The sequence below is a fragment of the Centroberyx affinis genome, unplaced genomic scaffold, assembly GCF_046629955.1.
Source record: "Centroberyx affinis isolate AG114_WGS23_722 - 3 ecotype Tasmania unplaced genomic scaffold, CSIRO-AGI_Caff_v1 ptg000428l_1, whole genome shotgun sequence".
In the NCBI taxonomy this organism is placed as follows: Eukaryota; Metazoa; Chordata; class Actinopteri; order Beryciformes; family Berycidae; genus Centroberyx; species Centroberyx affinis.
In genome coordinates, this window is record NW_027279092.1 from 321676 (window position 1) to 464990 (window position 143315).

At 43.1% G+C, this 143315-nt stretch overlaps 7 protein-coding genes and 1 non-coding gene across 10 annotated transcripts; 3 read left to right on the forward strand and 5 right to left on the reverse strand.

Moving 5' to 3' along the window:
- Nucleotides 1-2009: 2009 nt before the first annotated feature.
- trnae-uuc (transfer RNA glutamic acid (anticodon UUC)) lies at nucleotides 2010-2081 on the forward strand. The gene has a single exon. It is a non-coding gene; the product is annotated as a tRNA-Glu (tRNA).
- Nucleotides 2082-2670: 589 nt separating this feature from the next.
- On the forward strand, nucleotides 2671-21586 carry LOC139642012 (RNA-binding motif, single-stranded-interacting protein 2-like). The gene is given in 15 exon segments (XM_071516701.1): nucleotides 2671-2788; nucleotides 8777-8958; nucleotides 12348-12406; nucleotides 12762-12853; nucleotides 15238-15346; nucleotides 15349-15394; nucleotides 15934-16013; nucleotides 16190-16299; nucleotides 16462-16508; nucleotides 16601-16694; nucleotides 16899-16949; nucleotides 17114-17224; nucleotides 17896-17976; nucleotides 18078-18168; nucleotides 18328-21586. Coding segments are annotated over 14 exon segments (1212 nt in total). The 5' UTR covers nucleotides 2671-2716; the 3' UTR covers nucleotides 18156-18168; nucleotides 18328-21586.
- senp1 (SUMO specific peptidase 1) lies at nucleotides 21583-29064 on the reverse strand. 2 transcript variants are annotated; one of them, XM_071516698.1, is made up of 19 exons: nucleotides 28463-29064; nucleotides 28136-28194; nucleotides 27823-28010; nucleotides 27645-27720; nucleotides 27327-27519; nucleotides 27011-27155; nucleotides 26791-26909; nucleotides 26627-26683; nucleotides 26229-26512; nucleotides 26031-26094; nucleotides 25441-25479; nucleotides 25252-25336; nucleotides 25006-25146; nucleotides 24542-24673; nucleotides 24072-24275; nucleotides 23896-23975; nucleotides 23656-23740; nucleotides 23157-23252; nucleotides 21583-23051 (listed from the first exon to the last, which is right to left on the reverse strand). In XM_071516698.1, the coding sequence occupies exons 1-19, from the start codon at nucleotides 28594-28596 to the stop codon at nucleotides 22989-22991; spliced, it is 2244 nt and encodes a 747-aa protein (XP_071372799.1). In that variant the 5' UTR covers nucleotides 28597-29064; the 3' UTR covers nucleotides 21583-22988. The 2 variants fall into 2 exon arrangements, with proteins under 2 accessions (XP_071372799.1, XP_071372801.1); XM_071516700.1 differs by lacking the exon at nucleotides 26627-26683.
- A 2932-nt stretch (nucleotides 29065-31996) lies between these two features.
- On the reverse strand, nucleotides 31997-36185 carry LOC139642032 (protein lifeguard 2-like). Its single transcript, XM_071516728.1, has 12 exons — nucleotides 36171-36185; nucleotides 34875-34965; nucleotides 34478-34566; nucleotides 34247-34311; nucleotides 34049-34102; nucleotides 33897-33947; nucleotides 33771-33810; nucleotides 33376-33413; nucleotides 32660-32747; nucleotides 32397-32492; nucleotides 32241-32294; nucleotides 31997-32146 (listed from the first exon to the last, which is right to left on the reverse strand). Exons 1-12 carry the CDS (start codon nucleotides 36183-36185, stop codon nucleotides 31997-31999), a joined length of 831 nt encoding a protein of 276 aa, XP_071372829.1.
- Nucleotides 36186-37063: 878 nt separating this feature from the next.
- On the reverse strand, nucleotides 37064-40288 carry mfsd5 (major facilitator superfamily domain containing 5). Its single transcript, XM_071516726.1, has 2 exons — nucleotides 40181-40288; nucleotides 37064-39728 (listed from the first exon to the last, which is right to left on the reverse strand). Exon 2 carries the CDS (start codon nucleotides 39639-39641, stop codon nucleotides 38196-38198), a length of 1446 nt encoding a protein of 481 aa, XP_071372827.1. The 5' UTR covers nucleotides 39642-39728; nucleotides 40181-40288; the 3' UTR covers nucleotides 37064-38195.
- A 943-nt stretch (nucleotides 40289-41231) lies between these two features.
- Nucleotides 41232-53481, reverse strand: nr1d4a (nuclear receptor subfamily 1, group D, member 4a). The gene is made up of 8 exons (XM_071516706.1): nucleotides 52931-53481; nucleotides 46771-47082; nucleotides 46558-46646; nucleotides 46318-46462; nucleotides 43466-44034; nucleotides 43172-43357; nucleotides 42846-43056; nucleotides 41232-42738 (listed from the first exon to the last, which is right to left on the reverse strand). Exons 1-8 carry the CDS (start codon nucleotides 52950-52952, stop codon nucleotides 42542-42544), a joined length of 1731 nt encoding a protein of 576 aa, XP_071372807.1. The 5' UTR covers nucleotides 52953-53481; the 3' UTR covers nucleotides 41232-42541.
- Nucleotides 53482-55589: 2108 nt separating this feature from the next.
- Nucleotides 55590-102494, forward strand: rarga (retinoic acid receptor gamma a). Of its 2 annotated transcripts, XM_071516704.1 has the most exons (10): nucleotides 55590-55657; nucleotides 61308-61373; nucleotides 69568-69931; nucleotides 95035-95183; nucleotides 95677-95818; nucleotides 97097-97260; nucleotides 97710-97886; nucleotides 98221-98425; nucleotides 98689-98847; nucleotides 99779-102494. In XM_071516704.1, exons 3-10 carry the CDS (start codon nucleotides 69763-69765, stop codon nucleotides 100141-100143), a joined length of 1530 nt encoding a protein of 509 aa, XP_071372805.1. In that variant the 5' UTR covers nucleotides 55590-55657; nucleotides 61308-61373; nucleotides 69568-69762; the 3' UTR covers nucleotides 100144-102494. The 2 variants fall into 2 exon arrangements, with proteins under 2 accessions (XP_071372805.1, XP_071372806.1); XM_071516705.1 differs by lacking the exons at nucleotides 55590-55657; nucleotides 61308-61373; nucleotides 69568-69931 and adding an exon at nucleotides 81515-82091.
- A 2783-nt stretch (nucleotides 102495-105277) lies between these two features.
- On the reverse strand, nucleotides 105278-120623 carry calcoco1a (calcium binding and coiled-coil domain 1a). Its single transcript, XM_071516719.1, has 15 exons — nucleotides 120491-120623; nucleotides 118918-119082; nucleotides 118662-118764; nucleotides 117230-117432; nucleotides 116811-117023; nucleotides 116434-116582; nucleotides 116254-116323; nucleotides 115965-116120; nucleotides 114302-114556; nucleotides 113774-113899; nucleotides 112773-112868; nucleotides 108628-108715; nucleotides 108206-108453; nucleotides 107882-107973; nucleotides 105278-107477 (listed from the first exon to the last, which is right to left on the reverse strand). Exons 2-15 carry the CDS (start codon nucleotides 119047-119049, stop codon nucleotides 107450-107452), a joined length of 1959 nt encoding a protein of 652 aa, XP_071372820.1. The 5' UTR covers nucleotides 119050-119082; nucleotides 120491-120623; the 3' UTR covers nucleotides 105278-107449.
- Nucleotides 120624-143315: the final 22692 nt, after the last annotated feature.

The window sequence follows — 143315 nt, forward strand, 5'->3', positions numbered from 1 at the left end:
GTTAGCACGGCAATGAGAGAATGTATAAGAATGACTCTTCTGATTAGAGGTTTTACTCTCCCCACTTTGGTTATCTCCCCACTCAGGTTACACCAATAGATTGGGCCGATACTGGCCTTTTATAAAATATCAGATATCAGCCAGTCTTGTCACCCACCTCCAATATGATTGAGGTTTATCCTTGACTACAGTCTGTAAAACCTGCAATAAAATGTTGTTTATACATCTAGTTTACATTTCCCCACTAATTTTGCAATGCATGCAGTATGTAATTAGATTAACTTTTCCTTGTTTCTTGTCATTTTTAAAATCCAAAATTTATGGCATAAAGCCTAGCTTGATGACTGTGTGCAGACACCATCAGGAATAAAGTAAAGGGGCAACCTAAAAACACAATATTATCCTTTAATTATATTGAGCATTGGCACAAAATATTGGCTATTGGCAGCTTTAATCAGGGGCATTCCTACTATAATGCAAAAGTAGGCAACCGCCTTAAGGCTGGGACAGACTAGAAGACTGGTCAAGTCTTGCCTGATAAGGGCAGTGCAGACTAAACACTTCCTGTCCGGTGGAGAAGCTGTTCACACTAGGCGATGGGACAAAGATGGGTGTCACACATGACGACGAGGGATGACACACTACCCGATTCTGTCACTCAGAAACATTTACCCATTCATCTAGAACAGTTCACTGTAAATATACAAAATAGGTGTTCTATTGTTTCTTGCTCCATGGTACAGAAGCTACAGTCTACATTACAAATGTATTTTGAAGTGGCACCATTACAAGAATAACGTTGATGAGGAATTTTGTGTGAGACTTCTTTCACTTAATTTGTAATTGCATACTTATGTGGACTGATCCAGGCATGCTGCCATTTTATACTAATTTTATATGAGATTTATTCCTTCAATGAAATTGTATAGCAATTTATCAAGAGTGGAGCAAGTGGAATTGGGAACCTTGCTGATATAGAGTCTTCAACACATTCACACAAAGGATAGTCTGTGCCCCCCCCCCCCCCCCCCCCCCCCCCCCCCCCCAACTAGCCCAGATTCGAATTGGGCTTAGAATCAGCATTAAAATCGTCTAGTCTGTCCTTAGCTTCAGGCCCAGGCAGCCAGAGGACCCCACAAAAGACAAGAATAGAAGTAATATAAACTTATTTTTTAGCAATTTGTTACAATAAAAATAATTTCAATCTTGAGTGATGGCCACTCCCCTACTCAGGCTGTAGTGGTAGAGGGCTATTCCACTTCAATTCTAACACAATATTGCTGCTTGGCTTTAAGTTAATTTTCCTTGCACCAGTTGCTGTGAGAGAAGTAAAAAAAAATGAAGCAACACTACTCAAGTGGCACAGAAAAACAAAACAAAAAAACAGAGAGGAAAATAGAAGTTTTGTTGACATTTTTTTTAATGAAAGAATCAAGTGCTGCTAGTGTTTCCCAATAGCAATTTTACCACTGCCTCCAAGTTCAAGCTCTAGTGAGCTCTAGTGAAGCAAATGTTTGCTCCACTGCTGGCAGCAACGGCAACAATGATGGTGGGTGTGCTGCCGTGACAACCGATGCTCAGTGCCAAGGGCAAGTAAACATTAGTGATAATAATGATGAAGATGAGGAGGATGACGAAAACATCAAAACATAGTGAGTAACACCATGTGCGTAGTATTATTGTTTTCTTAGTCAGAAGAGGATAGAGAGGATGGATTGAAAAGGGTGAAGGTTGGGAATTAGGGGAACCATGCTTGCCTTTGCCTAGGGCCCCCAAATCACTATGTCCGCCCCTGGCTTCAATGCAAAATTATTATTGGCCTTCCGCCACCTTTATCAGTCAAACCCTACTCCCTACACCATCAAACTCCTTTCAGATAAGGTTCCTTGGGTAATAATCCTATCAAATTGAATTCCTGGTCAAATTGGTAACTATTTAGTGGGGGAAGAAGGGAAGGGAGGGTGGGGTTGGGGGGTAGGTCCTTGACAAGTTTGGTAACCCCTGAAACCTCCCATATGGTCTAGCGGTTAGGATTCCTGGTTTTCACCCAGGCGGCCCGGGTTCGACTCCCGGTATGGGAATGTCCTTTACCTGAAATTCCCCAAGGGGATCAATAAAGTGCTCTCTTATCTTAAATAAAGGAGGATGATCCACATCAAAACATGGTAAGTGACACCATGTGCATATCATAGTTTTCTTTGTCAAGAGAGGATAGAAAGAATGGATTGAAAAAGGTGAAGGTTGGGATTCAAGGGGGCCCATTCTTGCCTTTGCCTAGGGGCCCCAAATCACTCGCCCCTGGCTTCAGTACAAAAATTCCCAACATCTTTATCGGTTGAAACCTATACCCCTACACCCTACATCCTATTTGTATACTAAATCAAAACCCCTTTCAGATAGGCTTCCTTGGGTAATAATCCTATCAAATTCAGTCCCAAGTGCCAAGTCAAATTGGTAACTATTTAGTGGGGGGGAAAGGGGGGTTTGGGGGGAGGGTGGGAGGGGGTCCTTGTCATGAAAAAGTTTGTGAACCCACTTGAAATAAACTCGCATACAACAACACACAGCCTGTAACCAACGCCAGTGTTGGGCACAGCAGAGTGCTGCTGGGGGGGAGCGACTCCAATCACTACCGCTGTTCCAGGCTGAATTTCCCTGGCTGACGTCAGCTGACTGCCTTGGCTGTGCTCTCCGCTCCGGACATAGCGCCGTAATAATGCTGCTCTCTGTGCCGCCAAGGACAGGATTCAACCCATACAACGGCTACACCAGCAGAAATAACAAGAAGGTAAACGCGATATATTACAGCCCTAAACTGTCTTCTGTCTCTCTCTCTGAAGTACGAGTCATTTCTCGGTGTAACGTTAGCGTTGTCCGAGCTCTTGTCTCTCTCCAGTTTAGGTTGCTCGACTATATAAGCTGCAGTGTCCTTGAAAGTGGATCATAGGCAACGTTTAAACTATCTCTTAGTTGCCGTTACAACGTCGCTGTCGACTGTTTGTTGTTGTTGTGGGGTTGTAACAACGAATACGAGGACCGTTACAAATATTGCCCGTGGATTACTACTACAGTTAGCTTTCGTTTGTTCCGATACGGTCGCTGTTCTCTTCCTATACATAACACGTAGAGTATAAGCTTTCAAACTGTGTGTTGATGCCCGTAAGGCTCGGAACAAGCCACCAACGGCTAATTATCTTCGACTTCAATATAAATTCGTGGGTGTTTATTCGACTGCATCTTTGCCTAGGTAATGTTTCATTGAATAAACCACAAGTTAGCAAAGTTTTTTTTTTTCCTCTTTTACGCGTACAGATATGCCCCACCCCTTGAGTCCTACTAATGATGACTGAAAATGTTTGCATGGCACAATGAAAGAAAAATAAAAAAATAAAAAAAAAAGGGGGGGAAACAGTTACAGAGATGTGTAATAAGTCTAATATTGACGTGTTACAATCGTGTATGAGAGCAGGAACAATAGGCTTTGAAAGGTGTAACTGATTACCTTGCCTGTGCTAATTAATTATTCATGATGTAACATTGTTAGCTAATTTCAGCTGTTGTTTTTTCTGTATAAAATGACTCTGTACACTTAGTCCATCATATCTGTATTCAGGAACATTATGAAATGATGATGATGATGATGATGAAGTAGCTGGTAATGCAAAATGGTGTTGTAAGCCCTCCTTTGGTGAAAGTAACTAAAGGATACTGCAGGATTTAAAGTATTATGAGTGTTTCTTTCAGTAGAATTAGGGTATTTTTCTTTTCTTTTCTTTTTTTTTTTTTTTAGAATTAATTTCAGCATTGAGATTAATACCAGATTGTGTTTTAAATAACTCTGCTGCAGGAATATGTAGGCCTGTGCTCTGTCTGTCTGGAATGGCATATTAAGTATTTCGATGACTGACTCTCAGCATTTCTTGAATAATGTTTCAACGATGCTGAAATCCAACACCTCCCTCCTTGCCTGTGTTATTCCCTTCCCTGCCTCACGGCTGGCAGGAATTCAGATTGCTCAGATTAATGACCTGGAATTCCTGGAATCCTGGATTCAGACAATGTGCTCATTTCAAGAAGGGCTCTCTCTGCTCCTGCAAACTCAAACCTTTTCCTTTGAAAAAAACAACAACTTTATTCCACATTGTTAGGGCTCCAAATTCACACAGAGGGAAAACTTGTAAATCCTACGTCAAGTGGTAACCCCTGGTCTGTGTCTTTTACTATGAGGAAAAGGGTGGAGAAAAGAAAAGGATTAAGAGATTTTTTTCTCCTTTCTTCTGCTTTTGATTAGCCCCCCCCCCTCCCCTTGCTTCCCCTCCGCATCCCCCCTTTTCTTTTCCCCTGTGTGTTTCACATACCTTGATTTCTTGTCTGTCAGTGGTTCAGTTCACATGGACAAGAGAGCCTGATCATTCCTCTTTAAAGGGTGAATCCCTTTCTGTAAAACCTTGTCCTGAATTCTTCCTTCAGGGTGTTTGAAACCTACTGAAAACATCATTTTGTAGGGAATTTCATGCTGTTTTTAAATGGAACTGGAGGAGGAGAACAAGGAAAAGTCTCACCTGTTAGCCACAAGCCGCTAAGGATTTTCATCACTCTTCACACTTATTTCACTTATTTCTTCACACCTAGTATTGTTTTTTTTTGTGTTTTTTTTTGCATATGACAGCAGAAATATAGTATAAAGTGATTGTGTCTGTAACAACATGATCTTCTCCACGGTGCCGGTTAAGGTTACTTTTACCAAGCAGGTAGGAATCAACATTTTACATATTTCTTTCTCATTCAAGATGCAAAATTTTTGTGTTTAGTAAATAGATTTGTGCTTTTTTACATAGCATAAATAATACCTTTTCTGGCATATTTTAGGCTATAATTCGAGCAGTTTGCTTGTGCAATAGCTTTTTTTCAAATGCTATTATATAGTTATTGACCCTGGAAAGGTATGTGTTGATATAGACTAAATATATCTTTGATAATGATAAGTGAAATTGTTTTTATGTTTGAAACTTGGATATTAATTCAGTTATGTGTGTGTTACCTCTATAATATTATTGACAAGATCAGTGGAATAATCTCCTACTTTTTATTTGTATATTTACTCTATATTTAATGCCGCATGTGCTTGGATTATGGTTTCCCAGGACTCTATAGGAAGCTACTGGTACATCTTGGGTTAGAGAAAATTAAATGAAAGAAATAAAATGCGATGACGTTAGGAAAGATTGTGTTAAGATTGATCTAACATCCTCGGTATCAGTTATCGTTATCTTTGTTGCCAGAACAAAGCCCAGTTGTCTGGGAGCCATAGATTGCGTTCATGGTTCATACCAGAGATCAGGCTAATATCTTTGGTATGAGTATACATCCTGCCTCGCTTACTGCTCGGTCTTCTTTCTCAGATAAAAAGTCCTTGAGTCACCTGTGCTCCCCGCGGGCATCACCTCCGCTCTCTCCAACTGTAATCACCTCATCATTCTTCAGTTGCTGCCTGGGGCACAGTCCTCCTCTCTGCACCATGTTGTGGGCCACTTACTGTACTCATACTGCTTGCAGAACTGTAATAGCATGGCAAAGACTTGAAATATCATCGGCAGCAATGGCAGCATAAACTGCGATAGTAATGGGGATGTGAAGACTGCATACTGCCCAGGGTCTCTGTTCACAGTGGCTGGAAGCAATTGAGCATTAAAGTTCACAAGCAACTAGGATTAATGTGTCATTATAAGTAGTAAAAAGGGAATGCCTCTTATGACTTTGATGCTCATGTAGATTGTATGTTTACTGCATGTAGGCACAGAAAGATTTCCTGTATTTGTCAGGGTTGATCTTGTCTCGTTGTCAGGAATGCCAGTTCCCATAGAACTTGTGATGCTTCAAGGAATGTGGTTCACGTGTTAACGACTGTAGCTTGAACCATGGATCTTAACCACCAACCAACCCCCCCTTTTCCCTTCTAGGAGACAAACACAAACATTTGTTTATGGCGTGGGAATGTAAAGAATGCTCAGAGATGACATTGTGGTGCATGTAAGGGGCAGTGTAAGCAAACATGTAGGTGGCTGTTGACTGAAGGGTAACAAGCAGGAAGGAAATCAGTTACATGCCAGCAGGTCAGGCTTGGGGCACTGACTGACTGAGGGTAAGCATTATTAATGCAATGTTACAGGCAGTGAAGTGAGATAAGTGATTCCTGATCATGTACATTTCAGCTTCTCAGCATACTTGCACATCTCCCAACCTTTTAAAACACAGGAACATAGAAATTCATGATGTTTTTGTGCAGATCATAAGTATATTTAACAAGTATAACTGTAGATTATGAAACTGGTAATCATCAACAATTTATAATGCTGTAATCAGTCTGTGTCGTATTCTTGAGTGACTGTGTGTGTGTGTGTTCTTCTGCATGTGTTACTGCACCGTCACGATTGGCATCACTGTATGTGTGTGGCAAAACACCTGGAGCTGGCGGCAGGGTGCTGGGGCAGATGGGGAGTAGGTGTGGATCTGACTCACTGCCATCCTTTTCTCAGAAGGAGACTAGCGAAGCGGCCTTAATGAGACACTACCTTCTGACTAGAGAGCACATGAGAGGGATTAGCGCTTTCCGCTAACAAGCTCAGACCCCAATTAGACAGGCCTCGCTAGCCAGGCCCAGGCCGAGACCGGGTCTCCAGTCAGATCCTATCTCCCCAGGCCGCTGCAGGTGCATCCCTCCTGATAGGCTGCGCAGGCTGCCTGGAGTGAAGGCAAGGGGAGGCACAGGAAGAGGCTGTGATTATGGAAAAACAAACAATATTATTGATGCTAAAGAAGCGAATGAGATTAGAGGAGGAGGAGACCAGGATGAATGGGCTGTGCGAGAGTCACTGTGACTCAGTTTGATGGAGGAGAGGGAGTATATTGTGAAGGCTGCGTTGATTCAAAACTGTTTGGAAAACATCAGGCAGCTGGGTGCTAGTGGGGTACAGAGCAGATACTATCAGAATAGCTTGCAAAAGAATTACTGTTGCTAGTTATGTCAGTTGTTTCTAAAAGGATGTTGCTACAAGATACATTCAAACAACCTGAATGACAGTTCATATTCTATTGTTGCTGGAGACATCAGGTCAGAGTCCACATTTTTCCTGTTTTCAAATTCAACTGAAAATGGCTTTGCATTCACAGGGTAAACATTTACTCTTCTCTAGTCTGAATTAAACTCAGAACTATCAGTAAGAACAGATACAGAGCAGTAAAAAAAAGGACAGAGGTCATAATTAGCTTGATTCCTGCAGTCTTTTGACAACTCCCTCTCTGTTAATAAGCTGGTGGTCCATTGGTGACCTTATGGTGTCCAACAAGCCATCCCATTGTTCCCTGGGGCCGGGGCTGGTGACCCTAACTAATCAAACAGTTCCTCCTCCTCCAGCACTGAGAGGGAGACAACGGCAGGACCAAACATAGCTGACAAGTGGAGATAGGCTTGGAAAATTGAAACTCCGGACAGTGTGCAAGGGTTTAATCTGAAAAAGGTAATTACTTTTGCTCTTCCATTCGATGCCTTTCTTCGGGAACAGCAAGTTGCTCCTCTGTTCTATTTTTTGCGAGGACTGAAAGTGAACATTGACTTGTGGAGCCAGCCATTCGTTCAAACTGTTAATGATTCTCCTTCCCAAGCAGGGTTAGCTCGATATTGGTGTGATTGAATTGTTGCCTGCAGCTTGCAGAGGATACTGCGATTTGATTAACGTTAACAGTAAATGCTTGAAGTATCTGTGTGACCTCATAATCATTGGTCTCGGCTATGTTTTCTCACCATTACTAAACCACAGTGAGCACCTGTAATGCACGTCTGCAATGCACATCTACATGCATAGACACTTCCTGTACATATGTATGACCTTTTAATGTGAATAAGCACATTTTTGCACATCCTGTAAATACAATGTAATCTCACATATTGTTCTTCGTCATATTTCTCTCATTTGATATATAATATGAAATAAGTGCAGCATTTCCTACTGCACATATTTCATGTTTTTGGTATATTCTCATCATATCATACATTGATTTTTTATTTGTTTTTTTCTTTGTCAGTATGTTCTACTGCTACCACTGCTGCTTTTTTGCACACCGTCTTACTGCTGTAATCCATCCTTTTTTCATACGTTCATTCATACTTTTCTACTTAACACGTTCTAGTGTTCAAATGTTGGTTCCATATGTTTATATATATCCCCCCATCTGCTCTGTTCTCATTTATATTCTATTGTCTTGGCTGTATCCTATTACAGTTTGCTGCTGCAACAGCCCAATTAACCTACCCATAGTATCTCAACTCATCTCATCTCATCTCATCTCATCTCATCTCATCTCATCTCATCTCATCTCATCTCATCTCATCTCATCTCATCTCATCTCTTCTCATCTCCAGAAAGCACTTAAGTCAGATAAAGCAGTTAAATTGCTATTGATGTGCTGCCTCTGACCCCATGGTCTATTAGATACTATTGACACCATGCCTTCAGCTTAACCAGCCACTGTCGCTGGTGATCTGGCTAATTGTATCCTTAATTGATTTTCTCCAGATAAGCATGTAGTTAAGAGTCACTCAGTGGGCCATTCTGAGGAACTGGCTGGCTCATACCACTCCCTGCTTCAAACCCAATTACCTACTACATTGATTATACATCCATTTTCATGTACCCAAAGAATGATCATAAATAATATTCTGCTTCGTGTATGACTGTACCATCCAAAAATCTGACCGTGCCTTCTTTTTGCCCTGCAGCAGACGTATGTGTCCCCCTCCAGCCATCAGATGGCTCCTCCCAGCCCCAACAGCAACACCACCACCAGCAGCAGCAATGGCAGCAGCGGCAGTGGGGGAGAGCAGCTGAGCAAAACCAACCTGTACATCCGTGGCCTCCACCCAGGAACCACAGACCAGGATCTGGTCAAGCTCTGTCAGCCGTAAGTAGCCTAACAACAAATCACCCCGACCTCTGCACGCGCCCTCAATAAATCTCTCCCAGGCTGCCCAAAGTGTGAATGAAGCAGGTTAGAGGAGCAGAGTAGATAAAGGTAGAACAGAGTGATGGATGAATTAATAGATGAATGGACAGATGGGTGATGGTGGGATAGATGGATGAATGCATTGATGAATGTATGGATGCATGGATATAAAGATGGATAGATGAATGGATGGATGAATAAATGAGACCTATGACATATAACATTGTGTTTAATCATATATGTGTTGTTGTTGTTGTTGTTCTAAAGCCCCATTTACACATTTGAAATACACATCAGTGCTAAAGCATACCCAAGCAGGTATTTCTTGAACTGAGAAGAGGGCCACATTTTCATCCACAAAGTATGTTTTAAGTGCCATCAGTTAGTGGCCTTATGGAAAAACCAACAACCATTTGGGCCGCAAACTGAGACCTTTCAGTTTGGCACGGCCAAGCACAGACTTTCCAGCAACTAGGTACTGAATGTTTAGTCTCACTCTCTCACGCTAACTCTCTCTTTCTGTCCTCTCTTTCTCTTCATCCTCCTCCTTAGCCTTCCATCCTATATGAATTATCACTCCTCTGTGCTTTAGACTTATAAACAACCTTCATACAATATGATGTTGAGTATACTCTGTCCTTATTCAAAGTCATATTCTGCACTATAAATACCTCGCTGTGTTGCTCATCAGTGTGAATGTTGTCTGAAAACTGTGATGTGGGCAGCATGTAGTCAGACGTCAAACAACAGCGTCATGCGATCTGTGTTTGTTAGATCTTCAATGAAACACATCAAAACAAGTTGGGTTGAGATGAATGATCTGGGTTCGCTTAATTGAATACTGGAGCCTGGTGATGAGATCCAGAAGAGCAGAGAGAGACTTTGAGAGAGGAGAAGAGTGGGAGAAAAGGAGGGAAGGGGAGCGAGAGAGAGATTGAATAAGAGAGGGAGAGAGGGAGAGGCCTGCTATTTTACAGCTGTCTGGAAGATATGGCTCACATGAGGCTGCCCAACCCTACAGGAAACGGCGAGCCCAGGGGAAAGGGAAAGACAAACAAGGGCAATGGCATGAAGAGGGGGGTGGAGGGGGGGTGGGATGGAGGGAATCAGAGGGGGAGGAGTGAATGGAGTTCAGGGTTTGTGTGTCAGGTGGTGTTCTGTGGGGGTAGTTCTCATATTTCTGCTTTTACAGAGCAGATAAAATCACTGCATGAAATTTGCCTTTTAGCAGAGCACATTAAGGCCAGTGTAATTCTCTGTTGAACTGCACTGAGAGGGGATACTGTATCCAATTATGCTTGATAGAGAGATCGGTCGCAGATGGGGATGTAAAAAAGCAAGAAGAAAAGTCACAGAGTAAATTAGATTTACTTTACTCGAGTTTGAACAACAGTAAAGGCGCGCATATTATCAGGAAACAACACTCCCCCGGCTCCCCTCCCCCACGCCAAGAGTTGTTCTGTGCAGGCTCTGAGATATAGTGTGGAGGGAGTGAGGGATGAAAGAAGGGGATGGGGGTTGGTTCTGCATCCCGGCCCCTGCAGCGTCTCTCTCTGGATGGCTGACTGTAGCTCTGGTTCTAGCCCCGGTTCTGTCTCTGGTGGTTGACCATGGATGGACGTTGGGCTGGACTCTCTGGACACTGTGCTCTCTCACACATGGCTGAGTCTCCAGCCCCTCTTTTCGCTCCGCATCATGTAGCCCCAGACCTCTGAGCTGAATTCAGTAAACGGGCATCTCCACTGTGTAAGCAGGGCGGCAAGAACAGCTCACAGCTAAACTACTAACTCTAATTTTTCTCAAGTTGTAGACTGGTTATGGGTTGCTGTGTAGTCAAATCGACGATGCATATGAAAAATATAGGAAGTCATTGTTAAGTGTTTCAGACAATTATGTTATTCCATAGCAAGTGGTGGCATATCCGCTCTATAGCTTAGAAGCAGAAATGTACCATGAAATAGTAATGTTGTATAGGAGGTCAGATGCATAATACAAGAGACCTAGAGTGAGCAAACACTGGATGAATTCAGTTCAGTTGTTTCTTCTGGGACTGAGTCCATATTATGTGGCCAGAATTTTGATAGGATAAATGAGCAGCTCAACATACGTAAGTGTTAGAAAGAATGTGAACTTAAGTAGTTGATATGTTGGAAGACCAATTATGGTTTGGTCTGCTTGCATTGCTCTATATTGGCATGGTATAGTCGTAATTACACTAATATATGAACCTGCTACACACTCCATAGTCAAGTATTTATATTTTGCACATGTAGTAGTATAATCCACTGATATAGATGCAACCATGTCAATAATTTATAATTCTTGGATAACCCCAGAAAAGCATAATCATCCTCAATCTCATGGTGACCTTTAGTCACCAAGGTAAGGTGAGAAGGGATTTGCAGATTTGCAGTCTGGAAGTAAAGTAATCTAACAATAACTGAAAAGAATCAGATTTTATTACCAATTTAGAGTAATTCAATCAATTACATTTCAGATTACAATTTTAGCAGGTAATCAGTAGATCTTTAAAAGAGCACATTTTGAAAGTGACTCTCCTAGCCCATCTGATATATTGCAGTGGTGCAGTGTAGCTGGATGAAAGCAGGAATTAACCGGGAGGGGCACTAAGACCCAGCCGTGGAGCAGAATGCTGCCTAGAGAGAAGCAGGTTAGCAGAGTGAGAGTGTGGATGTGAGCCAGCATTGGACAGGACAGCCAAGGAGAGGCATATCAGATTACACTGCATGCACATGCCTGGAGAGATGGGAACTGATAGACACTCTGCTGCACAGAAGCATCGGCCCAAACCAGGCCCTATCCTATACATCTGCAATATCTATAGCTGGCCAGCTAGACAGACAATGCAGCATTGTTCATGTTGACAGTGCATTGTGGTGCTGTCTGAAAACGCGGAGACATTCATTTTTACAATATTGTCATGTCACTTTTGATTCCCCTTGAGGTATGATCCCTATCGGCATCTACATGTGGGCTGGAATGAATAAGATATGGAAATCCATAGTTCTTTCCAGCATGCAGAAACCCACGGGTCGTTACTCTTATTTCATTCAATTTGCGTCCCATCCCCTTTCAGAAACATTTCCCTCTGAACATCATTTATTATCAGCGGATGTAATTGTATTCAGCTTTCATTTTACTCAATCTGTCATCTTAATTATAATTCAATAGTCGTCGAGCACAAAGTCCTTATAGTATGTTTTGTGTAGATAGAAACTCCATTACTTCAATCGTGTTGCAATGCTAATAAGGAATGTGAACAAGCAATTATTTTCTGTACACAATGGAAGAATACATCCTGAGCAATAAACCTCAATGTTTTCCAGGTATGGGAAAATCGTGTCCACCAAGGCCATCCTGGACAAGACCACCAACAAGTGCAAAGGTGAGGAGTTGAGGTTATGGTACATTTTTGACACACTCTTCACTATATGTACCCAGCGCAAACATTTTCTGCCAGACCTTCTTTTGTGTGTTTAGTTGCACACCTATCCCCACTCAACAGGTGTGTATTTTGACGTAACATGACTGTGGGCAGCGTTGCATAACTCCACATCTGTCTTCTGTGGAAAGGCACTGTCACATTAATCCAAACCTGGCTGCCTGTCTCTTCAAATTCGAACACTACTGTGCGTGCTTCGTGAGTTCATGCGACATGCCTGTGCCCATAGAATCCTGTAGTATGCATATCTCATTGTCATAAGTTAAAAGTATGCTGCTGTCTGTCTTGGTCCCTGCAGGCTATGGCTTTGTTGACTTTGACAGTCCAGCCTCAGCTCAGAAGGCGGTGACAGCGCTGAAGGCGGGTGGAGTGCAGGCTCAGATGGCCAAGGTAAGAACCCTGCTCCCACCCATGAGAATTACTATGCAGTCGACCCATTTCACACTACTGGCAATCAGGGTCATTTTGAATCTTGGTCAGGATTAAATCCAAAGCACATGTGGAAAAACCTCACATCACAAATCGAACTTATGGGGAAGACATCTTGACAGTGATTTTGCAAGAAGTGATAAGGATGAGTTTTAAATTATGAATTTAATGATGATCTTCTTAATTCATTAACCTTGCAGTAGGAACTCTCAGTCGGACTGTGGAAAAATCTCTTTGTTCATTGACCTTATCTTCTGCTTATGCACGCTCTCTTTCCATGCTGTCTCAGGATCTTTCTCTATCTCCCTTGCTCCCTTTCTCCCTATGGTTTTTTCGTTGTCAGGGTATTATATGAGCAGTGGCTCATGAATGTAAGCCAATTAAGCCTCTCAGTCTGTGTGTGTGTGCGTGTGTGTGTGTGTGTGTGTGTGTGTGTGTGTGTGTTTGCAGGGCTTGCATACATATGCACATGGGTTTATGCTTATACCAGTGTATTCATGGCTATGAATATACTTTACAATATGTGTGTGCACAAGCAAGAGGGTGTGGATGCAGACAGGTATGGGTGTGTAATGGGTGTGCGCACATACATGATGTGCGTGTGTGTGTGTCGTGCTGCATAGTGACGATGCTGGGGGAGCGTGTCCCAGGGCCTGCTCTGTGAGCTCCCTGCACAAAGGACCTGTCTGTTCTCCCTGGTGGCGTCTGACTCAGTGTCTGAGCAGCTCCCCAGTCAGCAGGCCCTGTGCCCAGCCACCCGCCCTGTCAACACACACACACACACACACTCACACACACACACGCACACTAACACACCGCACTTGACAACCACACACGCACTTTACCAACCTCGTCTCAACCGGATCATCATCATACTCGCACGCACACACACACACGTACACACACACGCACACACACACACACCACTAACACCCTGGGAAAGCTGATCTCTCGTTAAGCTGGATCACTGACATTCATACGGCTTCTCACTCACAAAGTAACTTGATTTCAGTCGCCCGTTCACTCTGGGGTTTACAGTGTGGCTTATGTTTGCGTCAGATTTCTCTCTGACTCACTCTGACTCATTCGTGGTTGAAATCCACAGCAGGTCTTTTCTCCTTGCTCCCATGGGTTCGCTCCTCACCACTACTTCTCACTGCTGAGAGGGTGGAAGAGGAGGAGAGAGGTGAGGGAGAAATCACCTTCACCACAGGTCGCAGCAATTACACATGCATTATTCATGGCATGGAAATTAATTCACAATGCATTGTTACAGGTTTTTAATCACATCTGCACTTCGAAGCAATGAATATGCAAAATGGTTAGAGGGAGATGCAGATTACTTATCTTACAAGCTATCGTTGCTTTGGGTCAAATTAAATTTGTTTGAGCAGGGAGCAAGGTAGGAAAGCCTACCAAATAAATCAAAGGCATAAGACGAAACTGTGGCACTCCAGAAGAGTTTCTTTGAGGTCGTTCTCTACGAATTTCAGATTCAGCTTTGAAATAGCTGCATAATTTGGCTGATTTATGCAAGCCGACAGAGCCGGCCCCTGTGCCTGAATTCAAGGTCAGGATTAACACATGAATATAACTGCATGCATGCGAGTGACATATTATCACCATGCCCAGGGAAACAGAATGATAATGGTTGCTTGTGGGAATATGATAGCACAAAGCTTTAGATGTTCTCCAAATCATTTCCAAAGGTCTTTGTCCAAAATGTCTTCTCTGTGATTCTCCACAGAGAGCACATAATCATTTTAGATCATCCATGGATGGAGAGCCTTTTGAAATGTAATTATGCTCTGATATCACATTACCTGGCACCTGCCCCTTCATCCTCTTAAGAGGCTAGTCGCACACAATGGGCCTGTCTTCTACCCCTTTGGTAATAAAGTATTGGAGATGGAGTACGAGAGAGAACGAAGGAGGAAAAGAGCGAGAAGGATGGATGAAGGGGGAAGAGAGAGAGAGAGAAGTTCAGCTGAAGTCCAGCCAGACCACTATCTCCCCCATCTCTGCATATCTTCCCTCTCCTCAGACTTCTTCCATGCAGCTCAACTCCTCACACAGGCCAAAATGAAATCCGCCCTCAACCTCACCCCTCTACCCTTTCTCTCAGACTGTTTTTCAACTGTCTGATGTCCTCCACTCTCCGCCCTCCACCCTCCCAAATACGAGACATTTTAAACACTCCCTGTTAAAAGGTTATATAAATTTCCTGGTGCTATTGACGGCAGCTTTGGAAGGCTTTTGGTTATTGGAGGACTCCTGTCATCTTGCCACAGAAGAGCTGCGTCTGTTCCTCATCCTTAATCCTCTCCTGGCTTCTCTCCATCCAGCAACAGGAGCAGGACCCCACCAACTTGTACATCTCCAACCTGCCGGTGTCCATGGACGAGCAGGAGCTGGAGAACATGCTGAAGCCCTTCAGCCAGGCCATTTCCACACGCATCTCCGCGACGCCAATGGCACCAGCCGAGGCGTGGGCTTTGCCAGGTATGTGCTTTGGGTATGCAGTGAGAAATACTGGGGGGGGGGGGGGGGGGGGGGGGGGGGGGGCGTCCTGGTAACTCAGTTGGCTAGGGCCTGTACCATGTAACCGTAATGTCCCGGGTTTGAATCCGGCCTGGGACATGTCATTCCTTTCGCTCTCACCTGGTCTATACTGTGAACTTTCAAATAAAAAAATAATAATAATAAAAAAAAAGTACTTGTACAGTTGACTAAAGTCGATAAGTTTGGTGTAACTTCACCTCCTTGAAAAAAAATAAAACATGTATTAGGTAATATGAGGCAAGATTCCAAACCAGAGTAGTTAATACTAACACTGTAGATCAACTTTATTTTCCAGTACTTGCAGTTTTGACTGAATTTGAGTAATGGTGACTGAGCCCTCTGGTGGCCAGTATGGGTAGAAAATATTAAACTGTCAAAGTGGAACAGATCAGTGATGCTTTGCCACCTGCTACTGCTACTGCTATACACAATGATTCTTTTTAATAATCACTTGAAATAAAAATAACCTTCTCCTGCAGGATGGAGTCAACAGAGAAATGTGAGGCCATCATCCAACATTTCAATGGCAAATATATCAAGACTCCACCTGGAGTGCCAGGTGAGGTTTCTTTATTTAATTCATGTCACTGAGGCGACATCTTGATTGCATGTAGCGTCCTTTCAACAAATAACAAATCAAAGAAACAAATGTACTGTAATGATATTGGATATAATCCTCCATCACACAACATTGTCCTACTTTGATATAACATGTGAATCAAAACTCTATCCCAGTGCCAGCGGAGCCCTTGTTGTGTAAATTTGCCGATGGCGGCCAGAAGAAGCGTCAGAGCCAAGGGAAGTATCTGCAGAATGGCCGGCCCTGGACGAGAGACGGGGAGACGGTGAGTTTTCGTTTTCATGCTTTATATGACCCATCTGGAAACTCATATTTTTTATTATGCTACATTGTTTGAGGCATCTGATACATTGCAGTGATTCACCGTCACGTTGATGCAGTATGTAGTTAATAGCTCTGTCTGTTTTTCTTTTTTTTTTCCCCCTAGGGAGGAATGACACTTACATATGACCCCACCACAGCCTTACAGAATGGGTGAGTGCTAATAATCTGATAGATGCCCATGATAAATCGGCCAGATTGGGAGCATGTCCCGGTGACTAATGACTTGTGTCTCTACTCTACAGGTTCTACTCCTCTCCCTACAGCATTGCCCCCAACCGGATGATCGCGCAGACCTCCCTCTCCCCGTACATGCATTCACCTGTATCTACCTACCAGGTACTATGGTGTTAAAACTCTTAAAGCTGGGGTGTTAGTTGACTAAGGCGCGTAACTGTGACGTCCTGGATTTGAATCCTTTAATAAAAGAACTCTTAAATCTGAAGAAAACAAATCATTTTTATAGGACTTCACCATCAGATACTAAGTTGGAGGACGCTTTTATATTATGTATCATAAAGTGTATCTTTCTTGCCCCAGCAGGTCCACAACCCATCCTGGATGCATCACCAGTCGTACCTCATGCAGCCCACAGTGAGTATCTTGAATCTTGAAGTTGTTTGCCTCCCTTCCTGTTTTTGTTATGGAAGACAGCGGGCCGTTGTAATATTCTGTTACGTGAATAGAGGCTGTCTGTTTGTCGGACTAGCAGTCTCTGCGTATTAAATGGTGAGTGCTAACACTTTGTTTATCCACAGGGAGCGGTCATGACACCAGGAATGGACCACACCATGTCCATCCAGCCGACCTCTATGATGGGACCCCTCACACAGCAGCTAAGCCACCTCTCCATGGGCAGCAGTGGCACGGTCAGTGACATATAGAGTGTAGAATCTATCATACAGCTATCAAATAGATAAATTGTAATTATCAGGCCCTGCGTACTTCTATCATCAATCTTGCAATTAAAGCTGCACTAAGCAACTTTACACGTTGGTGGCTCCAAATGGCAGCGAGGGGTAACTGTTTGAAAAATTGGAACTACCCTAGATAGGAAATACCCCAGAAATCCTGTGAGATGGCAGTAAACTGCACACAGCACACTCATGTTTACCAACCCAGCCAGTCTGTGATCGGTTAATACTAAAAGATACCAAAGGGACCAGAGAGGCAAACGATCTCATGTTGGTGAGTCCAGCTTCCTCTGGAAGGAGTGCTCGATCACTACTGTTTAGGAGACAGTTTGGATGTTGCTCTTATGTTTTGATTCGTCACTTACTGTGGGTGGAGAACACTAGGATTTTATGTGGGCAAACAGAGTGAATCCTCAACAAGGGGATGGGACTCTCTTCTCTACTGCAGCACCACTTAGTGATTTAGGCTGAAAACACAGGTGTATTTTTACATATAAATCTTCGCTAGTGCAGTTTTAAGAAACGTTCTCCTATTCTTCGAGTTCATATTCAATGATATTGCCAATATACAGCCATGTTGAGTCGCTGTCAAGTCTTATGAGCTTATTGTTTCCATTCTCTTACAGTATATGCCTGCTAACACCTCTATGCAGGGGACCTACATCCCCCAGTACACCCAAGTGCCTGCCACCAACGTCTCAGTTGAGGTAATAAACCGTGTCCTTTTTTCCCCTCACTCGAATGAGATAAATCTATAATGTGGCCAGTGAAACACTCATGGATTTGATCTTTACCGCCTCTCTTTTAGGAAAGTGCCGTCCAACAACCTGTTGCCATAGAGACACCCACAGAACACACAACCTACTCCTACCAGCATAACAAGTGAAGAGGTAGCAGAGGTGGGTTTTTGCTGATGTCTAGTGTGTGTGTGCATGTTTATTCTGTATCTCTGTATGTGCACACATGCATGGAGCTAATCTAAAAACAATGCAGAGATGTGAGACCGTGTGATAGTAGTTTTCATTGCTAATAGTCTGGTCTTGTGGTCCATGTGTCAGATCTTCCTCTGGAGCCGGAGTGACTCTCATGGGGCCCGACTGCTGAAACCTAGCACAGGGACTCTGGACTTAAGGCACCAGACACTCGGGAGGAACATGGACTGTTACACACACACACAGAGGACAAAAGGATATTTTCTACAAACTCATACTTTATGACAAACTCTTTTACTCCATACAAGCAAGACTAGAGGATGGCAGGCAATGGGAAATGGAAGAACAGAACATGGAGCGTCTATTTTGATAACGGTCAAGAAAACAAAAAAAACCTGTCACACACAAACACACACTACACACATTTCACGGTTGTTGTTGTTTTTTTGTTTTTTTTGTGCACATATTTGATTTTTTTTTTCTAGTACTACTCTGGGGAGCCAGAATAAAACCAGGAACAGAACATTTCAACACCACGTATCATTTTTAGTCATGTTTCGTTTTCACCTATTGTAAGATATGCTGATTTTACTTCTCGTTTTTGTCTGATACTTTCAAGCTTCGAACCTGCCTTTTTGTACATAATTCTTTTGTTTTGTTGTGTGTTTTTAGCTTCATGCGTCATTGCTTTATTGATTAGTGCAAATATTGGATAGAGAAGGCTTAAAAAACAAACAAGCAAACAAACAAAAACCAAGGACTCTCTATTTTGGACACATATGGTGCTAACTTGGATTAGCTTCTTTCAAAGTGGCAGCAAGTTTATCGAGCATGAAACCTTAACTGAAGTGATCTCACTTCTTTTTGGCACTTGAGTCTCAAATAATTTATAGTTCCAACAATCTTGACAAAGCTTCAGACAATCAACGGATTACAATGAAGTGATGATTTAGAGATGATGGTCAGTAATGACAGATTTCATATAAAAGACTGCTTTCAAAGAGCTTAAATTAATAGACTAAAAGCGTTCCAGAAAATATTACAGAAAGTTTAGAATTTGAGCTGCTCCACTTGATTATATCCAGAGTTGCTCAACAGGGATCACATCTCACACAGAGCTGCCTGTACATAAGAGTTTTGAGTTTATTTAGGCTTTCTTTTGGTTTCTTTTTGTCAGTGTAATGATGCTACAGTTATTTTAATAACAACATTTGATCAAATTGTGTGTACGTAGCAATTAGTCTATTGCTATGTATTTTCAGTTAACAGGTTTTTACACAATTTGCTTTTATAAAAGCGGATGGTGAATCTCCACAAAAAGAAACCACACATTTATTTTCTGCAGCGAGACCTAAATGTTGTTATTAGAGTGAAGTTCTTATTACATAGACAAGGAAATCGACTGTTAAAAGTGTGTCTCTGTCCTGTTATTTCTTCAGGAGACACTGTTGAGGTGGATTGATATGGCCAGTATACAGATGCTTTGATATTGGCCATTACTGTGTGTTTGCTTCTACTTCTGCATTACTGTCTTTTCCCTCATGTTTTTTATTACAGTTTTTTTTATTTAAAGAAAGTTTTCTCAAGATTTTTTTTTTATTCAATTTTAATACTTTTAAGATTGATCCTATTTTTCAAAGAGGCTTTGATTTTATTTTTGGTAGCGTGTTGTGTGCTTCAAATAATGATGAATAGATGTGTTTTCAACAATGCATTTTCTTTTTGAGATAGTGATTTGTTTGTATGTTATACTTCTCTTGCTCTGGTTTCAATGTTGATGATGTCAAAAAGGCTTTAATGTTTTGAAGACATTTCGATTCTGTCTGTGTCACAAATGTTGGCACTTTATGAGCATAACTCCCGATCATGGATGAATTATGTATGCTAGGTTCATATGCATTGTTACAGAGTTGTGCCCCAAGCAGTGGGGAACAATGTAAGAGATATATGGTCAAAACCTTAACTTACCTCATCATGCCGGAGCAATGTAGATTCAGTTAGTGTACAAGGTTCATAGACAATAACTAACTACAGTAGTTCTCATGGCTGTTCACAGCTGGTACTGTGTCCATATCCTTAACTCTTCCGTCCAATGTTCGGAAAACATGCCCAAGGTCTGATGGTCTATGCAATTAATTTATTATCCTTTATAATGCAATATTACAGATATCTAAGAGACACCTCACATTATGACAATGGATCACCTCACAAAATGACTTCACATTCTGCTATTTCAGTGGCTTTCATTTTCATTAGACGTGAATAGATTTGTCTTTAGTTTCCTGATTGACACATTCATCTTTGGCTCATTAATTGGCAGTAAAATGGCTGCACTAAAAGGGAATTTTTTTTTTCAAATCCAAAAGTGTTGTTTATAAGACGACTGTAGGAAATCTACTCAAGTTAAAAAAAAAATGGCAGGTGTGCTTGATGTGTACAAACGGGGTGTTGCCCACCTGTCTATCGATTGGAATTGTCCTGTTTTGTTTTCTGTCTCACCAAAGAAGTCACCCAGTGGTTTGCAGTCTGGGTCTGTATTAACAGAGGATCTCACTACTGTGGGCCACTGATCTAGGATGGATCAGGCAGTTTGTTAATATTGACCCTGGAGAGAGTTAGATGTTAGATTTAATTTCCATTCCATCCAGTTGCATTTTTTATGTAATGGTCAAATTATGTTTTTCTCGTCTAGTCCTATTTGTTAATGTGCTTTGATGCTGAGTGATTGAAGCTGTTATTTTTTCCTTTTTTTTTTATTACCATGAAACCAACTATTAATTCCATGAGAAAATAAAACTTCACAGAAATGCCTTAGATTTCACTGAAAGGGGTTATAGGGTGCTACACAGAATTGGTTGGCTGGATCTCTGACTGGAATAGTTTTTTTCTCATGCACTGCTAATGTTGAAGAGATTTTTGTTATATCAAACTACTCTGAACATAGATCTACAAAGCAAAGAAATATTTACCAGATTTTTTTATGACTATTTTGTCTGTGTTCCATTGTCATTCCATTATTTTTATCCAAAATATTGAAGAAAAAAAATCTGTTACAGATTTCCTAGAGTGGTTTATTGAGTCTAATGAACTATTGCTGCTAATTTTGGATTGCAAAGTGTTTAGAAATCATTTAGCTGAAGCTCGTTCAATAAATCAAGTCACACATGGGGTCAGTTTGCAAATCATGTTCTACAATATCCTTGCAGTCCTATCTCTGGTTGTTGTGCATCAAACCTCTCCTCAGTTGTCTCAATTATGTGTTTGTCCTTCTGTGCCATGATGCAAGTCTTTTGTCCCCTTCATAGAAAAAAACTACAGCTGTTAAAACTTTAATTTGGTTTGATTTTGAACTTGGTCCTTTTTTTTTTTAATTAAAAGATTTTTTCACTGTGGTTTGTGTGCTTTTTATTACACAAGCGACCATCTGCATGTTCATATTTATTGTCCTGTAAAAGAGTTAATGCTCTAAGCCGAGACACATGTCCAGGCTCTCTCCCATATATCAAAAGCGGCAGTTTATATATTAAACCTGGCTGATTTTCAGGCAATACACAAAAGACCAGTCACAATACATGAGGAATTTATTTCTAAAAGGAACTTTGAACTAGATAAAAAATGGATACGAAAAAGGTAAAAAATGTATATTAAATACACTGTCCAAGAGGCTGTATAGTTATAATTATGTACAAAGTTGAAAATATCCTGAATATGCCCAAAAGTTGCTGCTGGAACCTCAAATACATAAAATAGACTTTGAACCTCAGTTTACAATCTTGTATCAAGACTCATGGATAAGTAAGAAATTGTAATACCTTTGTATCCAGCTCTTTTAGGGAGTATCAAAGACTGTTGTGTTACACTTTCAGGTCAGTGGCATGGAAATACATAAATACGTATCACCAATTCTTCCATTTTCATTACAAATCATACTCTGAGATAATGACACATTTGAAGGTTTTTGTGCATTTCCAACAAATAAATGACAAAAGAAATAAATACTACTAATTTAGGCGTCATGGTTCATCTTGCAGGGCAAAAAACAGATGAAGTTGGATGCCCAAACAGATGCCCATAGTTTACAATGTTGCTTCTGACAACCCTTTAGCCTGAAATATTGATTCATGTCATCAAAAAAACCCAACAATTTTGTTGTGTGGGTATTTACAATTTCAGGGTAACAGATAACTTCAAAAACACATTTTCTTTGAATATACCACATAACTGGTACACACACATTGACAGTGGGCATTCAGCAAAGAGTATTTTTACTGCTGTTATAATATGATGCAGCATAATGCATTGTAATCATCTCCCTGCAAGACAAAAACAACATGTAAACTGTGTGTGTGCGTCAAACTGTGGTTTAGAATATTACAGCTCAGAGTATGATTTGTAAGTCAGTACCAAGTGTGATTCTTCAAACAATTCTGGCTGGCCAATACAAAATGCGCAGTGTTTCAGCTGGCCAATACAAAATGCGCAGTGTTTCAGCTGCAATACCAAATGCTCCATGGGTGCACCAAAAAAACAACAAGCTGGAGCAGAGTACTGAGGCAGTGCTTTCTGCTCGAGCCGTGTCACAGCAGCCAAGATCGGCCAAGGGCTAGATTGACCTAAGAGGACGTGGCGTGGCGGAGCTGGGTCCTGATCCGGACGGGCTGGTGTGCGAGTCTTCCCCAGAAAAGGACTAGGAGGATCCTGCTGTTGAACAGAGCACAGCCACCATCGTCACACATACTTCTGACGCCTTGAGCTAGCTGTGCCAGTTCACAATCCTCATCTCGACCTCACAACAGTTTACGTTTCAGAATCTCCCAAACCATTCTTCTTCTGAAGTAGGGCATGTGTTTCTGTGAATCGAACAGGGAAATCATGTTAGCCATTGTGCTGGTGGCACACCTGCCACTACGACAGGATTTATCAGATGCATCCTCTTTTGTTGTGTTAGTGCCTACCTGTGTAAATGTGATTGGCTTGTCTTTGGTGATGTACTCTGCGTATTTGCATGTGAACATTCCACAGTCACTGCCATTCATCTGCTGTGGGATTTCCTGTAGGAGAGTAAGGGAGGGGGAAAAAAGTTTATTAGTTGAATGTTAATGCACAGTAAAGCTGCATTAAGGAGGATTTTCATTCTCCCATAGCACAAAATGACCTCAATATATCTGCCGAGTTTGATGGGGTTGTTGATCAATAATAATAACTCAACAATTGCCAGGAGCTGAGATTTTTGTCTTTCAAAACTCACTTTCCACTCTGTTTTGGAAGACATTTTGTTCTCAAGCCAAAAAAGCAGATGTTATACTATTTTGCACAGTGATATATTACCTCTTCACTAGACATTTCTAATGGATCTCTGCTCTCATTAGCTAGCTCACTCCTGTTGATGAAAGTCATACATTACTTAATGCCCCATTTAAATCCTACATTGTGGGCCATGTGTGCAGGACTTACGTTGCGCCTTTTGCTGTGCAGAGACCAGCCTGAGGTATCCAGTGCTTTGCCCTTCTTGTCCTTACTTTCCTGCTGCAGGTATTCTCTGTGGACACCAAATCCAATTACTTTCCGTACATGGGTCCCAATTACATTTTAAAGGCTCAATGAAATTAGTTTCAAGATCAATCAATATGCAGCAGTGAAAGCTTCAAATAGCTATACAATGCCACAAACAAATGTGAGAACACTGAAACTTACAACAATATCCTGCATGCTTCATCATTGTTTCCTCCCATAGAATCAAAGTACATGATGGCCTTTTTGCGGAAATCCACCACCTAGGTGAAAGAGAGTCCCATGTAAACAAATTTGCAATATGAATCACAAGACTAGCTTTTACTTCTTGATCGATAAATGTAGTCGTTCTAACTTACAGAGAGGCACCAGTGCACCCCTAAGTGGACAGGAACCAGCAGGATGTCCACAGAGAAGATGTCCATCTTTTTGGTCCAGCGGCGGACAGCAGAGTAGCCGCTGCTACGCAGCTTGGGATAGAAAAAAGTGTTGAAGGTATCAACTGACGGCAGGCTGGGGTCCTTGCTGCGCTGCACCAGCAGGTTCATGTAGAAGTTGATCACCTGAGAATAAGAAGAGAGAGACGAAGAGAGAGATAAGCACAACTGTGTGGCACGGGTGGAAGTGCAACAACAAATACTACATGTACATTGTACTTGATTAATTAAGGCCACAAGCACCTGCTGAATGTTATGTGGTATGCATAACCACAAAAGATGACAGTAGTGTGTCCATCGGGTGTAATAGTAATATCAACTGCTTGCCATTCACACACACCAGGGCACCATGGCAGGTTTGAGATCCTAACTTCAGGATGATGTGCGCTCACCTCATCATTGAGCCAGTTGAGGTGGCTGAGGGTCTGCAGGTCCTTGCGTGTGAGGCTGAGCCCAAAGCCTTCACTCAACACGTCATGTGGACTGCCTCCTCTCAGCGCCCTGTTCAGCTCAACCTCCATCTCCTAGAGAGAGAGAGAGAGAGAGAGAGAGAGAGAGAGAGAGAGAGAGAGAGAGAGAGAGAGAGAGAGAGAGAGAGAGAGAGAGAGAGAGAGAGAGAGAGAGAGAGAGAGAGAGAGAGAGAGAGAGAGAGAGAGAGAGAGAGAGAGAGAGAGAGAGAGAGAGAGAGAGAGAGAGAGAGAAATGTGGAGGGAAATATGATTAAGTCATACATGAATATTTCCAAAAGAAAAAAAAAAACAACCTAGACCTATCACATCTAAAAGAACCAAGGGATTGGTGGAGCAAACTAGACAAACACAGCTGTGCATACACACTGAAGACATGATAACTATACCTCAGTGAGTTCAGGGAATTCTGGTTTCTCCTCCAGGGGCTTCGGCTCTTCTATGACAGGAGTCAGAGGAACTTCCTTCTCCAAAGGAACTCGTACATGGACCTCCACATCTGGGCTACGCTGCCCTTCCTCAGACAGACGCTGAGGACCAGGATCACAGACAGGTTAGTGGAGTACGAGGAGACCCAAGAGCAACAGACATGGTACAACCAAATCTAAAAGAGGGCTTCTGTAGCGCAGACTCACCTGTCGCAGCAGCTGGGCAGCCAAGGCCTCCTGCTCTTCAATCTGTCTCCGTCTCTCTCGCGCTCGAGAGTCATACATACTAGTCCTACCAAGAGAAAACATACCTTGTTTCCTTGTAGCTCAGTTTAAAACATAGTATCAGTGGATAATGGGTCAATTGTATAATGAAATGCCTAAGTCTGTACTTACAATTCTTTGATCCATAATTCAGCTTGGAAGCATGGCACACTGCAGAGACAGAGAAAAGGTTATTGTGTAAAATCAGCGAGTACAGACATTCATGCTGTTACTGTATATCTTGATTCATTGGCTTGACTCAATGTCTTTAGCAGGATGCATGCAGTGCCATAGCAGGCAGGTTGTCTAATGTTAAACCTAATGCAGCCTACAATATCAACAGTGTTATCAAATCATGACTGTGTTAAAAACTCCTGCAAATGATCCCAATGAAATATGTGGCTTGACTGTGAGTAATAAACTGCCTTCTCAACACACAACTGAGCGATACAAATACAACCAATCCACCAAGCAATGAGCACTCATTCAGTGGATTTGTTTGGGAAACACTACGTCATTTTCAACATTGTGTCTTTGAAAATGTGCAGAGAAAATCTTAAAAAGAATCTGATTTCCCATTTGAAGTGGGGATGACTGGTCCAGACAATAACAATAACAATATTGCAATAATACTGTTCACTTTGTGATTTCAGGTCAAAAGTGCCCGCCATATGACAAATGCAAGGAATAAAATAGTAACATTGACTCAAACAAATACAAACCTTGAGCTGTCTGGCTTTTTACCCTTTTGCTCTTTTACAATTATTACTGAGTCGCCATCATGAGCTGCAAGAAAAGACGAGAAGATCACAACCACACAAAGATTATAGAAACAAGCAAACACGCAATTCAAATATGAAATTCTGTTTTACAATACCTACATTTCTATTACTGTAAACACAAAAGGGTGTGAATCGTACCTGATGACTGTGTGTCCTGAGACGAGGTATCTTGCAGGGCGGCTGGGGAGGGTGCAGACGTCAGGGTGGCTGCCCCGCTGGAGCTGAGGTCAGCGTCTGGAGACCATGTCTGGTTCCCTGGCCTGCTGGAGGCACCCAGTGGGCTGGGGAGGTTGCTGGAGCTCTGGCTGGATACACCTCTGGGGCTGGGGGGTCCACTGGGTCCCTCTGAAGTTCCTCCTGCCCCTGACCCAGCAGGGGACGAGAACTGTAGCAGCCTGCGACTGGTGCTCAGGAAGCTGGTGCTGAGGAGAAGGGAGTGGGTAGATGCAGGTCACAAAAGACAGAGAGAGCGGTGCCCAGATACAGTGAAATGGTTAAGTCCCTGCCTCTGGAGCAATCAGTTTGCCTCCACTGACCTAGGTTTGAATCCTGACAGTGCTTTCTCTTCTGTATCTCCCCTACTCTGTCTCGCTCTCCAAAAAAAAGAGGACAGGAGCAGTATGTAATGATCACTGAGAAATAACACAACTGGGATGAGGTACTGCTTAGACCTGGGCAGTGTGATTGTATGGCTACTTACAAATCTCTGTGCGACCGAACGATGGCGTGTGAGCTGCCGTTGTGCAGGAAAGACGACTGACCACCAGAGACCATGGTCAGCAGCTGTCTGTACACCTCCTTCTCCTCCTCGCGGACAGACTGGCCCAACACAGAGGGGAAACACATGAGATTAATAATGCAACAACTGAATAAGAGAATACGCAAAAGGTGCCTTATCCAGTATGGTCCTGATGTCTGACCTCCTGTGCAGTGCAGCGAGGGCTGACTCTGTGTACGCGGCTGGATGAGGTGCTGTGTGTTGGGCTCTGCACCACTTTGATGGGAAAGGTCTTCTCATACATGCTGGTGTAGGAGTTGCTTGTTGTGCCCATCCCACTGAACAGACTGCAGAGACAAAATGACAATTTGTTACTCAAGCAAGATCAACTGACAAAAATGCATCCTGTTCCGCTATGATAATAAGTCATAGAACAAAAAGCAAATATTCAAATGAGTTACTTTTCTCCAGAGAAAAGTAAGAGAAACTACAGCACTAAGAGAAAAACAGCATCTTACCTTGACGTTCCATGTGGTCGGAGGTTGAGGGGCCTGCCTAGCCGTGGAGAGGGATAGACTTTGGGGGTGCTGGAGGGTGGTAAGCTGATTGAGTGCCCATTCGTTTTGGGCACTTCACGATGTGCAAAACTCATACACACTTGTCGCCTGCAGACTTTCGATCCCATAACTGACTTCTCATTTCGTAAGAATTCTACAGTCAAAAGATAAAACAGTACAAGAATCATATCGTCACGAGTAGCTTCAGGTATGCACAAAAGACTGTAACCCCCCCCCTAAATGCAAAACCTTGTAGCATGCTGCAAATTATACTCTTACCTGATTTGGATGTTTTCCACTCCAATGTTGTCGAGGGAGCAGCAAACGTTTCATCCAGAGAGTTTCTCTCTACAACCTGTAACCCAACACATCAAATATGTACATGAACTGTGTAAGCAAATGCAATGTAACTTGTATCACATGTATCAAGTTTAGGCGCCATAAGTGCATCCCATACCTCCCTCCCTGCCCAGGCTGTTGCTGATGTTGAGGCCTCTGGCTGGGGTTCTACTGGTGGAGGACCAGGGGAGGCAGGCAGTATGTTCATCAAGGTAGGGCTCACATTGTTCCTCATCCATGTAGCCATATTAGAGCTATGGCTCTTTACCCCTTCAGCTGCAATCTTGACTGTGTCAATGAGATCCCCTAGAGAAATAGCAAAAATGAAACAGATACAGTCAAGCACATTAAGTAGGTCAGATCTGATTGAACTAAATCCTTGCCTATAGTCACACCACAATGTGTTATGAAGTGAGTGATTTTGCAATTACCCATTCGAGATTTCTTGATAATTAGGCCATCTTGGTCGATGTTATGTCCATCTTCCAAACTTAAGGGAAAAAAGCATTGCTGTCAACTACTGCACAGTTACAAGAGAAATTGGTGACCAAACTTTGATAAAGAATGAGCGTGTAATTCTCTTAACAACAACAGGGTGAACTGCTTCATGCACAGCGAGGCAATAACAATCCTGCAGAGTCCACTGCTAAACTACCTCATTAACCTCCATGCAAGTTAGGGTCAGTTTGTTCTTTCCATGTCTTTTTAAATTCATTGGCTTCTCGTACACAAGGGAACAGTAATGTTACAGCTCATACCATTCAATTGGTCTTTTCCTCCTCATCTGACCATCTTCCTGTGCCCCGTGTGCATCTGAGTGGTCCGCAGCTGGCACTCCGTTGCGAAGATTACCAAAACCTGTTCCTATCCATTCGTAAATTTTGTTCAACATGGTTCGAAAACTTAAAAAATAAAGCCGCTACTTGAAAAATAAATCGCTACGGTTGCTTTCAACCCGCCTGCCAATACAGTCAAAACAAATGAAGCTAACGCACGTCATTCGACTGAGTCAGGTTAGCTGTAGCTATTTCGCTGGCTTACTGTCCTCACAAATATCATGTTACTTTTCCACGAAATGAGCTAACTGTTAGCTAGTTAGCTTAGAGTTGGCTAGTTAGCACGCTAGGCTAACTACCTAGCTAGCTAACGTTGTTAGCGACAAGCTAATTTATACAACTATGTTTAAATTTCAACTGGAATGCGATCAGTCGCAACTCACGCGTCCCGAAAAACATTGACCATTTTTGAGTCGCACCAGAACTCAAATACATAACCTAAACGTGACTTTAAATTGCATTTAAACTCGATAAAGAATAACCTCTCCCGCTTCTTCCTCATTCAAAACCACAACATGGCTGAACTCGACGTCCTACCATCGCACATTTTGATTGGTTGAGTGGATGGCGTAAATTCGAGTGTTCGAGAGATTCAGTGGTTGGTTGTAGGTTGGAGGAAAGCGTTGAAGCATAGAGTATCAACTATCAATCACGTCACAGCCGCCAACATTGACTTCTGAAAATAATTAAACATTTCCAGCACACCCGCCAACAGACACGCACGCACACAAGCTCTTCGTTCACAGTTCTAGGACTATTTTTTGTGGCTTAGCTGAATTTATTTATGTTTTGAATCGTAGGTAAATAGAATGGCAATTTCTATGCCGAATAACTTTTTGAACCAATTCTGTTCTCAGTGAAGTTCAAACACCCCATTATACTTTCATCTTTGCGACAATTGACAACTAAAAATTAAGGCAAAAAATGTAAAATGTAAAACCAAGAGGAAACAATGTTCAGTCTGGTGGAGAATCAATAAGTCACCGTTCTCTTGTAGTTACTTACGGTTATCAGTTTTATTTTCTAAATAGAAAATTCAATGCAATGTGATTAGGCGGGAGCACAGAACTTGAATGGATAGAAAGGACACTTCCTCATGGTAATTTCCTTTGGCAGCCTGATTTACATGACAACATTATCAAGCATTATATGGCAGCCATTGCAGGTGTACCAGTCAAATGACCATAAAGAGTATAGATTATATGACCGTTCGGTTCTACCACTTCAAATTCTATGAGCGGGAGGATAGGCGGGACATCGGGCTCCACCGACCAATAGGCTAACGATCCATCCTCTGCTTTGGGTTCTCCTGCCAATCAAACGGCATGCATTTTTTATTTTTTCAAATGACAAAAAACAAAACAAAATCTGAAATTTAAAAAGTGAGCATTAAATCTCAATTATGAATTAGCATTTATTTTTCTGGTGGGTAACAAATTGAGATTTTAGAATATTACACTGAGTTTTCCAGTTTTCTGTTCAATATTGAATTGTAAAACTAAAAAGACAAGACTTATAGGCCTACTGACATTTCTACTTGGTTTAAAAATGTAGTCCCTACATCATTGCTTTGTTTGGTCGTCTCGCTCTTTGCACTGAGTGCGATGCGTATAGTTCACCAATAGACAAAGGACTGGTGTAAAAAAAACAACAATTAACTCTAAATGAGAGTTCTTCTGAAATACTGGAGATTAAAGGGATGTGTTCATCACAGCGGGAGGGACAGTTTAAGAAAGGGAGAATTCCTGGGTCAAACAGAAAAATTATTTTCTAAAAGATGGAGAATCCGGTCTGTAAAACTCAAAATAGACTACCTAATATCCACCATAGCCTAATAACCATAATTTGTTAGAATTTTGTAGGCCTACTATTAGGGGCCTGATCATTTTCAAGACGTCACGTCAAATGATGGATAATATATTTTTTCTTATAACCAAGGCTAACAAATAGTAAAGGTAATGCAGAAGTAAATTAGAGGTAAACAGCAAGTGCCTTCATTCAAAGTCACCCTTTAATAAATTAATACTGTAACACCAAGACTACAGTGAAATGTAGGCTACTTCTAAAACAACAATGCATCTAATCATCAAATAAACAACAAGGTATTCCAAGGCCACTTTAGCAGGATAATAAATTCATTTCAAGCTTCATTCTATATCACACAAATAAATACTTTCTGAAATGTAACATTCAGGGCTTTCATAGAAAAATAAAATTCAAATCTCATGAAATATAGCCTTCCAGACACTTTTAAAATGCAGTAAATTGTCCATGCATGTATGGCACTGTCATCGTGTTGTTTCACCATGTTGCCACTGCAAACTAAAGAAAAGTTAAAAGAATATCAGCATTAAAATGATGATGCCAGTAGTAAATATCAATAAAAGTCTGCACAAACTAGCTAAATATCTACAGTGAAAAATTTTGTCAAAACAATCTTCATTCAAAAGATTTCAGCTTCAACCACAAATCCTTGAGAAATTACCTACTAATAACAAACATCACTGCAATGTAAATGCAGCGAATGGCAACTTCATAGTTAAATATTACAGAACAAAAATCAGTAAAAAGAGTTTGCCTATACAGAGAATATGAGCTACAAATCAAGGCAGAGATAAGTGGCAAAATCCCAAATCCCATAAATCGCATAATTTTCAGACTGTCATTCAAAAACCAGGAGAAAACACGATGTCGTCGACCTTCATCAACTCATTTTGTTAAAAACAGCCAAGGAAGTCCTTGTAATGCACAGAGTATTGTGACAACATCAGAATAGGATGGGGATGAACACTTATACTATAGGCAATGTCTCTAAAGCTTTTGTTTTTTGTTTTTTTTTTGGCTCATGATTTTCAAGGAACATTTTGTGCTTTTGTTCACTAAACCAACACCCACAGCAATAGTCCAATGGTAGGATGAATGTACATTGGCATAGTTATGGTTCCTTTCTTACAGTCATGCATAATGTATTGTAGATCAGAAGTAATGACCTCTTACAGAGAATTGACATCTGTTGTTAGATTTATGACATCTAGGTATGGATACAAACACGTCCATATAGCTTTAGATGGATACTCAACATGTTTTATCTACGATTTGATACCCTACGTCTTATGGGAGAAGATCACTGGATGTTTCTGGTTGGGTGAAGCTACCAAGCTAACCATGCAATACGGTCTGGATCCATTACATGCTAGAGAGAGGGGTGAAGAGTTGTAGACATCGTGGGAGTGGATGCTGATCATCTCTGGGTTATCTGTACAAGGGATTCACAATATTTTCATGACCATATCAGTAGCGGGCAAAAAAAAGAAAAAAGAAAAAAATACAACAACTGTTAGAATTGGAATCATCACCACCACCACCACTAAAATTTGAGAAGACGGTTATCATGTTGGCCAGATTTCCATATCGGTGAATCCCTAGTCTGGAGATCAGAAAGGGAGGTAGATGGGTTTACTCTCTTTTTGTTCCAAAGATTTGGAGGAAGAAGGAGAAGATGTAGATGATATCTAGGTAGATATTGAGGGTGGCGAAGATGTACTCTTCTGGACTCATGGTGTAGCGCTTGTTCCCCATGAGGAGCTGGGTGTCAAATGCCAAGAACTAAAACAGAAAATACAACATAAAGTAAAGACATCTCTCTTTGTTGCTGATGACCTACAGTATATGGCTTTATACTGTGAACACATACACTTACCATGGTAAACAGTATGGCTCCCAAGGCAGCGTAGACAGCATCCAACCAAGGTACCTGATGTGCAACAAAGGGCTTGATTAGATGTGATTCCACTATATTGATCATCATATTAAGACACAACTGATGTAAGTGCCTGATCTGGATAGTTGTGCGTACATATTGAAAGGGGAGGACGAATGCCAGCACCAGTCCAGAGATGAACATGACCATGCAGAAGACAAAGAGCACGCCTTGGCATGATGTCACATCAATCTGGATGGACAAAGGACATGAAATCAACTGTATGTTAATCAAACATGAAAAGCAAACACAACTCTTGTTTTTCCACTCTTAATACTCTATGTTTCAAATATAATCAGAAGTATAGAAAGGGAGAAATATTATTTAAATAATGTATTACCAAATTTGATTTTGCTCACCTTAGTTTGGAAGCTGAAGATAGTGACAGTGAGACAGACCATGGCTGTGATGCCTAGACACATCACCACTGACTTGGTGTTGTAGAAGCTAGTAGAGAGAAATGTGGAAAACTTGGTCAAGATGTGTTCTAGGCAATTAAAAATGGGATACATAACAGTTTTATATACCTGTTTTGAAGCCACACAAACTGTAACCCTATATACCGTAAGGCAGTGGTTCTCAACGTGTGGTCCAGGGACCACCAGGAGTGCTTGAGAGAGTTCCAGGGGGGTCCCCAGCAAATTGGTGAATTGTTAACCTTCACCATTATTTCATTTACAAGAAGTTAACACAATTAGAGAATTAGAGAATGTAGAAGAATGACTATTTTGATCATAGTTTCACTGTTATCTCTCTGCCTACAATACAGATAGTCATTAAATTCTGGACAAAATCATAACTAATGATAAAAAATATTCTCAGATTTGAGTTTGAGAGACAAAATCTTATCAAATGGGGGTCCATGGCCCAAATGTGTACTAAATTAGGGGTCCTTGATATGAAAAAGGTTGAGAATCACTGCCGTAAAGAAAATACACTGCTATGTCGTTTACCTGGATGCAAAAGCCATCATGCTGGCCAAGGAGACAGTCTGCAGAAGGCATGCAAAGCGATGACGTTGCAAAGTAAAACAACAGACAGTCACATAAGACAGTGAGCAGACACACAAGTGTACCTGGACAACATCCCTGTCATGTAGGAGAGGGAGAGGGTCTGTAACAGGACAGACAGTCACATGAAAATGTAGGAATTTAATCAACTGTCACTCTTCAGATAACTACAGGTCTGGAAAACAGAAACTCTCACAACATCAATTCATTTTGAGATCATTTTTAACTGTCAGCTTACTGGCAGTTATATAGAAAATCCATATCATTTGGGGCGTGAATGTTACACATGAACTAAAAGGAGATAGCTTTTATAATCTGTGAACATACTGTATACAACGCTCAATCGTACAGTCTTTATATTTGACTTGAAAACACCGCTCATGGTAAAAAAAAAAAGAAAAAATCATGGTTATACACTACACATATAAAGAAAACACATGAAATAGAATCTTGTACTTACAAAGATGCCAAGTAGAATCAGATTCCATGGAAACTGTCTCCTGTAGGAGTAAAGAAGGATCAGAGTTGCAATATTTTAGGTGATTCACAATTTTTTGTTGTTGTTCTTGGAGAAATTACAACTTACCTTGGTGCGGAACAGCAGGAGAGAGTCAGATATGTGACAAAGAACACAGCGCTGTGTTAAACAAGAAAGAAACATCTTATTAGATATGTCATAAACCAACATTATACAGAGAGACTCTGTGTTACTGACTTGAGACTAAACTTGTTACTTACTAAGAGGCCCAATACCAGCCTGGGTTGGACTGAATGTAGTCCTTCACAGGATCACTAAAAACAACAGAGCCTTGGGTAAATAAATATACAACCCAGTGGATTTTTAACAACAGACTTGCTTATTCTATATTGTTTAACCTGAGAGAAAATGAACAAGATGATGAACTGCAACATCTAGTAACTCACTGCAACACTCACCAGAATGTGAAGAGAGCCACAATAGCAAGAGTGACGAAAAGTTGGATCATCAAGATGGCGTACACCTGAAAGAAGGCAACTTACTATGAAAAAACATTGCATAATGATACATGGATCTGCTCAGTAATGTTAATTTGAATGGGAAATACCAAGCATTCCCAACAGAGCTAGCACACTCATTGTTTCCATGATGCAGCCCAACATACTGGTTTTAGGACAGAGTTTGGATACCTTGCGGATGAAAATCCTCCTGATGTTCTTATCATCCCAGGTGAACTCCGTGAGCATCTCAGCATCACTGTAGCAAGGGGTGCTGGTGCCTATAGAAAACATTAATATAATAACACTTTTTGGTGGTTATGATTTACCACTTTTTTTATCCAGCCAACATATAAGTAATCCCATATTTATATGTGGCCTGTGTTTATCAAGGCCTTCAGAGTTCGGGGTGCTGACCCAAATCCCCCTTGTGTGTCCCAGTTATTGTAAAGGGTAAAATCAGTTCTAGATCAGCAGTACCACTCCACCCTGAAACATGTTATAAATACCGGCAGATGAGTTTATTCTTGGAGATAATGACCTGGAGTAACATGATGATAAAATACATGTGGAAAAGGTATAATCATACCGGCAGTGGCTTCCTCGTAGCTGGGCGGCGGTGGAGACACCGAGGCCTGTTCGCTTGAGGAGCCATTGGTGGTCTTGTTTGCAAGTGAAAGCTGATAGCACAAAATATAAACAGTTTTCCTTTAGCTTATAAGACGCATAATTCCTCTTAGGTGAGAATCAATCAGTAATCAAAGACAGAAGATCCCTGGCCTGTACATTGAACCTCAAATTAAAATCTCTGGTCCTAAGTGTAAAATGTTTCCCGTCCTGAGGTTACGTCTCTACAGCTATAACCTAATGCTTTATAGGTAAAGACTGTTCCCAGGTCTGTCAGTGAGTGAGTCATATAGCTGGTCTGACCTGATATATTGAGCTTGTACATACACTCCTCTCTCCTAGAGAATATAAAGTTCTGAGGATTTACGAAGCATGGCATCATTCATACTTTTAAATGATGAATAACTAAGTCAGGAGGCAGGAGTTTCTCAATCTGAGGAAATGGAAAGAAAAGTACAGACTGAACTAGATCATCGCAGATTTGCAGATGTTTGGTAACATCTTATGCAAAGCGATTAAGATTAAGTTTGATGAAAGACTGAGCAACAAATCTGGTCCCAGCTAATTGAATTGCGTAATTTGATGGACAGTAAGGAAATGACTTGTCAATCAGCCACAGGGAAGTAGCTCATGCAGCCTGCGCAAGACACTTGATTGATGACACTGATCCTATTGATCGCTGTATATGACAAGGTTGTACCAGAGGTAGCGAAAGAAATGGGTTGTCATGGTGACGCAACATGGAAAAACAGCCTGTGACGCATTTCACTCATATAGTGAACTCAAGTAGAAGAATGACAACAATGGCTTAGTTTTGAACAACAGAAATATACCATATTCTTATTAATTATTATTATTAATTCTTCGACAGGATTCAATGAGTATGCCATTGATAAATTAAATGACGAGCCACTGTATGTGACAATTATTGGAATTATGCAGGACCCTGTGGCTAGATATTAATCTGCAGCACTCAAAACTACACTCACATTACACTGCACTATAAGAATATTTGCAGTGTTTCAACTACTTATATCACTCAGATTACAAAATCTAGTGGTGTTCACAACTGAACAGCCTGTACTACCATTAAGTAGTCCACTACAGAGAGATGGAGCAGAAACACGCACATCCAATGACTGTTACATAATCTAACCCAGATGCAGTAATTCCCAATAAGAGCTCAGTTTGTCTTTATTATTGTTAAATACTGAAGGAAAGACAGATTGAATGAGTTATGATTAACAGAAGCCCTTACCTTGCCCTGTGTCATGATGCCCGTCTCTCTGTCTGTCTTTCTGCAGACGGCTGCTTTGTTTTGTGTGTGAACCAGTCACTGAGCCTCTGGTGTCCGTGTCCCTTTTCTTGATAGTATGGTTCTTGCAGAGTCTAACAAAAAAGGCCTGATAGTTGTGAGAAAGGACCCTGGATTGATAATGTTCTCCTCTTGCCTGCTCAGACTGAACACCCTCTGATGATACAGTGGCGTAATCCAACAACAACGCAGTTAGGACTCGCACAGCTCCCCCCCCCTCCCTCACCCACAGAGGGATATTCTAGCAGCATCCAGGTGAAGCTGCAGCATAGAGAGAAGCTGGGACTGTACCACACCATCAGGAAAAATGGGGAAGATGGTGGCTTGCACAGTGCATGACAATATGAGCAGAGAAGAGAAGGAAAAGACCAGAGAAATCTGGAAATGTGGTCTGCAGTGAATACAAGGAGGGGGATGCAGGGGCTAAATCATTGATACTTGCAAATTATTTCCTATCATGGGAAAAACCCATACTACTAGGGCTCTTTTGATATCATATAGCATGTTTTGCTGAATACTACTATGATATGAATTGCAATGGGTAGGGAATGTGCTAACAGTTGCTGATACTTAGAATTTGTTAATTTTGAATAAACTCCAAAACCTTTGCTGACTGGTAATTAATTTGAACACTGTGTTAAGAGGGAAACATCCCCTCTAACAAATATTGGAAATTTAAATAGCTGATATTTTTGGGGACATTTTGGGGACTTATTGGAAGCCCCACCTGCCACTACAGAACAAAATATAACATGTGGCCAACATCCATTAATAAGTCACAAAGTGGAAATGATAGTAATACAAAACAATTTATTTCTTCTGTACAATATGTACAATTTTATTAAAGGGCACAAAGGCTAGAGAAAATATAGATGGATACAAAAAACAGTATTTATTCAAAATCAAAATGACCTGTTTTGCTCTTTTGAAAAGAAGTGATAACATGTTTTACAAAGTGTTGTAAAAGATTTGACATTCAGATATTGGTCCACATGCCATTCATAACCTCATTTCTTTGGGCACTGATTCAGCTCTCTGGAAGCTCCAGTCTTTTCATTTCTGTTTGCTAAGATAAGATGAAACTTTGGTAAAACTTTATTTGAATAGTCCAATGTTGACACTCAACTATCAGGTGACAACAAGTAGATTTTCAACAAATTGTTTGTTATTTGGTGGATCTCCACAGACTGCCAAACCCTGACCTTAGCCTAACCCCAACGTTAACTCTGACCACATTTTTAAACCTAACCTGAACCAATTTCTAACATTAACCCTAACCCTAAGATTAACTCAAGCCCAGACACTGAATACCTATAGAACTATAGACTACTTCTATCTATAGACTACTTTTATCTATCTTCCATCTTTTATCTATCTATAGACAATTATGCATATCACTTGAAACTCAGTAGACTTGTTATTGACACATTATAATCACTTGATAGGAGGTTTAGTATCAGTATTGGACTATCCAAATAATGTGTGACTGAAACTTCAGCATTAATGATCCTTGTGGGGAAATTGACTATTTCCAGTCAACCATATCAACATCCTCCCATCTGCCTGTGGGTGGACACATTAAAGCAATTACATGTTATCTGAATGACACAGGGGCTTATGCTGACAAAGTTTCCAGCAATGCAATTGACAAATCAAGGTAGATATGGCCGTGTTCCCAGCTATGACACCACCTCCTGGAGCATCATTATGCAGACAGACAAGATCAGCTTATGTTAAGAGCAGCCAGGAAAGCAAATAAATATAAAACTGTAACAAGAATCTAACTATAATCTACCCAAGCAGCCCTTGTGGACTATGATTTCTTTCAGTGCTGCATTTTGGCAAAACAAAAACTGGTGAGTATTCCTGGAGATTACATGAAAATTCTGCTTTGAGTCATACAAAAACTTCACAATACATTTGAGGCCAGTGAAGCAGTAACTGGATTTCTGGTCCATCTCCTGCTCATTACATCTCCCCCTCCCCTCTGGCTCCCTCCAGTCTCAGGTCTGTGTCGTTTCTGCCCAGGGTGAACAGACTCACCACAGCAAAGAGAGCTGCCAGCATCATGACTGCACAGCCCCCAAACATGTGTCTTGTACCGCTGCCTCCTTCCCCTCCACCTGTTCCTGAAACCTCCCCATGGAGCGCCAGCAGCCCTAGGCAGGCCAGCAGGTGCAGAGGTAGCCGGAACCAGGCCAACACCCCGGCCCGCTTCTCCTCTGGGATCACCCTGCCCTGGAGAAAGCTGACTGCAGGGAAGTAGAGTCCACAGGCCAGCTCCAGCAGCAGGAAGGCGAGCAAGGATTCGTGAGGTCTAGGCTGGCCTGGGGCAGTGGAGAAAGTTAGCATGAAGAAGGAGAAGAAGGCCATCAGCACAGCCAGGCAGAGCAGGTGGCCAGGTTGTAGACGGTAGCGAGTGGAAGTGGCTAGGCGGTACAGCAAGGAGCCAGCCATGCTGGCGGCCATTAGACAAGAGAACACTATTCCCAGAGGAGGTCCATGGGGGTCCAGCACCGGGGTCCACAGGAAGACAAAGATGTAGAGGACACTTTCAAACAGAGCCTGCACTCCACCTAGGAGCATGACTCTCCTGTCTGACAGCAGGCAGCGCAGTCCCTCTTGGCAGCTGCGCCAGAACCACACCCTGGCAGACATACGGGCCAGAGGTGCATTCAGAGCCCCGAGGAGCGGCGTTTGTTTGTCTCCCTCCACACTTCCTTCGGCCTCCTCCTTGCCCCATTCTGTCAGCACCACCCAGCCACAGGCCCCCAGGCAGGGCACAGCCAGGAGAAAGGGAGCCACCGGCCCCAGGTGGAGCCACTCTGCCAGCATGTTAGCCACCAGCCCCGCTCCCACAGCCAGCCCGTGGTTCCAGGTAGCAGCCTTGGTGAAGGTGCTGGGGATCCACTCCTTGGGAAAATCATGGACGTCTACGTGCCGGTGCACGTACCAGGACTCAAAAGTGGTGGAGAGCAGGGATGTGGACAGACCCCCCAGGACACGGCCTATGATCAGAACAAAGTAGTCTCTGGACAGCTTGGTGAGACAACAGGCCGAGTAGGACAGGCAGAAGAGCAGGCATGCCTGTCTGCGGCCCAGGGCCTGAGGGAGCCAGCCTGCAACAGGAGTAAACAGAACACAGGAGGCCAAACCACACACATACAAGATGGCTATTTGGGATTCCAGGAAGCTGTAGTGGCGGTAGAGTTTGTAGAGGTAGGGGCCCTGGAGCCAGTCTGCCCACAGGGCCAAGAGGTACGCCTGCAGGAACAGACCCTGAAAGCGACGGAAGGCTGGATTGGCTACAGCTGTAGGAGCAGGCTGAGGAGGGGTGAGGCGGCGCGCTGTGAGCTCAAGGCCAACACACAGGGCCAGCAGGAAAATGATGGCAAGATATGCTGTCACCAACATAGTGTCAGAAACTCTGTCCACGTGAGGTCAAACCTGAGGTCCTGATGGTTCTTCAGCTCTTCTCTACCTAATGTTATCTCTCAAAACCTGTGGAGAGACAGGGTGGACAGTTGTGTGGCATGTATGGACAGTAGCATAAATCATAACGGTACAAATACCATTGAATTAATCCCTCTCGATCTATTTGCCTTGTTGACAGACAAGGTAAGACAAGCTGCAGTGACTCCAGTTTATTCAGTGAGAGCTGCATAGTTAGAGGGACAGCAGTCAAGTTTCATCGGCACTAATGGATGTCAGCCTGTTGTCAGTTAAGCCAAACAGTTAAACTTATAATGTTGCCGTGTGTTTGCTAGTCAGCAGGGTTTTGTTAAGATGCTAAATAGTTAGCTTGTTTTCATACCAAGCTAACGCGTCAGTTGACGTGTGTGCTAACGTGCTACTAGCTAACCTAGCCTTTAAGCTAAAATCGTTTTAAGTAGCGTTACCATCCTAACATTTGTGTTCAATAGTGACATCTGAAGCTATATAATTTCTCTTACCATATCGTTTGAAACTCGTCCCATATTACTTCCACAGCGCACTGAGAGGTTATATAAAACATCACTGAGAGTTGGAGACATAAGTAATTGTTGTCACCAGGATGTGCAAACAACAGATCACACACTTCCGGGTTCGACGTCATTTCACCACAAGGTGGCCCTGTTGCCGCGTCTTTTGATTTTGATGAATTTCAAGGTTTTAGGAGAAAGTGGAGAAAGTGGAGTATGCTCTGACCTGCGGCGATTTATTTATTTACAAATGAATGCGTCGTTATTTGAAATAGGTAGTTCTTGAAAACCAGGTCGTGATGTTCTCACCTTTGTTGATCAAATCTACACCTGGATAAAAATTATAAAAAAAAGTGCATAGCCTACAACACATAATATAGAATCCTGTTAACCCTTACACACCCACTGTCACGTTGTTTTCTTCTGTCATCCACATGTCTACGAAGGTAATCACCCTAGTTTATATGCTGTGCACCCTAATAACCCTAGGATATTTAGTCCTGACCCTGTGTCTTGGAGAATGACAATGTAGGTGACACAATTTACAATTTCACATTTGGCAGACGCTTTTATCCAAAGCGACTTACACATGAGATTTTCATACAACACAAGCAAGGTTCTAGTTAGGAGAGAGCAACGAGAGTAAGTGCTATAAAGCTAAGTTCTGGTCCAACAGGACATAGGTGCTATGAGGCAATGCATAGAGTGCATAGAAGCAAATTTTTTTTTTTTTTTGGTTACCCGGGCCATTAGGTGAGAAGGTATTCGCTAAAGAGCAGGGTCTTTAGCCTTTTCTTAAGGATTGAGAGGGACTCTGCGGATCGAATGGAGTTTGGTGACTCGTTCCACCACCGGGGAACCACAGAAGAGAAGAGTCTGACACCTGTAACTTTCCTCAGATATGCCAATGTACATTTTCAATTCTAATTCATTTCTTATTTCTGTGATTCCCATAATTGATCCTCACATTTCCTTTGTCTTTATTGTATTTTCCCTGAATGGATACAAAAGAAAGACACACAAGCAGAACCAATAGGTACATAATTTCAACTTTATATCATTATATCATTTCTATTCAGGAAGAAAGATTTACAAAATGTACAAGATGTGCTCAATCAACCATAATCAAACAAGCAAGCAGTGAGAGGATCTATACCAATCAAATAAGATCCCTCACCCAAAAATATCTCTTGTGTTTGTATGACAAACATTGGGGGCAGAGGAAAGGGTGCATGTGGAGTGAGTGCTGGTGATTTCAGGGATTATGCTGGTTGGTTACATCATCTGATAGCAGGTCTGAGCCGTCTGAGAATCCCTAATATGTATTCTTCAGTGCAAAGCCCCCTTGGCATGGCCAAACCCCCACCCAGTGCAGGAAGGTCAATACATTCCTCTTGACACTGAACTCTTCTGTCAGATCCACCATATCAATTCAGTCATTAATACAGAGACATCGGGGGAAACATAATATTTACAGCAACAAAAACAAACAAAAGAACTATAAAATCCAACATGCATGGAGAGTCTCCATCGGTCCTGATGTGATTCCAGATACGATACAATGACGCAGACACAATGTTTTTGTGAAATAATAATAAAATGCCATTGCCTTATTAACTTGGCATATTCAAACCCAAGGTGTAAAATGACACTTTTCTGGAAGATTATCCAAAAATGGTAAAAGATAGAATGGGTCCTATTGTGTACAGGTGACACGTTAAATAGTGGTTTCATTCCAGTACTAATGCTGATGGTATGTTTGTTAGTGAAACAGTGATACACAATGACCTTAATATTTCAGGTTTAACTATGTATTATATACAGGGTCCCTTTCTCTTAAACACAAACTGACACATATTCAGTCATCACAAATGGTCCCTAAGTAATAACTGTCTGGATCTACGATATAATTCTTTCAACTGTGGTTTAGTGATGGCCTGTTGATACGACTGTAGGAATAAGGAGAACTTAAGTGAACTGGCTTTTGGTCTTAAGTACACTGGAAATATTGAGTAAGTACACAATTGATCTGTCCAAAAGGGTAATGGTAAGTCTACACGTTGATTTATGGTCTGACTAGAACAATGTCCCTCAAGAGGTCTTCAGGTGTATGTGTGTGTGTTTGCATGTCGCAAAACATCGAACGATGATCAACATTGAATAAAAAATATGTTCATCACTGCCCTCTTTTATGTTTTTGAAAAACACTTCAGATTGCACAATTCCTTGTTCCTCATTTCCAAGAAAGTCCCGCTCTTGGAAGACAATGAGTAAACGTGTGTGTGTGTGTGCGTGGGTGTATGTTTTTGCATATATGCGTGTGCCTGTGTGCACTGTTCTTGAGTGGCCTGCTCAAGGGTCGATGCGGAAGGCCAACAGTTTGTCGGAGTGCAGATTGTTGAGGGTGCGCAGGTCCGGCAGGCGCAGGAGGAGTTTGGGGAAGAGGGCGCTGTCGTCTGGGCGCCGGCGGGTGATCAGGGACCGCAGGGCGCGGATCAGACCCTCCTGGAGCTGCTCCACAGCTCGCATGTCAGAGATGCCGGAACGGTCTGAGGAACACAGAGGATCCCAAAGTGAGTGGTTGACAAAGACAATCACTGTGTTATTGCTCATTAACTGTAACTTCTCTGTCACTCTTATTTCCCTGATCCCTCACCTGCAGAGACCAGCACCACAGCCATGAAGAGGGCCATCTCATCAGGCTCCAGTCCCAGAGAGCCCAGCTTCTCACTGAACTCAAACATTGCGTCCAGCAGGGAGCCCATGCCCAGGACCCGCAGGGTGGACAGGGGGTAAGTTTGGCCGTTAAGGAAGGTCACCGTACGCTCCTCAGCGTTGAATAACGTGCAGAACCTCACCATCAGAACCTGAACACAGCCAAGAAACAGAGTAAGGGTTATTCAAATTCACACTCATCGAGAAGATTCACAGATTTTGTATTCATTTTTAGCAATATAAATAATTTATAATGGAGGTCATTACCTGGAAGGTGCCCGACTTGAGCAGCATGACCTGGTCTTGCTGGCTGAGCTCTTGAAATCCTGGGATGCCCTTGGCGAACTCTACCACCTCTTTGACAGCAGGAGTGAAACACTGAGAGAAGGATTCCCATATCTGCTGACTGCTGCGATCTGCCCCTGATACAGGGCACGCATTGAGAGGGCAAGCCTGGGAGAGAAAGAGAGAGAGAAAACAAAGAAACAGTCATAAAATGTTGGCCAGACAAGATACAGGCTGTAACAAGAGTCTTTATCTACGTCAGAAGTCTCCACTTACCAGCACTTTAGCTCCTGCAGCTAATTTCCACGGGCAGGAAGGCTGATTTTGGGTTATTCCTGCAGTGGAATAATTGTTATGATTGGCAGATCTGCCCCTTTGAAGTGTGGTACCATTAGACTGGCCATGATTCTGAGTTGATGACACCAAGTAGGCGTAGCGACTGTTGTCCACAGTGGGGAATGTGGGCTGGTTGTCATTGGGGGCAACTGGGCAGTGAGCGACGGGGGCAGCAGGGCAAAACCGGTAACCCTGGGTGGAACTGGGGTGAGAGGAGACATGGGCATAACTGGCATCCTGAGAAAAGGGAGACGTGTTGTGGTTGGTGGCGATGTGAGCCCTCTTGGCTGCTCTCTCCTGGCTGCTGCTGGTGAAGATGTCACGGTAGGCTCTGGAGATGGCCCCGATGGCCTCTTTAGAGTTGCCATCTTCTGGGCTGGACGGGGCGTCCCTCACTGGGGATGAGTCCATGTCCATGGCAGCCGACTCATTTAGGCTGTTCATGTAGCTCTGCATCTCATCCAAAAGTCTTTGCTTCTCTCTCTTGGGGATGCGGCCAAAACGCACAGCTAGAGAAAACACAAGCAGTAAAGACAGATCAATTTCCACTCACTGTTAAAACATGTACATTTGTTCTGCACATAAGACAATTAAAACATGCACACATTTTGTCAGTTTTGTATTGTCTCAATAAATGTTATCCCCAGGAGTTTTCTTGGCAGGATGGAAAGCCCTCTGAAACAGCATCAAGTCATGGAAATATAAGTACTCTCCATTGAAACCAAGACAAATTAATTTCTTTAAGATGAAGTGGCAGCTGGATCCTACCTATCCAGTGGAAACATTGCTCTACAGTAAATCATACAGATTGTGCATGGTTTGATTGGATGAACACTTTCCTCTCCTCACCCGTACCCCCCCACCCGCCCCCCAGAGTAACCATCAGCTGGAGAGGCTATTTATAGACCCCCCTGCTACCATCCGCCTCATCCTCTCCTCTATCCAGCCCTCTCTCCTTCTCCTTCTCCCTCCCTCCATTTGTAAGTAGGGCACTGGGGCAACGTGAGCGTGATGTCACTAGCACTGAGATCGAGAGAGGGAGAGGAACGAGAGAGGTGGGCTTGTAACGAATAAGTGAGTTGAGGAGAAAGTAGAGAGAATGAGGAGAGAGGAGTGAGAGTGAGAGATTGTGAAGCACGGAAAGAGAGAGAGAGAGAGAGAGAGAGAGAGAGAGAGAGAGTGTGTGTGTGTGTGTGTGTGTGTGTGTGGGGGGGTACATCTTCAAAGATGTCTGCAAAAACCGAAAGCACAAAGTATACACCATAACTCAAATTACATGAAAATATAGCAAAAATGTTCACAGGAGCAATAATATCAGTAAATGTATGTACCCTGATTCCCAGATGGTACACATAAGCAATTTAAATCAAATCATCAAAACATAACCATACCATGTTGGGTAAGGTGAGGCCATTTACACATTAGATATTGCCATGTTTATTTTATAAAATATCCAGTAATCTGTTCATTGCCTGTGGGATGCAGTACTATATCCCTAGATGAGGATACAGCCAATCATTTGGCGTGAGATTAATCCGTCTCATCATAGTTAAAAAGAGGCAAAATGTGGACTAATGAGCTGTAGCTCTAAAAAAGATGCTCTGGTTAGAGGAAGCAAAGTATGCCATCATGCCAACGAACTTAAATATTTGCCTATATTGCAGAGCCAAAGTCACACAGCTGCCTGGTGTGAAATCAGGGTGTACTATTTATTGTGGGCTGCAGGCAGTTGCATGTGGTTTTCCTGTTTTCGCAATATCTGAAACAGAGCAAAAAGGGGTTTCTAGGTTGTGGTCCTTGAATGTTTCAAGAATCTCCTCTAAGGGGGTCGACATGAGTGTTTGTTCTCTTACTGAGCTGTCTTTTGCGACCCTATTTTCTCTGTGCACCAAAAGTGTCGAGCACATGCAGAAATAACACTATCCTCTTTACTAGATTAGGCAATGCAGAGCACTGGAGGGTGGAGATAAGCAGAAACCATACTGAGCGGAAGGAGACAGGCAAACTACACCAAGTAGGTCATGATGTATGAGTACACTATAGGCCCAATTCTGTATTGTTTTTCTAGGTCAGCCCAGCTATTTTCTTAATCTGTGATGATAGGTGATCAATCAATGTTCAGCTATCAGAGCTAAAAGTGGGTGATGCAAGCGTCATGCCTGATAAATCCTGTCACAGTGTCAGGCTGTTTTCTGCATCCCTAGCTTAATTGTTGCCATATCCCTCATTAATTGCGGTAAGATGTTCTAAGGGCATACACAAGGTAATCAAGTTGACCCTGTTCCAATTTCCTAAAATAATTCCTGTGTTTGCTGCAGTTTTCCGGATGACAGATAGCTTCAGGGACTTCAAGGCTCCTATTCTCATAAATCATTGTCTGAGGGGGAGATGTGAGGGAGCTCAGGGAACATGGTGGGCACGTGGAGGGGGGAGGGGCCGTATTGAACAAGAGTACAGAGGCAACAGAACGGGAGGATGCTGCAAAGGGCAAGAGAAAGACACTTGGAAACTTAGAGAGTGATACAAGCCTAGATGGTGATCTCATGTACTGCAGTGACACAGTAGAAGGACAAGGCAAGGTGCAGGACTGCTGATAGAGTGAGTGATTGCGCTACTGGCACGATGACCTCAAAAGACTTTCTGCATTACATTCTTCACGCAGACCTACATATCAGCACAGTGCCTCATTCTGGCTGCCCATTTCCCTGCTGCTTTGGCTAATCAGATCACTGTGGCACACTGGCAAGATCGCATGAGGGCCCCTCATTAAAAAATGTGTCAGGAAGTCTCACCATCTCTCGACATGCCAACGGAGAGGCATTTCTTGAAGCGGCAGTGCTGGCACCGGTTGCGGTTCATGCGCATGATGAGACAGTTCTCATTCTTGACGCACATCTTGTAGTTGATGTTCTGCTGGATGCTGCGGCGGAAAAACCCCTGGAACCCAAAAATAAATCGGCACATGAAAAAGACGCCTAAAAATAAGCCAGTGTGGAATCATTCAACATGATTTTTTGAGCAGGGCGGCTTACCTTGCAGCCTTCACAAGCGTGCACTCCGTAGTGGAAACCAGATGCGATGTCGCCGCACACTTTGCACAGCAGGACCATCCCGCCTGTCTCTGAAGAGGGGTAAACAAAGTCAGACAGTCAGATGGATTGCCAGGAAAAACAACAATAACAACACAGATCATTCAGAGTATAAATTACTAGATAAAAGCATTAGGACAGTGAGGAAACACTCACTGGTGAAGGTTCCCGTGAACCCGCATGGCCTCTTTCCCGCGATGGGGTGTGCGTACGTATGCTGAGGGGGGGCTGCTGCTGCCGCCGGGGGGGCGCTGTACACCTCCGGGAACTGGAACACCAGCTTGGAGGATGGGGTGGTGCAGCCGCCCTCCCTGTGTTTCAACGCCCCGATCTCTGTGAAGGTGACCTCCTCCGGAGACGAGGGCTGGGAGAGGGAAGAAGGTGACTGGGTCTGGTACCCGCTGGAGGGGCTGCCAGGGCTGGGGCTGGCGCTGCCGGAAGAGCCTGCATACAGGATCACCCCACCACCTGCAGTCAAGAGAGAGGGCAGAGGGCATCAGCATGACGTCACAGTTCAGAGGTTAGGGTGCTGGCAGTTCAAATTTAAGTTCATGTTCCTAATTACATATGTATAGCAATGTCATTCATACTTTTTCAAGTGCAAGAGAGTTAGCATGATGTTTTTTTTATGCTGTTGAGTTATAATAGGAGGTAAAATGGCATCATTTTACTACTTTGTACTATTGTCTCTTTCTTTTTTCAGTTGTTTTTCTTGTTTTCTGTAAAGCGCTTTGTAAACTCTGTTTTTAGAAAGGTGCTATACAAATAAAGTTTATTATTATTATTATTATTAATAAATTAAATTAATAATTTAATTTAGCCATGCAAATTTGCTCTAAACGCCTTCGAAACTGTTCACTTATTCTACGCCTTTGAACGCGATGTGATGTAATGTTACACAACCTCTGGGCAGTAGAGAAAAAGCTCAGAGAATTTGCAGCGTCGTTGCCTCATCGTGAGTGTAATAGGCATAATGGTGCGCTCGAGCGGATAGAGAGCGGGGCGCTAAAAATACTGCTGGTAGCACAGCAACAGAGCAGGCAGGATCCAAGCGGAAGCACCAACCAAGTGCCCGTTCGGCAATTAATTCCTGCGTCATGCTAATGCAGTATTTATACAGGCACTGTTTAAATCTGTAGAAGTGTTTTTTGTCGTTCGGGGTTATCTCTTAAGTTTCTCTTCCCTGCCATCCTCTCTCGCGTCTCTAGTCATGCGTAGTGGATGAGCCGAGACACGGCCTCACGTGTCTGTGAGGTCTGCTGCCTCCTCCGCTCCAATAATAGCCCCGCTCCCCTGGCACCGTGCCCAGCGCCAGCTAACAGCACGACACCTGACCGCCGCCTCACATGGACTCCTGACACGGTTACTGCCCGAACCAAATCCGCAGTCTCGTGTTGAAATACACAACAATCTCAAAGTCAGTTGTGTGTTTATAAACATACGCTGACTGGGGAGCGCCCCTACGTCCCGGTGCCACAGTCTCACCCGCTGCTGTTCATGCGCCACCAGCAGTCGGAGAAAGTGAGTCACGTTTTTGCCAAGGGAAAAGCCTATTCTACAGTTGGTTATGGATTTGACTGCTGGAATAATGCCGTGACAAGTCAGAGTAATAGACAGCCCAAGATAGACCAGAGAAGTCCAGAGTAAAATAGATCGTAATATGCAAACTGAAGGTCAATATTCTAAAGAAAGGCTACACTTAAGTCTGATATAACCATCTAAATAATATGGGTCCAATATGAAACTTAATTCATCACAATTGGCCATGTGTTGGCACCAGGAAAATACTTTTTTTCCTGTTAGGGATATCCCACTTTCCATCATCCACAATTCATGCCATGTGATTACAAACATATAGTGTTTCAACCAGCCCAACATTGTGTAAGGAAAGTATGCATAAACACAGCAGGCCCATCCCTGTGTTGCTGTGTGTTGCCCTTTGCTGCACAAGCTATTTGTCTAGCTCAAGTGTTTTGATAATCCCTCAACCAGCACGTGTCGGTGGATTTGTTGACTCACTCCACAGCCACAGTCCCAACAGACGCAGGCCTGAACCTTGCCTCTACCTGAGCTTACATGCAGACAGCCTGGGCCCAACCCCTCCTCCACCCAGACACATTGCATGTCCACCTGAAGACTCACATGTGGGTGTTTATGAATGGCCTTCCAGAGCCACACTGTGCCATAAATACTGTCAATTAATAATCTGTTTTACAGTCTGCTTTAGAGGAACATTGACTACCAAGATACGCTGGTGGTCAACTGCTGCCTTGCATCAAACTCCAGGTTCTGATATAGGCCTACCACACCTTTTGAGAACACACTTCAACCTTGGGGCATGGGGATTTTTTTCAGGTCATGAGTGTTTTTTTTGCTATTCATCTAGTCAGTTGCACGTTCCATAGTGGATGTCCCGTGCATGAAGACCCATGCACTTTCTCTTAAGCACAAGCTGGTCACAATTCAGGTCAGTGCAGACAGCATTAATTGAAGAATCAGCAGGTCCTCACTGCCCATCGTGAGCTTAGCCTACCCGTGCAAGCACTAATCTGCCTGGGACTAGGGGCAGGCAGAGAAACGTGAGCAGTGAGCACTTCACAGGCAACAATCACCCCTCCCCTCCCCTCTCCTCCCCTCTCTTCTCCTCCCCTCTCCTCTCCTCTCCTCTCCCTCTATCCTATACCCTTCCCTTTTCTGGTTTGCCCTATAATGCAGAGAAAGCCCCACACACAGTTAAAGATGTCCATAGCGTTTGTTTATCCTTGCGGTGTAAAGTTTATATTGCCTTCCTGTCAGCTATGCTATAATAGAAAATTATGTAAATAAGTACAATGACAGCAATGAATGACAAATGATGTATGTGCTACTAGCCTATATATTATAGAGGCCAATAAAAATAGTTATTGTTTGCTGCTGAACATGGCTGATCTGTGTAAGCGCTATTTTTGGTGTTTGCTGTAGACTTCACTAACCCAGGCTGGTGTAAGTAGGTCAATATCACAGAAACATGATAGAATGGTATTTCTGTGCTGTAGCCTCTCTCCAAACTGCTGCTGCATCACGCACTGCACTTGCACTGCCCCATGCAATCAATATCTGGTGGAATTAAATTATCTTAAATGTATTGCAGTGGATATAATTTCAAAACACCAGAATATGATATCAAGATATCATATAATAGGCCTATCATGGGTTTTGTGATTATTTTAGACAACATTTTGCATTAGTGGCACGCACACCCCTTTCAAACATGGATTTAATAACATCCATTTCAGGATTATCAACGATTTTATCAACAACAGAGTGGCAGTTTTAATCCCCTATATCTATTTCAGCATCAGTTGGAGAGCACAGCGGATGAGAGGAGCATGTTATGTTCAACAGGAGAGTCACGTTCCAGCTGAAACAAACCCTAAGCGGATGTGTGCCCTGAACCGATAAGTTCGGGACAGATGTTGCAGTCTCAAACTCGAGACATCTACAACACTGCGAGGTCTGTGAGTCAAACGAGAGAGAGAGAAAAAAAAACTTGCTTTCAAGACAAGAAAAAAGGCGCATGAGGCGGGAAAACGTGACGAGAGACAAAGTTAATGCATGAAATCGCTGACCCACTGACCAAGCTCTTCCTTTCCATCGCCGCAGGCTGCATCAACACAGAAGCGTCCGTGAGAGCGCGGAAGCGGCGGGAGGAGGGCCCGGGAATCACGCGTCGCACGCGGCTCTGCAAGCCAAGCCACGTGAGGACGCTTTTGACGGTGCTTTCACTGGGAAGACATGGCGCTGCGCTCCAGCCAGTAGCCAGAACATCTACAGCCCGCCAGGGGCTTATAATTAAAGAGCCAAATGAAATAGAGCAGCATGATATGTGGAGGGGATGGTCGTCTGACGATGCACCACCAGCAGCACCGACTGCACCGTTTATCGACGCAACATGTCAGTTCAAAATGCGCTGCATCTCGTTTAGAAACAACATATTCATGTGAAATGTGATGTGCGCCTGGAGATCACTTGCTCCTATTGGAAGAAATGTTTGGATAGGATAATAGAATTGCCCTGATGTAAAATCACTATAATGTTCCTATAGGGACTTGTAGAGTCTGTGGTACAGTTCTGACTTTATTGTGACTTTATCGTAGCCTACTTTTTGTATTTTCTAATCTCCTAAAGTAGCCTATCATTAACTTATAATATGTATATAACAGCCTATAATAGTCTAGCCTATATGATAGTACATAGTTTATATTTACATCATATATGATATATTATGTGAGACATGATAGATAGCCTATTATATTATATTTTTTCTAATATCCTTAATAATATCCCTTTCATAGGATTAGGCTGCTGTAATTCTTTTTTTCGTAAGGGTGAATTCGGATTTGCAATGCCTGGCACGTGCACGTGGGTTTGCAGTAGCATTATCCGTAACTCACAATTACTGTTACTGTCCATCTCTGGAAAATTAATCAGTAAACTGTCCTGTCGTGGGACCCCCCCCCCCCTCCCTCCCTATAACGTGCAGGTGGAATGGGGGCTGTGGGTCAGCCTCTCTGGGGTCCAGTTGCAGTTGACCCCCACTCTCATTTAATCTGCTGGACTTTATGAGCCCGTATACCACTGCAGCCATATTTTTAGGCTGGGATATGATGATGTTTATGAGATTTGTTTAGACCACTGAACTGAACTCATGGGCGAAAGTGAAGTCATGTGCATTCCGTGCAATAACCTTATGAGAACAATCAAGGTCAGTGAACCTGATTCAACCTTTTAAAATAGCTTTCATGTAGATGGATGGGGGGGAAGAATAAACAACAATAGCCTCAAGGCGAGCCAAAAGATGCACTGTCAAAAACCAAACAATGAAATACTCTGTTTAATCTATAGCCTCAGATATTTCTTGTGACCCCTGCAACTCACCCCCCTGTGGATAAACACTGCTTTATTGTTAAAACCATTAATAACCTGCCTGCCCACCCCACACACATACACCACACACACAACAGCAAAAGCAACATACACTCTCTTTTATAGGCCTATGTTTTTATTCTCATTGGCTAATTCATGACTAATACTATAACTATTATCCATGATCACTCATTTTACAGCCTTGTTTGTTGCATACAAGCATGTGGATCAAATAAACAGTAGCCCAGTCATACTGCGGTGAGTGGGTTCAGCGCTCTGTGGACCTGCCTTCAGATAAGTGTAACAGTCATGGAGCAGAGGCTGCGCCCATCACCTGTGCTGGAACGTGACCGGAGCTGTTGTAAATGAATCACCAGTCAATTAAGAGAGGACAGAACCCATGTGCAGCCTGACTCACCTCGAGGAAACGCTGCCTAATGTCATTTACCGGATGGACTTCCCGTGGTTATTAACTTTTATGCTCCAGCCCCTACCCTAATGGCCTTGACAAGACACCCAAAGACACCGTTTATACGTCAACGTTTCCTTGTTTTTCCCCTCCTGAGCTGATAGTGAGGTGGAGTGTGCACTTACGTATTGGCACCGACAGTTTATGACTACAGTGACAGCTACTGTAGCTCCACGTGAGTTTGTTTTCATGGGGAGAAACAGGAAGTCGCCAACACCACCACAACCACAGAAGACGCGTTCGCTGCCTTTTGACATACAGAGCCTCATCTCAACCTTTTGACAGTTGGCATGATATCTTATATGTATGGAAAATAAAGCAAGCGATCTGATAAAATCAACTCCTTAATTCCGAGGATGTTCTTGTCTTATTATCGAACACAACTCTATAGACGGACTGAATAAGTTATCCATGTGCAAAAAGCGAGATCATGCACAATTCTCACAGAAATATAAAATGCTTCACTCAACCACAAACCTACAAAAACTAAAGGCTATTTCTTGCACTTACCGATACATGTGTTATTAAGAACTCATACTCATTTGTGCACAAATCTTTGACAAAGTCCTACGAACAGTTATGGGCACAGTACTCAGAGATTGACACTGAACTTTGGGAAGTGATTTACAAAATAAATTAAAGCAACAGCATAAAATTGGAGTAAATAAATAAATTAATAGGTTTGTCGTTATATTAGTTAAAGCCATATAGCCGTTAAATTAGTTAAAATCATGTAACCGTTTAATGGTAAAAAAAAAAAAAGAAAAGAAAAAAAGCCAGATTCAGCGAAATTGCTTTAAACTATTGATTGTTGCCAACAACATGAATGACAACGCTAAACAAAGACAAATCAATCAATTCTGACTCTATTGTAATGATCGGCATTCTTAATTAAACTGTCACCAATGTCACTAATATAATGATAAGTATGATGTTACTCACCACCGCCAGGACTGTTATCCATTTCTCTTGTTGGTGTTGATGACAATCAATTGACTTGAAGATCGATGTCTGAGAATGTCAACAGACTGGAGCAAAAGTCTTATGAAGACAGGTGAGAAAGTCGAGAAACACCTGTGCGTAAAACCTAACCTGCCCAAAAGTGCGCAAAATGGGAAGCAGTAATGGAAATGTGTCCACTGAGCATAAAGCTTTGCCGGTCAACTGTGAGGAGAGCGGCGTGTCTCACTGAGCTCAGCTGTGCACTGGAGAGGTGAGCTGGAGAGGAGGCTGGTGTCCCTAAAGATACCTGGATGCCTTCTGCGCTCTGGATTGTGTGCCTTTGTTCGAACGCGAGTGATGTTGCACGAGCAGAGAGCAAACGATTCTCATGAATTCCAAGAATTTAGAGTCAGCATGTCCGTGAATGACGCGACAGGCGTGACACACACACCCACTGATACAAACACCCACATCAATCACGTTTGCAGGTGAGTGAGAAATGTGACCGCCTTTCCGTCCCCTTCAACTTGTGTTGTGTCTGTTTGTGTGGGATTTGGCTCACTCTGCGGATGCCGCGAAGTCTTTTCACTCTCTCTCTCTCTCTCCTTTACCCTTTTGTGCGTTTTCATTGGCGGGGATCTGGAGCTGAGGGGAGTTTGATGCGCTTATTCGACCGTGGTATGCGTTCAGTAAAGCCACGCTGCATGTGCGCTCTGCATGTGCCGAGGAGAGCGCTGCCCTACTGACACACATTTTATGCAAAATACGGAGCGTGTGATAAGGAGGGATGGAGAGATGGGAGGATGAAGCACATGGACAATAGGCGTGGCTCACCGTGACTGCTTGCTCTCTGGCGAGCAGCGCTGCACACACTGATGGTAAACACTGACCAATGCCAAACATCATGCCAGTGCCAGGTTTAAAGCCCATCTGCCAAAGGAAAATATAAACACACAGCTGGGCCTAATGCGCCGTCACATGCAAACACTCCACTTAGTATATTCATTTTATTGCTGAAAAATATATAGCCTAGGTTATATCTGATCTGATTATTTTGTCCTCACAACTCAACTCTATTTTGTCAACATACACAAATTTGAGGGTGAATATAATTTTTATATCAGTTTTCCAACTTATCCCAAATTTAACAATTATCTGTTCTGTGTGTGGAACAGACAATTTTTAAAGTCCTATGACATGAAAATAACCAACACTGAAGTCGGGCTCTGTCTCAAAATATGCAGAACCTCACAATTACAGACAACCAACCTACTATTTTGTGCAAAGCGCCCCTTAGTGGCAGTTTATAGCAGTGACATATAAGCATGGGAAATACGTTTATATAGAGATAAGTATATCCTCATATCTATCTATCATCTATCTATCTGTCTATCTATCGGTTGGCAGTCTGGCCATCATAGTAGCCACAAATAAATAAGTAAACCGGATAGTTAGGTTACTTATTAACTACTAATTAACAGATTAATTAATTAACTAAATGACTCATTGACCAGACTCAGGCGCGTAAACCAGCAATATTCCACATATTTGGCCACATGGCTTCATTTAATTAAAGTTTCTCCACAAAAATGTTTTATGACAATTTCATATTAGTATCAATCATGTAGGAGCGAAAAGACAGTAAATTTCGACCTTATGTGGACCTTTGAGTCCTTGTCTTAAAATGGTGGGTGAATGAAGCTTGATTTCTCATTGAATAGTTACAAAATATGATGGATTCTTGCATAACTACCTAAAAGAATCCTGTAGGCTAACTGATCATTGAGAGGTAATTCTAATAGTAAGCATTTATAAATCAACCAAAAATATTGCTTTTCCATATCATTAAAGTCAATAGGACTGATTGATGAAAGATGTGAAATGTGAAATTCTGATTTGATCTATCTATCTATCTATCTATCTATCTATCTATCTATCAATCTATCTATCTATATATCTACCTTAATTCATGTGTTGATTTTGTTTATATAGTAGGCCTATTAGTAATTAGTAAATATTGTCTTAGAAACATGCTGTATCAATAAATTAACGTTACTGCTATTTATTGATATCACCCCCCCCCCCCCCCCCCCCGACACACACACACACACACACACAATATAATGTCTTTATTTTTGCCGCTGTGTTTTATGTTTGTCTTGATTGTGAAGCACTTTATAAACATTTTTAGAAGTGTTACACAGAGAGAATTATAATTGTTATTATTGTCATTAAATCAAATCCAATGATGACATTATCATAATCGAAGAGTAGCGAGGCAGTCCGGGTTATGGCTCTTTCCACCTCGCCTCACCTTCACGGCGGGCAGGCTCGTCTGCTGCAGTTCCCCTTTCCCCCGCTAGAGGGAACTGCAGCGCCAGAAATTTGCGCGGACGGCGGACGGCGGCGGCTCCCATCGACGCCCCTGTCTCGCGCCCGCAGTGACGGATTGGCAACACACGAAGGGGTAATTTGACAAATGACTGAAATGATCTCCAAAGCCCAAGATCGAGATATGCAAATCGCGCGAGCCTTCCGTGTCTTTACAAGATGTCAAACGGCCGCGCTGTAATAGAAGATTTCTCTGAAGACTGTCCATGACTTTGTTTTGTCTTCCCTCACAGCAACTCCAGTGTGCGTGCGCTTGTCATCAAGTATTTATCTTTCAAACTTCTCGGGAATGTGTCTGCTTTGAAGCCGGGGCATAAACTACTCTAGGCGAAGAAGGTAGGACTGTGTATTTTACATAAATCATCTCCTGCCGTGATTAATTAGATCTAGAAGAATAAAAGTAGACAGGCTACGTCAATCCGTGTGTGTATGGAAGACTCACGCACACATCATGAGAACACGTTATGGCAGGGCAGGAGATAATTACAGGCTGCTGGTACTGTTTGGGGACTGAGCAGAACAGAAGTCGCTGCCAACATACACACCTGCAAAACACTGCTTGCCTGAGGCTGAAAAGGCAGTCATCATCACTGTCTGTCTGTCACCCATCCCATAATCTCTCTCTCTCTCTCTCTCTCTCTCTCTCTCTCTCTCTCTCTCTCTCTCTCTCTCTCTCTCTCTCTCACTCTCTCTCTCTCTCTCTCTCTCTCACACACACACACACACACACACACCTTGTTGAAAGTGTTCTTTATGTGGGCGATGCCAGTTTAGCTGTGGGTGATGAGAGATTTAACAAGTTTATACCAGGCGGAGCTTCCCGGTTTGTTTAGATTATCTTGCAGGACGGTTGATTAAACTCAGCAAAGCAACGCAAATGAGCAAAGAATGCAGAAAATTTTCCAGTAGTAGACTTTGTGGGATTGTGATCAACAATGATTTCCCCCTCAACAACTCTCTACACACAAAGAAAATGGCAAAAAGCAGAACCTCACCTAAAGCCCTGACTAAGTTACTGACTAAAAGAAAAACAAATGAAAACATTCTTTTTTTAATGTTCTCTGCGTACTGTTTAGTGCCCAGCTTTCTCACAAGGGCAGTTTTATGTGCAGGGAAGGAGGCATGGAAAAGAAGACCTTTCCTTTTGAGCTCACAGATTTGCAGTAATTACAGAATCACTTCCATATGTGGCTCTCTGGCTGCCTTCTCGCTGCCCCCACCACCCCTCTCTTCCCCAGTGCCCCCCCCCCTCCCTTTCATTTGCTTTCTCCCCCATTCCTCCTATTTTGCCTGAGCCTCCCCCCCCTCTCTTGCACTCGGAGCAATTTTTTGCGAAACCACTGCTTAAACAAAGTCTATGTTAATCAGAACATCCTGGCACATTTGGCAAAGGGCTGCACTGTTGGTGATTCAATTAGACTGAGCCAGCCAAAAAGAGAGTGCGTCTGCGCTTCAGTGAGAGAGAAAGAGAGAGAAAGAGAGAGAGAGAGAAAGAGAGAGACATGGATGGGAGGGGGAAAGGTCGAAAAATACGGGAATATGAAAAAGGAGGAAAGAAAAAGAATGGGAGTTCAGTGAAGAATTCAGGCAGGAGCGGAGCGTGAAGGAGGGAGAGGTGGAACAGAAAATGAGGCAGAAAGAGGGAGCGCTGGAGTAATGCTTTTTGACAGAGGTGGGTTCAGGACGGGTTCATGGTGACATCATGGCTGATTTTGAGGAAAGTATAGACAGGAGAGCCATTCACCTTTCATTGGACACACATGTTGGGGACTAGGCAGGGCGCTCATGTGCTGGCACACACGCTGGTAGCTGTGTGGACAGCCTCAGAGTGCACCCCCGAAAATGCACTAACATACGCACACACACACACTCCCCTTCCTCTCTTGCTCTCTCTCTCCCCCCCCCCCCCCCCTCTCCCTTTCTCTTTTTCTCAATCTCTCACGCAGTAAAATAATAGTGCTTTTGGCTCTTTTCACACTGTTCCAAGCTTTGTGCTCATTTGTTGTTGTTAGAGTAGTACATAGTGGTATATGCCCTTTGGTCCCTGACACATACATTTTGCCTTTTGCCGTGAGCAACTCATTTTCCTCTGAGTAGTATTCCTCTGTGTATGTTTTTACTTCAAGGCGGTTGGACTCTAAATGAGCACAGTTTGCCAGGCTGGATGAATGAGCTCCTTCATTTCACAGGATGTGTGCTTAACTCTGTAACTAAGAAAGTGCAAGCAAGTGTATATTTGTGTGTATGTGCATGTGTGTGTGTGTGTGTTTGCGTGTGTGTGTGTGTGTGCATGTTTGTGTTTGTGCCTGTGCGTGTAAATGACACATGGGAGGGTGTGTGTGTGTGTGTGTGTGTGTGTGTGCTCGCCTTGCGTCCCCTGCGTGTCTCAGTGCGGCACCAAACTTCACATGACATCAATCTGAATGTGGGGAAATAGTGATCTCATTACAGGCATCTTGTTGCTGATTAAAACCTGCCGCCGCAGCCACTAGCCCCCCCCCCCCCCCCCCCCAACACCCTCCATCCTTCTCACTCCCCCTCTCTCTCACTACCCCAATACCCAAACCATCCCCCCCCCACACACCTCCTTCTTCCACAATCCATCCCTCTCTCCATCTAACTCCCCCATTTTCTTACCCTCCCTCTCTGTTTTTACGCCCCTTTCTCTCACATTCCCTCTTCCACTGGCTCTCTCTCCTCCAGCCCCTCCCTCTCTCGCTCACTTCCCTCTCCACCCCCCCCTCCTCTCTCCATCTCTCTTTAACCCCTCTAACCTCCCTCACTCCCTCCCTCTCTTGCTCTCTCCATCTCTCTCTCTTTCTCTCTGTCACCCCCCCTTCCTCTTTGCTTTTCTGTCTTTTCTCCTTTTCCTCTGCCAGCGAGCCCCAGGCTCTTACTCCTCCATAGTTTCTTGAATGCAAATAAGTTGATTTTAAAGTGGAAACACACGGCGGAGTACGATGCTTTCATGAATATTACATATCTTAAAAAAAAAAAACACACCCAAATAAGCCACAAACCTGAACACTAAACAATGCCTGTGTCTGCTGGGTGACTTCCTATGAGGAATCGCCTCTCCGCATTCGACTTTTTGTCAGAGGAGACTGTGTTAGGATTGATGTCACCAGTCAGGGCAGTACGTTATGATGTCACTGGCTGAAGTTAATGATACGAGAGCGGAGGAGGCCATAGGCCACGTTTCCAGTGGTGCCCAGAGAGAGAGAGGGCCGAGAGATAGCACCCTGATCTATCTTCATTATCCCCCACTCTGCAGCCTCCCAGACACAATGATCATAAATCTCTGCCTGGAGCACACTTCACTGACACTGAAACACAAACACTAGTAACCTCTGACCTTTCCACTGCTACTGCCTACACACACACACACACTCATCCACGCACACAGACACACACATATTCGCATTTGCAGACGTGTGTGCTGCAAGAGCATGTGCGCACACACACACACACACACACACACACACACACACACAGAAAACACACCCACTCTTCAAGCTCACTGCCATAATTCAATAAGAAGCATAGCATGTTCAGCACATTGACACACAAGGGTATCTTCACATGCATTTGACTGCACACACTGACATGCATGCTCTCAGTCAGCCTGCTAGCCTCGCTCTTTGACTCAAACTTCACACTCACACAATTTGCATTACCCTAAAGGCCGATGTAGAATCAGTGTATACAGTGTCCCATGCCAGTATTTACCTTCTTGTTTCATATTATACAATTGCTGATTTAGCATTGCTATGTAAACAGTTCAGTGCTTCGACTTAGCCCCTGGGAACCTCACGAGCAACACATAAATCAAATGTAAACGAGATAAGGATCGGCTGAAGTGCTTTTTGCACTATGGTTTAGATCTCTGCTTCCTGAATATAAGGTTTCTGTAAAAAAAAAAAAAAAAAAAGAACCTGATGCCAACTCGACAGCGCCTTGAACTGCCTATCCATTCATTCACACTGATTATGTACTAGCAAATCCACATCAAAAAAGGTATGAAAGAATATGCGAGTAGAGTACTGTGGCTGTATACATGGGAAGCACATAGGGATATAGACAGCTGGACTGGGTAGTAGTGGGGTTTGTGATTATGATGGCTTGACTTTATTAGGGAGACATATTGGGGTCAGTGTATGTGAGGCCAAGATCTCTGTCTGTCCCAGGCCAGTTTTGTGGAGATTTACTCACAAAAGGAATCAGAGCTGCGACTGTGCAGGTAGCAGGGACTTGTGGTGCGTCAGAATACCAAAAGAATAGTTCCACATGCTGCTTTGGTATGCTACGATTACCCTTCAGACTGTGAAATTTAGGAGAATGTGAAGCGATGCATGGCCAATATGCCTGACGGGCATCGTTTTAGATGAAGTTTCAGAATAAGTAGTGCATGTATAAGTTGGTTATTTTTAAAATGCTTGCTGTGCTTACTTGATTTAGACATGAATTAGGCTAGATGTTGTCTCAATTTAGTGGGACAACAACATGTGTATATGAGATGTGTCGTTTTTTTTTCTTTAAAGGAGTAGGATAAGACAAAGAAACGTGCAAGCTATGAGAAGGTAGAAGTGCCCGTCCCTTTAGGTGCCCGTTGAGGTGTGTCCTCTCCTCCCAGTTCTGAGGTTTGGGGTGCTCCTCATAACCAAAACAACTTGAGAAACATCACATTCAGAAAACAGGGCACACACCCAGAACCGCAAACACATAAACACAGATCTGAAACATATGATCTCATAGGGAGAGAGGGGCACGTTCAGGGGCACACCCAAATCTGCTGCTGCCGCTGCCGCTACACAGTTCTGCCATCTCACAGGGGACTTCCCTGCAGCCCATGTGCCACCGCTGCTTTTATTTTAGGATTTGAAATGATTTAGGAACAGAAACCTAGATTTAGAAACCTAGATTTAGATTTTATTTTATTATCTTGACTTTTTTCCTCAGTATTCCCAAATGCAGCACGTTTTGCAGAATATTGGCAGATGCTGTAGCTTTCTGATTCTCATCCATATACCCTCATATTTAGGTATATGTGCAAATTTTAGATATTCAGTCTTATTTTATTTGTCAACTACACCCCTTATTAGTTTCATAGGGGTCCCATGTTTAGTGCTAGTTGTGGTAGTAGTAGTTGTAATAGTAGTAGTACTATTAACCCCATTCTTGGAAATCTTTGTCACAAGCACAAGTACCAAACCCAACAAAGAACACACAAACCAAACAGTACATGCATATGTGCAACCATCCATGTCTATACTAAGTAGATGGGTCAGGCAAAAATCCATTATGATCATTCCACAATTTCATCGCACTGGGACCAACTGACTGTTTGAACCTCTCTAGACATTTTGGGAAGTATAAAACTATTTTTGAAACAGCCTCTGTATTGAATGAGTACATTGTGAAGGGGGTGAAGTGTGTGGTTCAGCATACTCTGAAATGTACATTTAGTTTTTAAATGTAAATGTATCTATGAGTAAGTTTAGTTCACTACATGGCACTACATTTGGACAAGCACAAACAGTGTGTAGGCAAACTGTGACTTCTCAAAAGCCAAGAAAATGAAGGAGAGAAAAAGAATTCACCCGAGAGACAAAGAAGGGAGAGAGAATTAAAAACAGAAACTTAAGCTCTCTGGGCCTTTTTCTTCCCTCTAGGCATTTTGTGGCTTGTGAAAAAATGTGCTGTATATTTGAAGTGTTGGGTCACGTGACAAAGGAAGGCTTTATGAATCAGAGAGTATAATTATTTCTTAGTGAGTGAGAGAGAGAGAGTGTGTGTGCCTGTGTTGAGGGAGTGAAAGAGTGATTTTAAGAGAGGGAGAGAGAGAGAGAGAGAGAGAGAGAAGGAGGAGGAGAGAGAGTGCAAGAGGGGGAGTGAGAGAGAGAGAGAGCCTCACTGCTACTCTGTCTTTGCTGTCAGAAGGACTCTGATGAACGTACACAAATCTTTTCTCCTTTTCCTCGGCTAGCTCCGCTCATCAGTCTGTGCCGCCAAGTACGTCATCTGTCCGTCTGTCACATCAACACCAGAGCCGGTAAGTAATTTATAAAGAAGTTTCAGAGTCAGTGTGCCTCAGTTAAAGTATTCTTCCTTTTTCACATTCACCCTGTTAACAGACTTAGAGATAGAGAGACAGACTGCATTTTTTGGGAACTTGTCGACAGTTTTAATTGAAGACAGAGGCTCAGTGTGCAAAGCACTTGAGATGCATTGAGAAAATGAATCTTAGTTTCCATGAATTCAACCAGATTTTTATGTGTAAGCAGTAAAACTACCTTACATAGGCTACGTATGTTTGTTTGCATGCAGAGTCATAGTATGTTTGTTTGTGTCTCATTTGTGAATGTGAGAGTGAGAATGAGTATACACGAGCACATATTTGAGCCTGTGTGTGTTCTCTGCATGTGTGTTTGTTTGTCTGTGTGTGAGTGTGTGTGATTGTGTGTGTGTGTGTGTGTGTGTGTGTGTATGTGTGTGCCTGTATGTGCCTGTGTGCACATGTGTGCTTATTAGTGAGTGTTTCAAGTGTTACCCAGTGCCTGTGGAGCTTTTTATTATTAGCATATGTGTGTGTGTAAGTGTATACATGCTTGCATGTGTTTGATCTGTGTGAATGTGTGCTAGCTAGAGGAGTCACCAGTCCTTGACCTGCTTCTTTTTTTTTTTTTTTTTTTAAACCAACATATGAACACTTGGAGAAGACAAGCATTGTTTTCCACCATCTAAACAGCAAAGGCTAATTCCTTTGGAGCGAGGTGTGTCTCCACCTTTGGGCTTAGTTTACACTGAAGTTTATTTCCATTGCTAGTTGTGTCAGTGAAGGTTATATATTGGTCCTGGCATAAGTGCTAGGTTAACAGGTTCCACTTGTTACAGCACTGCGTAAGACAGCAGATTAGTGCTGCATGATTTGGATATCAGATACTGATCAGGCACCTGATGGTAGAACATGTTGTCGCTCTCTCCCTGTCTCCTGTTCCTGAGGGTGTTGCTTTCCACAATGCTTTGGTTTGTTGCTCAAGCAGAGCCTGGCCAGTTGAGCGGCCTTTACTGTAGGTAAACCACTGCAGCTGCGCTGTCTTGGCCTTGCACCTGCTGTCCACCACATATTTCCCCTGGTGGACCTGACATAAGCGTTAGAAGAGAGGGACATTTCGACTGAAGTGAATTTAAAGACACCCACATGGCTGAGCGAGGGATGCCTGTTGAAGGCCCATGATATCAGTGTCGCCATCCGCTGTCATCTGGTCTTACTATCATTTAGACTCTGAGTCGGTGACATCTGGAGTGGAAGAAAGCGGAGCTCACCTCTGCGGCAGAGTAATATCACTGCGCTCCCTCCCCCGGAGCACCACCCATGGGTCTTTATGAGAGCAGCTTTAACTTAATGTAAAGTCTGTGGTGTGCAGTGGCGTCACAGCATGTTGCTTTTCTTCAATGACAATAGCAGTTATAGTTTTGAGTCAATGATCAGTTGTGCTGGGAGTCACAGGCTCCAAATGGGCGTGTTTCATTACTGATGATCACTCTTACCTGAATGGCTGAGTGTTTTGAAATGCCAACTGCATCAGTCTCACCAAAAACATTCCCGTTTTCATTGTCCTAAATATTTTTTGTGATAACTAAATGATAGTTCACACATCAAGCAACAGGTAGGCCTTAAAATCCTTCGGTCTGAGCGCACACCCTCCCTCTGTAAACGCACATCCATAACAATAGGCTGGTGAAAGGTACAACATGTCCACTGAAAGAGCTGCTGTGGAACAAAAGCAGCAAATAGTCGTTCTTTTCTTAATGAAATAGTGGAAAGGTTAGGTGGTAGTTTTCCAGTCTCTCGCTTGAATTAAGACGTGTCGTTGTTTGGGCATTTAATTTAGACACTTCTGATTCGGACTGAAAAGAGTTTACAAAACAGAAGAAAACAAGAAATAAATTCTCACTTGTTGTTGTTTATGTCGTTATATTCACGTTCATGTTATATGCACATTATATTCTTCCAGTAAAACTATCAAAACATTAAATCATCAAAAATAACAATCAGTACCCGTTTGTGTGAATTTGAGTATTGATTATTTAACATAATTTCAAAACACATAATACGTTCTGTGATCTTGCTTATTCATTTTAGATAGTGACAAATGATGTATATATCAGTTATTTTTATGAAAATAATTCCAAAACCAGTTGACCCATAAAGCCTAAAAGGTTTTGTATGGCAAAATCTACTTACAGTCCTTTTTTTGTGGCATGACTTTGAGCAATAAATCTGGGAGTTGTTGATACCTGTCTTTTTCAGGAATTTCTATAGCAATTAAGGCCAAGTGGTAGGGAGGGGCCGGACAGGTGGTTTTAGGGGAATCGGGGGGCTCCCCACCACCACACTATAATTAACAAGGAAACTATCTGCACACCATTTCCTATGTCTATTTTTGCAGGTGTGCAGCTCTGATTGTGAGGATATACATTTTCAGCCTGCCTCCAAGCCCTCATTAAACGATCTTTTGGCACAGCCTTAAACTTCTTTGTATAGTGTGTGTGTGTGTGTGTGTGAGAGTAAGAGTGTGTGTGTGTGAGTCCCTGTTTGTTTGCGTGTGCACATGTGAGTGTATGAGTGTGTGTGTGTGAGTGCGTATGTTGTGTGCATGTATGCTTTTCCATATTCTGTGTGTGTGTGTTTGGGCCTGTTTGCCTCTGCTTCTTTATGAGTGTTGCTTTGACTCCTGGGGCTAAAAGCGGCGGTGGTGAGACCCATCCATTATACATCTCTTTTTACAGAGAAAAGGATTGTTTTCACTCTGAAGTGAGGAGGAGAAACAGTCATAGCTGCCCTTTTGAATCCTCCTGGGTTTCCTGCCTCAGTAATTACAGAATAACTCTTATTAGTAGCACCAAATGTACCCTTCAAATCTCTTTGAACTCTCCTCTTCCTTTGTATTTCGTGTCTCTGTCTCTCTTTCTCCAAATTTGTCAGCATCATCTGTCTTTCTGTCTCACCTTTTTTGCCCCCCCCCCCCCCAGTACTTCTTTGCCTTTTCCTGGTGTGGTGTGTTTTCTTGTTTTGTCCGGACCCACTGGAGTCTCCATGTTGAGCTCTCCAAAGAGCTCTACCACATCATGGAAACAGCAAGCTGTCAGGATGACTTCATCATGTCACAAAGTGTTTTATGTCTCTGTGTGAGTTCTCACTCTTTCCATACTGTTCTCCACTGCTGCAAGTCAACACAGCCTGTTCCCCGAGACTATTACTGCGATAGATGAGAAAAAAAAACAAGATTGGGGAACTGACGTTGTGTAATGATGTTGATTCATAGGTACAAAAGGATTGCATAATGGCACTCCCCAGTGACACTCGTCAAAGACAATACCTTTTTAAGTGACAAATCATTTCACAAAGGTAGTAGTTTGCATTGTTGCTGTAAGCAAGTATGTGTGTGTGTGTGTGTGTGTGTGTGTGTGTATGTTGCCAAGAGTAGGCAGATGTCAAACAAGTTTGAGCTGATGGAATGCGGAGCTGTTGCGAGGCATCGGACCGTCTGTCACTAGGTGTCTCTCTCAGAGCCATTAGCAAAGCGCTTGGTGAGAGACTGGGAGCTGTCAGCTTTACCTCTGCTAATAAACTGTGTTGACGATATTGCTTTCACAGCCAAAACACTGCCGATGCCAACAACAGGATCAGATTACGCTCTCGTCCTCCTCTTTCATTACCAGCATTTTTAATTTATCTGTGACTGTTCTGAGTCCATAAACAATCCCCGATGGCTCTTTGTGGGCAAATTAAGCAGTGATGACACATCAGACGGTTGGGAAAGCCAATCTGTCGACTTGGTTAGGATACTCTGCCTATAAATTCATTGTTTCGCTGCAGTGGTACTATGATTTCACTCATGACCCGCAACTTGAACATAACTCTCAGCTTGAAGTCCACATTTCCTTTACAGAGTTGCTGAACATAAATCACTCACTATGATGCTGACAATTGGAAGACTGTGCCTGGAAGACATGCACAGTTTTGTGCGGAGAAATGAACAGGAGTGGGCAAGTCAGGGGTGGAAAAAGAGAGAGGTCTTGGTGATTCTGCCAAGCTTTCCTTGCCAGGATGCATGGTAAAGCTCATTTATCTTGAGGCTGTGAATTTAAGATTCACGTCCCTCCAGTAAAGGTTTTGACTTGCCGCTCTGCCTCATTTGATTGACACATAGTTTCATTTAACCTTGCTGAGAATTTCTTAAAAATACATATATCTTCATGAAACCCTACAAAAAACCTAGAAACTCCAGAAAAAAATGTCAGAAAATGGAGGAAAAGTAGTCTTGTGGGAGTGTTGGCTTTACAAGAGTCAGAACCAGAGAAATTTGACTTTAATGCAAATATCCACAAGGACAAATAAACATACAACAACACGCCTCAATACAACATGGCACACAGTTAAGGCTGCTGTGCCGCTGTGTTTTCCTTGAGTGGAAGAGGAAACACACGACAGTAAACAGAGTGGGGCGGCCATGGCACCCAGAATTCTGCTCATAGACGCCGAGTAATCACCTGTGGTTTCTTCTGCTGAGTAAAACTGCCTTCCTTGGTTGTGCGGTGCGCAGCTTCCTGAGATGCCGTGATTTATTTGTTATGTTTGACTGCAGTTCTTATTGCCTGAGGGGCCTCGCTCCGTCACAACGGTTAAGGCACAATTGTTGTTTTGCTCACAGAGGATTTGATATCCTTTGTTTGACGGACATTCAATCTGTGGGAACTATTCTCTCTCTCTCTGTCTCATTTTGTCTCTCTCTCTTTCTGTCTTTCCATTCTCCGTTCTGCTCTCTCTGCCTTTTTGCTGAAATTCATACTCCTCGACAAACAAGAAAGTCCCATTCTCTCTAAGCTTGCCTCATCTTGTACCACCGTCTCCAAATTGCAGACTAGATTGATTCCATTTCATTTGCTACACGACGTGTTGTCCCGATAAGATCAATGGATCATGTCAAATGTAACCAATGAGTCTGTTTTAACATGATGGACTACCGAGAGGTCTGACGCTCCGCTGTTTACGGAAACAACCAAAGTAAATTTAAACTGCTACTTCTTAGGCAATGATGGAAAGTCCCCACACCAGACCTGAACCCACCCATAGCTGGCTGGTTGTGCTTCTTGCCTGCCTCTCTGTCCGGCTGCCTGCCCGCCTGCCTGTCCGCCTGCTGCCTCCTGTGTGCCCCCCAGGCTCAGGGGAAGTGGGGAGGCCCTCCATGCCCATTTGGCCCTGGCTAACGGGGGATGAGGTCACTCCAAATTCCCCTTATCCCCTTATAGCCCCAGACGGGCTGGCGAAGCGGGCCTACCACAGGACCCAACATAAAACACAAATGGCTCTGTAAAAAGCTGCCGGGCTGATGTGACTCATTAAAAAACGCTGGCGCCAACTCTTTTATTAATTCATTATTGTGTTTGGGGAGAGAGAGAGAAGTTACAAGGCTCCATTTTCAGTGGGTTCCCCTTTAAAAGGCCGCGTCTCTGTTTACGTCCTCGTTTCTTTGTTTCTTCGTTCTTTCTTTGTTTCTTTCTTTCGGTCTTTCTTTCTTTCTTTTTTCTTTCTTTTTGTTTGTGCTTTCGTTATTTTGTTCTTTCTTTCTTTCTTTCTTTCTTTGTTTTTTCTTTTTGTTTGTTTGTTTTTTATTTTGTTCTTTCTTTCTTTCTTTCTTAGCATGGCATATTCTCCTAGTTTGAGTGCTGCACTCAGGTTGGATCCTGGGGGGTCTGGAGCTCACTGGACGCTTCTCATGTACGGATTGATAGGCTGCTGTTTCTGTCTTCCCCAGACCTCCTGTGGGAATATGGGAGACACATGCCTGCAGCCATACCCTCTGCCATAATCCCTCTCTCGCTCACACACACACACTCTTTTCTTTCTCTTTATCCTTCTTTTTCTCCCAGCACTCGTAGACAGAGCGCTCTGCCTTTATGGGGCCTGGGCTGAGTTCATGAGGCAGATACCCAAACGGGGCAAGCGCTGGCCAAGTACATACTCATAACACACGTGCACACACACACACACACAAGCCTACACACAGCCACACACACACACACACACACACACACACACACACACACACACACACACACACGCACACACATTATGAGCCTGTGCGTTGCTGGCAGTTTTGTTTTTCCAGTCTGTACCTCTTCTCCCATTAGGCCCACTGTGAAATCTTTAGTGATGTTCTTGTGTGTTAGCTACACAGTGGAACGGCTCCACAGGGTCATGGTACAAGTTGTATAAGCAGCAAAAACGAGTGAGAGATGGAAGGGGGGGGTGGGGGGGTGGGGGGGGGCGGATGGGAGGGGTAGAAAAAGGGAAAAGCAGGGACGGAGGAGAAGATTGGGTATAAGGACATGATTATAGAGAATTTGAGGGGAGATGGGGTGGGTTAGGAAAAGGCAGGAAACAGTGGAAGGTAGTTTGGATGAGGAACAGACTTAGAAAAAGGGAGAGAACGAAAGAAAGAAAGAGAGAGATGGCAGTGTGGCTGTGTTGGCAGGATGGGGGTGGGTGCCTATCGGCGGCTGCTCCTTCCTGAAACGTGGCCACCCGAGCCTGCCTGGGCCCTGGATGCACATGTGGAACAGTTTACTGTAATGGAACTCTAAATTAGTGGTGGTTTGAAGCTGCCTGCAGCAGTAGGGTGTAATTAACTGGCTCTGTTGAAAGAGAAAGAGCCAGAAAGAGAGGCAGGGAGGGAGCCAGAGCCCTGGAAAAGGCAAGGGGGGGTGGGGGGGGGTGAGGTGTGTGTGCGTGTGTGTGAGTGTGTGTGCAAGTGGGTGCTCTCACACATGTGTTTTTGGAGTGTGTGATTGCATGAGCGTGCGTTATGTGTGAGTTTCAGACTTTGTGTGGTGCATGTGTGTGTGTGTGTGTGTGTGTGTGTGTGTGTGTGTGTGCGGAAAGGTTTTTCTCCTCTTCCCGGGCACGACGCCACCCCCTTAGTGCCCCCCAGTGCCCAGACCCTGTCACTGTGCCTCTGTGTGTTTCGCTCAGTTCAGCAGTTCACCAGTTCAGCCTTAGATCTTTTTTCCCCCCCTCTCTCGTTCTCTTTGTTTATACCGAATTCATTACCAAGATTTTTCCCTGTCTTTTCTCCCGGATTCACAAGCCACAGCAGTTCCAAATTCCTTGGCTCTGCTCTTTTTCAAAACCACATTTAAAAAACAAGCCGATCACACCACCCACTCATAAAATCACGCTAGGGAAGCGAAAGGAGGAAAAAAAATTGAATGGGAGGGCGGTAGGCTTTAGCGAGATAGAACTTTTTTTTTTTTTTCTGTATTAACAGTCAACAGTGGGGCATAACTGGAGCCTTGTCCACACTTGAGCCTGACTTGTCTGTACCTACGGCGGGGAGTCAAAGTGATGAGCGGGCCGCAGGAGGTTAGGGCCTAAATGACTCTGTGGGATGGGAGTCTGACCTCAAGAGAAGAGAGTTGGAAGTGACAGCAGCAGTTAGCAATCAGTGGATCTCATTTTCCCTACCCCCTACCCCACCCCCCCCCCTCCCCCTCCTCCCTCATGCTCTGGACCCCGTGTCTGGGCCTCTGGTCCTGGGGGAAAGAGGCAGAGAGGCAGGCTGCTGTGCTAGGCTGGCAGCAGGAACAGAGGAGCTCTTTATAGTAGAGTTCTGGTGATTTAAATCATATGGCATAGCCTGGAATCACTGTAGAAGTCTGGAAGCTTTTCAAAACTGCAGGAACAAGAGCTCTCTCTCTTTCTCTCTCTCTCTCTCTCTCTCTTTTTCCCTCCCTCCCGCTCTTCCCTGTTATAACTTTTTCCAAACTTCTTTCTTATTTTCTTTTCCCCTCGCCCAGTCCCAGTTTTTCTGGCTTTCCCTCTTACGGCTCGCTCGCTCTTTCTCCTCTCACATCTTTATCTGTTTTGCTCCTTGTTATTCCCTCCTTCCTTCCTTCCTTCTTCCTTCCCATTCTCTCATACCTGTTGGTATGAGGCTTGCACATCCTTCTCACATTATGATTGGGGATAAACTATTCTCTGTCCCAGAACTCAGAAGGATCAAGCCCCAGAGTTGATGTGAGGTGAATCGTGTTTTTTGGAATCTGAAAAGGATCTGGACAAAAAACGCTGATTGTATCACCACGTACATGCCAATGTTATCAGAAGCATATAGTCTCATGCTTTACGTGGTGAATTTATTAGTTTGCAATAACATACTTCTCTGTCTTCTCTGCCCCAGAAAGGTGAATTGGATGATTGTTCTGAAGTGGGGTCCGTCCTTCCTTCAGCAAACCATCATTCTTCCTCCAGTCCCCACATCCTGAGAGCCTTTGGACGGAGACGAATTCCAGGTTTTCCGGGGATTTCCAGGTGTTGTGAGAGCGATCCCCCCTAACCCAGTGGCCTGCTGCGGACCCCTGGGTGCTCCGTCGTCATGGCTACCAACAGGGAACGGCAGGTGGGTCACATGACCGGCTTCCCACCTGCTGTCTACCCCTTTGCCTTCAACTCCATGCGAAGCCACTCCCCCTTCGACCTGCTGGCCAACAGCAGCCTGTTTGGGAGATTTGGAGCTGACCTGCCCAAAGAGATGGCTGCTCTCTGTAAGTAATTTTCATAGCTGTGTTTTTTTTTCTGTATATATGAGACTTTCCTTCCCTCTCATGTAACTTTTTCCATTAACTGTAACTGTATATATGGGCCCATACCTTCAATTTGGACAAGTCACATTAAACAATTTGGCCATTCACAAATCCATTGGAAAGAGGAAAATGTGCCCAGCTAAATTCCACTTCATTATGTGTAATTTTGTGGAAACGGAAAACTTTAGGGTCTGTTTGTGATATAGGACGAGTGGTAGAAACCCCCCCACCAAAAAAGTCTGGTTCCATCAATACGATGATTACTTTGCTCCTGTGGTTTCCTTATAGATGCTTGTAGATGGTGTGGTTGCAACCACAAACTCTGGCTGGCTTCACTGGTGTGTGTGTGTGTGTGTGTGTGTGTATCTGGACCACTCACAGAGCTTTTGTGAAGCAGGCAACCCACAAGTCTGCAATTAGAGACAAAACAACATTCCTTGAATGTGAGGTGATGAGTGGTGTGAGCATCAACAAATATTTGAAAGTGCAACAAATATTTGAAAAGGAGCACTATTGCAATTCAAAGGGGCCTCAGACTGGGCTTACCACCCACCTTTTCACATCTTGTTTAAAAAAGGAGCAATAGGGGGATTTACTGGGACATTTTGGGTTCGAAGCCCAGAAAGATGAACTGGAGGCGGGATTCAAACCACCAGACTTAACCACTAATAGCGCGCTCCAGCACGGTCCCTGTAGTTCCAGACCTGGCCATAGGGGGCACTGTTGTATACTGAAGCGGTTGGATGGGATGATGTATGGAGCACTGAACACAAAGAGGAGATTGTTGGCAATCCGGAGCGTTTATCTGTCATGGAAAAAACTGGCCAGGTTTCACAGACTGCTGACATATATTGCTCATTGTTCGAGACACCTGCTTGTTTCAAAACACTATCCGCTGGACTTTAGATGGTGGTAGACTTGGAGAATAAACTTCAGGATAGAAATAATGTTCCTCGTAAGAGATTTTTTTTGTGTTTTTTTAATCAACATCAGGATTCTAGGTCAGGGTGTATCCTTGTGTAAAGTCACTGCTGCGTTATGCGCCGGGGTGTAAGCGCGTGCGAGAGACAGTGAGAGAAAGAGAGAGAAAGCAAAGAGAGGGAGAAAAAGAAAGAAAGAACAGGAGCACTTTCATCGAGGCTAGGGGCAGGGTGCGAGGTAAAGGTAAGCAGGAGTTATTTGAAATCTTATCTGGGTGCAGTGCTAAAGGGGCGGCGGGTGGGTGGGTGGGTGGGTGGTTGGTGGTGGGGCTATAATGGGTGTGGGTGGCAACAGCTGAGTGGAGAGGCTGCGAGCCCCCCCCCCCCCCGCCTGTGTGTGCAGTCCCCCTTCTCTCTCCCCCACAGCATGCCTGAGCACCTCTCCAGCCTTTCAGCCGTCAATCACTACCTCCCCCCCGCCGCTGCCCACCTAATCCTCAAGGTATTTTCACAGAACCAGAGCGAGAGACAGAGCAGGAGAGAGAGAGAGGGAGAGAGAGAGAGGGAGAGAGGGAGGGAGAGAGAGAGAGAGAGAGAGCACCCGGGGGTAATGTCCTAGTGTGGTGGAATCCAAGAACACACCCTGCTAGGAAAACACACAGACACACACATGCAAACACACCACTAGAGACACTTACACACAAGCACACTCTCTCTTTTTCTCTCTCTTTCTCTCTCTCTCTCATACACACACACACACACACACACACACACTGACACGCTCACAGCCCCTCTTTCATCTAAAAATTAGAAACACACTCCTGACACAAAATGAAATCCCACTGCACTGACAAATGGATTCTTTTTGGTTTTCGCCCTGGCATGGGTTAAAACAGAAACAAGTATCAAAGCACAACAGACGCAGGCAACCACATGCATTAGAGCGTCATACATGACTGCTTGTATTGACACATCCACACTGGCAGTAGTATCGTTCACCAAGGTTATGGAGTACATAACTTGTGTCGGAGCTTAAACCAAGCCGGGGTCAAAGTTTAAGTCAGGATCATAGTCGCAATTAGCCTCGACCCAGCTTTAAGGACGGAGAGTGACATTCTTTTGAGACAAGGCATGTTACAAGTCGTTTTACTGACAACATTCTCATTCCCGGCTCTCTTAAATGTTAGTGGGGAAGACAAAAGGCCTTGGTTCAGACATTCCCCAGGCCCTGTTTTTCTTCTTCTTCTTCTACTTCTTCTTCTCCAGGAGTTGGCTTAACAGGCCTGCTCATTGTTGTCAGAGCTGTCTGTAAGCCAGACTGAGAAAATACCTTCCACATAATGGGAGTAGCACTGGGGAGATTTTTCTGTGTGTGTGTGAGTGTGTGTGTGTGCGTTTGTGTGTCTGTGTGTTAAACAGCACCGCATTCTTGCCCAGCTTCAGAGCTCCATGCGTAATTGCTGTGAGAAAGGTAGCCCGGGTGACGCCTACCTTTGTTGGGTGTGCGTGCAGGCGAGCTAGCTGTGCCGACAGGTCGGAGCACCTCCCACGGCGGCGCTCTGCTCTGGCACCGGAGCTTCAGAAATACCTGTTTTGCACAGAGGAGGGAAGAGACGAGAGAGGATGGGTGGGTGGGAGTGGGAGTGGGAGGGGGGAGGAGGGCGGGGCAGGCGGACTGTGTTTGCACACGTAGAGGTAGTAGCTTTTCCTCATTCTTAATGCATATATGGAGGATAAGTGTAACTTTAAAGTGATGTTGAACTTTAGTAGTACCTTGGGATCAACTGATAACGGCTTCCAATACACACACATGAAATAGGTCTGAAAATCACACTTGTAGCACATAAACAAACATGAACAAAGCAGATTCTGACAAAATATTGAAAACCAACAAGTGTAACATCGAAATCCATCGAAATCGAATCCGTTACACTTGTTCAAACTGAAAGGTTTAATAACAAGTGATTCACTTAAAAAAAATCAGCAGGATGACTATTTTTTAAGATATATTGTCAGAGTCTGCTTTGTTCACGTTTATGTGCTAGAAGTGTGATTTTCAGACCTGTTTCGCTATACAATCTGTGAATGGAAAGAGAAAAAAACGCAAATTCTACAATCGTCTCTACTGGAGCAACAGATAACAGAATCGCCGATTTTGGGGTTATATTATGGCCAGGAAGTTACACAACCCAAGGTACTACCAAAGCTCAACATCACTTTAAGGTCGCCTGGGTCCAAGTCATCTATGAACGAGTGTGAGCAGTTGGGTGTGCTGCAGGACTTCTCCCATCCCTTCCAGCTCCCTTCCCTTCCATCCCTGTGTAAACGCGCAAAGGCGTTTGTTCATCCATGAGAGAGTTTGACGGCTCTCTGCGCAGCGTGTAGTGGAAGCCGTTATCAGTTGATCCCTGTCATTATGGAGCCCTTCAAACAAACAGTTGGAAGCCCATTAAGGCCACTTACTATGTGATAACATCACCACTGAGCCCTGAAACACCTCTCTAAGCTTTCACCAATCAGGGCCGGAGCCCTGGCCCCCAAAGCCAGCCACAGGGATGTTTTGAAAAGCTAGTAGGTCATTTCCTTCAGCCCACACGGCTGGACCGAAAGTTGAAGTCCTTCGCTAGGCTCCTACTTTCCATACAGACAGTCATTTTTAGCTGACTTAGTGATGGAAACAGAGACCTCATGAGAAGTTGTGAGAGTCCGAGGTGCATCTGAGTGTGATGAAATAAAAAGCGTTGTATTAATAGAATGGAATGAATAGCTTGTTCAAACTTGTGTAAAAGCCTTAGTCTGCGGTGCTTCTGATGGAGACAAGGTGAACAGTTTTGGTGTTTATGTAGTGTGGTGGGCATGGATATACACACCACACACACACACACACACACACACACAGACATACACAGACACACAAACACAGACATGCACACTCATTAGCACGCTGGCTGGAAAGCATATATGCATGCATCGATGCGTCTGCACATACACAAACGCTTGCGCACAGACACACACACAAACACACACATACACACACATAGGCACACGTGTGCACACGTACACGCTCACACAAACACACACAAAGCCATTAAGTCAGGCAGGCTGTGAAAAGGACCAAAATGTTCTAGCAGAAAAAAATATCCTCATGCAGAGTGACATAATTAAAAACACCCATTGCATTCTTAAAACACACACACACATACACACACACACACACACACACAATAAGGAGGTCATGTTGGCTTAGGGAGCTCGGGGAGTTATGAAAAGGAGCCATTTTGGTGGGAAATGTGGTATGAGGGAATGTAAAAGGGAACCTTTAAATGGAGGAGAGGATAGCAGGGAAGGACGTCAGCTAGCAGAATGAAGCCTTCTCCACTGGAGGGGCAGCAGAGCACAAACAGCACATTGTACCCAATTATTTATTTTTATAAAACTTGAAGTGCCGGGTTTCAGCCCAGCCTCCATGCAGGTAGGTAGTACGTGGTTGACGGCAAACATTTGGATGTGTCAGGGTGTGTGTGTGTAAGTGCACATGTGCTTATGTGTGAATAAATGTGAGAGGAGGGAGGGAGAGAGGGAAAGGAAAGAGAAAGTGAGCTATGTATGGGCATGAAAATGATGAGCTCAGCCCCATTAACCTCCACTTCCTTGTAGGCACAAACTTCCCTACAGGCACAGGAAGTCAAATCTCCCATTTCCACGTTTGTAATATTGCGTTGTTCTTTACCGGCTCTGATGTCGCCTCTGCTGTGAAACAGCTCTGCGAGGTGGTGAGAGGCCCTGGAGAGACCTGAGCGTTCACTTATCTGTTTGTTTATGAGAGTGAAGCCAATCCATCTCTCCTCTGTCAATCTTAGTGGCATTTACTGATCTCTACTAGATTTACAGTTTTTTTTCGATTGCTAACATGCATTGGTCAAAACTGAAGTCACATTGTCACTCTTCACACAGTCAGCGAAACAGAAGTCTATGTGGACCAAACTGTGAATCATTTTTCATTGCTTTCACACAAAATGCATTCAATGACCACATTTTCTAAAATCCATGAACTCTTTTCTCATTCATACTCCACCACCTGCAAAACACTATATATTTGCAGCACATTTTTCAAATGCTAACACACTGTTTTCAAAACTGATAAAAACACATTCAAAACAGAATGATGACAAATTTCATGCATTTCTGCAGTAACCATATTTCAATATGGTATGTATATATATATATATATATATATATATATATATATATATATATATATCTTAGCATATATAGAAAATCTTAGCAGAATATTTACAATAAAATGAAATAATAATCATTCCAAACACAGCTGAAAGCTTTTAGTCTCGTTACCAAACAGACAAAACTATACATGTTGTTGATGGGTTTTTTTTGTAATTACTGTATTATTGCAGCCCTGGAATTTAAGGAAATTGTTTTTTTGGTTTCAACTTTTTATTTTTCACAATTACTAAATTACTAAATTAAAGGATATTGAAGTAAATTGCTGCATTTCTGATTAATTCTTGTTACATATACTTTAGTACAGTCTAGGGCTGCAACTAACGATTATTTTCAGTGTTTCCCAAAGCCCCAGATGACGTCCTCAAATGTCTTGTTTTGTCCACAACCCAAAGATATTCAGTTTACTGTCATAGAGGAGTAAAGAAACCAGAAAATATTCACATTTAAGAAGCTGGAATCAGAGAATTTTGAGTTATTTTTCTTAAAAAAATACTCAAACCGATTAATCGATTATCAAAATAGTTGGCGATTAATTTCATAGTTGACAACTAATCGATTAATCGATTAATCGATGCAGCTCTAGTACAGTCAATAAAGTGAAAAGGTGTTATTCTTATTCTATAATGAAATACTGATGTATGTGAAAAATCATTCAAACTTCAAAGATAAAAGTTCATCATTTATGTAATGCTCCCTGTTGTTAGTGTTTTTTAGGTCAGTGTGTTATGAGTGACAATGTATGCTTTCTGAGTGAGAATTGAACAATGGTCTGAGCCTGAAATGAGACGGTTCAAATGAGGTTTTCAAAGAACTTCAAGACAGCATCAGGAATGAGAGACAGATATAATCGACTGATAGAAATCTCTGAGGGCTGTTGACATCACATGCAAGCCATGGTAGATAATGGCGTTCATTGCAGATATGGTCATCACATAAGGATTATAATCAAATTAAAGGAGACACCAACATAAAGTCTCAATACAGTGAAGTGCTCCGGTGGTTTCATAATAACGTGTTTTATAATAACATCCCTAAAAGGCCGTGGCAAGTAATATTCACTACCAGCATAATGATTTTGACTGATCATCCTCCCATGATGCATTTCTTTCCTAACAAGAGCAGTGTTTTTCTGAATGTCAGCGCCCTTATCAGCAAGGCATGACAGATCAATTCTGGTTTGATGACAATCGCAGTAAGTTATGGATGGGTATGCTAGGCCATACTCAGTAGCCAGATATGATCTTAATTCAGCATTTATTTGAGATGCTGGAATTGTGTCTGAGATGGTGTTTTCTACATCAAATTATGGACCCAGACATATCGATCTAAATCAGCAGTGGGTAGCATTGACATTGGGGACCTCTAGGGGATGAGTACCAAAACTGTATCAGAAAAAACGCTGTTATAGAGCCATCATCACAGAGAGACGTCTGTGCGCTGGCTACTTTGACCATAACCTACAGTATAATCAATTAGGGATGCTAGATCTACTCCATTAGGGTGTACATGTGTGTTTGTCTCTTTGTGTGTTTGTATGCGTGTCTGTGTGCGTGAGAGCTTGCATGTGTGCGCGTGATGGCAGTGCGTGTTGTGCTGTTTGGCTGCGTCCTTTATCTATCATCGAGACTGGAGCCTCCTCAGCCTTTTAATAAACAGCTCTGCATCGTCTGACATCCCTTCTTTCATCTCCCTAGGCGACCGCTAGCCTCAAGATGACAGCTCTCCAAGGCGCTCCACTCCTTTTTGAAAATCGATTTCCCTCGCATTGCTCTGCTTTTTTTGTTTTTTTGCATTTTTTTTAACCAGAGCTGGCCATGATTCAACAAGCGAGGAAAAAAAAAAAGTCAGAAAGTCCCACTCTGTTTTTCCAGACAATTTAAGCACTCAGTGAAGAGTGAGTTTTTGTGAAATTGGTAGCAAATGGAATATCTACTCCTCCAACGATATCCACCTAAACCCTGCAGGCTTATGCACTCTGCGTTCCCTTGCTTTCTCCTCTCTGCCCTTTTTCTCTTTCTCTTCAGCCTTCACCTTGGATTTCCTCTTGTTATCCCTCTCTGCCAGTTGGAGCCAATTGCCCTAAGTGCTGGAAAGTTGCTGAAACTTTGTGTGTGCGTGCGTTTGTGTATTTGTATGTGTGCTTGCCTGTGTATGCATGCCTCGTGTGTGTGCTCATGGAAAGTCAGAAAAGGTTGAGTCGGTGCTAAGGGAGAGGCCACAGAGTGTACTACAGCTCTGACATGATGACAGATGAAGATAAAGAGGATACTATTAAAAATGGGAGGGGTCTGTTTTCAGATGGGCCTTTGTGGGCACGTGCAAGACGAAGACCACGCAATGGCGAGAATGGAGGGATGGGCTTCGCGAGGCGTGGGAGGGCACACAGGCACAGGGCGGGCCTATGGGAACGAGACGGGGGGTTCATATTTTTGGCTGAGCAACTAAAGATCTTTCTTTTTTTCCCCCACAAAACACGGGTAGCAAAATGTCATGACAGTGCAGATAGAGGGAGAGAAAGAGACAGAGAGTGAAAAAGACCTTGCTGAAAGATGGCCAAGAGTGATAGTGTTCTGAAAAGTAGCTCTGTTCGGCTTTGGTGGGACAAGCATGTGAACAGAGGCGAACATGGCTGCCGAAAAAAAGGGCTTTCCTCATAACTCAGGCCTCACTTTCCCCACGTCCCCCCTCAGTGACACATCAGGTATCTCCCAGAGATATATTGTGAGAGAGTGAGGTAGATGAGTGGATAAGATTACATGTCTTGTCAGAGCTTAACATGTGTACAACCTGCGCTGGGTTGAGCCAGTTGATGGATGTGCAAGAGAAAGAACGCTAGGATTCTACTCTGTTTGCTCTGCCGAACACAACAACACACCTGAATTCACATGAGATAGTGCTTTGAGTTGTATTTGAATGTACTCTTGAGTTCATGAATGAAAAAGAAGGAAGATGTATTTGGACTGTGCTTGTTAGCGGTTTCATTTGGTTACAATGTTTGGAAAACAAACCTATTCTGGATCTGTGTGTGTGTGAGCGTGTGTGTGTGTGTGTGTGTGTGTGTGAGAGTGTGTGTGTGTATGGGTAACCTGAAGCGGGCTGTGGTGGGAGGGAGCTCTGGACTGGTGTTCAGTGTCTCTATCATCACCGGCAATCTGTTTCAGCACGTCCACACACTGCACACATGCTCACATCAGCTATGGAAAAGCTCTACATTCCTTTCAAAATCACCATGCCGGGTTGTGCACATAGCACATAGGCATTTAAAAGCAAGCTCTCTTTATTGCCTCACACACCAGTGTGTTGTTGACCGCTTGGCTGGGAGCTGAATGACTGTATACAGAGGAAGTAGCAACAATGCGTTGTATATGTCTTATCTGTAATTGGCATCAGAGTGTCAGACAGTAGTAAAGGCTGATTTTCATGGTTTCCAATCCATGTGGAGCTTCAGGCTGGCTGGGTCCAGCTGACTGAGTTTCCCTGTCTATAGATAAATAGGTGAGATCTCTTATAAGATCCCCTTATTATATAAAAAGTACATGTTGAATAATGTCAAAAGCTGATATAATCAGTGGAGTTAAAGGTGATTGAAAATAGTCACAAAATGACCAGTGAGTTGGCAGCCATTACACATGAAACATTTCCAAAACCAGAGACGAAAGCGGAGAACTTAGTCAACTAAAACAAATCATGCAGTCAGGAAAAAATGGCCATAGGGAACTTGATGAAATGGGGAGAGTATTTGCAGGAACAGGGGGAAAAAAAAGAGAGAATTAAGGAGAGCGATGGAGAGACTTGTGAGCCAGAGAGTGAGTTAGGGAGGGAGGGAGGGAGGGCAGGATAAGTTTGGGGGGAAAGTTAGTGGCCCAGTGGGGGTTTCTTCTGGAGTTCAGCCTCTCCGGCCGGGGAAGGAAGGGGAGGAGGGTGGGAGGGAGGGACCTGGGTCAGCAGCAGTATGGAGTATGTGTAGATTAGATGTCTAAACTCTCTCCACAAACCCTCTGAAGCGCTGGAAGACTCGATCTCACAGTGGTGTGTGCCAATAAATGGAGAACTCAAAGTTACTGGACTGAATTATGGGCTAAAACACAGTAAAAGAAATGTCAAAACCAGAGAGAGAAGGATCGGGGCCATAAATCTCCAAGCACAAAGGAGTTCAAGTGTGGGCAGATGATAATATAAGTTGATTGTGTTGCGGCTCTCTAATACAGAGACAGCACTGGCAAACAACTCTGATGTTACTTAGAACATTTGAGCACCAGGGGATTAGCCAGTCTTGGTTTCCAGGATGCCGTATGAAACTAACAGGGAGGGGGAAAAAAAGAAAGACAGGAAGGAGAAAAAAGACGAATGTGAGAAGAATGCTAGTGGATCATAAAAATGTGACTCAGGGCAGTGATGATTTAATCTGAAATGCATCCCAATCGGGACATTGATTCGATTATTGTGGAAATGGGTGGGAGAGGTGGAAAGAAAGAAGCAAAGGAAGAAAAACAAAGAAAGAAAGAAAAAAAGGACGAAAACAAAGAAAGGAAAAGAAAGTAATTTTTTTAACAACAAACTGCCAGCAAGATCTTCTTTGATAGATAACAGTTTGTATACGCCACCACCTCACTGTTCCTCTGTTCCTGTCATAAAGTGCCTGGCTTTATGACACGACAGTTATATGAAGAAAGAGACAGAAACTATTGATGTTCTGTACTGTTTGATGCAACAAAAGGGCTGTTAAGTGTGTGTGTGTGTATGTGTGTGTGTTGTTTGTGTGTGTGTGTGTGTGTGTGTGTGTGAGTGTGAGTGTGCAAGCATGTGAGCGTGTGTATATGTGTGTGTGTGACTGTGCGTGTGTGTGTGTGTGTGTGCCAACTTAAGAAAATAAACAATGGGTCTCAACGAAGGAAAAGCTTTTAGGTCAATAAACATTTTAATCGAAATCATTCAAAATAGCCTGAAACGTAGAAGCATGGTTTCTTTCACGAGACAGGAAAAAGAGTGAAGTGTTAGACAGAAGAGGAGGAGGGAGGGAGGGCACTGTGTGTTTATGGAGAGCCTAGCCAGCAGCACAGATTGACAGGAAATGGTGTCTTTTTTGCCTGCTGGGCTGTACCACTTGTACTGGTCTGACAGGGGGAGATGAATGTGCGGGGCACAGAGACTAAAGCCATTCTATTATCATATATCTCCCATTGTATCGCGCTGTTTGCTTTAGCCCGGCCAGAGTCTATCTGTCTGCTGTGCAACAGTTAGGACCAGTGACAGGCTTTTTTATTGACCACAGACCGCCTATTGATTTACTTTGATTTACTGTCACCGTGAGGGCACTACTAAATTGAATTGTTTTTTAGCAATACACAGAACAGCTTGTGCTGAGGCAAAATGATTTCCTCAAAGAGATGTGGAAGGCTACATTTTGTGGTTTTAGTCAGTTGTGTCTGGTGATTGTATCTTTCAGGTGACAAAAGGCATTTTAAAACATTACAGTGAGCATCACTTGCGTAATCTTGTCCTCTGGCATCTGTGTATCTCTGTGTGTTTCTTTTCAAAACGCCGTTCAGAGATAAATTAGAAGGAAGGTCAAGTGAACCTGTGAGAAGTGTGTCCAGCACATGGTGTGTTTGTATATTGAGGGTATTTGTCTGTGTAAATGCACTGCGGGGATTGAGCAAGGCAGCCCTCATTCATCACTGTTAAAACACTTCCAGAGGGAGAGAGAGAGAGAGAGAGAACTGCCCATCTTCTGTTGTTCCCTGGAACAGACAGAGAAAAGGGAGGGATTTACCCTGGCATCTGGTTTCTGGGTTCAGCCACAGCACAATGTTCCCTCTCTCCCTATCCCTCTCTCCCTCTCTCTCTCTCTCAGAGCCAGCCAGTGGCTGGACTTTAATATGGTTATGATTAGAGACGGGGGCTCAGAGAAGGGAGGGGAGGGGGCTCATATTTACTGCAGGGGAAATGGGGGAGGTGCAATGTAAAGACAGACAGAAAGAGAGAGGGACCAGATCTGAATAGGACAGGAGGGGAGGGGGTTGTGTTTGTTTGCATTCGGGACTGAAATATGAAACACAAAAGCAGCATGGAAAAAAAGCAAGAGAAGAATGGGAATAAAGTTTTGTCCTCTAACCAGATCAGTCCTTCCTCTAGCACAGGCTCTGCTGGCCGGCCCCCTCCCCTCCCCTCCCCTCCCCTCCCCTCCCCTCCCCTCCCCTCCCTCTCTCTCCCCTCTCCCCCTCCTTCTGGGTCCCTCTCCCTCCCTCCCTCCCTCCCTCCCTCCCTCTCTCTCTCTCTCTCTCTCTCTCGCTCTCTGGCTTTCTCTCTCTCTCTCCACCCCCTCTCAGAGCGTCAGGCTGAGGCAGTTGGTTCGCTCCGCCGTGTCTGGGGCTCAGCGAGAGCTGTGAGAGGCTGTTATTTAGGTCTGTTACAGCAGACAGGGAGCAGCTCGCCCAAGGGCAGGGGGAGAGTAGAGAGTCAGAGTCACGCTCGGCACAGCACAGCTTAGCACAGCACAGCACAGCACAGCACAGCACAGCACGGCCAGGCAGGAACCAGCTCTGCATTCCAGCTGAGAGGGGAAAGGGGGAAACTCCAGCGTCGGCAGGAAAGGACAGCAGAGGGAGAGAGCGACAGAGATAGGAGGATAGGAGAAGGCAGGAAGGGAAGGTAGCAGGAGGCAGCAGATCTAGCTAGCTGTTGCTGCTGTTTGTTGTTGTCACTGTTTTAGGGAGTGACGTGACCTGCTCCAGGAGGGGAGGGCACAGGCAAGTCTAAGGGCTTGTAGTGTATTTTCTGCTGAGGGCGGGGGGGTACACTGAGGTGTGCCATGTTCGACTGTATGGAGGCTCTGGGAATGGGCCCCCGTCAGCTGTATGATGTCACCAGCCGCGGTGCGTGCATGCTGCGGAAAGCAAGCCCCTTCTTCGCGGGGCTGGACCCCTTTGCTTGGACAGGCAGTGCCAGCGTTCAATGTAAGTGGCATCCTGTTTGCATCTCTTGTGTGACACGCTCACGTCTCTCTCTCTCTCTCTCTCTCTCTCTCTCTCTCTCTCTCTCTCTCTCTCTCTCTCTCTCCCCCAGTGCTGGCTTGTTTACCCCTCAGGGCTAGGCCAGGGGGCTGCTGTCAGGGGCTACAGAGCACCACAGGAAAAGACTGGGACAGGCAGTCTCTCCTCTCCTCTCCTTTCCTTTCCTTTCCTCTCCTCTCCTCTCCTCTCCTCTCCTCTCCTCTCCTCTCCTCTCCTCTCCCACCCCCTCACAGCCCACAGCCAGTTTGAGCTGCTCAGCCATCCGAAAGAAACTCTCTGCTATGATATGATATGCACTGTGTGTGTGTGTGTGTGTGTGTGTGTGTCTGTGTACTTGTGCGTGCTTGCCTGTGTGTGTCCATGTTTGACTTGTGAGTGTGAGCCCACAGAGTCAGGTTTCAGTGACAATGTGAGCCACCTGAGGTTTGACCTTGCCAGGTGCTGTGTACTAGAAACACACCTTTAAGAATGGGCAGATGAAAGAAACAGGAAGAGGGTTAGTGAGTGAGAGAGAGAGAAAAATCCTGACACTTTGGATACACTGTCAGCCTTGCTTTGTTTATTTCTCTTCTTTTTTCACACTAGTGTTATTGATAGTCAGGATTTGACACCAGAAGCTTGGTTTCCAATGTATTTGTCATGAAAGGTTAATGAAGGATGTAGCCTGTTTAATGTTACATGATAAAAGTTTTGTGTAGCCTGCTGAAGTCCTCTTAGGTTGCAGGTTTGTTTACGCTTCTGGATACTAGATGGATAATGATATTCCTGTTGAGCCAAACAGCCATGAATTAATAAGTAGATGAATTATTTAATGGATAAAAGGATGAATAAATTAGTAACGTGGGATGCATACGCAGTCTTCGGAAAGCCTAGGCATATCCTGGCCAGCTTTCTTTTCTCTCTCTCTCTCTTTCTCTCTGTCAGCCTCTCATTTTTCCTCTCCCTCCTTCCACCCCAGACTTCAGACAAGGCTCTGGCTCTAACAACAGGCCTGTCTCTGGACAGACAAAACTGGGGTCCGTTTCCATACACTTCCAGGGGGCCGCTACTGCTGTGAGAGAGCGTGTGAGAGTGGAAAAGAAGGGAGTGGGGGTGTGTGTGTGCATGGTGTGGAGTGAGCAAGGCCAGAAACAACACCAGAAAAACAACCAGGAAAACAAGAGGAGATGGGGCAGTTGCACAAACAACACAATGCATTCCTGTTTTCGGAGCTTTTTGAATTTGCTCCTGACATATTTTTTTTATTTTTATTTGTTCATCCTTGCTTTTTTGTTCCTTTTTACTGCCTCTTGGGGGGAGTCATCTGTCTTCATTAATCGTGAAGACACCAGCATTTCAGTGGCTGTCATGCACACTGGCTGAGCTTTAATGAAGACAGATGCCCTGTCAGTGGAGGCCGAGGCCAGGGGGGACTCCACTCCAGCCAGCCCAGCCTGCTCTGCTTAGCTAGGGAGCCCTGATGATAACAAGATGAGATTTGTTTATTTAATCAATCAGGCCTCTACGGCCTCTCCTTTTAACCCACTCAAACACATACACACACACACATTTAAAAATTAGTCCTTCAGGTTCCAGAAGTTCTTTTTTTTTCTTTTTGTTCTTTGTTCCAGGAAATCAAGAGATAAAAAAGTCTTGAGAAGCTGCCCTGAGGCTAGGGGAGCAGGGCTGAGCTGAGGCTAGCAGAGCAGAGCGATGGCCGCTGCGGTGTACTGTTTCAGCCCTCTGTGCCCAATAACCTTTGTAAACAAGGCTGCCCTATCCCACACGAGCAGCCATAATGGCTCTCTTTACTGAACCAGTTGCCCCTCATTGTCCTCATCAATGAGGCTGATGAATTGATGTTTGAGTCTGATATCTCATTAGGCTGGCCCAGCTGCAGAACAGAAGGACCTGTCTGGCTACCAATGCCACACTCAACACCAAGCACTCACTCTACACACCAAAATAACCACTGGCTTTTTAAAGAGAGTCACCTGGGGACAGCATGATACTATAATCAAATCTTGTGGTTTTTGTTAAAAGAATTCAGCAGTGTGGGAAAAGATAGCAAATGAAGGGTTTGAGATGTATCTTAGAAAAATATGGAGGTTGTTATAAATCCCCAAACTACACATAAAGTATTTGATTTGAGAAAAAAAAAAAATGTTTGTCACACATACCTCCCATAAAATGAGTATATCCTATTGTGTGGGCAGTAAATCTCCTGCGGTGATAAGTGTCACTTCTGTTGGCCGTGAGCTGGGGACAATTGGGGGGACTTAAAAGTGTGTGGTCAGTTTTCCTGTTTTTTGTTCACCAGTGGGAGACCTCAATGTCAGAGGTTAGTCAGAGGCTATGGCCTGGCCAATGTCAGATCTACACCATGTGTGGCGGCCTTGTCAGCTTGCTGAAAAGGAAAGCCTTTCAACCAGCTTGGGTTGTGTAATGCTCTTAAGTGCCTTATGCCACGGAGCTGGTACTACATCTGAGCTGCCCTGCGCGTAAGGATAATGGACACTGATTTAGTCATACGTCAATGAGAACTGAATTAGTCAACTGCCAGGGAAGCCATTTGAGAGAGCCTATGCAGACCAATCCCCTCTCTGTCAATGTTCATTTGCTTAGAAGAATGAGGCAATTACGCTTAGCTGTTCTCCAGGGTCAGAAGAAGGGGAAGTGTGTTTTTCTCACCAAAACGCTCGTGCAGCTCGCTCTTTTTGAACATTGTTTGGGTATTCATTCTGATCCTCGCTAGCGATACGTCCGAGTGACATGGCAGTAACAGATAGCCGGAGTAATCCATCAACATGTGTGCAATCACACAGCCACACACACATGCATGAGGCACACACACACACACACACACACACACGCCTCTTTGTTTTCCCTTAATGTGCTGTTCAAATGTGAATTGAGGAGCTAATTGAAATGGGGGTATATCTCGGCAGCAATGGCAGAGAAATAAGAGCTTCCTGTGACCGCTGGCACATTCTGGCCCGATCATTTTCTCCCCTGATGGAAGTCTGCAGTTATTTCATTATAATTACAAAAGATTCAATTAAAAGATTAGAATGCCTGAGGGGGCAGGACTGGGAATAGATAGTGGTATCTTGGTAAGGGGGATGGTGTTTGAGTGTGTGTGTGTGTGTGTGTGTGTGTGAGAGAGAGAGAGAGAGTGTGAGAGAGAGAGAGAGAGAGAATGAAAGGCTTATGGCATGGCTGCAGTTCTAATGAGGACTTGTCAGTGCAGTTATACGTACATAAACCCTGTTGATTCTTTCAAGATAATGTCACATGAATGTGTTGAAGTTAAAAGGCTTAACTAGTCAGCTGATCCAAGGTCACTGCATCGTAATTGATATGACCGAGGGAAAAACCTTCACTTCTCACTTGTCTCTGAAAACAGTTGTGTCGCTGTAGCAGAAAAGGCTGTTTGAACTAGACTGAGAATTTTATTTAAAGGAAATCAGGATCAAAGTGAAATGCACGACACACTGAAGTCTCAAAGTAGCCTGTTCTGTTCATTAATTCCAAAACTGAATCTAAAAATGCACATAATTTCTCGAGTGTAATTAGAGGGTAGGGAACACCTGTGTTGCTAGGCAGCTCACTAATTAGGTGGTTAACTGCCCAGCCAATCAGAACACAGAGCACAGGAGGTGAAGTTGGTGAAAGGCACACTAATATTAAATATTAAACTTTATTCTTCATGTTAAACTAATGTGTTTACATCATCAATATAGCATTTTCCCAATATAAGAACGACTGCCATTGCTTGTGTTACAGTATCACACCCCCATGCTAACAGATCTTTCTCATGCAGTAATAGCTGAGCCCATTAATAGCAGTGCTGTCTAAAAATAAACAGACTCAATGCTTGCAGTCACTTAAAGTCTTTTCATAAGCCCCCTCTCCATGTGGGTTTTTTGCTTGCATATGAATGAGAAAGTGTAAAACTATGATTGTGTGTGTGTGAACTCTGTATGTGACTGTATGTCCATGTACATAGCATTTATGTGCCTGTTCAGCTGGCACAGGCTCCCAGACTGCTGTGTCAAAGCCACAGACAGACAATGTGCCAGGCTAGATTCCACATGGCTGTGTTGGAATCCGGCTCTGCTCTAATGGCAGTTTATAGCCACTCAGCAGCGTCAGTCACACCACTGTAAATAAAACTCATCTGCCAGCCGCAACCACTATGGGTAGGCTGAAGCTATCACCTCAGACTGACTGTCTGTTTGTCTCCTCCTGTCCATGTTAATAGAGATCAGTGCTCTTCACAGTGTTTCACAAGACAGCGTAGACTACCACATAGTCATTACGAGGAATACTGTTTAGTTGAAAAGTTGTGGAGCACAACAGGACAGAACAGGCTGTTATGAAACAGCCGAGCCAACAGTACCCTCCTGTGTATCAGCCCTACCAGGATATAAAATGTGGACTTTCATAAGTGCTTTCACAATAGTCTGCTGGTCACAGAGGTATTGTGGCTTGCCCACCCTAACACCCATGTCTGGCTGCTGCTATTGTAGCTGTTTACTGAGAACAGTGCTTTGCCTGCCAGGCACATTTTCCCTTGTACAAAGGCGTGGGCAATTGGCAGGCTATGAGAGTGTGTATGTGTGTATCTTGGCATTCGTGCGTGTGTACTGTATGCCTGTGCGTCTGTGTATGCGCCTGCAAATATGCTTGTGTGTGTTTATTGGCATTTGTGAGCATGTACCGTACTGTATGAGTGCGTAAGTGTGTGTGTGTGTTTAGTATATAGTATATAGGAGTATGTGTATGTCAGCTCTGAACCATGTGTGAGCCGAGTGTGAAGGGAGCGGTTCTGTTACCACTGTGTTATTGACTGACGGCTTGGCTCGAGCGTTGCTAGGGCTCACTGTTATGAGAAGCCGAGGGCCCGGTCAGCCAAGTTGGGACTAGAAACCCAGACGAGCCTGACTGTCCTCCCTCTGTGTGTGTGAATGGGCTGTGTTTACGCAGCCGACAGTGTTTGGCAGGGAGTGGTGGGCGACTGGTGTAGTACAGCCATTATCTGGACTCAGAGGTGGAGAGTGATGGAGGAGGAGGGGGAGGAAGAGAGAGGCCCGAGAGCGTTGTTTTCACTTGGACATTAGTCAAATTCTGCCAATGTGAATATGTGCAACTACCATGGCCACTTCGCTGGAAACGGTGCATGAGTTCGTATATATATTTGTATATACTTGCATTCGTTCATTTGCGTGCGTTTGTTTTTGTTTTGTCACTAAAGAGGAACAGGTGTGTGTGTGTGTGTGTGTGTGTGTGTGTGTGTGTGTGTGTGTGTGTGTGTGTGTGTGTGTGTGCGTGCGGCCGTGCCTGTAATGATGTGCCTAGCTGACAATTCTATGGGACCTTTTACTGGGAGAACATGAATGTCAATGGAGAACTTCACAAAGCTCTCTCTGTGCGTGGGTACATGTGTATGTGTGTGTGTGTGTGTGTGTGTGTGTGTGTGGGTGTGTTTGTGTGTTCACTCACTGTCTCAGTGGGCCCCAGCAGTAGATGTCTTGTTCTGAAGCTGACACATGAACTGCATTCTCACTCACACACACACACACACACACACACACACACACACAGAAAGAAACTCAAACTGGCTACAAGCTAGCAAACATCTCGCTTGTCCATCCTTCCTCTTTAGCCTCACGTGTGAATGAATGAAAGCTGGCTGTAGTCTTCTTGTCAGCAGGCCTGGCTTTATCAGCTACTGCTTCACTGTTCAAGAAGCTCACATTTGCCAGAAACACAGAGAGAAACCCAGCCAGCCAGACAGCCAGTTAGACAGGAAACCATCCAGCGAAGGAGTTAGGGTTGCTTGGATGATTTATGCATTGTTCAAGAATGCTGAATGAGCTCAGGATACAGTGCTGTTATGAGAACTGGTTGAGTGCGCATTGCTCGCTTTCTGGGCAACCTATGACAGTTGTATACTGTCTACACGGTAACAGTCGAAAATTCAAAATGTCTCATTGCTGCCCTACATTAGTATGAGCTGGAACTTCCAATCGAACCTGTGCCAGACAGAGAAGGAAATGAATCATTCTAGAGAGTCCCAGTCTGAATGTCTTGTCAGTGCCATGACAGCCTCCGCCCAGACAGAGGATTGGGCAACCTGTTGGCGGTTGGTTGCCAAGCAAAAGCGAAAAAACTATGAACCACACAGATATGCATCATTCGATTGGGCCACTCAAAGCAGAAGTTTCTCAGGGTGGCTTCTACCATCTGATATATGTACAAGCTTATTTGCTGGTTTTCTGGGAATGTAAAAGTATGTACTAGTATTGCAGTGTATCAGAAAGCCCCAGATACCATTAGACCACAAATCACTTTGACAACAGGAAGCCACAGTCTTTTTCTGGCTGCTTTCTCTGTTGGTCTGTCTCTCTCCCTGTCTCTGTCTCTGCCTTTGTTTCCCTCAGACTGCTGCCATCCAAGTCCATTCAAGTGAATGGATGGAGGAAGAATGTAGCTGTTCATGCAAATCTGGAATCAGTAATCGTAGGAAAGAAATTAGATGGATGGCTATGGCTTGGCGTGATTTTGTAAAGAGCTGCTGTAAAACTAAGATCTAGGAAAAAGAAAGAGGAAATCCTGTTGTGTACTGTGCACACATGCCTGTGCACGTGCATTTACATGGTGCACAGGAATGCAACGCTCTGTGTACTACGTATGCTTGCGGGTGTGCATGTTCCTTCCAATAAGAGGTTTGGGTTTGCAGTCTTTGGTCTGCGGTGCTTCCCCAGTGAGCTGGTGTGAATACTACTGTTGTTGTTTACGTTATCCTCCTTTCCCCTCACTTCCTCTGACAGAGTGAGGCTGCAGCCACGGCTGGGCTACTTCTACTTTTTTAGGTTTCTATTGTTGTGGGGAGGAAGCAATTGCAATTGAACGAGCGCTAGTGGCCTTGCCAGAGACAGACAGGTGAGAGCCAGGGCTACAGATGGTGAGAGGAAGTCTGGGAGGACGAGAAACAACCCGAGGATCAAAGACACGGGGTTTCCCTCGATGACTCTCCTCTCCTCTCTTCTCTCCTCACCTTGCCTGTCTGCCTTCCTGCCTCCGCTCTCTGTCTGCTTCCTCGCCTGCCCGTGAGTCGTTCTGTCTGCCTGACATGATCAATGGCCCCGGCCTGCTCCGGATTGCCAGGTCTGGGTTCACTCTCCAGTCACCGGAGAGGACCTCTCTCTGCCTCTCTCAGTCTTCTGGTGGGCAGATGAAGAATCAGCTGGAGCCCGCCACAGGGATGAGGGGGCACATTTTTTCCGCAGATCTGCACTTGTCGGTCTGCTTTTTCCTGCACTCGCCACAAAAAGGCCAGTGACTACAATCCTTTTTTCATTTGTCAAAGTGTTCCATTTAATTTTGAGTAGGTGTTCATTCTCATTTCTGACCTGTGTCCTCTCAGGTTCTGTGCAAGGACATTTGAAGGAAACTTTCTTGTGGCTTCCTGTGGGGCGGGCGGCTCGGCGGGCAGGTTTGGCTGTTTGAAGCCCACTTGTGTGTTTCTTGACAGGGTTGTGTGGTGCAGGAAAGGGGGGGTGCTTGCTGCCAAATGTTGGCTTGGCCGACTCCATCAAGAAAATATCAAAAGGCCCTTTATGAGGTGCTGTAAAGAAGAAAGGGTGTTTTGAGAGCACCGCCACAGACTGCAAGGGTAATTCCACTTTTTAAAATGTGCCCTGAGGATACAGGCTTATCCCACCTGCTGCCTTTCCTGCTCTGCTCTGCTTGTACACCTTCTTTGGTGGAGGCATAGATGAAGAAGTGTGAAGTGTGTGAGTGTGTGCACGTGCGTGTGAGTTTGTGTCGCGTCCCCCCGTCTCATTCTCAGAACTCCAGAGTTCTGTCATTAGCGCTCACCTCTGGGAAACGCGACAGGCCGTGAGTCCATGGCAGAGCATTCTACATGTCTGTCTCTCAGATCAGACCATGTGCGTGCACACATGTGTCTTTCTCTCTCTGTGTTTCGTGACTTTGTGCTGGTTCTGACAGAAGGGTGTAAATTCCTGGGGGGTTAAGGGCTGGTTTCTCCCTTCTCCTGGCCAGTTTGGTGTGTTTTCACCGCTCAAAGCTGAGCCATCTCCTGGACAGCAGCCCAGTTTTATCACAGGCCTTCTTTCAAAAGACCGCTTAGCTGGGCCTCTTTACAGGCGTGTGCTTGTGCATGTGTGTGTTTGCGTGTCTTTAGGAGCCCAGGTAATGAGCTTTTTGACAGCTGTTGAAAGGAGCTGCTACTGCTCAGCACCTTTAATGAAAGCATCCCCCTCTTGTCAACACACACACACACACACACATACACACACACACACACACACGCACACACACACACACACACACACACACACACACACACACACACAAACACACACACACACACACACACACACACGTACGTGTATGCACACATTCCTCCCTCCCTCCTTCCTACCACCATATAAACTTTTTTTTCTCTCTCCATGGTAGATGGGTTACATTGTACAGTATGTGCTCTTGTGTGTGTGTCTGTTTGTGTGTGTGTGTGTGTGTGTGTGTGTGTGTGTGTGTATGTTTGTGTAACTCACACAATGGAGACTTGGTAGTCTCCCACTTGAAAGCTTGCAGGTGACTCAACTGTGTGCAATAGAGCCTGAACAGAGTTGCAGTATTATTTGACCTGTGGGACATGAGAACACACATAAAAAGGTATTTCAGCGAGGAACAGAGAAGTGGCCACAAAAGCAATGACGGAGATCCTCCGGAAAAAAAGCAAATGGTACCAAAAAGAGGAAGGAAGTGTGCCTGCTCTGTGGAACCTTGTAGCAGAAGCCACAGAGGGATGGCAGGAAGATGTGGGCAGCGAAACAGAGAGGGGAAGAGAGAGAAACATGCTGGCACTTCTGAGAAGGGTGTGGTTCTCTCTTTTCCTCTTTCATGAAACGCAGCTCTTGTCGGCCTGGTGGATGGCTGACGGTAGCTCGGTGCCCACCCTGTGGTGCCACAGCCTCTGCCGTGGGGTAGAGCGCCAAGGGCACCCACAAAGGCCCCACCTAGTGTGCCAACAAGTCTTTCAGTCCCACTGTTCACCAGCCCCTCTCAATCTGCTCCCCTTCTGCCACTCTTGTCTGCCCAGTACCCACCCCTCTTTTCACACTGAGCCCTAATGTGTGCCCCTCTCTCACACGCTGCCTCCAAGTCTCACACACTCTCACACGCTCAGTGCTCAATGCATTTGACAGTAACACGCAAGCAGAGAAACCACCGCTCCAGGCTTTGCAAGCTGTTTAATGAAGGTAGCGATAGAGACAAAGGCCCCACATGCCCGTGCATGCAGTTTAACATAAACAACAGGAACACAATGAGCCACACACACACACATACACACAAATACACACACACGTAGGAGGACATTCTCATAGGAAACAGTGGAGCTCATTGGCACATTGTCAGTCAGCTATGAGCAGACCTGCATTTGCAAATCAAATGGAGGCTGCAGAGACTGGGCAGCGCCGCTGGCTGGAGTTGCATACACGCAAACGCACAAACACTCACACACACAAATATAGATATACACACTATGCTCACACACACAAAGACACACGGGAACACTCACACATTTGCTCTCACATGCCAAGACTAGACTCTGAACACTGTCCCACTGAAGATTCAATCACACCAACAGTCACGTAGACAAAATCTGCAGGCCTATTGTGAAAGAATACTTGTTCCTCTGCCAGCATGTCATATGCTGCTCAGTTAAAAGCAGAGTGTGTTGCAACACAAAACACATGAGCCGCACAGTCATGCCTTCACTCACATACATTAGAAACACTCCCCTTTCCAGTCGAGTGAACAACAGGCAGGTTCGCTGTTACCAGAAAGTCCCCCCTTTTTTCTACTCTATCCCTGCTTCTCCTTTTGTCTCCTGTTGTATCTGTTCAACCTAAAGGGACATCAATTGGCCTAGTTGACTTGACCTAGAATTTAATGTAATTGACCTAGTTGAATTCACCTTCAGCTAAACAGCTATTTCTGTCATGTACAGTTACAATTCACATCTAATGAGGTTGTGGAGATGATGTTGTACTGCACATCCCACTTAGGCTGGGGGACTTTAGTGTAACCCTTTGCTAAGGTGGGTAGTGTGTGTGTGTGTGTGTGTGGGGGGGGGGGGGGGTGTCTGTGTTTGCTAGTCTGTAGCCAGTGAAGAGTATCCTCCTATGTGTGTGTGTGTGTGTGTGTGTATGTGACCAGGGGATTAGGCCTGGCCAGTGCAGCTGGACCACTTGTGTACAGAGAGCATTGAGAGAAGGGATTAGGGGGTAAACTGATACTTAGCAGGAAATGAACAGTGGCTACTGATAACTCAACTATCCCTCCCTCCTCCCTCTCTTATCCTCTCTTCTCCTCCCCCAAACACAGCAGCCACCCACCTATCCCGCTCCTCTCATCTCATCCGTCCGTCATCGACTCACAGGCCTCGGCCGGCGGATTGTCATGCAAATGGTGCCCCAGGCCTCAGAGCGCTGATAAGGAGGGCCTCTCATTTCACAGGGCTTTGTTTTCTAAACAGTGATGAGCTGAGTTGAGGAGACTGGGGAAAGGGGCTCAGGGTGGCTGCCTGAATGGGCCCTCTCACTGTGGCGCCCTGGGGTAAGTGGTGTGGGGTATTTGGATAGAGGGGGCTGAATGCGGCAAAGTCTTGGAGGCGGGTACAGGAGTCATGTTCTATGGCAGGAACCAGGTTCAACGTGTTGACGGAGCCTGATGGATTTTTTCTCCCACTGCTGTCTGGAGTTTCTCCACGATGGTCTTTCTCTCTCTCTTTCTCTTTCTCTCTTTCTCTCATTGGCTTTCTCCATTTAGACAGTGTCAGTCAGTATTCGTTACTTGACGCCACATATGGTTTGTCCTTTTCTAAGGGCTTGTCAGCGCTCGGTCCGGAGCCTCATTTGCTGCTGTTATTATTGCATAAACACAGAGGTTCATAGCACGTTCAGAGGGTTTCTGCTCTCCCACTGACCCTGCTGCTTTGTTACATTCTGGCCAAGCAGATACGAGAACTGCTGTAGAAACATTCAGCGGGCGTAAACTTCAGGTTTTAGATTGATTTGCACATTTGGCTTTGGGATTGCTCTTAAAACTAATGGAAAACATCTTTGCCTCCAGCAAAGTAAGGCTTTCAAAGTAGGAATTTGAATGTGGATTCGAAATAGTCGAATATAAAAATACATATGAAAAACAGATGTTTGAGCAGCAGGCAACAAATGACAAATGTCTGACATATTCCTGCTCCTATCATTAATGAGGTAGTAGCTGGTCAGTCACAGCAGCTGTAGCAGCAGTAGTAGTAATGGTCAGCTTGGTCTTGAACAAGACTTGCCCTCAGGAGCAACTGTGTCCTGCCCTCCCCCTTTCCCCCTCTGCCCCTTTCTCTGTTTTTTATCAAATTCCTCTTTTTATGCCCCCTTTTTTTCTTCTTTTTGAAGTCTCCCCCCTCTTGTAAAAAGCCAAGCTGGTGGTTTTTGCCTCAGCCTAGGGTGTGAGGGAGGGGGTTGTAGGTTAAGTTTAGGCTAGCCCTCTGTGCTTTCCATTGAAGGTGCTAGGGGGAGGTGGGGGCAGTAAAAGTTAGAATTTTAGAGCCTCCCTGTTTTTTATTTTATGATTGGCTTTTTTTACGGGCTGGGGGCTACAGCTGGTGGTGTGAATAGCTGCCCAAGGTGACCGAGTCCCAATAAAGTGTAGGCCAGCCGGGCTGGGGCCTCCAGTCCAGCCATGGGACCGCCTTTATAGGCCGCCTTACGAGCCTAGGCCTCTATTAAAACCTGGCAGGGCTGCACTGAGGAATTTAGGGCCAGGAAACAAGAGAAAAATAGGGTTTGTGTGTCAGGGGGTGGTGAGATGCAGAGTTGGGGGGTTGAAGTTTGAGGGTGACCAAGGGTGAAAGTTGAAAGAAGTGCTGTTGGGTAAAGGGGGGTCAACATGTGTGTCTGGGAGTGTGTGCAGCCTAGCATGTGTGACGAGGGCCTGTGCCTATGTGTGTGCGGGAGCTTATGTCTCTCATGGGAAGTATGGAATCCATACGTTGCATAGTTGAGTGTCCAAAGGGGCTTATTTGGGTTCCAGTGAGGAACATAACGATGTGTAATGTAGCGTAGTGCGTGTGTGACTCAAGGTAGTGCTGACGTCACGACTGTGTTCTGAAGAAGAAGGAAGGCTTTGCATCATTGCCCGCGCGTGTGTGTTTTCTGTATGGCGCAAGATGTCATCATGAGCCTTTGTCAGTCGGTGGAATGAGGAAGAGCCAGCTTCTACTCCTGGCCTCAACAGCTCACTCTGTTACCTGGCCTTATCAGAGAAGCTGTCAATCAATCGCACCCTCACTTATCTCCCTAAAAAAGCTATTTGTTTTGTCTCTTCTGTCAATCAATCACCCGCCCCCCCACCTTCACTGCCTTCACACAAATGCCGCTCTCCCCAAATATCCACCTGAGTGCTGCCCCCTGAGGGTGAACATGGGTGGGTGGAAACAGGAGACTGTTGCCTTCTGTTTACATTCTCTCTCTCTCTCTCTCTCTCTTTCTTTCTCCGTCTCCCCATAGAGTGACTGAGTGAGAAAGAATATCTGATAATGTATCTCAGTCCACCTCCAGGCAAAATGTTTACCAACTGAATATGACCGTTATTTAATATCTCATGCTGGCTTCACAAATCAAAACAAAGCAAGCGAAATAGGAAATGGCTTCTGTCAGCCGTCGCATCAACTTCAGATAGAATTTAAACACGCTTGAATTTCCACATCCGTTACATATATTGACAAGTCACATGTGACATTTATAGATTGTACTGTAGCTGTACGACTAGCTGATCATGTGTTCTACTGTCTTTTTCTTTTTGTCCATAGCGGTGGAGACCCAGAGCACCAGCTCAGAGGAGATGGTGCCCAGTTCTCCGTCTCCACCTCCCCCACCTCGTGTCTACAAGCCCTGCTTTGTGTGCCAGGACAAGTCCTCAGGGTACCACTACGGGGTCAGCTCCTGTGAGGGCTGCAAGGTGAGGCGAACCTGCCAGAACCTGGTTTTAGCAGAGCCTGCTTTGTCTGAATTTATTACATGCATCCAGAAAATGCTGGGTTGCGAGAATTATTAGCTACCTGCCTTTGTATCAGGAGAGAAGAGGGAAAGAGCCTTCAAGGCACTTTTGATAATCTACTGATCTAGTTACTTCTGTTAAGTGGGTCAGATAGCAGCGTTGCATGAAGCGGATGAAAAATGAGAGCTCCAGACAATAAATCACCAATAAGAATGGGATAGGAACAAAAAAGGCCCAATCATAACAGTGCAAAGCATATTTAAAATACTAGTGTGATACACTGCTTTCAACGGAGGGGACACAGATGAAAAAGAAGAGAGGATAAGAAAGAAAACAATTCAATGTCACATCCTTAATTCAGTGATTTGAATACAAGGCATCATCTCTCCTTGTCTCTCTCTCTCTGTCCCTCTGTCCCTCTCGTCTTCGCTCTGTTGTTTTCTTGATGCTCCAGGGTTTCTTCCGCCGCAGTATCCAGAAGAACATGGTGTACACCTGCCACCGAGACAAGAACTGTCAGATCAACAAGGTCACCCGCAACCGCTGCCAGTACTGTAGGCTGCAGAAATGCTTTGAGGTCGGCATGTCCAAGGAAGGTGAGCTCTGCAGGGCTGAACGGGGCCGGAGTCCCCAGGGACACACAGACCCACTTCTAACCACTGTGTGCACATGCGCGGGTTGCATAGATACATGAATACTCACACACACATGAACACGCACACAGACGCGCACACGCCATTTCCAAATGTCACTCAATAATAAGTTAATAATAATAATAATACGTTTCAGACTCTATCTTCACAGAATTCCCCAAAGAAATAGCATAATATACCTGGGAACCTTGGAGACATTGGCGTGGAATTTGTATTTAAACTCTGCTTGGCTCAGATCTGATTGGTTTTCCACGTTACACCACAAAAGAAAAGATGTGATCTGGGTCACATTGTGGGAACTTCAGTACTTCGAAGGGATTGATCTATTAGAGCTCAGTCAGAGACTCTGGGAAACTAAGCAGCAGAGAGACAGAAAGCAGATGATGAGCCAGGGTGGTGATTTGGGCGAGGCCGGGCACTGTACCAATCATATGACTAATCGCTTTACGAAATGATTCTGACTTCCTGTTTCACCACAGAACCTCACCCCTCCGGTCTGTGGCCAACACAGACACTGATTTCATTCATAAAGCCACCAGAGCAGAAAATAAGATTTCGAGTTTTGACAAAGATGATGGCAGAGAGGAATCACGCTCTCTGTGGAATCAAACATCCAATTTCGCACCCTCTATAATTTGACTCGATGTGTGTGGCAGTCTCTTGCCGCTTGCAGAGCTCATGGGACATGTATGTGGGTGTAATGTTTGTGTGGGATGTGTGTTAAGACCGGGATCACATTGTGCCTCTGCTATTACTGGATATCCTGAGAGGAAGGAAAGTATGGGAGGAGGAGGGAGAGGAGGGAGAGAGGGAGAGAGCGGAGGACTGGCTTATGTGCACCGGTCAACTGAATAGAGAGATGGACACGGAAGAGAGCGGGCGATAAGAGAGAGATAGCCGGTGTCGCTGCTGTGCTAAAGGAAATGGTTTGTTAATTTTGTCAAGGGCAACCTCAGTAGCTATTGAGTTCTGGTTAATACTAGCGAGCACAAGATGTCCTTGACAACTGTGAAAAAGACAGAGCATGAGTGCAGTGGACGGTTTCACATGTGATCACAGATATGGAACACAAGCCTGATGTTCTGTAGTCAATCTTCGAAATTGAAAAAGGGGTTTTGTGTGAAGTCGTGGCAAATTATCTCTCTGTACTTCATTCACTCAAACGTGCCATATCCATCTCCATCCAACTGCTTACTTTCCCTCTTGTTTTGCCTCTCTTAGCGGTGCGCAATGACAGAAACAAGAAGAAGAAGGATGTGAAGGAGGAGGTGGTGCTTCCAGAGAGCTATGAGCTCAGTGGAGAGCTAGAGGAGCTGGTCAACAAAGTCAGCAAAGCTCACCAAGAAACCTTCCCGTCACTTTGCCAACTGGGCAAATACACCACCGTAAGTCACATACAGTACATGCATGTCTACCTGTATATACACACACACAAACAGACACACACAAGCAGACACACACCTACACTTTATACACTCATACTGTGTTTGTGTGTGCGTGTTTGTGTGTGGCAACATTCTCCATGGTATGCTGACATCCTGGGCTCCTAAATTGCATGCAAAGACGTAAATTCACCGTAGCTTTCCCAACATAGTGGTGGCTTAACTAATTCAGTTCCCCATTAAGCCATCTGTGTGGCCTCTGCATGATTGATGTTAAATGTAAATGGGTTTTTCCCTTGATTGATGTAATATGTAAATGTGTTGCGAGTGTTGGACACGCTCATCCTTGATGCAAACAGGGTTGCACTCCACCTCTGTTACAACATGCTGATCTGTGGGTGTTTGTGCATATGTGTGTGTGTGTGTGTGCGTGTGTGTGCGTCATTGTACAGAACTCCAGCTCAGACCACCGTGTCCAGCTGGACCTGGGTCTGTGGGACAAGTTCAGTGAGCTCTCCACCAAGTGCATCATCAAGATTGTGGAGTTTGCCAAGCGGCTGCCAGGCTTCACCACCCTCACCATCGCCGACCAGATCACCCTGCTTAAATCGGCCTGTCTGGACATACTGGTGCGGAGCCACTGTCTTTGTTTTTTTCCCCTCTCTCCTCTTCACTCACTTTGTTGACAGAGCCTGTTTCTTAGAAATTGACTGGAGAGAAAACTGTTAATTCTCAGATGAGGGAATACTGGCACTTGGTGGTGAAAAGCGGTAGTGCAGGAGGGTTTGTCCAAGTAATAGTATGTTGGGAGTGAAAATAGTTTGCCACAAATAGCATGAGGCCATAAGCTGATGCCTGCCTGTTTTTGCAATTGTGAATATTTTGGTGCTGTAGTTTACCTTTGTACACCACCTTATTTTTAGCTCACTGCTTAGAGATTTTTCCACCTTCTGCTGCCCACAGATGCTGAGGATCTGCACACGCTACACCCCAGAACAGGACACTATGACCTTCTCAGATGGCCTGACTCTGAACCGGACTCAGATGCACAACGCCGGCTTCGGGCCACTCACAGACCTGGTGTTTGCCTTCGCTGGCCAGCTTCTCCCCCTGGAGATGGACGACACAGAAACCGGCCTCCTCAGCGCCATCTGCCTCATCTGTGGAGGTACTGCACCATGAGGGGGCACACACATGTTGGTTGTAAAGGGGAAATGGCTTCTATAAACCTGTGTTTCTGTGTCAGGAATTACATCACCACTTTATTTATATTATTGTAAAACAGAAAAATATTGATTTGTTTTAATATGTTTCAGTATATTTTCAAACATGAAATGAATCATTCTACATTCCATTTTCTAACAGAAAATGGATAAATCTTATGTCTAGTTCTGTGTTTGGTATATAATACATCACTGTGTCCCTCTACAGACCGTATGGATCTGGAGGAGCCCCAGAAGGTGGACAAGCTGCAGGAGCCTCTGCTTGAGGCCTTGAAGATCTATGCCCGCCGCCGCCGCCCCAACAAACCTCACATGTTCCCCCGCATGCTGATGAAGATCACCGACCTCAGGGGCATCAGCACCAAGGGTCAGTATGAAAAGCGTAAAGCCTAAAAGAAGTTCTTGTTTCAAAGAAGGTCCGACCACCCCATTGGTTTTAGTGGGATGGAGACAATTCATGACAGATGAACTTAAAACCACAAATACCTTAGCAGCTGAACACATGGCATTGTCGCACTGTTTGTGGGGCAGCTGGGCGGTATAATGAGCTGGGAGATTGCTATTCAACTGGAGGAGCTGGGATCAAGCCCCTTTGTCAGCAAACATTCAGACTGTTTGAAGTGTCCTTGAGGAAGACACTGAATCCCTGTCAGCTGTTCTATAATGCTTGGAAGTCTGGTAGGATTTCATTTGCGTTTTATTACTGGAGGCGAATTTCATACTCACCATTGTGAGTTGTATGAAAAAGTAGGATGGACCTCCTTTACAAAAAGAAGAGAATTACATTATATCCTTTTCATCTATAAGGCTCTTCTCCTAAAACTTCCCCGGTACATCTCATCTCTCCTTGCTTTTATAACCATTAACTACCAGATGTCAGGACTGGCTAACCTTAGATATTCCATGTGCGTATACTGAATTCGGACTGCTTTCTGGTACTTAGCACCTTATAAATGGAACGAATTACAAAGGACTTGTAAACTAGTACATCTTATCTCGCTAGATTTTAAATTCTTAATTGCTGAGTTATTTAATGATGTTTGTGATTGTTTCTGATGATTTGTCCATGTATGTTCACTGAATGCTGAGTTTGTAACGTGCGATTGGATTGTGCTTGTCTATTATTTTTGTATATGTTTTACTGCTGTTCTCAGGTCTCTCTTGAAAAAGAGATCTTGATCTCAATGATACCACCTGAATAAATAAAGGTTCAATCAATCTCTAAATGTGACAGGGAAGGTGTTTTACTATATGTGTTTGCTAATATTCTACCATTGCTGTCTTGTGCGTGTGTCCAGGTGCAGAGAGAGCCATCACTCTGAAGATGGAGATCCCAGGGCCCATGCCTCCTCTGATCAGGGAGATGCTAGAGAACCCGGAGGCCTTTGAGGACCAGACAGAGAGCAACGACAGCCCGCCGCCCCCGCCGCCGCCGCCGCCTCCACCACCGGCCCCGGTCATGAAACAAGAGGCCGAGGACGAGGACGACAGCTGGGCCACAGAGAACGGCAGCGAGCCGTCGCCGGAGGAGGAGGACGAAGACGACGACGACGATGTGGGGGACGAAGAGCGGGACAGGGCCTCGGACAGTGATGGGGAGGCCTGGGGGGTTCTGGATGCCATCGACGGGGCAAGGAAAGGCCATGTAGGGAGGGCACAGTGAGGAGAGCATCTCGCACACACACCACACACACTCATGCACATACACAGGTTCACATACACACACACACACTGACATTTACACGCAAACATACAGACATACAACACGACTCCCACTCACTCTCCCACCCCTAAGAAAATGCTGGCCTCCACCCCCCTCCCCCCCATCTCCCCTCTCTCTCCTTACTGCACATCAGTGTGTCCTCCACAGTGGAGCACAGCAGAGCCTTATCTGTACAGACACTTCTAACTCAGGCCATATGGTCCATGACAAGTGAAATGCAGAAAAACAAAAGGAGAGATGAAACTCAACCATATGAACTCCTGACATAGCCAAGAGGGAAGCTGCGTGACAAAAAGAACTTGATCTCTTTGAGAAAGCTAAATGTCTCTTTTTTTACTATTGTTGTTTATATCTAAATAGAGGAATGGCCAAATCAGACACCAGAACTGAACAGTTGATTCCAATGGATTACAACAAGCACACTTCTCAAAAGAAAACAAGAGTACAGGGCAAAACCAAACCGAGTATGCTAATCTTTTTTTGCTGTTATTGCTTTTGAATATTGTTTTCAGTTTTTTCTTTTCTTGATTTTTTTCAATTTATGAATAAGTCCATACATATCTATATACCATTATATTTTTTGTCTTTATTTGTTATTCTGGTTTTATATATGAATCCTTTAGATGAGGTTTTTGTTTGAAGAGCTTTCCTGAGAAGATATTCAGAGGGAAAGAAGGGTAATCAGAACTGGCTGGGTCTCCCTAAACAGCTTCATATGTTTAGCTGGGGCTTTTTGGGCACTTTGGCTCACTGTGGATGTCAATGATAATCAACCCAGTAGACTAATGTTATGTTACAGTGACTCAACCAGTTTGTGTTATCAGGGAATTGGCATTATTCTATTTTGCTCTCATTGCAACCAACATATGCTGTCAATGCGGAAAGTATCTTTGTGCCAAAGTTAGCAAAAGTCATCTTTGGAACACGAGTTTGACTACTGGCAGGGACCCCGGCCATGATCCAGTGATCCTCACAGCAGAGCACACACACACACACACACACACACACACACACACACATACACACACACACACACACACACACACACACACACACACACACATACACACACACACCTTTCACTCTACCCTCAGCTGTAACAGATGTGCCAAACTGGCATCGAGTGCCTGGACAGAGATTTACACTTGGCCATATATGTAGCACTTTGGAGATCCTGTATTCAAGTAAGGCACATCTCACCCACTGAGAGTAGATTTACTGTCAGCCTGTCAGCTTATCTGCATCAGCATGTCCAACTGACAACAACGTGAACATATTGAATACAATCAAACTTAGAGCACTCCCTGATGATGTCAACAAACAGATAAATACACACACGCACATTTTCAGCACGGACAGCAACATCCACACACAGTACCTACATATGCATCAACAACAAAGATCAAAGACATATGCAAGTCGAAAGCAGGAATCCTTATGGAAGACACCATGGAATCAGACTCAGGGCTTTTCAGTAAGGACCAAACCCTAGCTGCTTGCGGGCACGCTAGAAACAGGCAATATTTATGTGTGTACTCTTGACTCAGTTTGATCAGCTCAACCCCTCTGTGTGTACATAGAAGGTGACAAGTCTGAAAAATGGCCTGGATGCCAGTCTGCCTCTGCCGGCGGGGGGGGGGGGGAGAAGCATCACCACTGCCCCGCCTGTGCTTGTGCTGGTATCCATGCAGCAAACTGCCTTCTCATCCCAAAAGCCATTATATCATCTTGTCTTCTCGTGTGTATCCTCTCTTCTCTTTAAAGAAGCTGTGGAGGATTATGTGTTCTCATGTATCATTTCTTCTTTATTGCCAAAATGTCTCCGTACGCGATCAGCTGGGAAAGCGCAGCTGATACACAGAGGTTTTTGCTGTCTCTATTTGAAGCAATATGAACTTAGTTCTCTCTGCAGCAGCGAGAGGTCCCATCTTCTGAAAATGGGCAGGTCTCCTCATTTTGTGTGTGCGTGTGCAAGAGTGCGTGTGTGTGTGTGTGCGTGTGTGTGTGAATGCTTTAACATGTTTTCAGTCAATGGGTGAATGTCCTCGGTATGGTGCTGTCACACAAAGAGTCTGTGTGATAACCTCATCACTTTCTCTCTCTGCCTGGCCGTCATGATGATGATGATGATGATGATGCCAGCAGAACATTGAGATTACGTTGTTTTGGTGTTTTTTTTTTCTCTCAACATGGCCAAGGTGTTGTCAACCCTCTGTTTATGTCAACTCTTGTCATACAAAGAAAAGCCATATAAACAGTAAGAGGCACAATAAATTACTTTTGTGAGATTACTGGACATGCTTTACAGATTCATTTGTTCTGGAAAATGTCTGACATGATTATCAATTTCACTGAAATAAGCAACATATTTAGGAGTATACAGTCTTATAACATTGTAAATTTTATATTTTTATTGTGATAGTTATAATCATCAGCCTGCATCCCATATCCTTTCAAGTGAGGCTGTTTTATTGGCGTTGGGCGGCTGTAATCATGCAATACCATGAACCAACAATGGAGGGAGCTCTTGTACCGTGACTCCACAGTCTATGGGACTGCTGCATGCAGCAGTCTGCACCCTGTATGGACGATAAGAGCTGGGTCTGTTAGGTCATGGCAGGCTATGGGTGCAGAGCCTAATAAATCACAGCCTCCTGCTGAACAAGGACATCAGATAAAGGTCTGTTCCCAAGATTAGTTCACTCTGCAATTGCGGGATTGCAGGTTAAAGTGTAAAAAAAAACTCAGACTTGCTTTTTCCTACAGTTTTTTTCTTAATATAGAATTGTTTATAAATTAATAAGTCTGTCTTGCCCACATGCTATAGTTGCTATCAGAGATAAGTCTCATATCAGCCATGCAGACACCAGACTATTAACATAACACCCAAAAATGAAACTGAACTGAAAATCAGTCAAATACGGACACCATGTGATGGTCTAGAAAAATCTAATTATACGTTGTTCTTTTCACCAAAAATCAAAGGGATTCTAGATTTGTCCCAAATTAAAAAACACATCTAGCAGCATTATTATATTTTCAGCTTCAGGAACTACCACTTTTACATCACTTCTTCTCCAAAAGCATCACTGTCACTGATGAGATCAAGTGTATCCTCACAGTTTGATCCTGGAACTGTTCTGGTAAAGGATTTTCTGTGAAAGAATGGGAACCCTCTTCATAAAGGGCTACCAATAGTAAACACTTCTTTTCTTCAGTGTACTAGTGTGGGATACTAATGCCTCACCTTGATTTTATTAATAGATAGAGCGAGAGAAAAAATCAGCGGAGAGTGATAAACTGAGATGAGATTCTATCAATTATATGATTTCTTTAATTAACTATCATTAAAGACAGATCAATAACGCCAGACTGGAATTAAAATAAAGCCCATACATTATACACTATTTTACAAGGAACAATCAAACAGCCTCATATATTGAGCCCCTGTAAGGTGTTGCCATGGGAACCCAAGGGAGAGGGGTTTGGGTGGGCTTGGGGGAATTTAAAGGAGCAGGGCAGAATTTCCATATACTCATCCTTCCACATCATTGATGCTCGATTAACTAATTACTTGACGTGGGATGGCTTATTCACTGGAAATGTAAAAAAGGGTGGATGGAAAATGTGTTAAGTTGGGACTCTGAGAAAAGGTAGAGTTGTATAATGAATTAATAAAGGGTTAAAATCTTCCTTCCAATATCCTCAGCAGCCACAGCACATCAATTATTCACATAAAGAGTAAAGAATCCATAAAGGTAGGTCATGAGTGCAGCATACCAAAGAAATTCATTTGAATATTTTAATCCGGAGAGACCGCACCTTACATTCACTGAGTTTGCTCTGAACACGGGCAAACTGCAGTGGTACTTTAGTCAACATGCCGGAGAGATAATGGGGCAGCAGAGGCTTGTCCCTCGGAGAGTGATCAGGAGGATAAAGCTCAGCGAACACACAAGTGCTCTTGGCAGCAGTTAGGGAGGAAGGGCCCGGGCCCGGGGTGTGATAAAGACAGAGAATGGTGGAGCGTATGACCTGGGCTTGATGTGATAAAAAACTGCAGGTTCTGTCTATGTGGACCTGGAGCTATATAAGAGATAGAAAGGGGCATATGTCATATGCTGGATGCGTGGAGCTGGGAGCAGGGTCATAATGTGAAATACTGTATCATTTACAGTGTGTCTCGTGGTTGGGTCAGAACAGACAAAAAGGACATGTTCATCATTTGTTACATATGCAGTGAATCCGTGGAGAGTTGGGAATCAGTCAGGGGAGGAGAGGACGGGAAGGTGAGGGGAAGGTGAGAAACGTTTTTGAGGTGCAAAGACCATAAATTTAACACCTTTCTCTGTCCGAGAAGAGAGGCAGGCGGGTGATCTTAAAGAAAGGGTAATGGAGAAAGTGATGAAGGAACGAGTAAAGGTATCACAGACAAGGGTGGAGAATGGAGGGTGTGCCGGCAGGGAGGAAAATGAAGGGAGAGGGAGAGGAAATAAACAAGGCCAGGTAGAGGAAGGGGTGATTTGGGTAGGGGAGCGAGGGCTGGGAAGGCAGGCGTCGGGGTCATAAAAACTAGGAGATGTGTTCTGGCCTCTGGGTCTTCATATCTTTTACATTTCTAATTAAAAGAGATAAAGAGTGAGGGAGTCATCAATCCCACAGTGATTTCCCAGTTAAGGTTTTAGAGGGGGCTGTAAACTAGGCAGCCCGGCATCATTGATTTTATAATTAGCTATCGTCACCCCAGACTTAAGATGGAGGGAGTGTGGTAGAGGGGCAGGAAGGGAGCTTAAAAGAGGGAGAGGGAAACTGCTGGAGGAGTGGGAAGGTAAGAAAAGGATGAAGATGATGGGGTGGTCAGCCCTGGGGGGATTGCAGAAGAGTCAAAGGTGAGTGGGGAGAAAATCCCGAATGAGAAATGTATCTGAAACAGGCAATGAGCCAAAAGGGAATAGGCTATATAGATGTGTGAAAAGAAATGGCACAGTTAATTGCCAGTGAAATGTCATGTGAGGATCAAAATATTACTATGATCTTTGGCCAAAAAAAGACACATTAGACTCAATAATGGATACATAAACCATTTTATTATAGAGAACCCCGCCCAAACCCTTTTACATGACTAATACGAAAATACATGGTGTACATGTGGGATAACCTTCACAAACAAAACTTCAAAACAAGCCATAACCACTGGAGCTTTATTGCAATGTGAAAAAGTGTCCTGCCAAGGAGCACTCATACTGGAGCTCTCAGTGGAACAACAAAAGAATCACTTCCCCAAGACATAAACTCAAATTACAACCACAAATATGACTATGGAGAGAGAATATGTGTAGTGTGCTAACTTCTGGGTACAAATACCAGGTTCCTCAAAACATTCCCACTTCTACATTTAGTGAATCAACATATACTGCAAAACCAGGATACCTAGCCACACAGGGTGAATGAAAGGTTGTAAAAACAGTTACTACAAAACCTGCTGAAAAAAATCCTCAATGATCAATCTAATATTCCTGTCCCTGCTGAAGTTGCCCAAGTATTAAAACCCATTTCTTTTGCAGATCTTTGATAAATTGTCTCTACTACTTTAAAATCCACATGCTGGTATTAGTCCCTTTCATTAGCACCAATATCTCGCAACAATATAACTCCAATTTGAAACCTTATTAGAGTCAAAGTGACTATTTTCAAGCAGAAAATATGAAAACCGAAAAGTGTATATAAAATACAGGTAAACACAACACACAATATGGTAATGATTGTGATAAAGACGAAAGGACACAACTGACATAAGCATCCATATATCAACTTTTCATCTAAAAACTTTTCTATAGTAAAAAGTGGGTGCAAATACAGCAGATACAAATCAAGCGTCAAAGTGTCTAGCAAATTCTTTTCTTAGCCAAGCATGAAAGACCAAGTTTTTAATTGTCATTTATCACACATTGCGCAAACATTAGCTGTGTGAAAATGGAAAACGTATTTCAAACTAAACCTGAATATAGTTTCATTGCAGTATAACTCAAGTTAATTATAAATAGAAAATCATGAAAAATGCATACAGTATTGATTCAAAGGTAGGCAGCAATATTTTTCAGGCAGTAAATTGCCATAGGCTGGGGGAAAATATCAACACCACGTTATGATGTCAGGATCTATAAAGTAGATTTTCTTAAATGAGACTCTTATTCCATTATTCTAGGCACAAATTTAGAACTGCATTAATGTGAAGGAGAGCAATTTCCTGTACATCACAAACTGTAATAAAGGACAATGCTAAATATCCAAAAGACCAGTAAGTAAATTAGCATTTCATTTAAATCTTCTGTAAGATAAAATCCAGGATCAATAACAAGTAAATATTGCAGTTGATCTATAGTTAAAAGCTTATGAGAGCAATAGCTTTATAATATGAGGTTACTGAAGTAGCAAGTTGCATCTAGCATCTATCTTAGTAGACTTTCAACACAATCTGATCACCTTTCCTTCAACTTCATGTCCATCTTAGGATGCTTCTCCATCACTAACTCTCCTTAACTGCATCTGTATAACAACAATCGATAGCTAACGCGTAACAGAAAGTGCATATCAAATCTTAGTTCTGAATAAAAGGAGGAGAAACATAATGTTATAGGCCTACATTACTGCATTATAAGTCTAACATAATGCTGTGTCATTGCTTTACGGTATCATGAACAGTGTTCAAAGCTGCTATGGAGGATTTAATGTTCAACGAGAGTTTTGCCATGATTTTCAGTGGAGACGGGCCCGCACAAAACATCATAATTACAGTGCCTGTCATGACTCCTAATCACAATTGTCATAAAAACGACATAACACCCGTCGTAAAGCTCTCGACATAGCAATGATTCAACAGAAATCATTCTGCTGGAGCGTGTGAACTTTCAAATGCCATAGCCCATGCTTAAAAGCCCACCGTTTCAAACTGTGCAACAGTCTTATGTCAGTCATAAACATGGTGTTGACCTGTCACCACAAGCATTATGTCATTCCTAATAACAAAACAGCTAGGGCGATAACACAACAGTCGAGAAGGGATAAACCAAGGTTCACAGGAGATACAATGTAAATTGCATATTAACATTTTGTCAGTGTAGTGTGTGAGTTGTATATGTGCTTGTTAGTGATTGTAACGTAGAACCACACCGACTCCAAGAAATTCATCTCCATCTCCTCCTTCTGACCAAGCCTTGAACTACTACTGCGGCTGGATGTCCACTGGTTACCATAGAGAGGTGTCGGCCAGATCACTGGAGGAAGACATAGAGCAGAGTGTGGGTGCGGAACAACTGAAGAAACACACATTGTGGTAGAAAGAGGTGAGAATGAAAGAGTGGGTGAGTGGGAGAGCGAGGGCTTTAATGACGCTGAAAATTGGCCCGTGACTGCGGTACACCCCTCAGGTAAATCATTGCTACAGCTTGCTGTCAACTTATCTGTCCCCTTGTCCTCCCATCTCGCCCCTCCCACGCCCCGGCTCTGTCTCACACAGCCTCCCCCGCCTCACCCTGGCTCAACTTCATTTACGACCAGATATTCAAAACTTCCATCTTCCAGCCATACTCACCCTGTCGCCATAAATAATCGGTTGCATGTGTCTGTGTGCATTAGCAAGCGCTGAACTCATTGTGTATGTGTGGAGCCATTTGGCTACCTGAGGACGGCGTCTGTGTGCTCAGGCAGCAAAAGTGCTGTTTCCTCCCCAGAGCTGTGCCTTCCACGTTGAAGCAGATCAGATTCCTCCTCCTAAACACAGGAACAAGAACACGCATACGCTCACACACATATCTTTCTGAAGGCCATTACAGTTTAATAACTAGCAGCCTAATTGCTTTTAGCAGATAATGGCTATATCAAATGATCCAGTGCCGGTGTATAACTGGTGAGCATGGCTATCAGCATGAAGACATAGCTCATTTTCAGTATCACATATAATTACACCATGATGACGCTGAATGGTTCAGATAGCGTGCCTTACCGATTCAGAGCTGTGTGCGAGAGTGTCGCCGCCGGCCTGGTGTGGCGAGGAGAGAGGAGCTGGCTGGTTGATGACCACTAGGCCCCGGTCCAGGTCCCGAGGGGAGGGAGGAGGAGTGGTGAGGAGCAAGGAGTCGGACTGGCCCTGTTCACACAGGCTGTAGTGGCCCAGAGGTCTGGAGGGGCGAAGCGGCTGCAAGGCCTCTGGGTTCTCATCCTCAGAGTCAGACAACGGGCTGTCAGGGCGCCCTGCCAAACATGAGCATTGACAAACAGAGAAGTGGTCAGCTCTCTTCAGAGCACAGCTTGACTCGCCCATAACACGGGTCGGCTTGAACCTTATTTAGTGTTGCTACTGAATGATAGCTCGCAGTTTTATTGTGCACATCTGTAGGCCATAGATTAATGTGTGACTCCAATCACCTGTAGAAGCAATTGGGGCAGTGCTCCACTTGGCATTGGCCACTGTTCCCATCCTCTGCTCCAGCTGACACATGTACTCCATCAACTCCTGTAGTGGAAAATACAGCCATCAGATCACACACACACTGGGGCAGGACTTTCATCATGGCTGCAGCAGCCATGACCCTCATAGCCCTCATAACGTCCTCTTCCCTGAAGCCAAAACCCAGACAATACAGATGTATAAATAAAACATTTGATAATATATAAATATCATTACCACTGTTCATTACACATTAAAATCTCTTTGTTTGATTTACGCCCTGTCGCGGTGTGCCCGTTACAATACCCCAACTGATTACTGTGCGTTAAAATGCAATGCTATATTCTGTTGTTAAAACATAGATTATCTAATCTGCCGGAGGTAGTTGGCAAGTTTGATGGTGGTTGTGGCCTGAAAGAACTCAAGAAGAGCAGTTACATCAAGAAGGGCAGGAGCACTCACAACTCTAAACCCACTCATGAAGTTAATTTATTATTCCAATACGGCAGAATGCAGTTTGAACGTTGAAAGATTTTTTTTTAAATTGAGAAATCAGTAGGCTATGCATAACATATATTTATACATATAACAAATATAAACACATGTGGAGGGAGTCTTGACAGTGTAAAACAACTTAAATCCTACAAAAAGAAGTAAAAATAAAATGGAAAAATAAAGAAAAAAACAACTATATAATAAAAATAAAGATATCCTACAGACATTAAATCATTTTCCATATTTCGGGATGTATTTAAAGCTTTTTATTCTCTGTTTTTTCTCAAGGAATCATATAAATCTTTTAATGGTTTAAAGATTTATTTTGGAGGAAAAAGACGGAAATTGGACACGTAATGACCCGGAAGTGAAGCGGCATGTTTTTTTTTTGTTTTTTTTACAGAAAACGGAAGACACCCCTTCCTGTTCCACCTACTTGTAGGGGGTCTCGTGCAGGCCGCAGGCTTTCGCGGTTCCAGAATGCCCGCATTAATATGAAATGGCGAAGGAAGTTCCTTTCAAAATGTGCAAATTTATAGGCTGATATTACCGTTTTGATATGCTACAACTGTTCAAAACGCGATTGTTGGCTTCTCATTCACAGCGATGGATTACTTTTATCGACTGAATTACCAAGAGGTATGGCATAACTCTTTAGTCTTTAATCTTTAACTAGCTAATCTTTAATCGTGGTGGGCGCATGCAAGAGATGGAAACGTTTTCTTGAGTGGCATGTCGCTGGTCGGAATGTCTCTGTTGGACCTTTATTTGTCAGCCAAATGTCCTGTTGTAATCAATAGGCAAAAGTTACATTTTAGAATAGGTACTTTAACAATGTTTTAAAAAAGTAGGCCTAGTAGTAGTAGTAGACTATGAGCAGTAGTAAAAGTAGTAGTCGTAATATCAGTAACGTTAGTAGTAGTACTAGTAACAGTAATAGTATATGGGCAATGCTAATAGTAGAACAGATGACAAACTGCAGTGGTGGGTGTAGCTAGCTGGCGGTCCAGCGGCAGAGCCACTAGCTAACTGACATGCACATACTCAGATTTTAAATTTAAATGTCAGCAGCCGTTGGATTGTCAGCTTGGCCCAAAATTCTTCCACTTACAGTTGGCATACCGACTTAATTCCTTGATCGGCAAGTTTTTTTTCGTGTTGAACATGGACATAATTTTCTATATTTTACTCTTTCGTGATTTTGATTGGTTGGTAGGCGATAGGGTTCAGAATTTAGCTTCTGCTGGTTAATACTAGTAATGTTGGCAAAGTTGACATACTCAATTGTATTACCTACCCTTTTAATGCTAAACCTTTTTAGCAGCTAATAACTTTAGCTCGCTGTTTAAGTAGCTAGCTAAACTAGTCAGTTATTAGCCCAATTGGCGCAATTCTTAGGTGCCATGCCATTGTTCCGACGGCCCATTATTACGAAACCCCAACAGTCCGAAAATGCCTGGCTCTATCCACAACCGTGGCTTCTGACAGCCTTGACCGTAAGCTTGCTCTAACCCTAACCTCAGTGACCCCATGCCTCAACCCAACCACCTCCGGGATAACGGGCTGTTGGTCCAATTGGGTGGACATTTTTCGGACTATCGGAATAATGGACCGTCGGAACAATGGGCAGTCCCCATTCGTCGGTTCGTTAACGTTAACACTACCATTTTAAAATAGCTTACATACTAGTGAGTAGCCTATAGCATAATTAATTCGTGCGAGGGAGGCGTGAAAATGTAGAAGCCTGTAGCAAATCAGATTCCGTTGCAGTTACTGATAATAAAAAGGAGTTTATTGTAGATCTGTGTTTGCAGTTAGTTCCAGGCAAAAACATTGCCTTCAAAGAATATTGACTACAGCAAATCAGACAGCTACCTTCCAAATGAGGCAGGGGGATTGTCTATTAACTGACTGATGTTACAGTAGCCTAATTTCATTTTCATTAGCTTACATTTTGAGGAGAATAGTGCCTACAATTACAGCTTTAACTGATATTCAGGACAAACTGATGTTGAGTTCAAAAGTTTATTTTGGAGCTGAGAGGCAGTGATCCATAATATCTTGCAGCAATAGCGGGGATATGGCATGTGTATTTGGTTATAGGGCTAAGTGGTGACAAGGTTAACAACAAGAGAGCCGAGACTGAAATCTTTGATGTGGTGACAGTGGTTTGGAGACTTATAATGTTCTCAAGGAATCTTTTTAAGTTTAAGTTATCTTCATTACTTAAACTCAACCCTTCATAAAGTAATTATAAAAAAAAATACATAGATGAACATAAGGGGAACTATGGTAGGCCACTGTGCATTTGGCATTTTATTTTTGCGGGTGCAGACAAACGCACACGTGATAATGTTTTAGGCTTACAGCCTGCCATTGCTTTATATGCAACCCACCACAATTATGGCGATCAGATGTCCCTCTTTTCCAGGGACAGTGTCAGTGGTGCTTTGTTCCCGGCTGCCACTGTCCTGGAAATGTCCCCTGCATTAGTATTACCGGGGGAGTCTGGTGAATGTCATTTTTGCCTCAGGACCACAGGAATTTTATCTTGTTTGGCTCTGGATGGGATTAGTATTGCAGGACAGTGTTGGTAATGTAATCCAGTACATTATGATTTTAATGCTATCTGGATGGCATAATGGAGGGTATTACTTTATTTCTCCTATACATTACTAAGGGGCGTGTCATTTCTCTCATATTCCAGAATACTGTGCAAAGTATTTGTAATTTTGGATCACATTGCATTGAACTGGACAGTATCCTACTAGAAGTGACAGACGACGTGGGAGTTTGCTGAAAAACATTAACATTTATCTGCATGGGGTTGAAATCACTGATTCACTCTGGTAAAAACTACATTACCAGACCTCCTCTAGTGGCTAGAATATTAATTGTCAGTAATTTTCTCTGAAACCCAGTAAAATTCTGTCTCTGAATTTACCTAGGCTAACTATTGCACTGTATGAGTGAACACTCTCTGACGTCCTGGGGTAGTTTTAATCCTGTCTTGACTGACATCCGGTGTTTCACACAATTACCGACTTGCGCACCGGTATCTGTATTACAAGGACCATATAACCAGTGGCTGGTAGAGCTGCATCTCTTTAGACTGATTAGACCAAACTATATTGATCCCCATGGGGAAATTAGGTTGTTGCAGCAGCAAAAGTAATGTTCATGTGTTGAACCACAACAAAAAGGATCACATTGAGACATTCATCTCCAATTGTGTGTTAGAGCACTGATACAAACTTTATAATGTTTGTTTAAAAAGAAATGTTACTCAGAAGGCATCATCATTTTTTAACAAACATTGATTGCTATCAACATGTCTCTGTTTCATAAGGATAGTTTTCACTGTAACCTACAAAGTCAACACTGTAGCCTGTAGGCTTTTCCCATGACAAATTTACAGTCCCAAAGGCAAAAAGACTTTGCCTTTAAAGATCACTAAAGTCAAGTCCTAAGATACCATCTATCCACACTGTTCACACATATTAGGCCTAGGCTAAATATAATCAATGTCAAAAACTCTTACATCGTTCCCTTATTTTTTGGCAAACTTTCTGGCAAAGCACATTCTAGTTTATCCCCTGTGACTGGACAGACAAAAAGTGTTTCTGACCTGCTTCTCAGCGAGCAGCTGCTCCTTCTCTTTTTGGGCGACCCTCAGACTGGCCTTCAGCTCCTGGAGCTCCCTGCGGGTTTCACTCAACTGGACCTGCAGGCCAGATGCCAGAGGACAACAAGCGATATCAGAACCGGGTCATTCCTTGTCAAATCACACGGTATGTGCACCTACCATCTCAGATTTCTCTGAAAGGGTTCCTGTGGTTAGAAACCAATAAGACAAGTATTCCTGTAACATTATTTTGTTTGTCTTCAATCCCAGCACATCATCTAATCCTCAGAAATGGTTACAGTCACATTATATAATGAAATATAAGATTGACAACTTAAATGACTCATTAATTTGGATGGGGGGAAATAATGTCACCATATTCAATGATAATACATCACATATTATGAAGAAGCAGTATTCCAGGGTCCAGATTAATGCTTTTGATCAAACAGAGACAATTGATATTGATTGTACAGTGGTCGTTTGAGTGGGATTGGCGTGGGTTTTGGGGGGTCTGTGGGTGGATTCTGACCATTTATGTGGATTCCTCATGTCTTAATCATTAGGAAGAGGTTTGGTACAAATAATAGGTACTATATTTACAGAATATTATATGAATCCTACCAGATAAAATTTTATAGTTTAGATGCAGTCAAATATTTTCATTTTTCACTCTTCACCAAGGTTGATCACCCATCAACCTTATCCATTTCTAACTACAGAAATCCTTTCAGAACAATCTGAGACCGTGGGTGTTGAAATTCACTTATAATAACTATTTATAGAACACTTTTCTGTGTGATTTGACATGGAATGACTCAACCATCAAACAGAACCTGTGGTTGCTGATTGACAGTTGTACAGTATACAGGGTAAATACGAGTGAAGTTGACCGAAATTACATGGTACTGTATATATTGTAGTAAATTCAAATATGCTTTTGACTAAATTACCCTATGACAAGAAATACTGCACTGCAGTAGTCTATGGACAGTCTGTCTTACCCGGTTGCAGTCTTTTTCTCTCCCAAGCTCCACTTCCACCTTCTCTCTCTCCATCCTCTCCTCCTGCAGCCTCTCCTCCATCCTCTGCATCTCTGCGTTGAGTTTCTCCAGACGATCACGGTCCTTCTGCCATGGGAACACACACACTCAAATATATTACATATTCACCTCAGTCAGCCAGGTCAATGGACCGTGCACAAAATTGGTTTTCTGCACACAAAACTGGTCTTCCACATGGAAGCTGCAATGCACAACAGATTAGCATGGTGTGCCTCATAGTGTGGGAACATTTCATCTTCAAAACATAAAATGCTGAGTAGAAACATAAGGGCTTGCAGCTACATAACTCATAGAGACTGAGACGACGTAGGGCAAAGCTTTATTCACAACTTTACCTCTTGTACCTTCTTAAAGTTACAGGTGCCATTTCCATTAGCTCATCTTTAGAATAAATTCTCCACTTTTCAAGGCAGGAATACAAGTTAAATTGCCATTTCAGTGATCATGTGTATTATAGCCATGCAGTACCTCAGCAGTGCGGTGCAGACTCTGTCTCTCCTGGGCCCAGTGGGCTCTGCCTTCTCTCAGGGCCAGACTGGAATCTGCCAGCTGCAGGGTGAGTTGGGCGGCCTGCAGACGAGCCTGATGCAGTTCGGCCTGTCCGTGGTCCCTCTGGGCCACCATAACACTCAGATCCCCCTTCAGGCCCTCTGCAGTACGTTCACTAGCGCTCAGACGCTCCCGCAGGCCCCGCATCTCCTTCTGAGCTGCCTCGCTCTCCGTCTGAGCAGAAATTAACAAAAGAGGCTGTGTTGGGTACATAACTGTAAGGAATAGCCGTAGAATCTCTTTCATTAAAAAAAAAAATGTTGAATTTGAAATGTAAAATTATATATTTTATTTTATAGCAGTTTTAGCATGAGCTTAGATACAACTATTATTTAAAGCAACATATGTATGTTGAGACCCTGTAGATTAGTCCTATTTGCCCAAATAAAATTCTCTTCAAGACACTTCTTCATCCACAGGAAGTGATGAATTGAAACTTAAGAGCGAAATACAAACGGTCTTTCTCCATCTAGAGAATGTGGGACTTGCCAAAGTTAGATCTTTTGACTCTTTTGTCCCTTTGGTATCCTTTGGTGTAATGTGATCACAAACCGGCCAGGGCCAGATGCATAGAATCTATGTAGATTGAACAGTAGAAATCTGTGTATGAAGAAAAGGGGAGATATGCTTACACTGTCTTTTCGTCAGATTTATAAAAACCTAAGTGCCTATGATTGTTTGTGATTTATCATTATAAATCTCAATCATTCTGAAATTGGGCACATGTGCACAAGCCTTATGCCTATGCCCAGTTTGCCATAAATTGAAGTCTACACACCTCTATTTAACCTGGTTTGAACATAAACACCAATCATCATCATGGGCCAGAAAATCAGCGTGCTCGCTCACTGCTGTTGAGGAGACAGTTTGTATTTCGCTCTTAAGTTTCAATTCGTCATTTCCTGTAGATGGAGAAGTGTCCATACTTGAAGATAATTTTATTCTTTCCTTAGTCTATATTGGCAACGTCCTCTAACAGCCAAAGCAGCCAATTTATTGTTACGCACGGCCATTACGCACCGCTATATATATTGCGAGCCATAATAGCCTATTGATTGATCACATGAGTAGTTCTAATTTATGATCTGCGTTATTTTTATTCCCACATTACTGTACAATTTGGGTCACAATATGTAAACCCATTTACTCACACTAAAATAAAAAACATACTTGTAGAAAACTTGTAGAAAGAAATTAGACCTATTAAAGAAATGATTAAGGCTCCAAATAAAATGTCACCCAAATTCCCTCTTTGACGTTCTCCTTCTCTTTGCCACATTGCTCTTTGCTCACACTCAGCTCATTAAATTTTTTTTGTGTGGAAAGTGGCCTATGCATACTTTGTGCGTACCACATCTTTATACATCTGGCCTCAGGTTGGTAAACATGAACATGCCGTGTCTAGTTTACTGATATCACGTACATGATTTCTGTGTATTGAAGTTTACATTTTACCGCCATATGGAGCCACTAATGTGCAAAATTGCCTAGTGCAGCTTTAACTATCAGTCCACATCTTAAAACTCAATCTCCATTCCTCCTTTCCACCCCTTCCCCTCTAATTCCCAAAGAAGTGTCTGACCTCTTTCCTGTGGGCAGTAGTGAGTTTCTGGGTGAGGGTGGTGATGGTGTTTTGAAGCTGCAAGACACTGGTGTCTCTCTGGGCCAGGGAGCTCCTGAGGCCCTGGAACTCTTTAGACAGACTCCGGAGCTCTCCCTCCGTCTGTTCCAGCTTGGTCTGAGAGAAAAGAATGAGCGAAGAAGATGGGAAAAGCAAGAGGGAGATTTAGAAGAAAAAACAAAATAGGGAGGCAGGCTTAACGGAGCGCTAAATGTATCAAGGATATGCGTTCATCTTAGACATAAGCTACCTGCAGGCTCTTTCTCTCACTCTCCTCTTCTTTTCTCTGAGCTGCTGCCCTCTTAGCCCTTTCCTTCATCCTGCACACAAATGTCGTTAGCAAAAATCAACAGAAATAGTGAGACCCATGTAAAAAAAGAAAAAAAACAGCAAGAAAGATAGAGAAATGGAAAGAAAGACAATGTCAAACCTCTCCAACTCAGTCTCTCTCTCCACAGCTCTCTGTGTCAAGGTTTTGATGTCATCCTCCAGCTCTCTGATTCGCAGTTCGCTCGCCTCCCTTGCAGCCAATAAGGCACTTTTCTCTTGGGCCAGGGACTCCCCTGAATCCTGCACCTCCTAACAGACCAGATGGATTTTTTGGGATTAATAAGAAGAGATTTGCATTTAATGTTTCGGCTCATGACAAAGACTAAGACACCCAGAAATGAAAACTCTAATTCACTGAACATTTTTATAGTTACTGTTATTTTTGAATTTAGAGTATTCAAGATAACAGGATAAAATTAGATCAGAGACTAATTAAATGATCCTCGCCCCTGTCATTTGCCTGGCCCCCAACAGCACCTTTTGCTTCCTCTCCATGTCCTCCATCTCCTCTCGACTCTGCTTCAGCTCTTCCCGCAGCCTGGCGATATTGCTCTCCAGCTCTTTGCGCCCTCTGTCCCAGGCGTCTCTCGCCCGCTTGTACTCCTCCCTCTCCCTCTCCTTCTGCCGGCTTGCCGCCTCCTGGACCTGCAGCAGCTTGGCCCGCTCTCGCAGACATTCCTGCAGTCGACTCTGACAGAGACGGGAGGAGGCAGGCACAAGGTGGGGAATATATCATCGTGCTCTCATCTTTTTGTACCAGCAGTAAACAACAGTATTGATTTCCCAGCATATCTGTTATCAATGCTCATTCATTTTGCCAAATTGAAAGGAGTCACATAATACACTCTCCCTTGCTACCCAATCTCCTCAGTCTTTTCTTTATTTGTTATGCCCACCTGCAGCAGTTCGGCCCTGGGTACTACCAGCAGCATGTCTGTTCCTCCTTCCTCTCCATGGGCCCCCTCCTCCAGAGTGACCAGATCCTCAAGTGGCTTAGGGGCGCAGAATGTGAATTTGGAGCTGCGAGAGCACACTTCCCCCTTACCATCGATGTACACAAACTGATACTCCTGGGAGCTGGGCTTGGGCAGGTAGGAGGCTAAGGAAATGGTGGGAAGGAGAGGAGAGTCCATATTGCTAGCATTCATTTGCAGAGGAGAGTCATTTTGTGTTATAGTTGTCCTATTTTCATTTGTATGCTGCCTTACCTTTGCTATTATGCTATACATGGTTTCAAGCAAGAATGAAGGGGAGGGTAAGTGCACCTGAAGTTAATTTACCTACCTCCAAATTCGGAAGAGCTTATCACCTTTTTACATGAATATAAATCTTAATAATATCACCAATAGTAATTTGCACAGTAAATAGTACTAGTCTTGTCTAATTTAAATGCGGTGTGGTCTTTTTTTTTTTTTTTTATAAAATAAAAATCCTATTCTTAAAAAGATGTTTTGTTCATATTTTTGTTTGTCCACCTAATCCTCATCACACACAGAAGTTCATAGATTAGCCTCATTTTTGGATGATTTACTCTGCATTTCTGCTTCACTGTACAAAGTTAAGTAAAAGGAAAGATAGGAGATAGACAGTGGAGATGACAAACGACAAAGGTTATGAGCTGTATTGTAACCCATGACACCAGCTTAGGTCACAGTGTAGGCAACCTTTTTTTTTTATCACTACATCACTGGTGATAAGGAACCATCAGCAGTTTCTTTACACTTGTTTTCCTCCGCTTTCCTTGCAATGAAGAATGACATTGGCAATATGTTTAAGTAAGTGATAAATCACTCTGGCAGAGGTCAGTGCCACACCTGCTGCACGTGTACAACCCCCTCTCCCCCTCCTCCCAGTTGGGCTTATCAGCTGCCACTGACACAGACAGGACAGTAGACACGAGTCACAGTGTCCACTGTATTCTCCAGTACAGTAGTAGTAGTCAGACCAGGCTTTGAGCCATTGTCTTCCTCATTCTCATTACTCAACCTCATGCTTACTAAAGAAATTGATTCAAACCATGACACAGACTGATTAAAATTCTCTGTGAGAAAGAGACAGAACAAGAGGGAACTTTGTCTATTTCAAAGCAGTTTTTCTCTTCTTTTTCCTGTTATAGGAAATACTCTTTGTGATACAAATAACTCTAACAATAAACCTTTCTCTACTCGATACACCATTCGCAAGCCTTCTCCACAACCGAGTAATTCAATTTACGAAAAGATCAATCCTCAGCTGAAGGTTTTATGTGCAGACCTGAGCAGAGTACTTTTATGGATTTCAGCTAACTATGGGAAATAAAATACAATTACAAAGCAAGAGCATGAATACCCTGGAAGTGAACACAGCAGTTGACATCTGTGCCCTCCTGGTAGTCAGCCGGGGCCAGTGCCCAAACAAACGTGTGGTAGTCCCTCACTGACGACCATCCCACCTGAGGAAGTTGACACACACACACACACACACACACACACACACACACACACACACACACACACACACACACACACACACACACTGTTGTGTTGCACTTGGACACATACAATTCATTTATTTGATTTTGTGGCAGTCATCAGGTTAACAATACCTTGAAGAGCCCAATCCAGTCATTGCTGGCCCAGTTGTGCAGTGAGCTCAGAGTGTAGTGGCAATCAACTCTGCTCTGAGGGAAGTAACTGCAGCCCACGTTTCTGAACTCCACCTGCCAAGCTTTTTCCATGGCAACGCTAAACAAAGACAGGCTATTTTGCACCTATGGGAAATGACATACAGTAAACAAACTCATTTTAGGTCATTTTCCACAAACCGAGGCAAACACTGACAAGCATAATTAGATGAGGTAATTGGGAAATAGGTGAGAGGTGAATGCTGGAAAACACATAGAGAGCCAACAGTCTGTGAATATTTATTCAGTGTAAGAAGATATCCTGACTGAGCGCACACTTGAGGAAAGGACATCACAAGATCTAAACCTCATTGACAGTGGGGCCTATAACCAGCATGACATATTACACTGTCACTAGGACTATTTCAGTCATCGTCACAACCATTCCCTATTGCACACAGTCACGTGTAAGCATGCAGTATAGGCTGATTGGAGTCTCCATTATGGAGTGTAGGGCTCGAATTGCATAGGCCATGCAGCTACAAACACTCTCCATGAATTTTAAGGCATTCTCGCCTGCAGTTATCCACACTACTTGGGGACACTGTGGCCTACAGAAAACATTAATTAATTTGCTATTGTGCGAGATATTTACTCTTTTACAGATCACATGTGTCTGACAATCTGTTAAGGCAATGAACCCTCTCTCATCAAGGCAGAAGTTGAAGAAACAGGCAAACTTTCCATTTAATAACATATTTTAGGCTTCAGCTATTGGACTTAAGAGTGGGTTAACATATTTATAGCTAAACATTCTATAGCCATTCTATCCCCCCCCCCCCCACCACACACACACACACACCGCAAAACAATAACAAAAATAAGAAACTTAGGGAATCTATGATGTATCCATACATGGCAAAAGAATCGCATAATTATGCAGCAGAGCCTACTAACAGATATAAAACTATGTAAAGGGGGAAAAAATCTATCAATTTATGAGTAGTCATATAGTATACTATGTCTGTGGTACTCAATAGTGAGTTAATAGTGGCCTTATTGTATTTTTTTTTTTATCTTCTATAGTATCACAATCATTTGCATGTTTGCTAATATAGGGACTCATAATTGTGCAGTGATAGCCTATTTGTAGAGCATCGTTATAAAATTGACTTTAGGAGTACCATAGTGTTTCGTCAGAGAGTAAACTAGTCTATATATTGCAGAGCATTTTACAGAAGCTGTCGAAAAGTTAAGAATACACTCGCAACATATTTCAGAGGGTTCACATTACACAGCATGAGGCTTGAGGCCCAACAGTAGCACATGTTGAGAAAAGACAGTGTGCCATGCGCGACGACCACACGTTGATGCAAGCTTATAAAAACAAACATCTAAACAAAGGCACTGTCGGTAGGTTTGGGGCTATTTAAATAACAGTAACCTATTAGTCAAAGTGCAGCGCATGTACGTCAGACAAGACAATTACGGGCTTTGTTAATTGCAGACGACATCTGCGCAGATATCTCTCGACCGTCTCTGATAACTCGCTTACCTTTTAGTCGTCGCTTCTCTGTAAACGATCTAAACGAGCCGTCCCTATCAGATGTAAGAGTCACAGTCCATGCGAAAACATCAAAACATGAGACAAACTCAACTATGGTCTTCTCCTCGGGCTCAGCTGTTCCACTAACCCGAAACAATAACAAAAACCAAAGCAAAACACAAGCATGACAGCTTCGGGACCACCGCTGAATTGTGGGAGCTGATGTTCCAAGATGGATAAAATGACCCTCAAATCCAACGATTTAAACTACAACCCCCAAGCACAAAGGAGAACACCAAAGGTCGAATTAAACGTAATATGATGCCGCTCCTTCGCTCCGGTTGTTTTTCTAATCGCTTTTCAACACACCGGGCGCTATTGGTTATACAACAGTAAAGCGACGACTGACCAATGGTGAAACAGGACCTCAGGTTTGCGATGAGAAAAACAACAAGTTACTGGTGCTGTTGCGAAATGGATGTGCCATGAGGATGCACATTTTGACCCGTGTTTACTCGGCTTACTGTTGTTTTCCCTCTTTATTTGCAAGTGTTCATTTCATATAGAAACTTATAATAACGCTTGTGAGTTTCATTGTGCTTGCTCTATTGCTCTGCACGTCAACAAGCCTACGCATTTTGCAGGTGAAGGTAGGAGTTGAGCGCCACACTTACTTGCAGAACAATACAAATACTCTGCAACCTCGGCTGTGGCCCACGCACATCATTTAAGTTTTTTCAGCTATATTACCTATTCATCAATTAGCCTACCTATTCGGTTAATGACTTTCCCAGTTTGGCATGTGGTTTGAGAGACTCTTCACTGTTCTGTGGTTATAAAGGGGCCTACAATTCTCCCAAATAATGAAGCTGCGGTGCTGGACGCCAGATGGCAGTATACCATCTTGAAAACCCATTGCATAAAGCAAGACAGACCCTTAGTTTTTTTTGCAATGAAGTTGTCACATACAGGCCTACACACAAAGCCCGACGCCACCAAAAGATATATGCCCTTTTATCCTCTTTAGGCTGTCCTATAGCATATTGAAGCTATCCTACATTTTTCTTTTGCAATAATAATGGCATTATCTACTCACCGACCTTAGATAAATGCAGACTACTTTTTCCACTCCTTGCGTGTGTCCCCCGGGGTCCAAAACAGAAAAATGGAGACAGTCTTATTTTGTTATGATTAAGTGCGGCACAAGGGGGAAATCGCCTGTTTTACAAATATTACAACAAAACTACAATCTATGTTTTATCCTGCATTATAGGATACTCTACTACCATAGAATAGAAAAATACTGTTATGTACAATAAGATCACTGTAAAGTCACTATTGAGTCGGGACAGGCTATTATAGTATTTTTAGGTTATTTGTTAGTTCTCGATCAAAATCCCTATCCTAATTAGGAGTCCTCATAAAAAAGATTGCAAAATAATGTTTTCGGCCATTAACGAGGCCCAATCCTATTGTAGAACTGGGTCAATTAAGGTTGCATGCCTTAATCCGGACTGCAAATGAAATCTGCACTGCTGCAGCAGGACGGCAGCTACTGAGGCAGTCAGCTACCTGAGACTACATTCAGTAGCCTAATTGGCAGCAAAAAGTCACATCACAGAGATAGTGATTTAAGTTTATATTCAGGTTAGCATCCTTTTGCAGCCGCTTGCAGTTTAAAAATCGTCTATCCTATATTATTATTGATATTTCTATATTGCTTAAAGCCTGCTTATTTATTTCTGACCTTCATTCCAGCCTGCTCATTGTTGAGTCAATCCAGTCAGACAAAGTAGTTTACTCCTGCTCAATTAGTCGGTCCAGTTTGGCTAATTTAGTCCGTTGAAGACACTATAAGGACGCTTCAGGTAATTTTATGCCGACGGACAGTCGATGTTGAGACCCTATAAATTGTGTTTAAGTGGATTAACAGTGTGCTGAGCTTGTGTGAACAACGAGATCCTGGAGGCAGCCTAGTGGCTCTCTATGCAGTCAGCTAATTAAACAGCCTGTGGTACAATGAGTAGCTTATTCATTAGTAGGCCTAGTAGCCTACCATTGTTTACGTTGGTATTTTATACCAATGTTATGAAAACGAATATAAAACTAATTTCAATTATACAGTTTATTTTGTAAGGTCTGTAATGTCCAAAAGACTAGATTAAAAACTGTTGTCTTGATTCTGTTTTCTTTCTATCATGACTCCAGTCTAGAGTGTGAGAAGGGAAGAATACACTCAAGCCAATAAAATAGATCTAATTGCCTCTCTACAAATGCACCATAGACTACTACTGTACACTTTTTTTTGCTGTTTTATTTAGGTATTTTGTGGTAGATAGGTAGGTTTTGTGGTTTAGAATACTTTCAGAAGACAGTAACAGATGTCAGGTAGCCTTGACTTTGAAGCAACTGTTGTGAAGTTATAAGGTGGTTGTGCAGCTGGAATGTGAGGCTTGTTCACCTAATAGAGACTAGACTGCAAGTGGATTGTCCATGAAACTGCTTGATCTTGACCTCGTTGCCTGCTGTCACAAGTCCTCCGTCTGTCGGTGCCCCCCCCCCCCCCCTTCCCTACAGACACACACACACACACACACACACACACACACACACACACACACACACACACACATACGCACACACAGTCTGACCTTAGTCTTTATTTCTTGGGGAATTGTGAATTGGGCTAATATTGACACTTTAAGCATTAGCTAGAAAAATATTATCAACTGTTCCTGCACAAAAGCCTTGGCGCACTGTTTATTGGTTGTAGGACTGTTCCACTCAAATTTCATCTCTGTTGCTTGTTGATTTCCAGCAGCCTGGCTTGGAATTCCTCTCAATATAAGAAAATGGTATAGCCCCTGTGTGCTACTGCAGTTTTATTACCTGAGGTGGTCTGCCCGAATATAGCTTACCACATGTCTCATTCAAAGGGAATGGCAGGTATGTGTCAGTAGTCATAAATTGCAACTTGCCTTCAGCACTAATCAGTTGCCAAGGAAACCTAAAATGGGATTATGAGCTTCTGTTGTATTTAGGCAAGGAATATATTAGAATAGTCTACATCCAACACTCTTATTTGAGAGACAAATATCAAAGCATCATATATTTTCTTATATGTTGGTAAACAATTTATTTCTTCATCAGACTAAATTGACACATAATGTGTTTCGTCTGTGAACAGGGCTCTTAGAAAAGTCTATATTTTATTGTTCCTATCAAAGACATTGTGTTATTTACAAATGAAGCAGCATGAAAAGCAAATGCGAGTTAAATAGTGCCAATCAGCGTAGCGTAGGGTGAGTGATGTAACCAGTATGGGGTGTTTGATCATTTAGTAGAGCAAAGGCATTAGAAGGGTACAAAACAAAGAAAGAGCGAGTGAGAGCAGAGAGCCTGGAAGGAGGGCAGAGTGTTGGGAGGGCGGAGATAGAGAAATGGGGGACGGTGGTATTTAGTATGCACGGCCAAGCTGCCCCATCTGCTTAGCGCAGCAGTCCCTGTCGTATAACTGTCTACAGGCCGTGGGCCACATAAAGAATGTCTCAGATTTGATGTAATTCCGCAAAATTAATGACAGCTTTACTCGGTATGGGCCGTGAGGGAATGATTAGTGTTTGATCGTCCATCTGATCAGCTCCCTTGCCTGGCTGCAGGAGAGATGCTCCACTATATACCGGCATGCTGCCTATGGCAAGCACACATGCTCACCCACACATATAAGCACACACACACAAGCACACACACAGACCTATCCCACCTATCCCAAAACCTTCCCTGGGCTCCCATGCTCTAGTTCTGCATCTAGTCCTGGTTCCTGTTTCCCTTAACGCACAGAACCAATGTCTTGTTAAACTCTCTGTGCTGTGACACCTCACATCCAAATGAACACCCACTGATGGGCGGGATGCAGGTCCCACTGGCGGTGTGATTGTGCGCAGGGCAGTTTTTATATCACTCAAAACAGGCTGTGCAGTATTTCAAAGGAAAGTGGGCCAACCGGCATCCAATTTAGAGAACCCCGAGGTCGCACTGTGACCTTTTACAAGATATGCTTTATTGCAGTTGTGATTGGAATTGGGTATTAGTTTTTAAAAGAGATGGGGAATGGATTGGGAATTTGAGAGAAGAAATTGATCCACTGGATGGATTGCAGGAGTTGGGCAAGTGGAATTCCTCTCCTCCTTTTAATCCAGCCCCACCCCAGACGCCCAACCCCCACCTCTTTCCTCCTCCTGGGCTGCTGCGTTTACAAGCGAAGGGGGCATTCTGTTTTACAAGTGAGCCTGGTGCGTCTCGGTGTGCTAGCAACATTAAAATTGAACCCGTCTTATCTGTGCAAAGCGTGAGGCTTTACATCAGAAGCTGTCGTGCTGCTGCCATGAGGCTCCTGTGGGCTTTTATGTAATGTGGTGCAGTCAAAAACCCAGCGGACAATTAAAGTGAGCTGATAGATAAACAAGTGATTGAAGACAGGGATGTTAGTTGGTGGAATGTTAGGTAGAGTTGGGGGAGGGCGACTGCATTGCTGATGTGTTTACCATTGTTAACAAGGCCAAGGCCAACACACAACAGCCAAAATCAAGTGTTTCTTCATCATCCTGAGTAAATAGACTGATCTGTGTGGAAGTGTAGTTTTCAAACTCATACCTATTTTGTGCTGAGTTGCATATGGCAAAGCTAATTTCCCATCTGACCATTAGCACTCTGGTCCAATACCAAGCACAGGAAGCCTAATTCAGCAAAGGCTTGGGGAGGGTTGTGTTTCTGCCAACACAGATTGTTGGACAGATTGGCAATCCCTCATTGTGTATGGATGCAGTGTTGTTTTTTCCCTGAAATTGTAGGCCATTATAACAAATTACTTGCAAAAACACCATTAAAGTAAACAAAAAAGCTTCTTGCATCTGTTTTGATGCTAGGCTTGTTCCAGTTCAGTTCCATCTGAGTTCATTATCCTCCCTTAGTTTTCCTTTTTCCTCAATATTTTTCCATTTGTGCATGCCCTTCCATAACACTGTCTTTCCGTATTACTTGAACGTGCCACCCCCCCACAATCGGCATCCTCTGATCTCCTTTCATTTTGCTCTCTTTCTTGGCCCACTCCTCCTCCCCCACTGCTTTCTTTTTCTCCTCCTCATTTTATATTTTTGGCTGAGCTGAGGACCTTTCTTAGCGCGGTGACCTTTCTGGTTTTAAATTAAGCCCCACTGCGGCATGTCTCTCTTCATAGACCGCCGGTTACGAGCCTTCAGAGAACCGCAAAAAAATAACGATTCTGATGAAATGGCCCCTTTAAAAAGCTCTTCCAAATTCCTTTTACATTTTTCTTCCCCTCTTCCCCCCTTTCTGGTCGCATTAATATTCACACTAATGAGGAACATCCTAAAGAGCAGGCCATGGAAAATGTGAGATGAGACACATGCACATGCGTATCCACACGCACATCATACACACACTGTTGCTCATTGCTAATGGGTTCTAATCAAATGCCATGTATGTTTGAAGTGATTTATGAAAACTGGGCAGCCAGTGCTTGCAATGTGATTGCTTAATCAGAAAGAGACCATTTTTCAATGGATAACCTAGTTTGTGGCCTTTTAGAAGAGACCATGTTTTACATTACATGATTAATAGGCTAATATTAAATTGTATTTAGATGATGAAGAGCTTTATACTGCACTGAAATTATGTTGTTACCTGGTAGTTCTGAATTTTTTTCCACACTTCACACATGTCCAAAATGTCCTTGTTTGGTGTCAACAGGCTGGTACAGTGTTAGGAAATGAGGTGATGATAAACCTCAGTGCCATACAGTTATACCTCCCAGGTGCTGAGTAGGGGTGTAATGGCCTTGTTACTGCACCATCGTCCTCTTGTCTGCTGTGCATAATCCTGCCTTGGTTGTGGAAAATGGAAATGAGGAATCTGACTTAGTCAACCAAACTGTGCTACAGAAATGCCCCCAATTTAATTGAAACAATATGAGCTGTGTCCGCTTTCCAAAGCCACAATCAAGCAATACCTGTTCATTGCTCCCCTATAAAACTCAGACAGAGAAAGCAACAGCAATTACAGGGAATAATCAGAGCAATTAAGTTCCCCGGCGAGGGCTGAGCTGAAGCCTGTTCTTGGGCCTCATGGGAAAAGGCTTCCAGTGAGAGTGCTGGAGTCCCCTTAGTACCAGTGGAAGGGCCAACTGCACCACATGTACTCAGTTACCACTACTTCAGCAACACACAGATATCCATGTACGTGCAAACTCATTACACAGCCTTTGATACTATGTGGAAATACAGGCCTAGATAATCTTAGACACAGACACTCTGCATTTTGGTGGTGGACTAACACAGACAAATTACATTTCTAAATGTGTTTCTAGCTCCATAATACCAATCCATACTCCAACGCAGATGTCTCTGTTTATTCATTGTGGTGTATTAATGAACTTGGATGCTGTTATGTCCACATACCATTAAAGGAGTTTTTTCAATTTTGGAAGAGGTTAGCCCTACTGGGTTTATTGCATTAGGAAGATGGCTGCATTTAAGCACATTAGAGCCACACATTTTCCTTTCCATATTTCACCTCATAAAATTCCCACCGTCACCCTCGGACGCAGACACAGTACCCAGGAAAAAATGAGTGTGGAAAATTCAGAGCAACCTGTGACTTGATGTGGAAATATGCAGACAACATCAAACCCTCTGGTTTCCTCTACTCAACAGATTGGTCTCCTTCTCCACTAAGGATGAGCATACTGTAGCCTTGAATATTAATCTCCCCCTATATGGGCTGTATCTAACAACAAGCAGAGATGATTTCTAGGGCCCCTCTCTTAGGGTGCTCCCTGTAGCCTTGGTAACCCTAATGAATTATGGGCCAGCCCAGTTAAAACATGTGTGGTATTACCCCATTCCAGGGTGTGTCCTCCTGGGTGTCTATGAATCATTGATCTCATCAGACTGGTTCTCTCTCTCTCTCTCTCTTCCCTCCCCTCCACTTTTCTCCCTCTCTCTCGTCTCCCCTCCCCCATTGCCTGTCACACTCCAGTCCCCTGGGGCGTCTGTCTGGGATCTGCCAGGCTCATCAGTGGAGCAGAGGAGGAGAGGAGAGGGCTAACTGGGAGCCCATACAGGCTGTAAATCTGACCAGGGAGGGAGGGGAACCTGCAGTGTCCACACTTCCCCTGCAGCCCAGTAAGTCTAGCAGGCCCCCAATACATTGAAACCCCCCCCCCCCCCCTCTCTGTTTCTCTCTGTCTCTTTCACGCACACCCTCACATGCACCAACACGTGCAGACACACACACACACATATGCACACACGCACAGAGGCAGTGTATACTTGGGTGTTCAGGTGTTCACTGTCACCACAGCTCACCTAACTTACTGCAATTAGTTAAACTTGTCTTAACATGAGAGCGATAATGATAGCAGATCTTTACCATTCTTTCACATAATCAACCAGCAAGCGTACACATGCTGACAGGGAATGACCCCTTTTATGAAGGCATACAGATGAAGATATTTCAGAGCATCTAATGCGGGATCTGTAATGAGCTTTATTTTTTATTGTAGATCACCTACAATAAAAAGAAATATTATGTGTCTATATATTTTGTTTCAAGATGATTAACAATAAAGGAAATGATGCAGTGATATAGGCTTTTATCTTGGAGGGATGAGGATCTGCATAAATGCACATATTGTATGTGTAGAGTAGGCTATCATGTTTGTGTTCTTCAAGTGTTTTATTAATTCCTAGAGAGAGAGAGACTGCTAACATTTGCTGCTAAGGGGGTGATGAGAGTTGGGTAGTATATGCTATCTAAGAAGTGAGAGAAGTATAATGCGATCCATGGTGCTATGCAGAGGTAATTCCAGCCTCAGAATGGCTATAAACCCCTGGAAGCCTAGCGGTGTTCTGGACTGCAATGCAGTGAGATGGGCCCTGCTCTCTCATACATACGTTTAGCTGGGTGTGATACCATTCCATACACATAGACACACACCCTCCCTCTCCTTATCTGAGAAATAAGCATTTTTACAGAGTTTGAGCTGTAAAAGGCGAGGAGCAGATAGCCCATAAATCTAGCCATAAAAACGTTAAGTTGTCAGAGGTGCCATCAGCTATCAATCGTGTGCGGCAAGCTGATGAAGGGGAAATAGGTGATAAAAAACAGCATTTTAGGGAAATTATGTCCAGTCTTCCATTTGCGAAGTGCTGCAGTCGCATCACGGCAGAATCTTAATCACTGGCTGGTGTGGCCAGGGACTGTTCCTTGGTGTGACAGTGAGGAGGAGCACACCCTGGTGGGAGGGTGGGATATGGAGGAGGAGAGGAGAGAGCTAGGGGAAGGGGGGAGCAGCGTTGTAGAAAATTATACAACTAGCATAAATCACTTCTACACTACCGTTTTTCTCTCTCCCTCAATTTCTCACATCCCCCATCTCCCTCTTGCGTTCTCTCCCTCTTTCTCTGTTCCTCGCTCTCCTTCATGGCCCTGCATCTCCCTCTCCTCATTTGCACTCCCACTGCTCCTCACCCTGACGGTCCCTCTGGCTTCCTGCCCTTTATTCTTCTTTCAGTTCCTTGCCATGTGCTTTATTTGAAGCATTGCTGGTCACACTCACAACCCCTCTCTCCATCCATCTCGGCTTCATTTCCACTGTGGTTTGTTTACATGCTTTCTTTATTGATCTGCTTTTTGTTGCCTACCAGGGATTTATCCCCTGTCCAAGGGACTGTATTAGCGAACCTTGAGATTGACTTGTCTCTCTGAGATGGTCCAGATATAGTCTGTTCTTGAAATAAAAGAAAATACCATCTGGCTGCAGCTTATTTCACACTTTATCAGACTGTCCTGTGACAGCATTCTTGGTTGCTTCTTTATTATGGTGTTTTTTCTCCCCAAATAGAAAAACAACCAGTGATGCTTTTATATCCAAAGGCATTTTAATATAAGCCTGTTCTTCAGATATGGCTGGCATGCTGAAACTGCAGTGAGACAAAATTACTTATATACCCCATCGCATTTTTTTCAAATTAATTATGTAGAATACAATGTGTGTCTTATTCCTGACGATGGAAGGGTCTGTGACCTTAGTAGTGCAGAGAAATGATATAAGGACATCATGTGAGAGTACCCAATGCCCATTGAATTGATAAATGCCTTCATTGTCTGATCTGTGACTCCCCCTTTAATCTAAGGTCATTTGTTAATTAATTTGAATAGCCTTACAGGCTTTGGTTCTGCTCCAGTCATCTTGGTTGAGTGATGTCATTCTGCGCTGAGCTGACTTTAAGCACTGCGAAATGGACGCAGTGATGCATGTTCATCTGCAGTAGCCCCCCTAGTGTATTCTGCCCTAAGTCAATCTATCATGGGAAGGTGTTACTGAGCACAAAACACTCCTCAAGGAGAACAAAAAAGTGGCAATGCTGTATTTCTCACTTAAAATTGTGAAAAGGATAGAAGAGACTATTCAGTATAGGATAATGCTCTGTATCTGTGGCGGATAAGTTTATGAAGTTATAATGGTCATGCAGAACTGCCACAATACTGGCTGCATTCAGAGTTACTGGTCACCTACCAAGTGATTCTCTGTGGTCCTGGTGGTTTATGCTCAGACATTAAAGATGTTCCCTGGCAGCGATCAGAGTTAGCCTTGCCTTTAGTCAGCCTGTGTCAGGGGCTGTGCTGCCACCTTTAGTAAGACCGAGGTACTGTAATGCAGTATCTATTCCCAGAGCATCAGGTTTGGTGGGCTACTCTGCAGTTCAGTCACACAGCAGGTATTTGTGAAAGAGGCTAGTTTAACAACATATCTGTGCTTACTGCATTCCAGCCAGTGTATTCATTAACATGCAGACATATGTAAAATATACCATTGCTTGAATTTAATGCCCAACTATGTCCAAGATTTTCTACCCTCTGAGTGTGATGATTATTAAATACATTAGCCCTGTTGAGGGGTTTTGTTGGTTCTGTAATGCTTTTATCCCATTGTGTATCAAGAACTATCATTTCCTTCGGCTTTACTGTGCTTGCGCTTAATTTGACCTACTTTTATAATTTGAATGGTTTCTCTTTGTCAGGGAAATGTCTTTCAGCTGTGTTGCTGCTATAAGGCTGAAGTCATGTTTTTCTTCAAATACTATCGAAATACACTGATTCTTGACTCATAGTTTGAAACTGGTCTCTTTGCATCTGTGCTCTTTTTAACTTTTCACCAGTTGTTCCTCAAATACAAGGCTTTCTACCCTATTTACAAACCAGTGCCAGTAAACAAGCCTAAAACGGCTTGATGTGACACAAGACACTATTATTTAGCTTTCATACACATATCAATTACTGTACCAACAACAACCAATAAAGTGAAAAGAAAAAAGGCTCTGATGTAGAACTGCTGTACTGTGACTTAAAGTTTTAATTTTAGAAACTAGCAAATTTGTCACAAGACTTGTCTTAATTTAATTTGACCTAGATTGCTAATAAGATTGAACATTTTTTCTAAGATATGCTGCCAAGACCAGGCCTTCTCTTTATTGGTCAGTTTTGTACATCTAGCTGTGAATACCAGTCTGTACCTTATGTTTATATTCAGAGGCTCATACCTTTGACTAATGTGTTAAAGATTTCCAAGCAAGCCTAAACCACTGAAACTTACAGGTGCTATGCTGCTTTCCAGCCTCATGTATCAGGTGATTGCAAGGCATGTTATTTAGTTTAACCCCAAATCATTGCACAATACTGCAGATGACATAAACGTGAGGATATCACAAGCGTGTAGACATGGGGCCATTCTTCTGGAGTATTCTGTTGTAGGGAGTGGTTTTCCGTTCCTAAGAAATGTCGGTGCAGTGGCAGCAGGATCTGCCAGGGGGCAGTCGAGCACACACATCAAGCCATTGGAGAGCTAGGGACCGTCCTGCCTTTGTAGATCTCCATTTCTCCCCATGTGGCAATATTTCTATGTCCTCTCCTCTTTCAGAAAATAGCTAAAGCAATGTGCAAATTAAGCATATCTCTGTAATGTGAGATGAATATGTGTTTAGACATATACGAAAGTGTATTAATAATTTTTGAGCCTTGGACATTGTTCTGTGAATCTCTGCTGTAATTATCAGCACTCACTGGTTTATATCCCCTATTAATGTTCCCTTCATTAGCATTAAATCATGTCAGTCATTTTCCATTTAGAGGTCAGAGGGGGGAAATTGCAGGATGGAGTGAAGATGATCTAATCTATAGGACAATGTCTCGAAAAGAACACCGTGCATGTGGAAAGCAAGATAAGCTAATGTTAAAGTATTCAAAAAGTTTAAACAGCGTGCATAAAAAGAACATTTATTCACTCTCCAAAGTAAGCTTGCAAGTTACAGTTCAATGAATTCGAAATGTGGAGTTGTAATTTTGTACCCATAAAACTGTTGAAAGAATTTCATTCATTTCACTACTCAGCCCATTTATGAGCAATAAGAAATAGATACATTAATGTTATTGTACATCAGAATAATGGCGCTGCACAGGAACATTTTACTGAATATTCATCTAATGGTTTTGGTTTTGTCTTAAAACCAAAGAAAGAAAGTACAATCAAGTAATGATCCAATCCCTCTAATAGTGAAGTTTTGGAGGAGGCTGTCATTTTACACAATTATTTATTTTCATTGTAATGCTTCTTCATGTGTTTATAACAGAACATAATGAAATTAAATAATGCAGTTTGTTTTCATTCGCAAGTAATTTGTTTCCTTTTTCTCAGCACTTGGACTGTCAGTGTGATTGAAGGTTTGCTGCTTTTGCTCAGCGGGTGTTTGCTGAAAAGTATGTTGATTGCAAATGTATGGTTGCATAGTGTGCAGTGTAGCCTATTTGTTATTGTGCTATAAAAGTGATTACATCCTAGGTCTAAACTTGTTTTTTAAGCGCAATGTCACTTCTGTTTCCTTAGCCCTCCATAGAAGAAAAGTCATAAACCTTTTTTTTTCAAGCAACTGTGTTAAAAAGAACACCTGTAACTCGACACACAGACCTCTCAACTCAAATGCCAGGGGCATGTTTATGACTCATGGGAATGGGGACACATGGCTAAATAGATAGTTTGTGTACAACCCTATCTTCCAGTCGAGCATTCTCTTGGTTTCAAACAAAAAGCGCATTTGGACAACATCTGAATGGAGGCCATTTTGGTTGGGCCTTGTGTTTGCACAGTCCTGGGATTGTGCAGGCGCTAGTGGGGGATGGGTAGGCTGCCGCTACCCTGAAGACTCCTGTTAATGTTTTAGTCATTCTGGAGCCGCTGGGCTGGGAGACAGATTCAGTCAAAAAACATTTGAGTACCCTCAGGTCCTCGGAGTGATTTACTGCTTATTTGGACATCTGCAAAGAGCTTTTGCACCTTGAACATTCTCTCTCTCTCTTTCTCTCGCTCTCTCTCTCTCTCTTTCTCTTTCTCTCGCTCTGTCTCTCTCTCTCACAGCAGTAAACCCTTGGGAACGTTCTGTCAGACTGAGTCACCTTGAAGGTATCCAAGGTAGAGTCACTTCCTGTCACCTTCTCCCTCAACGATTCCCCCTCCCTTCCACCCCTCCATCTTACCTCATCTTTCTATCACCTTCAAACCTTCTGCTTGGGCCTCAACCACACCCCTCTCATCTTGGCCATCAGATTTAATGTGCGCTGCTCCTTCTCCTGCTCCTGTGTCTCTTAGCCCACCTCTTGCTCACCAGCTGGACACATCAATCCATGTGACAGGTGCTTGTCAGTCTGCTCCTTACTGGGTAGCAGCCAAAAAAGGAAACAAAGTCTTAGACAGCACATCTCTACTGGGACAAAATCTGTCAATATGAACATATCTTTATAGGATATCTATCCTCACTAACAAGACAAGTTGACTGATAAGCACTGACAAATAAGTTACTTTACCTTGACAAGTTGTATTTGCTGTTTTGTTTGCTGTGGCGGCCACCCTGACCCAAGTGAAGTGAAGAGCCGTCAATGGTCATCAATAACAGGTCTGTGTGGTGTGGGTGGTGCAGGCTGTGTGGCATGTGTTTTAGAAGTGATAGCCAGAGGCCTTCTGTCTCTGCAGCTCTGAAAATATGGTGTCATTAGCATCTGTGTCTCCATAACTGGGACTGTTGCTGAAGAGGCCCAAACATATCTGGTATGCAGCGTTTAGGAGGCACGCAGACAGGATAATTGGTGGGCAGAATCTGGCCACAGCTCCAGACTTTCAAGTGCTCATTGCCTTTGAGCGTTTTACACCCCAAGTGGCTGAATAGCCCAGGGGAAACAAGGTCTGCATTGATTTATTGCTCACCCTCAAGTCTTTTGTTTCTAAAGACCAAGGACAACTCAATCAACAACCAAAGAAAAAGTCTCAAAATTATTTTTGTAATATCTTTGACATTTGGCTGGCCTGATGTTACACATAGGAAGCAGAGTGCAATAGAAATGAATTTGTATCCTTCAGTGGTGCGCTGGTGTTTTCTCACTTGTATGGCTGCTTTTCATAATAGCCAGAGCAATCTCTCTGTCAATGCCAATGATTAACCACAAGTACAAAGTGTTCTCACTCTGGTGTAGTTGGATTTAGAAAGCTGTCATTGCAGGGTAACTCTGGGTAACAAATTCTTTATGTTGGTTGACTATTGGTTTGTTACTGCATCTTTCCTAGCTAACCTATTTAATTACAGTGCAATAATAATGCACGGCTACAAATGCTCATTAATTATTTCATTTACTTAATCTATTCTTATTTTGTGTATAAATACACAAGTATGATGTTGCAAGTACTGTTTAGAAAAAAGGCAAAAGATCAAATGTAGCAAATAGTGTCTCTCTCTCTCTCTCTCTCTCTCTCCCCCCCTGCCTTTCTATTTAAAGCACACAAAAAAGACTTCATAATTAGTTTCATGTGGAGCTCAACTAGCATACTCATTTATTTGCGTGTTGGCTGGGACATATTTACAGTCAAATGTTATGTCTTGCCATAAACATATTTATTGTTATATACACACTTGTGGGAATGGCACAGTGATTGACATCACAATGAGGAAAAACGTAGACAGGCTGTAACATTGTGATTTTTCATCTCAATAAGTGTGATTTTATATTCACACACAAAACCGTACACGAAAAGTCAACATAAACAATTATTGCCTTGTCTTTGTTGTCAAAATAACCTTTTATTCGACACTTAGCTTTTTTTTTTCCTAAATGAGATCAAATATATTGCATTTATTTATTTTCCTATAAGTGACATCTTTCTATATTTTGTAATACTAAATATCAGTGACAGTGCTTTTCAAGAATAAAATCATTATATAATGCATTTTGTAATATCCGTAGATGGTAGGATTGATACTTTCCTTCGGAATATTAATTTCTGATGAGTAATTTGCAATAGAGAATTGAAATAAACTTTACGTGTGTGTTTTTCACTGTGACAGGTGGCAGACTAAGCGGTTGTTCAAGTATTATGCCATACTAATTGCATTGTTTGCGTTATAACAAGCTTGTCACTTAGATGCTAATCCTTTTAATTTTTACACAGTTAAGCCACATCTAGGCTTTAGTGGATTACGAAGGTATGGTTCCCATTGCCTATCTATTTTGATGGTGAAAAAAATTAAGTGAAAAGAATCAATCAAACCAGATTATCCATGCACAGTAAATGTATTATTACCTTAGTTAGCTCAGCCCAAACTTGGGAACTTTTGGATCGTCTCAGGATTTAGCTAAACTTAGAAGAGGAATATCTATCCATTTGAAAAAAAAAAAGAAAGAAAAATACTGCTAGCCCTCTAAGGTATGGCTTGAAGTATGCTAAAACTGAGCCAGCAATTTCTTGCCAGCACTATAAATGCCCAGATGTCAGTACCTAAGCAAAACCTGACATGAGGAAAAATGATTAAGACAAGCAGAATATCCAATCTCCAATCTCCAAAACACCAACAACTACTGAGAGATGAACATTTGCCTGGGGATATCTTGACAATTAAATCCATCAAAACTAACAGAGCGACTATTACTGTTTCAAAATGTACCTTGAATTATGTGTGAATTCACGGGATCTACAAAGCATTGTTCTGTCCACATAAGTTAGTGATTCCTTCTCAATGTAGTTGGAGTTTTGGGAGAAATGCGTGTAAAATGTGACACTGTTAGGTATATCAGAAATCCAAATGTAACTCACAATGTGCCAGTCAATCTTTGGCCAGACATACAGTAAATAGTGACAAAGGCTTTCTGGATATTTAATTAGAGGCTACCTAATGGCTTCCATGTTGTCCTGAAACGGTTGGTAGTGGTGGTGGAGACATGGAGAGTTGGAAAGAGGGAGAGAAGAGGAGTGACATCAGCGTGCGTAACTGGAAACACATGAAGGCTAATTAAGTAGGATCATGCTGTAATGGAAAGTGAGGTCGAACTCCTTCACAGGTGTCAAAAGAAGACAGGGAAACAATTCAGAATAATTAATGTGGAAAGAGGTTTGTAGGGGGCACAAAAGGTCTTGGTGGAGTCATTTTGTACTGAGGCATATTTCCCCCATTTAGTCAGAACTGGACCAGAAAAGATACATCCTTTTGTGTTACGCAGTTGAAACTCCGCCCACATGCCCATATAAGTCCACAATGCCACACTCCACTCCACCTTTTTCTGCTACAAAGCTAAGGGTTTTGTGGTGAGATTAAAAATAATACTTTTTTTCCTTTTGCAAGGGCTTTATGACAATGGTATATGCATATACTTACGTAATTATTCACTGGGACACATTAAGGCTCCAGACATGGGTGTGTGCTCATGCAGACATGGAAAACCCACTAAAGTCGAGGAAAAATTGCCTAGATCAAGGGAATTAAAGCCTTTGTATTAAATGACCATTAGTGGTTAACTTTCTACAAGTACAGCAATGGCAATCAAGAGTGATGCACCTTAGGAAGTGATACTGATTTACAGCATTTGTAATTCTAGACTTTAAAGGCCCAATGCTGAATCCAAATATAAATAAAAGGACAACCCCCAACAGATAGTTAAAACAAGCGATTTGAGTACATTTCATTCCCAAATTTATTGGCAGAGCTCTTTATACGAAAACTGACAATAAGTGACTCTTAAACATGATTTTAAAAAATAGTTTACTGATTGTAAAAAATCTAGTAAAGAAGACTTTTATTTTGAATTACGATGTGATGAAAAAATTGTGAAACACTATGGGTCATGAAATATCTATAAATACTCATAATATAGTCAGAAAGCTCAAGAAATGTAATAGTTTTGGTTACACCTAATTTGAAAGGGGCATACATACTGGAACTCAATGTCATACTTAATTTATGTGTCAGTCAAACATTGTTCCAGTTAGAGATTTTTCAGGTAAAAGTCCATCTCACAACATTGCGTTTTGCAGTAAAACTGAAGACATCCAGCTCTTCAGTTGACATTTGACTCTACAGTACTTCCGCAATAGACCATGTGCTTAAACATGACAGCGTCTTGGTTTGGTTTCATTACCTGTCCTAAAGTGCAAAGCATCCAAATGGCAATGTATGCTCAAAATTTGAGAAGTTTTGTTATTCTGCATGTGAGTTCATTGTCAAAACAGGAGGCCACCATCTTTATGCACCTGATCAGTTCACTTGGGTTATAGTAATAGGGTTAAAATTAGGGCTGATAAATGGCAAAGGAAAACTAAAAACAAGTATGAGGACATACATATTTCTCTTGAAGTTTAACAAACACACTGTTTTATTAGTAAACAAAATTGTATTAGTTTGGATTGCGAGACCATTTCTGGTGATATCTAGCTTGGCTGGACTATAGACTGTAAAATTGGAAAAAAAATTGAAAAAATGCTTTAATGTAGCTGACCTTAGCTGATAACAGCAGAGTTTAGAAAGAGTTGGAGAGTTCCTAACATTTGATTTGGTAGCAGGTTTGCTGTCAAGTTATAAGAAAAGCCGGCCATCCTTAAGAATGACTATGCCACAGTCTATATGTCTATTTATCTGTCTATCTGTCTGTCTATCTATCTGTCTATTTGTCTGTCTATCAGTCTATCTATCTGTACTTTTTAACCTGCTGATTGATTGCTTTACACTGCAGCTGGTTTGAGTCCTCTGACGTGCAGTTACAGCAGTCTAGCTGTGTGTAGGTGTGGGTGTGGATGTGTCTGCTCGTGCTCATGCTCGTGTGTCTGTGCTGGTGTGTCTGTGCTGGTGTGTGGTCCAACAGCCTGGCTGTGTTGTCTGGGGGAAACCTGTCAAATCTTGATTGTGTTGGTTTCTATGTATTTTTGTCCTGCTTGGATGGGTAAATGGGATCAGTTGAATGGCACTGCAGTTAACTGGCCCATATGGTGGTATGACGGGCTGTTGGTGCAATTTAGGGGTGGTGTCTTTGTGACAGGATCTCATAGAAGGCCTGGCTCTAAAATGTGCGGCTCACTACTGTCAATACACCTCAGGGTTAGGGTTAGACTCTGCCTCACAGTGCTCAACAACAGTGAAACATGTTATTATGGTTGGCAAGAAGTCAGGCTTCAAATTCAACAAATCATGAATAATTTTTTCATGCTATTTTTTTTACCGATCATGTGTATTATGAGTTTACAGAAAACAAATCAGATTTAATCTGTGTGTAATCTCACACATACAATTAGTTTTAATTTGATTTAATGAGTTTAAATAATTGGCCTCACTGTGTTATCATCTCATTGACACTTCCATGTGTTAAATTCATGAAAATGAATAATAGCAAGGACCAAATCTTTACAAAAGGAATACAGGGAGGGAAAATATAGTTTCCATGTTAGTAAGTTGTTTTATATAATTAGTACAGTCAGGAGGGCTATAAGTATTACAGCCAAATATGTAAGCCAAATATCAACTTAAAGACTGTGGCACAAATCCTTCTCAGAGAATCAATAACACCAAAGGCTGGGACAAAGTATTATTATTAGTATTATTCTGATCTATTACAGGAAATGCCTCTATATCATATGATTGCCAAATTAGTGGTGGAGATGCATTCCACTGATTTATAAAAAATGACTATTATCATTAAACTCAGTAGCCCAAATTATCTGCGTCTTGCTTTCATTCGGGACACTGTGGTGCATTTCAGGTACAATTTTCAGCCTCTAATTCATGAGTAAGTGATATTTAAAAAAGCAACAGAGGAGGGAGAAATGAAATCTGCCGATAGAAAGCAGCTCACAGGGACCATAGAACATCGCACCAATGATCTTTATTGCATTTTACTTTACTGCAAGACATTTTGTGAAAAATCCAACATATAACATCTTTAAAAAAAAGAGTGGACAACCTCCCAAATCCCCCCACCCCTTTATATTATTTAATTAGTTTTTCAGACAGTGAACAGTGGTGACAAGAGAAGTGTGACAGTGTAGCTAGGATTCCATGCCCGGTATATTACATGGATGGTTTCACAGACATTTTTTCAACGCTTGCTACTCTATGATTTCAGTACAGTAGCCCAATAACCTCTTTTGAGATATATAAATTGGTGTGGTGGTCTGAAAACTGACAGGAAAAAGGTTTGTCTGTCATATTTTGAAACTGAGTCAGCCAGCCCTGCCTCTGCAAGCTCTGTACAAGTCAGGGAGGCAGAGAGAGAAAGGTGCACTGAACACTGAGTCAGTGGGGGGAGGAAGTACATAAATCTTTTACTCAACCATAAGTAGATATACCCTGACAGAGTAGTATCCTTGTAAAAAAGCCCTCCATTTTTGAATTCTACCTAAGTATTACAAATATTTCCTTTTTTTTTTTTTTGCTATTTTTTAATTTAAGTAATTAAGACAACATACTCACACAATGATCATATTTTGGTGCTCTGAAGTGTCCCGTCTGCCCCATTAGCTGGTCACTGGTTGTTTTTTCATTAAAATAGCTGATACAGTAACTGTAGGCTCTTTGATAAATATAAATAAATAGGATCTTTGTTCAAAAATATAGGCTAGTGCAGTAAAGATTTTCAGTTCCCAACAATGGAAATACTCGAGTGAAGTAGAAATATCTATTTCTGTTTAGAATGCATTATTGGTAATAGTTTAATATAGTATTTCATTAGGTTTGAGATGTTTTCCACTTTGACATCTTAATTTGATTCATTGTTCCACCCCTGGCATTAAAGTTACATTATCACCTTGTTATTAGATTTGAATCTGTTCTCAGGAATGTGTCATGAAACTGTTACACAAGTCTCATCCAGCCAGTTTGAATATTTATCATGTTATATGGCCAGTTCTGAAATGAAGTTTAACTAGAAGCATAACTAGATATATTTGAATTTATTAAACTGATAATTGTGTAATTTTACATCCAAAGTATTGGAAGCAAAATATGAAACAGTGTGTTGCTCTGTCACTCTTTTGCTTGTGTCAGCTGGTACATGATTAGTGTATTTATGACATTTCTTGAATGGAGCTATAGCAGTAGGCAAAGGAAATACAAGGAATTTACACACAACTCTCTCACAATTTATTACGTGAAATCCTGTTGAATTTCCTCCAGTATTAAGTTGATTTAATCCACGAGAAAAGCAATGTTTTGTAAGTTTGTTATCATTTTTTGTTATCTGATTCACTGGCTGCTAACATGTAGCCGTTTGCTCAGGTTTGGAAAGAGGTGTGTTTGCATTAGCTTTCATAACGCCAAATAAACTAGACATATGACTCTTGTCATCCTGTGTCAAACATTTTGTTCAGACTTCTTACACACGAGTTGGTGATTGATATCTACAAAAGCAACAGACCATGGCTTACTCTCTGGTTCCTTGTTTTCAGGGCTCTGATACTTTTATAGCCCCCCTAACACCATTACAAAGTATTACTTCAGCAGTGGGCTCCTACCTGCAGTCTTTCCTGTAAAATTAAATAGGAACAATTGTTTGCCCTGATCACTTGAGGCAAGAGTTTGTTTTAAAGACGTAGCATAACGACCTATAGATGTTTGAAATACCACATTGTCAAGGATGCTATGGTAGAACTCAGTCCACTGCTGAAAACCCACTGAGATGCAAGATGCTGAGTATCTCAAAGCAAGATGTTAAAAGTCTGATGACAAATTTAAAGTAGCTACTAGTTTGAAGAATCTAGACCATATGTTTTAAATGATCAAAATGTTGACCTTATCTGTAAAGACTTTGAAAAGGCCAAGACAGATCTAAATAATTGTAAACTAATCTAATGAAACATAACATTCTGGGTGTTAAAAAGTGGAGTGGAAGTGGAGGTGAGGTGAAAGACTCTGCACTGCTCAACAGACATATTTCAATCACTTTTTGGGTTCAGCTTGGAGATCGTGTTGAAATTTTGAACACAATCAATCGTCATGATGGCAGAAACTAGGAAAATAAGGCCCAGGTTGCAGAATTATCCTTTAAAGTTGGGGTTAAGGTTAGGTAGGGAACTAAAACTATTAAGTTAAGGTTGGGGTAAGGTTTTGGTCATAAACATGTTAAAAATTAAAACTTCACTCACAGTAGAAAATGTCTTGGCATTTTCGTGCACATTTCACGGATTTTCTAGCCTGGTTCCAGACTCCTGAATCGCGTCCTCCCCACTCTTCAGATTTTGCGGTGTGACAAAGAGAGCGACAGAGAGTCTGGTGTTGCTCTAGTCAACAGCTTGTTCTAGCTCAGGGAAACAAACGAACCAATCGGCGCCTTTGTGGGTGGGACTAAATTTTGAACTGTTCGGGAAACGTTTTTTCATTGGCATTTCGTCAGAATAGTATTTGTTGAAATAACCCCCTTAACCAACGTATTGTCTGTACAAAGACAATATTTTTTGTCAAAAATGACCAACGTTCTTGGTGAAGTTAGTAAATACGCCCAGCATCAGTGTCACTGAAAATAACGTCAGAGCGGCCGGATACCTGGGTCACTATTGGTTAGAGGAAAATCAACCCCTCCACACACAGAAAATGGCTAATGAGGAGGAAATCTCAGGCTGAATAATGGAGTGATAACGAAATGGCCTTTCAGTCTGAATATCAGGCTACAATTTTGGTACACCAGGCTTGTTAGACCCGCAAACGTAACAACATCCCACAAACGTAATAAAACACAAATGTAATACAAATCTGCAGCTTTTAATGTAATAATCCCACTAACGTAATAAGTTTCCCACAAACATAATAGCAGTTGCCTACCAAAAACGTAATACGTCATTTCCCGCAAATGTAATAACTATTACGTTTGCAGGGATTTGTTACGTTGGCAGGAAGGTGAAAATCTTCAGCTTTTGAAATTGTAATAACTTCCCACAAATTTAATAAATCACTAATATAATCAAAATCTGCAGTTTATACAAGTTGCTAACTCTAAATGTCTTCAACAGCCAATGACATTTTCTTCCCACATATTCTTGTCCTTTAGGTTCTTGCCTGTTAAGACTGATCAAGTGTTGTTGCAATTAAACCCCATCATATTAATTCCAGATTTATTCCAGGTTTTATTACAAAGCCAAGTGTAAAAAATCTCAGGAGAGGCAAAAACAGTATCATGTCACTCTAGCAATGAAAGATTTACAACCAATCATATAGTACTTAACCCTATACAAAAGTTTCAGTACAAACTCACCTGCTATACAATTAAACTAAGCACAAGTAAAGAATGTAAAGTATTGATTATCAGTAAGAGCTGGATATTATGTATCCCCATTAAAGGGATACTCCACCCAGAACATGATTCTACCTCATTTTCATTCCTGTTTGGAGCCAGTAAACTCATTTTTTAGAATCGTTTTTTCTTTATAAAGATATGTTTAACTTCTACATGCTAACTTTTTGCTAACAATGAATAGAATCTTTAATCTTCAATCTTTAGAAAGAATTAACGATTCTAAAAACTGTCTGGATGAGTTTATTGGGTCCAAAAGAGAGTGAAAATGAGGTAGAATCATGTTTTGGGTGGAGTATCCCTTTAAACACAATAGTAGCCTATGTTTGAACCATTTAAATAAAATATGTCTGCATATCAAAAGCCAAAAACTTGAATATGTATTTTGAACAGTCTTTCATTCTTTGAATAATGAAAAGGAAACATTTCTCAAGATTTAAGACAGTCTTAAGACTGAAAATTAAAGGCTTGCAAGCGATTAATGACTGACATCAGGTGAGCTTAAAATAATGTCAGTGAATGCAGGGAAGAATCTGAATTCCCCTATACCTAACTGAAAATTTCCCAGACAAAAGAAAATGATAAATTATGTTACATTTACTATAAATAAAAGTCTTTAAGTTAAGTGTCATCCAAGCTCTCATCCATCTATTACTGTTTGAAAGAATTATTTGATAGTTGCGTAAAACCACAGTTCTGACCAGATTTGACCAGCTTGTACAGTTTCATAACACTGATAACTTGTGATTTTTGTCTATATCGATATGTTTAGGCAATGGATATCAGACATAGATCCAGGGAAGGTGTCTTTTAGGTAATTCTCTGAACAGTGTTGTTGTCGCTCGCGCATGTCACTTGCCGTTAGGACACGGTGTTAGTGATTGTAGCTGTTTTAGTAGCACTTGTAGTGATGAGCGAACTGACGATAGCTCATCATTTTATAGCTATCAATCCAAAAAAAAAAGAAATAAAAAAAAATCACTTCCTTTCGGGTCATCAGTCTGAAGTCTTAGTCTAGTCAATGAATGAGTCTTCTGTTATTTAATTTTCAGAAGTTTTGAGAAATGTTTTGTTTTCGTTATTTCAAAGATTGAAAGACGTATGTATGTATGTATGTATGTATTATTATTATTTACATGGTTCAAACAGGCTACTATTGTGTTTAGTGAGG

Excerpts from the sequence above, each read along its gene's own strand:
- senp1 (XM_071516698.1), bottom strand. The coding sequence starts at position 28,596 with ATGTTGAACAAAATTTACGAATGGATAGGAACAGGTTTTGGTAATCTT. Across the intron at positions 26,513-26,626 it reads CTGTCAGGATTCAAACCTAG|CACCAGCTTCCTGAGCACCA; the intron begins GTCAGTGGAGGC and ends CCTTCTCCTCAG. Across the intron at positions 23,976-24,071 it reads GGGTGCACTGGTGCCTCTCT|GTGGTGGATTTCCGCAAAAA; the intron begins GTAAGTTAGAAC and ends TCTTTCACCTAG.
- LOC139642032 (XM_071516728.1), bottom strand. Across the intron at positions 33,811-33,896 it reads TCCTGCTGTTCCGCACCAAG|GAGACAGTTTCCATGGAATC; the intron begins GTAAGTTGTAAT and ends TTACTCCTACAG. Across the intron at positions 33,414-33,770 it reads TGATTCTACTTGGCATCTTT|ACCCTCTCCCTCTCCTACAT; the intron begins GTAAGTACAAGA and ends GTCCTGTTACAG.
- mfsd5 (XM_071516726.1), bottom strand. The coding sequence starts at position 39,641 with ATGTTGGTGACAGCATATCTTGCCATCATTTTCCTGCTGGCCCTGTGT.
- nr1d4a (XM_071516706.1), bottom strand. The coding sequence starts at position 52,952 with ATGGATAACAGTCCTGGCGGTG. Across the intron at positions 46,647-46,770 it reads GTTCACGGGAACCTTCACCA|AGACAGGCGGGATGGTCCTG; the intron begins GTGAGTGTTTCC and ends ACCCCTCTTCAG. Across the intron at positions 43,057-43,171 it reads TCAAGTCGGGCACCTTCCAG|GTTCTGATGGTGAGGTTCTG; the intron begins GTAATGACCTCC and ends GGCTGTGTTCAG.
- rarga (XM_071516704.1), top strand. The coding sequence starts at position 69,763 with ATGGCTACCAACAGGGAACGGCAGGTGGGTCACATGACCGGCTTCCCA. Across the intron at positions 97,261-97,709 it reads AACTGGGCAAATACACCACC|AACTCCAGCTCAGACCACCG; the intron begins GTAAGTCACATA and ends GTCATTGTACAG. Across the intron at positions 97,887-98,220 it reads CGGCCTGTCTGGACATACTG|ATGCTGAGGATCTGCACACG; the intron begins GTGCGGAGCCAC and ends TGCTGCCCACAG.
- calcoco1a (XM_071516719.1), bottom strand. The coding sequence starts at position 119,049 with ATGGAAAAAGCTTGGCAGGTGGAGTTCAGAAACGTGGGCTGCAGTTAC. Across the intron at positions 116,583-116,810 it reads ACATGGAGAGGAAGCAAAAG|GAGGTGCAGGATTCAGGGGA; the intron begins GTGCTGTTGGGG and ends CTGGTCTGTTAG. Across the intron at positions 108,716-112,772 it reads AGCTGCTCGCTGAGAAGCAG|GAGTTGATGGAGTACATGTG; the intron begins GTCAGAAACACT and ends TTTCCACTACAG.